The 116,544-nt window shown below is 38.3% G+C and overlaps 1 protein-coding gene across 1 annotated transcript; it reads left to right on the top strand.

Annotated features, from left to right (window-relative positions):
* Positions 1-37,945: 37,945 nt before the first annotated feature.
* ECT2 (epithelial cell transforming 2) lies at positions 37,946-95,825 on the top strand. The gene is given in 26 exon segments (XM_055127267.1): positions 37,946-38,076; positions 45,880-46,025; positions 47,223-47,302; positions 47,414-47,506; positions 49,954-50,136; positions 51,510-51,599; positions 52,460-52,567; positions 53,640-53,713; positions 54,372-54,502; positions 54,744-54,859; positions 54,960-55,022; positions 56,647-56,869; positions 58,700-58,836; positions 63,497-63,616; positions 75,528-75,596; positions 76,794-76,904; positions 77,519-77,615; positions 79,527-79,608; positions 83,291-83,369; positions 83,516-83,635; positions 86,980-87,118; positions 88,087-88,241; positions 92,455-92,562; positions 93,452-93,598; positions 95,603-95,779; positions 95,781-95,825. Coding segments are annotated over 25 exon segments (2,871 nt in total). The 5' UTR covers positions 37,946-38,076; positions 45,880-45,901.
* The last annotated feature ends 20,719 nt before the right edge of the window (positions 95,826-116,544 follow it).

The raw sequence follows: 116,544 nt of genomic DNA, 5'->3' as shown, positions 1-116,544 counted from the left end.
ATGCATGAAGGTCCCGGCAGAGGAACCCAGGTGTGTGTAATCCCATCAATGGTCAACATCCAGAGACTTAAAAGTGAGCTCCCAGAAGCGCGTGGCTCTCTGCCCTTGTAACCTACTTCTCCCTCTGGGAGAAACTAGCAAGCTTCTGAGAGTTCCCTGCCTACATGGGACAGCCTTGCAAGCTTCCCATGGTGTACTCATATGCTAAATCCAGTAACAAGCTGGATCCCATTCCCCTGACCCTGAAAGAGCCTCCAATGCAACATCATTGGGAGGGCAGAGTCAAGAGAGACTTCTAAGATATCAGGGAAAGGATTAATGGAGAGGTTACTGAGCCCGCTCGAGAAATCAATGATTAACGGGATTTCGTGATTGTGATCGTGATTATTTTGATATTTTCAGTTTTATTTATAATTTTCATAATGGTATTTTAAAAATAGCTAATATATGGGGCCAGAGTCATAGTTACAGAAGGTTAGGGTGCTAGCTTTGTATGCAACCTACCCAGGTTCAATCCTGAGTACCCCATCTGGTCCCCTAAGCTCTGCCAGGAGCGATCCCTGAGCTCAAAGCCAGGAGTATAGCTCCCAAATCAAAAATTGATTTAATTAATTTGTTAAATTAAATAGCAAAAATACTAGCACCGATTTATTTCAGCCAGACCTAGACTTTCCTTGAAAACAACATTTGTCTAATTTAAAGTCATTATTTTTAAAACAATCTTGTATAATTTCTTTTCCTTAGAAAATTATTCTAAATAAAGAAACAGTCGGCTCAGAGAGGTCGTTTGATGGGCTGAATGCATGCTTTGCAAGCTCCAACACCACCAAGAAATTTTGGAAGTGCCTGAGTACAGAAATGGGAGCAGCCCCTATCACTCAGTATGAATAACAAGAGAACCTTAATAAAAGGTTAATATCTCCTGACCCTTGGCAGGCGCGCGATATCTTATAGCCTACTTCTCCCTCTGGGAGAACCTGGCAAGCTACTACTGAGAGTTTCCTGTCCACATGGAAGAGCCTCGTAAGCTCCCCGTGGCGTATTCATATGCCAAAACTAGTAACAATGATGGGTCTCATTCTCCTGACCCTAAAAGAGCCTCCATTGCAGCACTGCTGGGAAGAATGAGTAAAGAGAGGCTGCTAAAATCTCAGAGCTAGGACGAATGGAGACGTTACTGAGACAGCTTGAGAAATTCGAGATCAACAGGATGATGATGATGAGGAGGATGACGATGATGATAATGATGATGACCCTTTGCTTCTCACTAGTGATAAAATAATGTTACTAAAGCTAGATAGTAAAATAATAGATTGTCCCTAAATTTCTAAGATTTTATTTTTTAACACCAAGAGCTTTGTATAAGAATGTAAACTCCCACCCACACCATTCCTTTGGATTTTGGCCCACACATAAAGTGTTCAGGGATTACGTTTGACGCTGTGCTCAGGGATCATTCCTGGTGGCGCTCCGGAGACTAAGCCCAGGTCAGCAGTATGCAAGGCACACTATCTCCTGTACTACTTCTTTGGTCCCTAAAACGGCTTTTTAAAAAATCCCTTAAAATGTCCTTTTATGAGAGAAAGGCAAGTTGTCATAAAAAATACAATGTAGTTTTGTTGAAAATAAGGAATACTTAAAATGTAATATTCACTTAGATCACAGAAATGTGTTTGGCCATAAATTCTACCACTAAGCAAAAAAGGAGGGTAAAACTAAATGTTTCAGACTGATAGTCTACAGTGCTTCTCTAAATGGAGACTCCTCCCACTTTGTAGTCTTGGGTACAGTTGGGGTCACTCTATGTTGTTTGCTTAACCAAAAGTAGATTTCCAACAAAGACTGCTGAATAGATTATTTTTTCTCTACAAAGGGCATAGTAAGCCAAATAAGTCTGGAAACCTCTCAATAAAATTATTTTGCCTTTCCTTAAGTAAAATAAATCATTCAGCTTTTGCTATACTCACAAGTAACTCATTACAAATTAATTTATGGAGTCTTGCTTAAAGAATAAAATTTCAAGACCAATTTCATAACCAGAAATCTTAGTATCCAACTAAGTTGTTCTCTTTGTACTGTTAAATGAAGTGAAAAGAGAACTTACATACTTATCTGAAAATTACATATACAAATCTTCAACCTGTAATGAGGTTTTGTCACAATAAATCTATGACAATGGATGAGCTCATACATTGTGGGTGCTGTCAGCTAACCACCAGATGATCTAGGACTTGGTGCAGGTGTTTGACCTGGCACAGACCCCTCCTGGATAGGGTCCTGCTCTGCCAGTTGCTCAACAAAATCCGGGCTCATTCCATCAACCTCAAGGAGATCAACCTGAGGCCGCAGATGTCCCAGGTGCTGCCCAGAGATGCAGGCAGGTGCGTGTTTGTCAGTGTGCAGATCGTTACAACATGCCAGTTGACCAGAAGCTTATATTCGGTAGACTGGTAACACTTGTAAAGGTGATTAGAGGCCGCCCTCAAAGCCTCCATCTCTCTCAGAGAGCATGGCAAGCTACCCATGGCGTATTTGATATGCCAAAAACAGTAACAACAACAGTCCTCATTCCCCTGATCTGGAAAGAGCCCCTAATATGCCATCGGGCTACACTAGCATGCAACAGGGACGAAGGGAGACGCTATTGATGCCCGCTCGAACAAATTGATGAACAATGGAATGACAGTGATACAGTGATACAGTGAAATCTATTATAAGTTAAAACATATGAATTGAGGGGCTGGAGCGATATCACAGCTGGTAGGGCATTTGCCTTGCACGCGACCAACCCACATTCGATTCCCAGCATCCCATATGGTCCCCTGAGCACTGCCAGGGGTGATTCCTGAGTGCAGAGCCAGGAGTAACCCCTGTGCATTGCCAGGTGTGACCCAAAAAGCAAAAAAAAAAACCATATGAATTGAAAATGTATTTAATACATTAAGCACATACTATATGAGCCTAGGCATATGTGCTTAAATATGCTCAGAATGTTATCTCTGTAGTACAAATGAAGTGGTTTACAATGTGGGTCTACAGAAATTTCCTGCCAGTCAACAGAAACCCTATTGGAACTTAATTCATGGTCCTACTGGATCACACAGCAGAGTCAGGTAGGATGGCACTACCTATAGTGCTTGTATAAACAGTAGAGTGTACACATACAATGTTTTTGCCAGCTTGTTATAGCATCAGCTGCCCTGATTACTACACATGTGTGTTTACTCACATGACCTAAGTCCAACAAACCTGTGCTTGGTGCATTGTGTGCTACTTCTGTGTTCTGGTATTTAGGAAACAAGTCATAGGGTTGTGAAATTTGAAACCCTACAAAATGGACTTATAAAAACAGCAAAAACTTTACTTTTCTTTAACAACAAGGACAGGAGAAAAGGAGGGATGACATTGAAATTAAGCCACTTATGCATAGTTCCAGTTTAGAAGAAATAAGAAAACTAAATGTGTTGATTTTGGCATGTGTGACAGAGCCATCACCATCACCCTGAAAAAGAGGAAACTCCATTTTAAGGGGGATCATTTCCAGGCAATGACTATCACAGTGTCCCTATGTAAACTATATTCCAAAGTTCTAGTCAATGAAGCTCTGAAATCTTCCGAACCTGCAAGAAATATAGAAATCTTATAATTTTTAAAAGTTTTTCTAATATTCTACAATCAGATGAAAAGTCAGAGGAGTTCTGATGAGGAAGAGGAGGATTGTTAACAATTTGTTGCTTCAAATATTGTATTAAGCTTCTTTTTGAATACTTAAAATGGAAAAACAAATTTGAGTATTGGTAAGGAATTTGTAAAGCCTTGCTTCTTAGATGTCACCGTAAGAGCACAGTTGAGGAAATTTTCTATTCTCACATCATGCAAAAGACAACACCAAAGAATTGGCTGGATGTTCATTTTGTTGTTTGTTTTGTTTTGCTTTGTTTTTAGTTTTGAGAACATCCCCAACTATTCTCAGGGATTACTCCTGGCTGTACATGAGGAATCACGGTCAGACCACTAGTTCAGAGGTATTTAGTGCTCTTCATGAGTATTTTCAAGTGCAAGAGTTATATAATTGTACATGCATTGAGTTGTATATGGACATTTGTGAGCAGGCCTGGGTTGTGAAAATATAAAATAGTTTCTTCTCTGGAAGTTTTGTCCACCCTGTGTATGATTCTCCCAGGAGTACTTAGTCACAAAGAAGCTTTTGACTGAACACTGTAGTAGGGCTTCAATGACCGCTTCAGTCTCCACAGACTCAAAGGTCTTCTTTAAATCGATGGACATTAGACAGAGCGGTATCTTGAACTCTCGTGAAACCTCAACGAGCTTGGTCACCATGTGGATATGGGAGATTGTGCTGAATCCTTTTCAGAACCTGGCTTGCTCCCATGGTTGTCCTTTGTCTAGTGTTCTGTCAATCCTATTGAGGATGACTTAAGTGAATAACTTGTAGACAACAAGGCAGATTGTGTGATAGTTGCCAATGTCATGGATGTCTCCCTTCTTCTACAACAGAATGGTCCTATTGGTTTCCCATTGGAACAGAACCTTGCATTGAGACAGGTAGTGTGTAAAGAGCTGGGCCAGTGTATTGACAAGTACTGGCAGCAGATTCTTCGGGTGTTCGGGTCTGACCTTGTCTGGACAACATCAAGGAAGAATACGATCGAATGTTGTGTGATCTCACAGCACCTCCACGGTTGTGTGAGAAATGCCAAGACAGAGAAGGCTACAAAAAGACACCTGGAATTATAACTATTTTTAATATTTTATTTGCTGTAAAATGTTATAACTTATTTTTTTTTAGCCCATGTAGTGTATTTTCCTTGAAGCTAAACTGAATTGATTGGCATCAAGCCAATTGTCAAATCAGGTTTTGTTAGGGAGACTCTTGGCTTGCCAAAAAAAGATTTTTTTTTTGAACATTTCTTACTAAGCAAAGCAACTCCTGACATTTTTGGCTAGCTGGTCATTTCAGCCAGGGCATGGATTGAAAGTTGAGAGATTTGTAGGGAGTGAAGAAACTAAGCACTTTAACTATCTGCACCTTCCCTTTATTATTGTTATGATGACTGGGGTGTGGGGGTGGGGGTGTCACAAAAATCTGTTTTTATTCTCAGGTGTAACTTCTGTTTGGTCTCATTCATCTTTATTAGTCCATTAAATAATACTATACTTGTATTACTTGATGATTTTCTGATAGATAAAGGAGAAAGAAAATGAATGTACAGTACTGGACATGTGACCATATAACACACACGAACTTACAGTGTATAGTCTAGTGAGTAAAAGCACCATTCTTTCATCTAACATTAAAATTCATAATATAAGGTGGCAGGGAAATAGTACAGTAGTACAATAGAAATGTCCTTGCATGTGGCAGACCCAGGCTTAACCCCCAGCATCCCATCCCAGCAGGAGTGATTCCTGAATGCAGAGCCAGGAGTAACCCCTGAGCACTGTCGGATGTGATCCAAAACCAAAACACACAGTGTATTCAAGTCACTGACTTGCAATACAATCAAACCCAACAAAAGTGTATTAATGCATACTATAATGCTTTATGCTGGAGGTAACTGCAGACAGGGTAGTAAGTTTGCAAAATGAGACTTTTCTGCTTTTAAAAGAAGGGATAGGCTTGAAGACCTCAGAACTAAACACTTTGGGAAGTAAACACAGGAAGAATGCTCTGGAAGAGAAACTTGACTGTACAATGTGGTTTGAGTCAAGCACAGTTGAACAAATAGAGACCAGAATATTCATTTAATTAGGTGAGAAAAGTGCATAGTAGAAGTTTCAATCGTTGTTTTGAACCTTAAAAAGCAAAGAAGTGGGGCTGGAGTGATAGCACAGCAGTTAGGGTGTTTGCCCTGCCAGCAGCTGATCCGGGTTCGATCCCTGACATCCCATGTGTCCCCAAGAACTGCCAGGAGTAATTCCTGAGTGCAGAGCCAGGAGGAATCCCTGAACATCCCTGGGTGTGACGCAAACAAACAAACAAACAAAAAAAAAAAAGCAAAGAAGTATTTAACCAGAAGAAGTTCTAGGGAAAAAAAGAAATTTTCTACCTCAAAAGTCCAGCAGATGGGACACTATCCTTGCATGTGGGCAACCTCGGTTAGATTCCCAGCATCCCCTATGATCTCCTGGGTCTGCCAGGAGTAATCCCTGAGTGCAGAGCCAGGAGTGATCTTTGAGCACAGCTGCCTGTGACCTAAAAACAAAAAATAAAGGAATTACAAAGCTAAAAGATTTCTTAAATTTTTTATTTCCTTGAGCCAGAGATATAGTATAGGAGATAAGTACTTGCCTTGCATGTGGCCAACACAGGTTTGATCCCCAACACCACCAAGAGTGACCCCTTGAGCACAGAACCAAAAGCAAGCTATGAGCACCACTGGGTGTGCCCCAGAGCCCCCAAACAAGCTAACAAAAAATTATTCCTGGCATCAGAGAAATAGCTCAACAGGCTAGAGCACATACTTTGCAAGCAGAAGGATCAGGACTGACCCCAGAACTACGTGGGCAGCACCCCTGAAAGCAACAACCCTCACACCCCAGCAGGAGCAGAGAGTGACTCTAAATACCTCCAGGATGGTCCCCCCAGTTTTAAAAAATTTCTTTTGTACAACTATATCCTTCCTATTAGGTTATCATCTAATTATCCAAATAAGGTTATCTTTTTGTTTGCAGACTTGCTGGGTATTTGGCAACTTGCTTTCAGATTTTATCAACCTAATAGAAATTTCTGTCTCTTGAGACTAATCCAAATCTTCTGGTTCAAATGAATCTTGTCAGTACAAGTGCTCAATCTTGGACAGATGCCAAACAAGTAATTTTCATCCTCTTTCTAAACGTAATTCTTTATTAACTTGAGAAAAGTTATTTGGGGAAACTCCAATGTTATTGATCCAGAGCCAACACCTATATCCAGTTCCACTCTTGAATACTGACCTATATCCCCAAGCAAACCTTCCCTTTGGCAAGGGAAAGAGGAAATAAGTGCATCCAATCTTACTTGTGGAAGCTTGTTCATAGCTTAACTTGTTCCTGACCCAAGGGTTAGGAAAGTTGAAATAGTCTAATGAAGGTGAGTAGCATTGATAAGATTTTTGGGTTTGTTTGTTTGTTTTTTGGGTCACACTCAGCAATGCTCAGGGCTTACTCCTGGCTTTGCACTCAGGAATTACTCCTGGCGGTGCTCAGGGGACCATATGGGATGCTGGGAATCAAACCTGCATCAGAAACGACTTACCCACTGTGCTATTGCTTCAGTCCCAAGATTTATGTTTTTTTAAGATAACATTCTGAGAGTATATGTCTGTTAAAACCAGGAACAAGATAAATCCAAGATATCAGACTGGAAGAAATTTGTTGGTCTGAATTGTTGCGTGAATATTCTTTCGGTCAGAGGCACGGAGATAAAACACAAGAGAGGAATGAAAAGAGCACAGAGGGCCAAGGCTCATTCTGGCTCGAGGCGAAGAGTGATTGACAGAGGCCTCCTTTTATTCTATTTTTTTATCAGTTACATTTGAATGACTTCATCACAGAGAAATACTCACTAATGAGAGTACAAACAGTTATAGGATGAGCATTTGTCAAAAGAACATCAAGGTTCTTTTTTAGATTGTCTTGTCAAAGCTATGCTGTCAATGCTATGTTGTTATGATTAAAAACGTCAGAGGAAGATATGAAAATGGACCCATAGGCTCTATAGATTATGTAGCACACATTCCTGTGGTTGGTTACACATAGAGCGAAGAGAAGGCTCATATTGATACTTGAAGGTCAATCCAGATTAGGGATGTGTAAGAGAGGGGGAAACTGCTGTCTTACATAGCCATGAGAGTTTATGACTTGACAGGTGTATGAGAGCATGCTGTTCTCCTCCACGTCATCGGACTCACAAGTTTTAACTTGCCCACTTAGTGAGAAATGAAGCCTCAGTTCTGCTTTCTACTTGCAGGGCAGCATCCAGAGTTTCATCCTAATGTCCTGGCTTAGCACCGACATCTTCCCCTTTTTGTTTAGGGCAAATTTTAGCATCATAGCAAATTGGGCTGCCTGTTTACCCTGGCTTCTAGTTTTGTACTGCTTAAACTTCCAATGAAATACCAGACACATAATGGTCAGCACAAGTAGCAGAACACCCATTCCTACAAATCTGTCCATCAATCCCTTGATGCTAGTTACAGGGTTGAGAGAGCTTAGGCCATCGGAAATTCCTTGCCATGTTTCTGGAGGCCCCAGACTAGGAAGATGGTCTTTATAGGTACCGTGTATTTTACTTTGTAAGTCCAGAATCTTAGCTGTAATATTTTTTGTATGTTAAAAGGTAATTTTTTAACCTTATCCCAAAGAAACTCAGTTTCCTTATATGGGACAAGTTATGCAAAATGAAGTAATATATGTCTATCACATTTCAGTGACATTTGGCAACGGAGACTAGCTAGCTAGTTTCCAAGTAAAGTAACAGTCTGAGTAACATCAGCCAATTCAACTTGCATCTCAGAGTCAATTTGTCTTTGAGCAGTTCATAATTTCTCAGAATTCTCGTGCCACATCGAATGAATTCTGCTGCCTGTGTTCCTTGCTTCAGGGCCACACTGGCCATGGTTTCCGTCGCCATCACTGTGATAATCCCCCATAATAACAGCGATGAGCATACCCAGGAATTTTTTGGTTCATTGAGAGAGATGGACAAGTAGCTGGTGAAGTACTCCCATTGTTGGATTCTCGTCCCGTAGTCGGGGAAGTGTCCCTGGCATCCAGACACTTACTTGGGCTCTGAGAAAATATAAATTCTCTCCTTCTAGGAGTCTCATAGAAGGGTTGATACAAGTATGCATGGAACACTGGCTGCAGGAAATAACTCCTTTATGACCTGATTGGTCAATTTCAGGCAATAGTCCCCTGCTCCAATGCAAATATGGGAAAATGCAAAAAAATGACCCCTCAATTCCTGTTTGATATTCAGGAAAAAATGTTCCTTCTTCCTTGGGTTTTAGGGGCCCTCGATTGTTATATGGGCTGGGCAGTCAAGAGGTGTCATTATTATAACTAGGTATCACTTCATCCTTCCAGGACACAACCTCAGTAAAGGGGGGGTTAGGAATATAAGCCCAGTACATCAAGGTAATTGTTGATGGACTTACCTGTATTGTTGATCAGTTTGAGCCTTTTAGGATTGCAACCAAATTTTTCTTTATCTGTGTAAAAGGAAAGACTCTTCCCATCGTATGATATCCCTGGGCACTCATTCTTGAGTTACAGAGTCCTTATATTATGTCGGTCTGTAATTCTCAGAGGGACTTTCCCTCAAATCAGAGGGATTTCTATTCTTTTCTTGAATTTGGTGACTGTCACAATGTAATTCAGCAGCTGTTTGCGTTTAAATCAAATTTAAAAAATCAAATTAAGAAATTTACCAGTATTCTATATTCCCCCTTTTTGTCTAATGAGCATATCTTTCAGTGTTCTGTTAACTGGTTCTATGATTGGTTGACCAGTGCTGTTGTATGGGATACCTGTCACATGATTAAAATTATAGGTCTTAAAAATTAAGATAACTTTTTAATATGCAAGATGAAATTCCAAAAGACAGTTGAAGTCAATTAATATCACTTAATAATTTTTGAAAGTTATTTAACGTCTTTAGATTATCTCTCCTGATTTGTATCTTTTGTAGAATAATTTTAGTTTGGATGTCTGGATGGTGTTTGAACAATTCTGCAGATAATTTAAAGAGTTTCTTATGACAATATAGTTTGATTACAGTTTCTTTCCTTAAACTTCAAACCTACATATTTCTTTAAATTCTCAAGCCTTCTACACATTCCTTTACGTTTATTTTGTCCTATAACCTTTCTTCAAAACCATTTTCACTTTAATAGGATCCCTTTTCTTTTTCCACTAATGATATCTCCGTCCATCATCTCTTTTACTTAAAATACACACTTATAGTCCTTCCTTATTGTCATATCACAGATTTTAACCTTGTTATTTTACTAAACTTAATATAGCTTGATCTATTAATAAATTTGGAAGAAGTTTGCTAATCATTATCCCATTTACCATAATTGAGCTGTACTCTGCAGTACTCTTTCAAAACTATTACATTAGTCCTATAGATATTCAAAAGGTTTTCAATGGTCATAATTAAAGATCTTATAACATAGGATTCTGAATTCTAGGAAAATATGGATAAAAGAGAGTTAAAATACTCACAAGATTAATATATTTCATTTACCTACATATTTCTTCAATCTTTGCTCATTTCATCACTTCCAGTGGACTACATTTTGTATTTTTTTAAATGACTTTAATCTCAATTTTTATTTTTCTCTAGTACACAACTCAAATAGTCACATATACAGTTTAAGCTCTTATTTCTTAAACAATCCTTGAAAAATCACATAATATAGAGAAAGGGAACAAAGTTTTAGATTGTTTATATTTATCTTAGTACAAAGGTCAAATATTCCTTCTAGTTTTGGTTTATCTGCTATTTTCTTTCATAATTCTTGAGACAAAATTTTACAGCCAAAATATTTTATACTTTAAATTCCTTTTCTACCACAAATATATATCTCGTTCTTTACCGGGGCTCCTCAGAGAGGGTGGGTTGAGTTTCCCTTCCTGCCCCAAGCAGAGCCCTGGCAGTCGAAGACCTCCAGAACTCAGCCACAGCTATGCCCAAGGCCCCTCTCCACATGTACAGACGAGCCTTACGCATGAAGAAACTGGCAGAGAAACCCAGGTGTGTGGGACCCGGGGCTGAGATCTCCAAGTCTGCTCAGATCGGGACTGTGCTTCTTCCACCCAGATCCCCCGTTTTCCAGTACCTATGTGGTCCCACCCAGAAACTGCCCCTGGTGCCATGTAATCCCATCAACGGCCAGCATCCAGAGACTATAAAACCAAGCTCCCAGAAGCATTTTATAGCCTAGTTCTCCCTCTCAGAGAACCTGGCAAGGTACCAAGAGTTTTCCTGCCTGCATGGGAGAGCCTGACAAGCTCCCCGTGGCTTATTCATATCCCAAATACAGTAACAATGATGGGTCTCATTCTCCTGGCCCTGAAAGAGCATCTAATGCAGGACCTTTGGTAAGGATGAGTAAAGAGAGGCTTCTAAAATCTCAGAGCTAGGACGAATGGAGACATTACTGGGCCCACTCAAGCAAATCGAGGATCAACAGGATGATAGTGATAGTGATAGTAACATATTTCATTTTTTGGATATACTCAATTCAAAAAGGTATTCAAAACTTTTTAGCACTTAGATATTAACTCCCTAACTTCAAGACTGGAATCAGCATGATACGATGATATGTTTCCATTCCAGCTCTTACTTGTCTCAGCTGCGACGGGGTGAGGTGGGGGGGGAGGGGGCCTCCTCTGCTCAACTGCAAGGTCACTAAAGCCAGAAGGGCAGTTTTTAGCCACTTGGATTCACTTGGTTTATAAAAATGACTAATTTTTTTTTCTTCAGCAAGACCTGTTTCAGGTCTGAAATTTCAGCCAAAAAAAAGCCTGATGCCTTTAAACTTGCATATGAGAAAAGTTTTCCTGCCCGCAGATAGCACACTAATTTTTCATTAAAATCAACTGAGACTTGTGAGATAAAGCCTTGCATCCTCTGAGTTCTTATTTCACCTTAGTTTCTGACTCTAATTCTCCAGCTCTTTTCTACCTACTACAGAATTTCTGAAGATCAAAAGAATTTCAACTGTTAATAACCATTAATGTTCTTTAATAAGAGATTTTAGATTGAGAATTTCAGTTTCTCTGTAGAATTTCAATTTCAACATTCTGATGAAATAATTTTTGTTTAAATTTGGTCTAGCAATTTCAAAAAACACCTAAGCTTTTTTTTTTTTTTAATTGCTGAGTTGCCTAGCACTCTAACCTCTTGTAATGATGATACTTGTCCAGGTCTAAGGATTTGTATATCAAATCCTGGCTCTAACATTTGAGTACTCCAAACAAACAGACAGACAGACAGAAAGACAACAGACTGACTACAAACACCACATGCACATGTGCACACGCATACAGTTGACCCTTTAATAAAAGCAGAGAGAAAATAGATGGACTGAGAAAGGAAGGGGCAGTCTCCAGGGAAAAATTTAGCCCTGTTGGCCAATTGGGAATCTTTGTCCCCTCGTTTCCCAGCCTGACCAGCCTGTTTCCTGCTTGTTAAAAATGGATCAAGAAAACGCTTTTGATAATAAAAAGCCAGCAAAATGAATTATGACAAAATTTGTTGTAAGCTTAAGGTGGTCAGATGTTACCATTTTTGACTTTAACTTTAAAAGTTCTTAATTGAATGGTGTCCTGTTTTTGGGGTGTTATGGGGTCACTGGAGACATTTTCCACACTCCCCAAGCAGTGACCCTCCAGTGCACCTGCCTAGGTCTCACTGGAAAACTAGTTTTTCTGATTTTTGACCAGGCTCATGCTGAGGAATCAGGTCGGTGGTAGTTACACCATACTCGCCCCATTCATTTGCAGGGATCAATTCCCCTCCCTGATGTGCGTGACACAATTCTTTTCCTACTTTTCCCCACAGTTTCAAATCAAACTGTTCTCTACTCCTGGGCTCAAACCAATAACAATGCTTATGAACCCTCTAAAGGAGAAGCCACATGAATTGTTTCTTCAAAGGCAGACCAGCTGCCTTTGTCAGAGTTCAGGATGTCAATATGCACATCCTGCTGTGACATTGAATTGTCCAGTTTTTACAACTCTGGCTTCTGGGAGACCCTGCTGACCCAATTTTTTTTCCCTCCCAGTTCCTCCCATAACCCGGGTTTTTACCTTCAGGACCCACATTGGGTGCCAGATGTTGCATGAATTTTCTTTTGGTCAGAAACACAGAGATAAAATACATAAGAGTAATGTAAAGAGCACGAAGGGCGGAGGCTAGTTCTGGCTTGAGGTGAAGAGTGATTGCCAGAGGCCTCCTTTTATTTTATTTTATTTTATTTTATTTTTGGTGCTCAAATAAAATTTATTCTTTTTATTTGTTTATCTTCTATTAGTGAATCACCGTGAGGGTACAGTTACAGATTTACATATTTTCATGCTTGTGTTTCAGTCATACAATGCTCGAGAACCCACCCCTCCACCAGTGCCCATTCTCCACCACCGATGATCCCAGTAGCCTCCTACCCCCCAATCCCATGCCCCCCCACCCCACCTCTGTGGTAGGGCATTACCTTTTGTTCTCTCTCTCCTTTTGGGTGTTGTGGTTTGCAATAGAGGTATTGAGTGGCCATCATTTTCAATCTATAGTCTACTTTCAGCATGCTTCTCCCATCCCGAGCGGGTCCTCCAACCACACTTTACTTGCAGCTGTTAGAAAAGATTAAGTCATGAACTTTGCTTATTAAGTGGATCAACATGGAAAGTATTATGCTAAGTGAAATGAGTCAGAAAGAGAGAGAAAGACATAGAAAGAATTCATTCCTCTGTGGAATATAAAATAACAGAATAGGAGATGAACACCCAAGAAGAGTAGAAATAAGTACCAGGAGTTTTGATCCTTTTATTTTATTTTTTTATCAGTTACATCCGAATGACTTCATCACAGAGAAAGACTCACTAATGAGAGTTCAAACAGTTATAGGATGAGCATTCATAAAAAGAACATCAAGGTTCTTTTTTACATTGTCTTGTCAAAGCTATGCTGTCAATGCTATGTTGTTATGATTAAAAACATCAGAGGAAGATATGGAAATGGATCCATAGGCTCTACAGATTATGTCCCCCACATTCTTGTGGTTGGTTACACATAGGGCAAAGAGAAGGCTCATACTGATACTTGAAGGTCAATCCAGATTAAGAATGTGTAAGAGAGGGGGAAACTGCTGCCTTGTACAGCCATGATAGTTTCTGACTAGGTGGGTGTATGAGAGCATGCTGTACTCTTCTAGGTCATCGGACTCACAAGTTTTAAGCTTGCCCATTTAGTGAGAAATGGGGTCTCGGTTCTGCTTCCAGCCTGCAGAGCAGTGTCCAGAGGTTCATCCTAATGTCCTGGCTTAATACCAACACTGAATGATGAGAGCAAAGAGCCAAAATAAGATAGAAGAAGGGTGAGAAGTACTGGAAGACTGTTAGAGATGATTGGACTATTACAATTTGAAGAAAAAGAAGGTTGGACGATGATATGAGAGTTTCTGTAGCCATGAGTAATTGACTTCAAGAAAACTTCAAAAGAAAATTATAGCAGAAAGTATAGCAGCTATACTTAGAAAATATAGCAGAAACTTTTGTGGAATAAAGTGTTGACTTCAATTCTGGACTTACTGGACTTCAAGAACCAGTGAGAATTACAAAGAGTTAGTGGGAAGTAGTACCATACTCTGATTATTGTGCTCAGTTGGGAAATCTAAACTGGAGATGTGTATTTGAATATTTAAGACGTTAACCCTATGAAGAGTAGAGAGGACAGAGATACCAAGCACACAAATAATAACATTTGAACAGTAGCATGAGAAGAGGAAGTCATGTAAAAGTCTCAGCTGTAGCAAAGCGAGTATTCTACTTTTAGATTTGCTGACAATGTCATGATTTTTTAAATTTTATTTTATTTTTATAAAGTTGTTCACAATTATTCATTACATTTAATATTCAAACATCAATCCTACCACCATGCACCTTCCCACCACCATAAGAGGAAAGTGTGTGAAACTGTTGTATTTCATCTTGGAGCCATTTAAGCCCTTGTACAAGAGATTATGAGCATGTATATTAAAGTCAAACAAATGTGTGCTTTCTTTTGGTACATCAGTGGGCTATAATATGAGAGGTCACTCCAGAACTTCTGAAATTTAGAATATGATTATAGAGTATATTCATTTATGGGTAAGGCCTAAGTCACTCTCTTCTTGGCTGTTGATGACATTATTGTAGGGGGGCGGCGCACAGGGCAACTAGAAAACTTGGAAACTGGGGGGAGGAGACCCAGTCCTGCTCTGAACGAGCTTGTAGATCTCAGTCATGGGCCTGTGTACCTGGGATTTTTCTGCAGGTTCTCTCATGGGTGTGGCTCACTGAAACTGTGGAGAGGGCCCTGAGCATGGCTGCAGTTGAGCTCTGCAGGTTTTTGGCTGCAAGGTTCTTCTGAGGCAGGGAGGGAAACTCAACTCACCCCCCCTCCGAGTTGCCTCGGTGAAGACAGCCTGGCTCAGGGGCAGAACGTTCCAATATCATAATTATTTTGAAGAACATACAGAACATTAATGATGCAGAAAAAACTATCAGATGTTTTATTTTTGAGGAACGATAGCACAGTGGGTAGGGTGTTTGTCTTGCACACAGCCGACCCAGGTTCAATTCCTCCGTCCCTCTCAGAAAGTCTGGAAAGCTACTGAGAGTATACCACCCTGCATGGCAGAGCCTGGCAAGCTACCCGTGGTGTATTGGATATGCCAAAAGCAGTAACAACAAGTCTCACAATGGAGACGTTACTGGTGCCCGCTCGAGCAAATCGATGAACAACGAATGGGATGATAGTGCTACAGTGCGACGGTGCTATAGTGCTACTTTCAAAAATACATGGAGAGTTCTTATTTTAGATCTCTGTTGTTGGAAATTGAATTATATAATATAAATTTGATTTTTTAATCAAATTTGATCCTACTCTGCCAGTTATTTTTGTAAGAGCTCAAACCTTTCATTTTTCAATTTATTTAATTTTTAAAGGGTTTTTTTTTTTATTTGAATCACCGTGATGTAGAGCCTTACAAAGCTCTTCATGAATTAGGTTTCAGTTGTACAGTGTTCTAACAGCTATTCATCCACCAGTGTATGTTTCCCAGCACCAGTGTCCCCAGTTTCCCTCTCTTCAGCCTGCCTCTATGGCTTGTACGCTCTCTCTCTTGCTCTCGCCCTCACTCTATCTTTCTCTCTCAGCATTGTGGTTTGCAATACAGATATTGAAAGTGTATCAGGTAGAGCTCAAACAATTTAAAATTAAAAATTTTTACTCTCATCAATTGAAGAAACAGAATTGCTCTACTCTTTTAGCCACCAATGTATTCCTATTTCCTAGGACAGTGGCCGACATGTAGTGGACATCTAATAAATATTTTGAATTAATAAATACCATGAAGTATTAGTAAATTTACTCACACCTTCAAATTTAATGGCAATTGTTGCTTATTCAGATTATTGATTATTTTGTGTAGAAAGACTTTAGATTCAGAGAAAAAAATTAGGAAAATGAGGGACATTAGGAAGAAAAGTAAGAAGTGAAAAGGGAGTATTGGAGGAAAAGAGAATAAAGAAAGTTATTTTAAACTGTTCAAATTCCCAGTAATATCACTTTATTTCACATTATTCAAAAAGAAGATCATTGCTAACTTACAGCAAATACTATGTTGAGGGTACACTGTATTATTATACAGAACTTACATGCATTACACAGCATGTATATAAGACATCTGTTGCTTCCCAGAATCTTTTGAATGTTCCAAATCAACACATTTTTAACTAATTTAAAAATATATTCTTATTGGAATATATGTATATACATATTATAACATTGTATAAGTTTCATGTATTTGTCATTATAAATCAACGTCACATATAGTAAAAAGATTTACTTTTTTTAGTTTTAGGATGTAAATTCTAGTAGTAGAAATATCTCCCACCCATTTGTTTTGAGATAATGAGGTTCACAACAGTTTCCATGTTTTTGCTTCATATTTGCTACTTCACCAGCCTCCTCCACAGAGTCACAACCTTCACCAATTGTCTCTTCTCCTCAGAATGAATGGTTTTTTTAGATAGGGGAGAACTGAATCTTTTAAACTCCCTATAAAAGGGAAAATTACATAATAAGGTATGATTCAGAATTCCAGAGGTATTTTATTTTATTTTGAGATGAGGGGTGGGCGATTCCAGAGAGTTCAGAGTTTCTGGCTCTGCACTCAAGAATCACTCCTGATGGACTCCAAGGATCATATGGGGTACCAGGGCTCTAGTGTGGGTCAGCCACATGCAAGGCAAGAACCCTACTGCTGTAGTATACATAGCTCTGTGCACAGAGTAATCGAACCCAGATCTTCCAGCTTACAAAGCGAAAACCTCACCCACTGAACTATTGCTCCAGGCCTCTCTTTAAAAAGTTTGACAGGGGCTGGAGACAGTTCAGGGGTCAAGTCACTTGCTTTGTAAGAGCAAGGCCGCAGTTAAAATTCCTGTTCAATATACCATCCTGAAGCTCCTTTAGGAGTTTAGCCCTGAACACAGAGACAGGATAAAATCTGAATACCACCTGTTCACCCTGCAAAAACCAACAATTAAAAAGTAGAAGCCGTTTCACAAACTGTTTTGTGAAGTTTGACAGGGAATTTCCCCCCCATTCTTTTGGACCCACCTCCCTCTGGGGTGCCCTTGATGACTCAGCATTGTGTGGTGTCTGGAAGAATCTCTGCAACTTGTTGATCTCTTTTGAGATTTGTTTATGAGTCTCTGGATCATGGCCAATTGGTTCAGTCCAGTGCCTGCCAAAACAGAGCCCCAGCAGCCAAAAGCTTCCACACTCCACAGTCACTGGCATGCTCCCTGCTGGACTTGACTGCTTGGGATGAGCCCACCCAGAAATGAATCTGCTGAGAGAGGACGGGTGAGAGCCCTCCTCGCTCCAAGGGACCCAGCTCTGGTAGCCGAAAACCTCTACAATCCAACCACCGTCACGCTCAAGGCCACTCCCTACATGCTCAGGCAGAGCCTCACATACAGGTGAACATATTCCTGGAGCCATTTTTGCAGTCATGCGACATATCATAAGATTCTCCCTACTCATTCTCCATAATTACCATATTACATTTGATGGGGTTTAGATAGTAGCAACAAATCAAAGAGGGTAGCACTGTAGCACTGTCATCCCATTGTTTATCAATTTGCTCAAGCGGACACCAGTAATGTCTCCATTGTGAGACTTGTTACTGTTTTTGGTATATCGAATATGCCATGGGTATCTTTCCAGGCTCTGTTGTGTGGGCGCGATACTCTCAGTAGTTTGCCAGGTTCTCTGAGAGGGACAGAGGAATCAAACCTGGGTTGGACTCATGCAAGGCAAATGCCCTACCCACTGTACTATCGCTCCAGTCCATATATAGGCATTTGCTCCAGTCCATATGTAGGCTTATATACATATTTTCAGATATATATTCCAAAGCTCACATCATCCAAACTTTAACAACATGTTAGTAATATCCTATATAATGTTTTAATGGCTCCTGCCAAAATAGAACAATCTTCATACTGTTTCCTATATGAACACTTTTTTGTAAGCATGTTCAGCAGTTCTTCATAACAGACAATATAAAATATATTCTTTTGGTTGTGTTTTTGGACAGGGCTTGTGGCTTGCGATGGAAACATCCAGAATTTGGTGGTGGGAAGGTGTAATGGTGGTGGGATTAGTGTTTGAATATTAAAAGTAATCAAATATTGTAAACTAACTTATCATCATCATCATCATCATCATCATCTTGTTGATCGTCGAATTTCTCGAGTGCTCTCAGTAACATCTCCATTCGTCCTAGCCCTGAGATTTTAGGAGCCTCTCTTTACTCGTCCTTCCCAAAGGTGCTGCATTGGAGGCTCTTTCAGGGTGAGGGGAGTGAGACCCATCATTGTTACTGGTTTTGGCAAATGAATACGCCATGGGGAGTTTTCGAGACTCTCCCATGTGGGCAGTAAACTCAGTAGCTTACCAGGTTCTCCCAGAGGGAGAAGTAGGCTATAAGATGTCCGGGAGTTTGGATTTATAGTCTCTGGATGTTGGTGGGATTACACGGCGCTGGGGGCAGTCCCTGGATGTGACCACCTAGCTACTGGAAAATGGGGAATCTGGGCAGAAGAGGCCCAGTCCCGATCTGAGCAGGCTTGGAGGTCTCAGCCCTGAGTCCCACACATCTGGGTTCCTCTGCCGATTCCTTCATGCGTGAGGCTCATCTGAACGTCTGAAGAGGGGCCTTGAGTATGGCTGTGGCTAAGCTCCAGAGGTCTTCAGCCATGGGAGCTCTGCTTGGGGCAGGGAGGGAAACCGAAGCAAAACTGTCACTGTCACTGTCACTGTTATCCCGTTGCTCATCGATTTGTTCAAGCGGGCACCAGTAATGTCTCTCATTGAGAGACTTATTGTTACTGTTTTTGGCATATCCAATACTCACGGGTAGCTTGCCAGGCTCTGCCATGCAGGCGCCATACTCTCAATAGCTTGCCGGGCTCTCCGAGAGGGGCAGAGGAATCGAATATGGGTCGGCTGTGTGAAAGGTGAACGCTCAACCGCTGGAGCTATTGCTCCAGCCCGAAGCAAAACTAACATAAAATAAAAAATATTTTTAAAAAGAAATTAATCTGCTGAAAAACTCAGGTATGCAATTTTTGTGACTGAAATCTCTAAGCGAGATTTTGGATTGTGGAAGGCTGATGCACTCTTAAAGTGCACTGTCCACTGTTAACAGAGCGACCTCCCCCACCTCCCTGTACTTCAGGAAACCAGTCAGTCACACCCATGAATCACTTTCAGTGCCAAGTAAGCCCATTCAGCACCAGTAGCTCTTCATCTTTATGACCCCCCGAGTCCCTGCTTAAATTTCCTTTACCTGGTTCAAGAACTGTGAGAAAATAAAATTTTTATTTTCTGTCTTGAAAAATTCTATGATATACTAAAAAATCAAATTAGAATTCAAGGTAGTACATGAATTAAGGTGCATGCCTGGCATGTGATTGTTTCAATTCCCAGTATCACATAATGTAGCACGCCCACGATATCCCCAACATCTCCTAACAATCTTTAGGCACTGTATTGGTGTTTTTTGTTTGTTGGGCAGGGGAGGTGCACACCCAGCAGTGGTCAGGGGTTACTCCTGGCTCCGCTCAGGAACCACTCCTAGCAGGCTCAGGGCACCATATGGGTACAGGGGAGAGAACCCCAGTCAGCCTCAGGGAAGGCAAGGGCCTTCCCACTGTACATCATCTTGGCCCCCTTTAGGCAGTGCATTGACTGATAGGCGCAGTTGGCCAAGAATCTCTGGGAGGAGTGTCCACCAACCCCAACCTCTGGGAGCACCCTCAACTCTACAAAAAGGGGGAAAATCAAGTCAAAACACACTCAAGAGTCTGTAAAATCTATTTTTCTAAAAATATTTCCCCCTATGATTATTTTGTTACAAATATACCTTGGGTTTCATTTTTCCAGGTATCTCTAGTTAGCAAATATATTACAGTGCTAACAAGAACAAAAAGAATAAATTAATAAACTACAACTCAAGCTGTTTTTTGTTGTTGTTGTTATTGTTCTTGTTTCCGTCTGAAGGGCCTTCCAAGCTGTGTATAGGAGGTCCTGGGGACTTTCAGTAGTTCTTGGCCAATCCAGTAGAAAATTATGTGAGGGTCCAATGATGCAGTACTGCCACTACATGTAGGTGGCCAGGAATTGCCCTGCCACCCTATATTACTTTAAAATTTAGATAAATATATTACTTGTGATTTTAACCTAAAATCAATGCAGGAGTTTGCAGGATATGAATCTTTTAACTTAAGTTCCTTATTTTCATGGCCTGAAAACTTGTTCATTTTGCTGGGGGAAAACTGAGAAAGTTTATGGCAAAGTACTTAGATTGTCTGACTGATATTACTAACAGGTAGGAAGTACAAGATTTGTAAGGAAAATGACACAATTAAGCTGTTTCATTGTATTTTAAAGTATTTTAAAGTAACTCGTGTTCAAAATTTAAAAAAACAAAGCACTAAAATATAGAAGTGCTATCTAGAGGTATATAAATGATAACATGTTCTTGGCGTTTTGTTTCACATTGTGTTCTGAGTCACAATTTATTATTTATTTACCAATTACTTAGTTGCCACTTACATGAATAAAAGAAAGAAGTATTTTAATTAAGAAAAGTAAAATATAATAGAAAATACTAATATACATCTCAACTTCGTGATATTTTGCATAAAACTCCCACCTAATTCCAAAAAGGGGAAGCACACAAAATGTTAATAAAAATTAAGAAAAGTAAAATATAATAGAAAATACTAATATACATCTCAACTTCGTGATATTTTGCATAAAACCCCCACCTAATTCCAAAAAGGGGAAGCACACAAAATGTTAATAAAAATTAAAGGCAATGATGCTTAATGAGCAAGAAAATAGCTTAATATCTTAGTGACCTATGTAAAATAAGTCTAACTGTGTGTGAAAAGAAGATAAAAATAATGAGAGATGAAACATTTCTTCCTTATCTGACTATATCAAGCATTGCAAGCTTCATATTAGTGTGCATTAGAGAAACATTTTTCTATTTCATACATATTAACAAAAATTGCTACCCTGTTACATTGGTTAGAATATTGTACAGCCTTGTGAATTCAAAATATCATATGGTCTTGATAATTCTGGTACAAAAGCAGCACAACAGAATGGGGACTGATTCAATATAGCTCACTAAACACATCTTTACAAAACTAAGGCTACACCAGCATGTTTCATCGGTTCTACCCTCAGTGCCAAGCACAGTGACTGTTTTTTAGTACTTAAGAAATATTTGTCAGGCAAGTGCATCAGCAGCCTTCAGGCTTCAGGCTTCCTGACACCCCAAAATTGCCACTGTGCCTTCGGCCAGACCGCAACAACTTGGGAACAAGTTTACCAAGAAATTAAATGGCCAGAAGTTAACTATGTGGGAGCCACGCCCACAAATCACCTACAAGCTCAATTATTGGCCTTATTTCAGAGACCCATAGATAAATCTCGAAAGAAACCAAAAACCACAGTTAATCTTGGACCTGTGCATGGCTGAATAGACTGGGGTAAATCAGAGAGGGGCAGGTTGGCCTGTGCCTGCCCAAGCCGAGCCCCCAGCAGCTGCTTGCTTCCACAATCCAAAATCGCTGCCATATCCCAGGCCTGACTCCACTGTCTCAGGACGGACCGAACCAAGATATCATCTGCTGAAAATTCGGGTATGCGGGTTTTGTGTCTCAAATCTCCAGGCTTTCATGGAGTTGGGGTGGGCTACCTCCCCCCACTTTCCAATACACATGGAAGCACTGGTAGTCACCTCCACAAACCAACTCTAGCACCACCCTGTAAACACTCTTGATTCAGAAACCCATAAATAAATCTCCAAAGAAATCAAAAGCCAGAGACACAACAGCGAGTCACAGAAGACACCACAGAGCCAGAGATCTCTCCGCACCCCATAGTGAGACAATTTCACCAGGGCACCCCAGATGGAGTACACCCACCTACTCCAGATGGAATCCCAGTGACCAAGAACTTCCACGAGCAAGACCCAGGTATGCAGGTTCCAGGACTAAATCTCCATGCCGCATGGCAGTAGGGGTGCTGGGCTGTCCCTTCCCAGCTTCCCACCCACTCATTGGCCTGGCTGTCACCCCCACAATATGCCTCCAGGCGTCATCTTGGTGCACCAACAGCCCTGGTCAAGAGACGCCCAATTGATTCCCAAAATGAATTAGTACCCTAAAGAAATGTCTCTGGAACCCAACCATTTACAATCTAGGATTCCAGAAGTATGGGGCCATGGCACCCATGATATTTAAAATGACCAAGGGACAATAAATGATCTACAACTGCCCCTGGCAGGCAGGCTTGAATGGTGGTGGAAAATTCGAGCAAAGAATAATGCCCAAAAGTAAAGAGAGAGAGTATTGGGAAGTTGTCTGCCATGGAAGCAGGGTGAGGACTGGGATGGGGGGATATTCTAGGGACATGGTTGTGGAAAGTTTGCACTGGTGGAGGGATGGGTGTTTGATCATTGTACAGCTGAATCTCGAACATGAAAGCTTTGTGACTATATCTTACAGTGATTCAATTTAAAAAATAAGTAATGTGGAGTTCATACCCAATTCAATCAGCTTAATCAATGGCTGAATAGAGTACTCTTACATTAAAACTAAATGAATAAATAAATAAATATTTGTCAATGAATGATAATAGTAGGCTCTATCCTTACCCCCCTTTCCCACCAAATCACATGCTATACAGTAGCCATTAGTTCATTCACTTTAGGGCAAAGGTTAGGAACTTTTGGGATTTTAACTAACTACATGAATTTTGGTTTTTCCTTTGATTCACCTTTTTGTCTCAAATATAAAATTCCTTTGCCTCTTTGTGCCTCTCTGATTCTTAGCATCGTGCACACCATTTACTTGGTCCCATAAATGGTAGAGTCCCAGTAGCTCAGTCTTTTGAAACCTCTTTTTGGAGAGAGACAAATTCCTTAAAACATCAAGAGGAGCAAAGATTAAAGTCTATGGAAACCCCTTTAAAACTCACATAAGATTTTGCAAAGGAAATTCTACAGCAAGAAGAGAAAAGTGATATAGTTTAAAAAATGAATGAAAAGAACCTCCAACCAAGAATCCTCTGTCCTGCTGGGTTATCGTTCAGACTTGAGGGAGTGAAAAAAATATTTTCAGAGATTTTTTTCTCAACAATGTCTGAGGACATTTGTTGCCTCTAAACCATCTCTGCAGGACCAGAGGGATAGTGTATGGGGGTTAAGGGGCACATGGTTGATCCCTGATAACTTAGAGCTCACTGGGCACCGTCAGAAGCGATTGGGACTGGAGCAATAGTACAGTGGGTAGGGTGTTTGCCTTGCACGCGGCTGACCTGGGTTCTATTCCCAGCATCCCATATGGTCCCCTGAGCACCGCCAGGAGTGATTCCTGAGTGCAGAGCCAGGAGTCAGCCCTGAGCATTGCTGGCTGTGACCCCACACAAAAAAAGAAGTGATTGCTGAGCACAGAGCCAGGAAGGAAACCTGGTGTGACCCAAACACTCACCTTACCCCCCTCTCTTCCCCCCAAACCCCTCTAAACCCTGAATTACAGACATCTGCATAATTTTCCTTAAATATTTCAACATGTGCCCATTAACAGTACAAAATTTACTTTTGAAGGTAGTTTTCCAAACAATAAAATCTACTACTATAGTGTTTTCTAAAGATAGTGATTTCTTTGTCCAAACAGATTGTAATACATTTCCAATGAAAGTTGCATCATCTGAAGGCATTCTAATTTCACACTATAAAGGCAAGTCAACCAAGAGGACTTCAGAGAAGACTAATTTTACATAGTGCTTTTTGTTTTTAAGGCACATTCATTTAGTGTCATGATCAGATTATTGCATTTAACAGTCAATATCACAGGTACAAAAAACTCTATATTAAAATGTTTTATGAATACCTTACACTTTTTCACAGAGCAGAAACTAAAACAACCTTTTATACAGTTAGTTACCATAAGAAAGTACACACACACATATCTTTGTAGCTTCTAGGCATTAGTTGCAGTGTTGTCGTCAATGGTATGCCACCAATAACTTTTTTTTCCACATTTAGGTCAGGTCATTGAGAATTTTCTTTTGAGACAGCCTGTTTTGGTTTCACAACTCTTCTATTCACGTAGTGTGGCTTTGCTTTCATAACTACAGTCACCCCACGATCACTGGCATAAATAGCCAAAGTCCTTGAATGTTCCTTCCCCATTGCTCAGAAGGGCTCATCAAACTCTTTGAGAACCTGCTCTATTGTAGATTTTTCAGATACCCAATTGCTAATCATTTCTAATTTAACTTTTGTTTGTTTGCCTTTTGTTTTTCGGTCACAACTGAGACCGGGCTGAATCCTGGCTCTGCGCTTGGAAATCAGTCCTGGTAGTGCTCAGGGGATTATTTTAGGTGCTGGAGATGGAACGGACTGCAGCTATGTGCAAGGCAAGCACCCTGCCCTCTGTACTATTGCTCCAGCCCCGTGTCTCGGACTTTTATCAGTTGTTTTAAAAGTCAAATCTTACAAAGTTCAAATATCCAATATAGAAAACAAGAACAAAAACAAAAACAAACAAAAACAACTCCAATGAAGAGCTTCCACAGACCTTTGAGCTGCTTTGAAGACTTAAAATTGATGACAATGGAAGAGTAAATCTTTTCAGTACTTACTGGCTTAGGGGGTCAGAAAGATTATAAGAATGTAGCTCAAGGATTGACTAAGCACTAAAAATACCTATCTTTTTAGTACTTTGATGGTGATGAAGGTGCAGTAACTTTGTACTCCCAAAAAATAAGTGTTAAAACTATTGCAACCATATTGGCTAAGCTACAACAAATTAAAAAGAAAAGAATATATCTTGACTATTATATATTTTATTAATATTTTCAAAGAATAACTTGCTTTTTGAATTTTATCTCTTGTTTATTATTTCTTTTCTTACTTTTTTACATTTATCTTAAATTTCCTTTCTTTTTTCATCAAAAGGAAATAGTATCTTAGGTTAATAATTCTATATTTTTCTTATTAACAAAATATTTAAATCTACAAATTTACCTCAGCCCTGCTTTGTACAGTTTTGAAGTTTTGTTTTCATTATTATTCATTAGACATATTTCCTAGTTTCCTTGTGATTTCTTTCTAGACCATAGCTTTTTATAAATGTGTTGCTTAACTTCCCAATATTGTAGATTTTTTAGATACCAAATTGCTAATCATTTTTATTTAATTAAACTGTAGGCAGAGTTTGAGAAAATGAGTAGGAAAACAGATATTATGTGCTTACGTTACTGACTGACTACAAAGTATCAAATTACCTCTCAAACTTATCCTTCAAAAATTAGAAATTGAGCTTCCATATGACCCTGCAGTACCACTTCTGGGAATATATCCCGAGGGTGCAAAAAAATGACATCTGCATCAGTATGTTCATTGCAGCACTGTTCACAATAGCCAGAATCTGGAAACAACCTGAGTGCCAGAGAACAGTCGACTGGCTAAAGAAACTTTGGTACATCTATACAATGGAATACTGTGTAGCTGTAAGGAAAAATGAAGTCATGAAATTTGCTTATAAATTGACAGTCGTAGAGATCATCATGCTAAGTGAAATGAGTCAGAAAGAGAGGGACTGACATAGAATGATTGTACTCATTTGTGGAATATAAAATAACATAATTTGAGACTGACACCCAAGGACAGTAGACACAAGGTCCAGGAATATTTCTCCATATTTGGAAGCCTGTCTCATGAGCTGGAGGAGAAGGCAGCTGGAATAGAGAAGGGGTCACTAAGTCAGTGGTGGCTGGAGGGCTCGTTTGGGATGGGAGATGTGTGCTGAAAGTAGGTAAAGGATCAAATGTGATAGCCTTTCAATATCTATATCTCAAACCATGGTGCCCAAAAGTAGAGAGAGTAGGGGGGAAATTGTCTACTGTAGAGGCGGGGGGGAAGGTTGGAAGGAGGGGGTAATACTGGGGACATTGGTGGTGCAAAATGTACACTGGTGGAGGAATGGGTATTTGATCATTGTATGACTGAAACTCAAACAGAAAGTTTTGTAACTTAAAAAAAATACAACTTATCATTTGAAACAGATACTGGGCCTGGATATGTGAGAAAGTGGTAAAACACCTCCCTTGATTGTGTGAGACCTAATTATTTTCCCAGCACCACAAATATGTGTGTGCACCCCCCCTCCCCGCCCCCGTACCACACACCACAACCAAGTGCTGCATCCCCAGTGCACTCCTATCAAGTGAGTGAGCACCATAATTATTGTTATGTGACCCTTGACACACAGGAACAAAAGCAACATCAAAGAGAAGGGGAACATACTTTAAAATAAGTTAATAAAACAATACCTTGTCTCTCACAGTTTAGAAAGGTTAGAAAGCTAGGTACTCCAGCAGTTTTCAAAAGACAGTTAATTAGTTCAGTGGTAGAGCAACAAGGTATTAATCAAGAATTTCTCATAAAGCTATAGTTAAGGATTTGGTAGGGTAACAATCATCTCAAAAATGAATTGGACTGGGTGCTAGAGGGATAGAACACCAAATAAGGTGATTGCTTTGTAGATAGCTGACCCAGGTTCAATTCCGGCATTCTATATGGTGCCCTGGGCCCACAAGGAGCAATCCCTGAAGGCAGAGCTAGAAATAAGCCCTGAGCACTTCAGGGTATAGTCCCAAAATGAAAAAGATTAGACTGAATCTCCTCAAGCTTATTCAGATGATGTAGGCAAGATTCAATTTTGCAGATTGTCACAGAATGTCTTCTATTTCTCTCCTTAGTTTTTAATTTCATGAGTTTCTCTATACCACAATTCATGTGGTATAGAGAAATTTAATCAGATTAAGCAAGAGCAAGGCATAAAAAATGCAAGTCATATTTTTTTGGTAACCTAGTACTGTAAATAAACCTACATCTCCATTATCATCTTTACCTTATTAAATTCACTGAGAACAGTATGCTATTTACAGATCGTTACCCCAGGGAGAGGAGTTCAGAAGGGAGGAATACTGTAACCTGCTTATCCATAGATCTAAACCCATCCATGCTTTAAACTATAGATAGTATCAAATCTAAATAAACTATGCAGACGCAGTATGCCACAAACGATGATAGTAAGTTACTATGCACACTATGTAAGTATACCGTGTACTATAGATACATATCAGTGATAAAGTTTAATTTACAAATTAAACACTTTTGTTGCTCATAACAATCCCTAATAACTGGAACAATTAGTACGACATACTGTAATAAAAGCTATTGTAAATGTTCTCCCTTTTCCACTCAATATATGTAATTCTGTTTGAATTTCAGCCGACAATGCATAATTGAAAATATATGAAGCAAAGGATTGGAGGCAAGATGGCGCCGACACTGCGTGAACCCCTCACGCTCTCCCGAACGCGAATCTCGGCTTAGACAACTCGGCTTAGCACACCAGGCATGGAACTCTGTGCGTGATCCCTGCTGGAACTCTATGCATAATTCCTGACGGACATTGCTGGCTATTTTGCAAGATTCAGAAAGAATGGCATCCGCGGGGCAGGGAGAAACTGCTGCCTGCCCTGGCTGGCCAAGTCGCAGCACTGTTGGACATAGACCTGTGGCACAGACCCTCCGGATTAGGGTCCTGCTGTGCCAGCTGCTCAACAACCTCCATGCGCACTCCATCAACCTCAAGGAGATCATCCTGAGACCACAGATGTCCTAGGTGCTGCCCAGAGACGCAGGCAGGTGCGTGTTTGTCAGTGTGCAGATCGTTTACAACATGCCAGTCGACCAAAAGCTTACATTCGGTAGACTAGGAACACCTATAAAGGTGATTAGAGGCCACCTCAAAGGTTTCTGTCCCTCTCGGAGAGCACAGCAAGCTACCGAGAGTATCCCGCCCACATGGCAGAGCCTGGCAACCTACTCGATATGCCAAAACCAGTAACAACAACGGTCCTTATTCCCCTGATCCTGAAAGAGCCCCCAGTATGCCATCGGGCTACACTAGAGTGCAACAGGGACGAATGGAGACATTACTGGAGCCTGCTTTAGCAAATCGATGAACAACGGGATGACAGTGATGCAGTGATGAAGTGATGAAGCAAAATTGTACAAAAGGGACAACCACAAGTGTACAAGTTAGTCTTAATAGCGTCAAAAGGTTTTCGGACACTGTGACTTTAAGTAAAATGATGTAATGAAAGTGTAATGAAAGCAGGTCCTCAAAAAAACATATTGTTTGGGGCCAGAGTAATAGTTACAGCTGGCAGGGCACTTACCTTGCACATGGCCCACCTGGGTTCTATCCCTGGCATCCTAGAAGGTCTGATTGATTCCTAAGTGAAGAGTCAGGAATAACACCTGAGCACCACTTGATGTGCCACCCCTCTCCGGCCCCGCCCAATTAAAAGATAATTTTTTTCCAATATAGGCTGGGATATTTTCATTAATATAACAAAATTATTTTTAATCAAATGTTATTTGAGATTGTTTTATTAGGAAGATGGAAGTTATTGGGAGTCATTTCAAAAACTGCCTTCCACAACATGGAAATAGTAAATACAAGAAAGATAAATTTTGTATTGATGCTATATGAGCTTAACCATTTTTTTCCCTCTTTAGAGATTTTTCATTTGCAGGCTTTAGAACACTGAGTCAAATAAAATTTCCTTTTACAAACAAGCTTCATTCTTTTTCTTAAAATTTTATTTTATTTTCATAAAGTAGTACACAATATTTGATTACATTTAATATTTGAACATCAATCCCACCACCATTATACCTTCCCACCACCATTACACCTTCCCACCACCATATCATTGACCGCCATATTTCAGATGTTTCCATTCCGAATTCCAACCCTTGTCCCCAAAGCAGAACCGAAAAAATTTATTTTGTATTATTTATTATGAATAATCTGCTAAAAATGATTCAAAGAAGGTTTCTTAGAGGAAAGTGTGTGAAGATTGTTGTATTTTACCCAGGAGCCATTAAGCCCTTCTATAAGAGATTAATAACATGTTAAAAGTTGAGCCTTGTGTGCATAAATACAGATATATATATATACATGTTATATATGTACATATACAAATATATTTCCTCCTAAGATTGGTTGCCTTCTACTTTAAACCCCTTCAAGTATGGTGTGCTACTCTTGGAACATTAGTGATGTAAAATACGAGATGACCAGGAATAGATTGACTCATGGGTGAGGCTCTGCATGTGGAGAGTGGCCCTGAGCCTGGTGGCAGTTTGAGTTCTGGAAGGTTTTGGCTGCCGGTGCTGGCTCCTTTGGGGTGGGGAGGGGCCTCACCCACTCCCCTCTGTGTAACCCCCAAATGAACAGCCTGGTGTGGAGTTAGAAGGCATGGCTATGGTATAAACAATTTTTATTCTTGCACAGTATATGCTAGCAAGTTAACTTTTTAAATGTTGTTTGCTTTATTATTATTATTATCAATTTTTTTCTTTTGGGGCCACACCCGATGGTGGACAGGGGTTACTTTTGGCTTTGTACTCAGGAATTACTCCTGGTGGTGCTCGGGGGACCGTATAGGAAGCTGGGGATCGAGCCATGCAAGGCAAACGTCCTACCCGCTGTGCTATCCACTCCAGCCCCCCAATTGTTTTTTAATCACCCTGAGATACACAGTTACAAAGTTGTTCTTGACTGGGTTTCAGTCATACAATGTCCCAACACCTATCCCGTCACCAGCTTATACTTCCCACCACCACTGTCTCTAGTTTCTTTTCCATTGCCTACCTGTCTCTACGGAGGAACTTTAATCATTAAAAGAAATTTAATTAAATTAGTTTAATCATTAAATGGAGAAACAGACAACTTCATTAGGTGTTTATTTAATATTACTCTTTCATCAACTGATAGAAAAGTTAAACAAGAACAAAAAATCAGTAAAAAGAATAGAAGAAAATATTAACAACCACTATAATTAATTGGTGCAGAATACACTTCTTTCTTGCTTGCTTGCTTGATTTTTTTTTGCCACATATGGTGGAGCTCAAGGACTACGGTTCCTGGTGAGTTGTTCCCTAGCAGTGAAGGGGTAGGTGGGTGCGATTGTGTGTAAAGTATGCACTCTATGCCTTTAAGCTGTCTTCTTGGTGGCAGAATACACATTTTATTAATGAGCATATGGTATTGTAGAAGGCAATGAAGAAAACATGACTGCCCGTTTGACTTGAGAGCTAGACCCAAGTTTTTAGAGGCTTTGCATAGTCCTTCCCTGGGAATGTGCATTCCTATGAACTTTCCCAAGAATTTAACCATGAGAAAATGTGTGATATATTATTAAGACTAACAGGACTGTGTTTGTGACTAACAGTTAAAACCTCTATAAAACTTTTAACATGTGTTCATTCTTCAAACCTATGTTCTCCCTGGAACATGTATTTTCTCTTTCTCCCCTCACATCTTTCTCAGTAAATGTCAACTATATTGCTTCACAAAAACAAACAAACAAAAAACAAACCTTTGAGTATTGGTGGGGATATCCTGAAATGATTCTCATCTTGCAGTTGTGTCCAGAACAAACAGGTTCCCTTGTTTGTGCAAACCTGACCATCAGAAATGGCTTTCCTCTTCCTTCTGTCTCTTCCTGTCCATGTATCCGTCCAGTTTCAGATTACGTCTGAGTGTTCTTGTTTTGATGTGTCTCATGTAGACAGATGCTAGATAGATCCTGCTCCATGTATCCATTACTCACACTTCCATTCTCTCTCTTTTGGTTCATTTTCATTTAACTATTGACCTGGTTAAACATAAAACTTTATATATTTTAGTATTTATTTTTGGTTAAATGGGGCTGTTTTGTGCTTCTGTTTCTTCTAGTTTATTTCTTTCATAATTTTACTTCAATTTTTTATTCCATCTTTCCATTTTTAACTAATACTTCTTTAAATTATCAAGTTAGGGGCTGAGGAGAGAATACAGTAGTCAAGAGGCTTGCCTTGATGTGGCAGACTTTGGTTTGATCCCTGTCACTGCTTGGTCTCTCCAGTACATAGCATGGAGTAGTCCTAAGCACTAATAGGTGTGACCCCAAGTCCCCTGCCCTCCCCCAAACAATTATTTAGTGATTTCCATAGGGGTTGCAGGTATACATTCTGAAGCACTGTAGCACTGTCGTCCTGTTGTTCATCGATTTGCTCAAGCGGGCACCAGTAACATCTTCATTGAGACTTGTTGTTACTGTTTTTTTGCATATCGGATATGCCGTGGGTAGCTTGCCATATGGGCGGGATACTCTCAGTAGCTTGCCAGGCTCTCCAAGAGGGACAGAGGAATCAAACTTGGGTTGGCCAAGTGCAAGGCAAACGCCCTACCCACTGTGCTATTGCTCCAGTATACATTAAATGTTTAATATTTAAATTCATATTTTATTACATGGGCTGGAGTGATAGCATAGTGGGTTGGGCGTTTGCCTTGCACGCGGCCGACACAGGTTCAATTCCTCCATCCCACTCGGGGAGCCCGGCACTCTACCAAGAGTATCTCACCTGCATGGCAGAGCCTGGCAAGCTACCCATGGCGTATTCTATATGCCAAAAAAACAGTAACAAGTCTCACAGTGGAGACGTTACTGGTGCCTGCTTGAGCAAATGGATGCGCAATGGGGTAACAGTGACAGTGACATTCTGTTACACCTTCTAAGGTCTGAATGTTTATATGCAACTTCATCCACACCCAATTCTAATAAAATCTTAAAATCCATTGTGATAGTATTAGGAAGTTTGATCTTAGGAAAGTGATTAGATCATGATTAGATCACTTTGGAAAGTGATTAGATCATGAAGATGAACACCAATGAGTGTTATAACAGTTTTTATGAGACCCTAGACAGATCCCTCACCCCTTCCAACATGTGAAGAAATGGTGAGAAGCCTTGTAATTCTATCTATATGGCATTCTAACACAAGCAAGAAAAGGAGAAAAACACATAAGTAGTTTACTGAGGCTCAGTATGGAGAGAGTGAAGTTACTACGGAACAGCACAATAAAACTTTTTTGGATTATGGATTGTGGGGTTATTGATTCTGGTAATAACTGCACACATTTTTGTTGTTGTGGCTGTTTGGTTGTTTTTTGGGCCACATCAGCAATACTTGGGGCTTACTCAGGCTTTGTGCTCAGGTTACCCTGGCAGTGTTCAGGGGACCATATAAAGTACCGAAGATCAAACTTGAGTAGCTGTGTGCAAGGCAAGGGTGTTACCTGCTGTACTATCTTTCTGGTTAGGATCACATAGGTATTCTGAAAATTCGTATTACCAGTCTATAACCTGAATTTTTACCTTAATAGTAAGGTCTCTATGAAAGCAAATCATGATCTCTAATCTGTTTTAGTTCGTGTTGGCTTTTTTCTGTTTTAAGTACAGATTTTACTGCAATATATATATATTTGGAGAATTCCACCAAAACCCTGAAAATATGGATAAACTGTAGACAATATTTTATTTATTGTGAAATGAAAGTAATATTTAGAATACTTTAAAAATTATTCCTTCTATTTTATTTTTCATTCTTTCCTTCTTTTGCTCATTCCTCCTATGCCCTACATTAAGTATCTACTAAGTGGCAGGTCATTGCAAACGTATCAGTAAACAAAACAGATGAAACTCTGCTTACTTGGTACATTCTAGTATGGAGAGGAGATGGAGAGATAATACAGTAAGTAAGGCGTTTGCCTTGCATTCGGCTGATCCAGCTTCAATCCCCAGCATCCTATATGGTCCCCCAAACATGTTGAACAAGAAGACATTTTCCCTAATTTCAAGTAGCTTTGATAGTGAAGGTACAAACATTAACCCAATAACCATGTGCTGTATCTAGCACATGTATGACAAAAAGAGATAGCTATGGTCTTGGTGCTAGATACTAGGAGTTTTGCTAGAATGAAAAATTAGGAAAGATATGCCAAGGAGCTAATACTAAAGAATGAGTAGAAATTGCCTAATCTAGAAATTGAGATATAGGTCGGAAGGATTGACAGAAGAGCAGATACAGAAAGTCCTTGAGAAAGCAGGTACAATTAGAATTTATGAGAAAGGAAGGGAACATAGAACAAAATAAAGCTACAAATTGTGATTAAAAGTGATCAAAATTTGCAGTCCTAGCAGGACTGAAGTGTTTCAAGGAGGTTGTGAGATGATGCTCTAGTATTGCACCACGTTGGTCTGGATTCAGGCTGGCACATACATAGACTAGGAGCTGCATTCTTGGAAATAAATTACAATGTTATTCATACAACTTCTGAAACTATACTGCTTACAAGGTACTGTTTTGAAGTAGTGGAGATACTTCAATGAACAAAACCAAAAAATGCTCTTACAAAAGTAAAACAAAACTGAAAGCAACTTAGTAATGTTTTTCTTTTTTTCCTTTTGTTTTGGGGTCACCCCCATTTGTACTCAGGGGTTATTCTTGGCTCTGCAGCCAGGCATGAGATACTGAGGATTGAACCTAGTTTGCCACATGCAAGGCAAGCGCCCTACCCATTGTACTATCTTTTCAGCTCCAGCAACTTAGTATTTTCAAAGCTAAATAGCATAAGCATTATGAAGAAATATGTTGGTCCTCTAATAATGTAAAATATAAAGATTAATATTTTTAATAATATGGTATGCTAGATGAATGGAAATAAAACTTTTAATCTTGATTTTACCAGTAACTAGGTATCTTACTTTGGTAAAATATAGCCTCTGTGTTACTGGCATTGATCAAGTTTTCCTGTAAAATAGAGAATGAAATTCATGAACTGAGTTTTTCTATTCAACTAAAATTTTACTAATCAAATTACATAATTTGAAATAATGGCCTCATCATATTTAGAAACCTCATGGTCTCTAAGGAAAGCTAATCTATTTGAAAGTGAAAATCAAAGTGCTAAATTTTTATAGCTTTGAAATCTATGTCAAGTGATTTATTACTTAATGATTTATGTGAAGCAACTATTCATACTCTAATCATTGACTATTGAGGTGTATAAAATAGATTCTTTTAGTACACAGTGATAATTTCTAAGGCTTGTTTTACAGGCAGTGATGACAGGTTAGAAAATGCTCTATCATAACCAACAAGGAAATATATTTTAACTAAAAACTGTCAACAATTTAAAGAAGGAATGGAGTTGTAGAACTATTCATGAAAAATTTGAATTTTTTAAGTGATAAGGTTTTTTAATGTAAACAGTTGTATTTATAGATATGTACCTCTTTGCATTATAGAATATAAAAGCTGTTTATATTTTTAAAAATATCCAGGGGTTGGAGCGATAGCACAGCAGGTAGGGCGTTTGCCTTGCACATGACCGTCCCGGGTTCGATTCCCAGCATCCCATATGGTCCTTCAAGCACCGCTAGGAGTAATTCCTGAGTGCAAAGCAAGGAGTAACCCCTGAGCATCGCTGGGTGTGAACCAAAAAGCAAAAAAAAAAAAAAAATCCAAATCTAGAAACCTAGTCTTCACAGAACATACAGTGTGGGCATTCACTAGTCTTAGGTTTGATTGAACCGAAGTACCAAATGTTCCAGTGGAACCACTAGAGACAAGCATACAGAGCTGGCTCTTGAGCATCCTACATCCAGAATCTGCATCTCAGAAGACGAAGGTTTGTTAAGCAATATGTTCTTAAGGAAACTGCATATTAGTAACTATATCTAGTAACCTACACAGTTATGTATGTCAGAAAATGCTTTGAGGAGATAAAGATGGTAGTAGGAGGGGATTAAAAGCAATAACATGAGACATAACATCATGTTAACATTTTGTTGCAAGAAAACAATCATTTCTACAATAAAATATTTAAAATTGCTATTACTATATATACCATTTATTGGTTGATGATGACATAACAGTTGACATTTTAATTTATTTGCTTATTTGTTTTTAGGCCACACCCAGATGTGCTCAGGGCTTATTCCTGGCTCTGCACTCAAGAATCTCTCCTGGCAGTGCCCAGGGGACCATATGGGATGCTGGGGATCAAACACTGATAGGCTGTATGCAAAGCAAATGCCTTATTGGCTGTACTGTTGCTCTGGCCTTACAGTTTACATTTTTAAATTAAATTTAGAATTTATGTTTCATTACAGTTTTAGGTAATCAAACAAAATCCACCACAAAAATATTCACTAAGTATGAATTTATTCCCTCTGAAACAAAGAACGTTTGCATAGGAAATGTGCACACTTCGAATGAGGATAGAGATGGGATAGAGAAATCTACTTCACAGTCAAAAGTAATTCTAAAATTCTCCATTCTTTGCTGTGCTAAAGGAGTATGAATGGGAAAAGATAGGAAGACAGAGAAAGAAAAAAATCAATATTGAGGAGGAAATAAACTGGAAAGGAGTAAGTGTGAGATAAGCGTCTAAATGGTTCAATGCATTATCCAATTTGGAGATGGAAGTGCAGAAGCTGATACTCCAAAGGATGTCCATCAACAGTTCTAGCTTATGTTTAATTCTCCTGTCTCAAAAATTATTTACTACTTGGGGAAAATATTTCATAACCAAGTCCTTAAATTCTGTTCCTTTAGTATTTTGTAGCTAAAACATTCATTTAACATCTTAGGAGTTGTGAATGACACCTAAGCATTTTCTCCATTCTTTGCTTTCAAAACCTTTCTTATGTTGTTAATCCCCCTTCCGCCAATCTTTGTATTCCATATATATTATATTATATTTAGTGGGGGAGTGTCATCACGCAGTTCTCAGAGCATTCTCACAGCTCTGCACTCAGAAGTCACTGCTGCAGGTGCTCAGAGAACCATATATGGTGCCGGGCATATATGGTGTTGGCCACTTACAAGTTAACATCCACTGAATGTTTACTATATATCAGAAAAATTTTAACATCTACTCTCTTAATCCTCACAATACTATGAAGTAAGTACTGACACGCACTTTTATGGGAAGACAAACAATCTTAGAGGGTAAATAACCAGCCTTTGAAGCTATAGGTTAGGAAATGGAAAATGAAATTACATAATCATGAAATGAAAGCATTGCTTATTTGCTAGTCAGATTGTCATTTATCCCTTAGGAGGGATCAAGTTTAGCTTTGGTAAGATCAGCATGCAATTTCTGCCTCCATATCACACAGTCAATCATTATACTTGGGTCCAAAGTCTGTTTAATGGGTGCTGTGCACAGAGAAAAATAGGCTACTTTCCTCTCAAGCTATCCATTCAGTGATGAGAATTTTTGGAATGCAGGACACGCCTAGTGTAAGTATGAAAGCACATTCCAAAACGAAGTCTCAATTACTGTTTTTCTTTTCTTTTGCCTTAACGGTTAGCAAAACAATAAAAGGAAAGGCAGATTGTAAATATTCACTGACTATAAACTGGGAAAACAATTTGCTCACTCTACGCATTGCATTACACAAATGTTGCAGGTTATCATAAGATGGCCTGATCAAAAAAACAAAATCTCCATGATTCTTTTAAGATACTCAGATGTGTTCTGTTTCAAAGTGCAGGTTTTCCACCTTTCTGTGGGGTTTAACGTTCTGATATCAGATTCCATTTTCTTTTATGTAGATCAGCGATTAGGTGGAACTTATGATGAAAAAAGATAAACTTTTAGTAGGAGATTATGTTATTAGGTTTTTTTTTCTTTTTGGGTCACACTTGGTGACACACAGGGGTTACTCCTGGCTTTGCACTCAAGAATTACTCCAAATGGTGCTCAGGGGACCATATCGGATGCTGGGAGTCAAACCGGGTCCCCTGAGTGCAAGGCAAATGCCCTACCTGCTGAACTATTATTGCTCCCCTCCTATAAGTGTTTTTAAAATGGAGAAAATAACATTGTTTTCATAAAAACAATAATAACATCAGGGAAAACTACAAATTCTCAGCTAGACTTTAAAGGGGGGGAAAAATCCTAAAGTGAAGACAGAAAAGGCAGAATCTAACTACAGACTGTAGAATCTCAGAAAACTTTTTTTGCATTTATTCAAATGCAAGCATATATATGCGTACTTACATATAAATAAAATACAAGACACACTAGTAATTTAATGACTCGTGAAATTCCTTTAGTCCAGAACACAGTGCTCTATGCACATTAGAATTTAAAAACAAAGTGCTGTAGATTTGAGGACCACCTGGAGAGCCTGCTATCTTGAAGACCCATTTAAAATAACATTTCTAGAACAGAACGCACAAAGGCAAGAAAATCTTACTGAACAAAACAAGCGGGGGTAGGGGAAAGCTGAGTGAAGGCACTGATTTAAATTGAAAAGATTTAGTAACGCTTAAAAAATTAAGAAAATTGAGATGCGGGGGAAAGAAAAACCTTTTAAGTTGGTGTGTTTACGGAGTAAACAGACGGTAGCCACAGAGACACCTGCTCCCCACCCCGAACCAAGGAGGCAGCACCGCCACCTTCAGGCCACTTCCCGGCACCCTCCACAAACGCCTGACGTTCGGCCGACCCAGCCGTTGGGTTTATTTGAAACACACTCCCAACCAATCAGGAGGCGACTTTGGGGAGGCGGGCTGAGAACGATGACCAATCAGGCCCGCTTCCGCGGCCTCGGCCTATGGGCAGGAGGCTGACGTCACGCGCCAATCAGCATGGCTTTTCGAGAGCGCCGCTCGCTTTTTGAATTGGCGGTGGCCTGCCCGGGCGCCGAATGGCTCGGGCGGTGAGGGGACTCGGCGCTTGAAGCGGTGCATCTCCCAGGCCCCCTTTTTTGTGTGGAGCGCGGTGAGGAGCCTGCGGGTGTGGGAGAGGGAGATAGGAGCGCGCCGGCGTCCTCGGGGCCGCGGGTGCCTGGGCCGCGACCCGCCCGCCCCGCCCCGGTGACCGCGAATTCCGGAGGCGCAGCCCGGACTTCCCGGCTCCGGGAAACTCCCGGCCGCATCCCCACCGCGGCGCCGGCGGCCCGGGCGGCTGAGATTGTGCCGCGGCCCCGGTATCCCGGACTCGGGGAAGGGTCTGGGTGCAGGAAGGGGCGTGGGAGAGGGGTCCTGGGCGCGCCGGTCGGGCTGGGGGGCGGGGGCAGCGCGGCCGCAGTTGCCGCCTCGGGGGCTCGTCTCTGGGCATCTAGGGTTCCCACGCTGGGTTTCTGCGCCTCCCGGTGCCGGGGTGGGGGGGAGCTCAGCGGTGGGCTGGGGGGCTTGGGCTTGTGCATCACCCCTCCGAGTCCCGCTCGCCAGCGCCCGCCCCGCCCCCGCCCCGCCCCGCCCTTCCCGGCCCGCTCCGGGTGGCTTCGTGGTGCCTGGCGCTGCGGGTGCGGGACGGGGCTCGGCCCGGGGTCCCACACCGCGACTGTGCAGAGGCGCTGAGCCGCTCTGCCCTCGGTTTCCCCCCGAGCCAGAGATGAGCATGGCACTCCGCGGCGTGCGGTGCAGGTGACTGACAACCGAGAGCGCCCGCCACGTGCTGGGCGTTAAACAAGTGATCATTGTTCAGGAGGATGCGATGCCGAGATTAACTGCAGTTTTACGGCTGCACCTACCACGATCCGTGTAGCCGGTGCGGCATTTCGTATTTAATACCTCTTTTCTGGAAGGTGACTTGTCTTTTAAAAACAGGAAGCCCAGATGACTTTATTTATTTATTTGTTTGGTTTTGGGTCACACCCAGCGATGCACAGGGGTTACTCCTGGCTCATGCACTCAGGAATTACTCCTGGCGGTGCTCAGGGGACCATATGGGATGCTGGGAATTGAACCCCGGTCGGTCGTATGCAAGGCAAACGCCCTACCCACTGTGCTATCACTCCAGCCCCTAGATGACTTTATTTAAATGAGGCTTTTGGTGTTTGGTCTGCAAAAAGGCACGTATTAGTATATTATTATTAGTCAGACACTTGAGTAGGTTTAGGGGAGACGTTTATGAACAGTGATTCTATCGTGTTTTAAAAGTTTACAGGGTACATGAATGAACGTATTTCGGTTTATAATCAAAAGTGTATTTTATGTTATTTAATTCCCCCTCTCCCCACTCCACCCCCAATTTGAGCCTTTTTTAAATTTTTTTTTTTTTTTTTTTTGCTTTATGGGTCACACCCAGCGTTGCACAGGGCTTACTCCTGGCTCATGCGCTCAGGAGTTATGCCTGGCGGTGCTGGGGGGACCATATGGGATGCTGGGAATCCAACTCGGGTCGTCAGTGTGCAAGGCAAACGCGCTCCCCCTTGTACCATCGCTCCAGCCCCAATTTGAGGCTCTTTTGGCAGTAAATTGATCCGAAGCAATTTTCATTTTAAAAGTTTAGATGTTGATGTTCTTTATACAGAAGATATGGGAGAAACAGAATTATTCTTAATGGCTTTCTGATTTATTAAAATTTTCAACTATCCTTAAAGCCAGGTTAAGTCATTCTTTAATTTTTTTAGAAAAACTTTTTTTTTGGGGTGGTGGGGGTCACATCTTGTGATTACTCCTGGCTCTGCACTCCGGCAGTGCTCTGGGGACCTGGGATTGAACCCCAATCTGCAAGGCATACACCCTACCCACTGTACTGTCATTCCAGCACAGAAGCAACATTTTTGAAAAACTGTTTAAACCCTTTTTTTCACTGGACACAAGTGTAAGAGACTTACACAACAAAATTACGGGCTGAGTAGAGCTTATATTGATTCTAAGTAAAGAGCTTATTTTTAGAGATGCCTCTGGACCCCAAAGTCATCATCTTGTTAAAAAGTTTTCTCCAGCTGAGAATGTGGGGAGAAAGGGACCCTTCTATACTGCTGGTGGGAATGCCGACGGGTTCAGCCCTTTTGGAAAACAATATGGACCATTCTCAAAAAATTAGAAATTGAGCTCCCATTTGACCCAGCAATACCACTGCTGGGAATATATCCCAGAGAAGCAAAAAAGTATAGTCGAAATGACATCTGCACTTCTATGTTCATCGCAGAATTATTTACAATAGCCAGAATCTGGAAAAAACCCAAGTGCCCAAGAACAGATGACTGGTTGAAGAAACTCTGGTACATCTACACAATGGAATACTATGCAGCTGTTAGAAAAAAAAATGAGGTCATGAAGTTTGCATATAAGTGGATCAGCATGGAAAGTATCATGCTAAGTGAAATGAGTCAGAAAGAGAGAGACAGACATAGAAAGATTGCACTCATCTGTGGAATATAGAATAACAGAGTAGGAGACTAACATCCAAGAATAGTAGAAATAAGTACCAGGAGGTTGGCTTCATGGCTTGGAAGCTGGCCTCACATTCTGGGGAGAGGGCAGCTCAGATGGAGAAGGGAACACCAAGTAAAATGTGGTTGGAGGGGGGGAGGGGGAGGAGAAGGGTGATGCATGCTGAATGTAGACTAGAGACTGAACACAATGTCCACTCAACACCTTTATTGCAAACCACAACACCTAATTAGAGAGAGAGAACAAAAGGGAATACCCTGCCACAGAGGCAGGGTGGGCTGGGGGGAGATGGGATTGGGGGGTGGGAGGGATGCTGGGTTTATTGGTGGTAGAAAATGGGCACTGGTGAAGGGATGGGTTCTTGAACATTGTGTGAGGGAAACATGAACACGAAAATGTATAAATCTGTAACTACCCTCATGGTGATTCACTAATTAAAAAAAAAATAAATTCAAAAACAAAACAAAAAAATAAAGGAAGAAATAAAGCAATGTGTCCCAGCTTAAATAAATATATGAATAAATTAAACAAAAATCAGAAAAATAAAAAAAAATTTTCTCCAGCTGTATCATCCTATTTAGAATTTTAGAATTCTGGAGTGTGCTGCCATGAATGTGACATCTCATACTCTACATCACTGATATACCAGGAGTAGCACATCATATTGGATGAGGTGTAAAGTAAAAGACAGACAGTCTTTATTGAAAGAAAATATATATAAGCACACAAGTCTCAATCTATAATAACATGCTAGTAAATCTCATACAAGTGCTTAATGGCTTTGGGATGAGATACAATAATCACACATTTTCTTCTAAGGAAACTTATATGGATCATTTTTAGCAGATTATTCATAACAAGCAATACAAAATAAATTATTTAAGGCCTGCTACTGGGGCAGTTTTGCTTGGTGTTTGCGAAAATTTGAAATAATAGTGGTGGGATTGGTGTTGAAATACTGAATATAATAAAGTATTATGAACAACTTCATAAAAATAAATTTATAGAGTGTACTACAAGTCTCTCAATGGAGATGTTACTGGTGTCTGCTCGAGCGAATCGATGAGCAAAGGGAAGACTACTAATTATTGAAGCACTCCTTTAGATAAACTAAGAATGAAAGACATGGGCATATGGTAAGACAATGAGAAATGCCCATGTTCTGAATATTATATGAGAATTAGTAATTGTCACTTATTAAAGATACTCAGTCTTCCTCAGGACTGGTTTTGACTCATACTGTTATCTCTTTCACAGCTCTGAAAGCTGATGCTACCTAGTAAGTGCTGAACAGAGTCTCAGAGTTGAAAAGCTGTCTTAGGTGTGCTTTAAGCACCCTCTTTAGGCAGCACCTAATAATTATGCTCAAGTCTATTGTCTTTACTGCTTATGTCTTTGCACTGGTCATACCCAGCTATGCTCAAGGATTACTCCTGGCTCTGCATTTATTTTTTTTTTAATTTAGATTCTGTGATTTACGATGCTGTTAACCATGGTTTGTCCTGCACATAGTTCCAATACCCCTCCTTCCAAACTCCTTCCCACTCCAACGCAATTGTGTGGATCAGTTCTCCCATTGTGTTACATTTGTACTTTTGTGCTGCAACCTTGCTGTGTATCTTTAGATACTACATATGAGAGAGATCATTCTAACTACCCTCTAGTAAACGATATCAACATGATTTCCTTTAGTTCTATCCATGTTGCTGCAAATTGCTATTTTTTTTTATAGAGCTGCATAGTATTTCATTGTGCAGATATACAACTTCTTGATCCATTCATCTGTAGTTTGTGTTTGTGTTGTTTCCATAACTTGGCTATTGTAGTAAGCCCTGTAATGAACATAGATGTGCATATACCCTTTTGAATTATTATTTCTTTTTGCCTTGAGCATAGATGCTAAGAATTAGAATCACTGGATTGTGTGGTAGTTCTCTTCCTAGTTTTTGAGTAGATCTCCATATTGCTTTCCATAAAGGCTGAACCAGGCAACATTCCCACCATGAATGAGGGTTCCTTCCTCAACACAATATGACCAAGGCTATTTCCAGAATTTTGGATACGTGCTATTTTCACGAAATGTGAGATGATCTTATTGTTGTTTTGCTTTGCATTCCCTAATCATGAATGACTATGAACACTTGTTTATATGCCTATTATTGGCTAGCTGGATATCTTCTTTGGAGGAGTGTCTATTCAGCAACTTGCACCATTGATGGATGTGGTCATTGAATTTTTTGTTGTTGAGTTTTGTGAGTGCTTTATAGATCTTGGTTTTCAACCCTTTGGTGTAGTATGTGCAGATGTTTTCCTCCTATTTAGTAGGGTGCCTTTTTATTAGTACTTGAGTTACTTTTGCTATGCAAACGCTTTTGATGTGGACCCATTTGTTTTTGCTGTCTTTGCTACTGAGGTCATCTTGAAGATTCCTCTGTGGTCAGTTTTTTGGAATGTATTTTTTTTCAATATGATTTGTGGATTCTGATCTAATATCTTTAATTCACTTTGAGTTTACATTTGTGAAGGGTATGAGGTAAGGTTCTAATTGCTTTTTTTTTTTTACATGTGGCTATCCAGTTTTCTTAACACCATTGGTTGAAGAGATTTTCTTTGTTCTACTTCATGTATTTAGCTCCTTTGTTATAATTAAGCTGGCCATTGATATAGGGCTGAGCTCAGAACTCTTTAAGTATGTTCTGCAGTATAGCTTCGTAATATAGTTCAAATTGGGCAAGTGCAGTGCCTCCTGTCTGGTTTCCATAGGGTTCCTTTGGCTACTCGGGGAGTAGTATGGTTCCCTACACACTTTAATAGCTCGTTCCATGTCAGAAAAGGTCATTGGAATTTTAATGAGTATTGCTTGGAACCTGTGCATATTCTTTGGATAGAATGGTCATTTTAGCAACGTTGATCCTTCCAATCTATTAGCAGGGGGGAATGTCTTTCCTTTTCCTTTTTTTTTTCCTTAAATCTAGTTCTTTTAACAGATGACTAGTTGAAGAAACTTTGGTACATCTACACAATGGAATACTATGCAGCTGTTAGAAAAAAGGAGGTCATGAAATTTGCATATAAGTGGATCGGCATGGAAAGTATCATGCTAAGTGAAATGAGTCAGAAAGAGAGAGACAGACATAGAAAGATTGCACTCATCTGTGGAATATAGAATAACAGAGTAGGAGACTAACACCCAAGAATAGTAGAAATAAGTACCAGGACGTTGACTCCATGGCTTGGAGGCTGGCCTCACATTCTGGAGAGAGGGCAACTCAGAGAAGGGATCACCAAGTATAATGTGGTCGAAGGCCATGTGGGGGGAAGGGTGATGTGGGCTGAATGCAGACTAGAGACTGAACACAGTGGCCGCTCAACACCTTTATTGCAAACCACAACACCTAATTAGAGAGAGAGAACAAAAGGGAATACCCTGCCACAGTGGCAGGTGGGGGGGGGGAGATGGGATTAGGGAGGGTGGGAGGGATGCTGGGTTTACTGGTGGTGGAGAATGGGCACTGGTGAAGGGATAGGTTCTCAAACTTTGTATGAGGGAAACATGAGCACAAAATTGTATAAATCTGTAACTGTACCCTCACGGTGATTCACTAATTAAAAATAAATAAATTAAAAAAATAAAAATAAATCTAGTTCTTTTAGCAGTAACTTGTAGTTTTCAGTGTATAAGTCTTTATGTCCTTTGTTGATTCCTAGGTATGTGAAGTTTTGGGGCGCAATTTTGAAGGGGATAGTCTTTTAAAATTTCTTTTCTTCTAGTTCATTATTTGTGTATGAAATATCACTGATGTTTGCACGTTAATTTTTAAAAATATTTTAGGGAGAGACGTAAATTAGTAAGAAAATAAAAATAGGTAGACCAATAATATTTGAGTGGTTCAGGAAAAACCCACCAGGGTTATGTCAAGAGTGGTGAATTGGGTATTGGAAGACATGTTAAGTGGAGAACTGCTCACTATTAAATCCAAGGAGTGTAATAAATAAATTGTCATTTGTTCAGAAAAATACTGAGACATGCTGAAACTTACAGTAGATATGTATTGGGTGACTAAGAGGTTAATAGGTAGGCTGGGATCAGATTGTAAACTGGTGAATGTTGGAAGGAGCACTCGTGTAAAACCATGGGGTCCCTTTGGTTTTTAGGAGCGTACATTCAGGCATGTAGACAGTTACCTCTGAGAAAACCGATGACAGATGATCGAAGCTGTTAGATTATACTAAGTGGCCCTTGTGGCAGTGGGCATAAGCCACTAGCTCCAGAGAAGGAGCTAGATTTCAGATGTGATGGTTAGGATTTCTGGAAAAGTGGAATGAGGCTGAAGAAAGTCAATATACACCCTGGAGGGGAGGATGGTTGGGATAGAAAGGGATGCTTACAAGTGGTGCTCAGGCCTGGGGCTACTTCTGGTAGTTCTTTACCAACTGGCCTGGACAGTACCATGCCCCAGAGATGCTCTGCTACTCAAGCCCTGCGGTGCTGGGGTCAACAGGGCCGCCACCTCCAGCATGGCTAAACCTGGAGTGCTTGGGGACCACTGGGCTGATCGCACATATACTTTAATCTTCATGAGTCCAATCCTGCATCCAGATTTTGACTGAGATTATTTTGGGGGATAATGGTGGTGTCAAATGAGTGTGGGAAGAGAAATACATTGGTTGAGGGCAAAGGCATGATAATATTTATGGGGACCCTTTGAGTATTTATTATTACCAGGTAATGTGCTTTTAGTACTTTTGAGAAATTGTTTTTACTTTGGATGCGTTGGGTGTTGGTATTCTTATTTTAAGAAACAGAGTCTTTGGGAGCTTGAATGACTTTCTTTGGTTTCTTTTTTTTTTTAATTTAAATTTTTAAATTTTATTGAATCACTGTGAGATAGTTAAAAGCTTTCATGTTTGAGTTACAATCACACCAAGTTACAAACAACCATCCCTCCACCAGTGCACATTCCCTACCACCAATATCCCCGGTATATTCTTGCCTTCCTATTCTACCCCTGCCTCCTGTATATTTATTGCAACACTGTTCACAATAGCCAAAATCTGGAAACAACCCGAGTGCCTTAAAACAGATGACTGGTTAAAGAAACTTTGGTACATCTACACAGTGGAATACTATGCAGCTGCTAGGAGAGATGAAGTCATGAAATTTGCTTATAAATGGATAGACATGGAGAGTGTCTGCTAAGTGAAATGAGTCAGAAAGAGAGGGAACGACATAGAAGGACTGCACTCATTTGTGGAGTATAGAATAGCATCACATGAGGTTTCTTTTTAAGTGGGTGATAAGACTATATAAATTACAGGTGTAAGGGTAGCCACTGTTTGTTTTTTCCCCTCAAGTCATTTTTTTTTCATTTATTTTATTCTGATTTTATTTTTTTAGCCAATTCAGAACAATATAAACTATGGCTGACAATAGTGCATTAATATCCCCTACTGAAAACTCGGCAAACTCATCCATTTTTGATTCTAAAGTTACTGACACTTCTAAGGAAAACTTATTTATTGTATCTACTCCATATGTTGAAGGTAAGTCTGCTATATTATGTAATATAGATAGATAGATAGTATATATATTTTAAAATACTACCAGTTCAGTTCTTAACTCAGTTTTATTGAAATATAATTAACTGGCAGTTTTCCATAAGTTTAAGGTATTAAAACATATATTACTAAATTAGAATTATTTAAGCCCTCAATTTATTATTGACTTTTTAGGGAGGCTTGGCAGGACCAGCAGTGCAAAGGGCCACGGGAGCCATCCCCGTGGTTCCTGGCAGCCTCCAGGGCTCCCCCCAGCAGTGCTTGGGAGACCCTGCCGTGTCAGGGATCAAACTGCATGTGCCATGATGTAAAGCCTGCACGCCTGACCCCTGAGCTATCTCCCCGGCCCACTCACGACTTCTTAAGATTTGACTGTATTGATGTTAAACGAGAGTGGAAGTATTCAAAAGTATTTGTTGACAGAATTCCTTCAGACTACATAGAATTTATATTATTATTTGAATTAGTGTTCTCAATTTTGAAGGGGAAATGCATTTTTTACTTTTAGGTAACTGTTTTTGTTGTATGTAAGAACAAACTCGTTGCAGCATTGTTAGCTAATTATTACTGATGAAGTAAAGAGCCAATTACCCTGTAGCACTTTGTGAATGGCTCTTTCCGAAGACTGCATGCATTGTCAAAATAGATGACCGTGTAATAAGATAGTGAGTGCACTCCTGGGTTAGGAGGGCCACTGCTATTTGTATCATCATCATCATCATCATCCCGTTGATTGTCGAATTTCTCGAGCGGTCTCAGTAACATCTCCATTCGTCCTAGTCCTGAGATTTTAGAAGCCTCTCTTTACTCATCCTTCCCAACGATGCCGCATTGGAGGCTCTTTTAGGGTCAGGAGAATGAGACCCAGCTTGTTACTGGTTTTGGCATATTAGTATACCATGGGGACCTTTTGAGCCTCTCCCATGTGGGCAGGAAACTCCCAGTAGTTTGCCAGGTTCTCCCAGAGGAGAAGTAGGCTATTAGATATCTCAAGGCCACTATTTGTATTTTGTATAATAATATGTCTTTCTAAAGTGATGTATAGCCAAGCTTATTCTAGAAAGTGTTATGACTTCCTCAAAGATAAAAATATATAAGATAAAGCTAAAACAGGGAATGGCAATTGGCAATTTCATGTTTTGATGTTAATACCTGATATTCAAACATTTTAAATTTTAATAGAAGAAATGCCTCAGATTGAGACGAGAATGATATTAGTTCAAGAAGCTGGAAGACAAGAAGAACTTATAAATGCCTTAAAGGTATGAATTTTTCACTTCATTTTCTTTTTTAAAAAGGCTGTTTTTTCTTCCATTACCATATCACTAATTGAATAGTTTTTATAATCTCATACTTAAGTTTCTTTTCTACAGACTATTAAGATAATGGAAGTCCCTGTAATAAAGATAAAAGAAAGTTGTCCTGGAAAATCGGATGAAAAATTAATAAAAAGTGTTGTTAATATGGTAGGTCAAGTATTTCATTGCATGTGGCATGCTGCACTTCCCTTGAATATATTCTAATTCCCCACTTAATGGTGATTGGATCTCAGTTACTCACAGGTTATATTTTGTGCACTCTGAAGCTGTATGAATAGAACTATTTTCTATTTCCAAATAATGGTGTTTCTGAAAACTCAAATTAACGCATATATTTTATATAATGAAATTCTTACAAATGAAATGCTCTTTATAGAATCCTGATATTTAGATTCTATCTGTTTTTTCTTATATTCTCAATTCATGCTTTAGTTCCAAAATTATAAATCACACTAAATGAGAGATATCAGGGAATTTACTTCAGCATGTGAAATATACCTAATTTGCTATATTAATTTTAAGCTGTATTTATTAGTTTTGTTGGATTCCATCACAAAATATCACAGATTGGGTGATGTGAACCACCCACTCAAATGTATTTTCTTACATTTCTGAAGTCTAGAAGTCCTGCATCAAGGTGTTGGCAAGTTTGGTTTCTCTTGAAACCTCTTATTTTGATTTATAGCCATTACTTTCTTGCTATGACTTCATATGGTTTTACTTCCCTTGTATCTCTTATGTGTCTAAATTTCACCTTATAAGGCTAATGGTCAGGTAGGGCCCACTCTTGTGACAGTTCAACCACAGTTATCTCACCAAATACTCTATGTCCCCAAAACAGTCATAGTCTGAGTTTAAAGGGGGTTTGTACTTCAACATTAATTTTTGTTCATGTAATTCAGCCTATCAGTTCAGTCAGGGGAAAAAAAGTAATAATAATTTATCAACCAGTTTAGAATTAATTTGTGAATGGTTTTGTTCTTTCTACATAGTTATGTAGAAAGGTTACTTGAATATTATTATTTTCATGCATTTTTAACAGTAACTTTTCTCTTTCTCTACTAAATATGTCATGCTGTAGCTCATTTCACATTTATCTCTTACTTCACTTTTATATATTGAAATTATTAAGTTCATATCATTTTCATATGTATAAACTAGCAATATAATTTTTTCTGTTTTATTTGGGGGGGGGCTGGAGCGATAGATAGCACAGCCGTTGGGCTTTCGCCTTTCACGCGGCCAACCCGTGTTCAATTCCTCCGCCCCCCTTGGAGAGCCCGGCAAGCTACTGAGAGTATCAAGCCCTGGCGGCAGAGCCTGGCAAGCTACCCGTGCATATTGGATATGTCGAAAACAGTAACAATAAGTCTCTCAATGAGAGCCGTTACTGGTGCCCGCTTGAACAAATCGATGAGCAACGGGATGACAGTGATATATATATATATATGTGTGTACAGTGATTTTGAGGGGGCTAGGCCCTCCCTAAGCGATGCTTCACGCCCTCTGGGCCACTCCAGTGATGTTCTGCCAGTCAGGGCTCCGTTGGGAGAGATCTGAAGGGTGCAATATGCAGTGACAGCCTTGTGGTGCTGGGGATTATTCAACCCACCTGGTCGCTTCTCGGAACTATCAGAGCCTTCCCATGAGATGTCAGGGCCCCCAGGGCAGATCCTCGAAATGCTTGTAAGATCCTGTGATGCTGGGGATTAAACCTTGGTTTAGTGCATGCAAGTCATGCACTTCAATCCCTCTTGTGTAACTCTCCAGTCCCTATTTTTCTTTTTTTTTATGAAGCTAATTGGGCAGAACTAGTTGTATATCTATCATGTTTTTCTCAGTCAAAATTAAAGACAATGTAGATAATTTTTGATACATGCTGACTATCACAATGTGTACTTTAAGGCATTCTAATTTTATTTTGTGGTACTAGATGATTAATAGGACTGGAGCCATAGCACAGCAGGTAGGGTGTTTGCCTTGCAAGAGGCCGACCCGGGTTCGATTCCTCCGTACTTCTGGGAGAGCCTGGCAAGGTACCGAGAGTATCCCGCCCACACGGCAGAGCCTGGCAAGCTACCCATGGTGTATTCGATATGCCAAAAACAGTAACAAGAAGTCTCACAATGGAGACGTTACTGGTGCCCGCTCGAGCAAATCAGTGAATAACGGGACGACAGTGCTACAGATGATTTATAATGACTACAAATAAATCAGAAAATTAAAACTGTATAATATTAATTTCATAATTTAATATCTTAATGTGGATGGACATATGTGCATATTAAGATGTAAGTAAAATATGGCTGGACAGGGATATAGTTCAGTGGTAGAGTATATGCCTGTATGTATGACACCCTGGATCTGATCCCAGCATCTCTCTCTCTCTCTCTCTCACACACACACACACACACACACATGAACAAATAGACTATTTGCTATTAAGTATAATGGTTAAATTAGAAACTTAAGTTTTCTACAAATTTAAGCTGAAAATTAATGATGTTGAATTGATTTTAGACCTCCTTTGGAGTTAATTTTATCATATGTTTCTATTTCTAATTTTTATTTTTAATAATTACATGAAACAAAAGGAAATTAAAGTGCCCTTTGTCAAAATGGAATCAGTGGAAGAATTCGAAAGTTTGGATTCTCCAGAATTTGAAAACGTATTTGTAGTCACGGACTTCCAGAACAGTGTCTTTAACGACTTACACAAGACCGACTGCAGAGTCATTGGGCCACCAGTTGTATTGAACTGTGCACAAAATGGAGGGGTAAGAAAAAATATATATGTTCATTTTTATTTTTCAAGGTTAAATTTTTGTTGAATTTTGTGAAAATAAGCAGAAATGTTTTCAACAATTAAATAGAAAGTATGAATGAATTTATAATATAAACAGCATTGACAACCTGAATATAGGCCTTTAGTTCTATTATAATTTTGATTCCCTTTGGGATGTTTACCTGGCCTTGGTTTTCATACTTTTGGAATAGATTCAAGTAAAAAAATGCATGATAATATTTAATCCTTTCATTTGAGTCAGAAGTGTTTCCAAAACTGAATAGACATGTTTACATAGATATAGACTTTATATATAAACATATATAAGCATATAAACTTTTGTATCAAATTTGTATCTATATAAATATATTAATATTTTAAGCTGAGAGTGTAGCTTATCATGAGAGCACTCCTCTTGGATGTGTGAGGCCTTGGATTTGATCTCGAGTTAAAAAAATTATGTAAATATATAAATGGAGAATTAAGCACATTAATATATAAACCATTGGTTAGATTGTTTTCTGTCTCAACTTTTAGCCCAGAAGCACAAATCATATATGGTTCAAATATGTGTTATAAGTATTTATTTAGAAACATCTTTGACCCAATTTTACTTTAATTTGGAGAATTTATAATATCATGGAGGGTGGGGGCACATCTGGCAGTGCTCTGGGTTTACTCCTGGCTGTGCACTCAGGAATCTCTCCTGGTGGACCATATGGGTTGCTGGGGATTGAACCTGGCTTGGCTGCAAGGCAAATGCCCTGTCCCTTGTATTATCACTCCACACCTCTACCCCATTTAAAAAATTATTTAAATTTGGTTACTGGAGCGATAGCACAGCGGGTAGGGCATTTGCCTTGCAGTCAGCCAACCAGGGTTCGATTCCTTAGAATGTTTGGGCTACACTCAGGGTCTATTCCTGGCTCTGAGCAATAGAACCAGGAATAGAGTGCTTAGGAGTCGCTCCTGGCTGTGCTTGAGGGAGGTGGGGGGACAGTATGCGATGCTGGTTACGGAGGCTTATACAGTGCGAGCTCTTAGCTCCTGTACTACCAGTCTGGCACCTCAATTTTCCTTTTTGTAGGGCTAGTGAGTTTGGCCACATCTGGAGTTGCTCAGGGAAGAGTGTTTAGATAATGTATATCAAATCTGATTTGGGAGTCTTGGGAATATTTTTATTGAGAAATTTGCAATTTAAAAATTTTTTATTTTATTGTAGAAAATGAAGGTAAATCATCGAAGTGGGAAGGTTTGCTATGGGGGAAATATGTTAAGCTTGAGAAAGATGTGTTCTGGTTTTTTTTTTTTTTGTGGTTTTTTTTCTATAAAGATAACTCACAGATTTAAAATTGTATCCTTCAGCCATTGCCGTTTTCATGTCGCCCACTCTATTGCACAAGTATGATGAATCTAGCCCTGTGCTTTACTGGGTTCAGAAAGAAAGAAGAGCTGGTAAGTGTTTTAAAACATTCTCTTCAAGGTGATTTTCTCTACCAAAATAAATGCCAAATTAACTTTTTTGGGTCATATATCATGATTTTATTTTAAAAATACTAAAGGAGAAATTGACTGTGAATGTCAGGTTTTAATATTTGTGAAGATAAACGAGTCTTGTAAAGAAGCAATTTTTTTTTGTCTAGGTTAGCACTTCTCTCTCTCTCTTATTTTTTGGCCACACCCAGGGAATGCTCCGGGGTTAGGAATTGCTCCTGGTGGTTCTCAGGGCACCATATGGGATGCTGAGGATGGGACCTGGCTGAGCTGTGGTCAACTGAGGCAAGCTCTCTACTTGCAGTATTATCGCTCTAGCCCCTAGATTTGTATTTCACAACTGGAAAGTGTAACTCTTGTGGGCCTTCTGAATATTCTAAGGGAGCCACAAGGGAAAATTGATAGAACGGAATGGTTGTCACAGGAAGGAAACAAGGTCAGAATGGAATCATAGTTTAGATAGTTGGCATGTGAATAACAAAAATTTTGTAACTAGCTCATCTTTCATTTACTTTTTTTTTTCATTTACTTATTTTTTTATGGTTATCTAATCATTTGTCTTTTATTAAATATATCCTCCACCTTTAAGTTTTTGTTTTTACATTGCAGTTTTTGGTTATACAGTTCTAGCTCTATTTTTATTGCTCTAGAGAATTCTTACAAACATCTTTCTGTGATTTATAAAATTTTTATATTGGATTTAATGCTTTATGAAAAACTCTTATATGCATCTTATAAATAATAATCAATGCTAAATGAATTACAGCTTAAAATTGGTTACGTTAACCATAAAGCCAATGTTGCTTAATTTTTCTTTTGAGGTTAAATTGGTGACTTTGGTCCATCACATGGGTGGAGTGATTCGAAAAGAGTTTAATTCAAAAGTTACACATTTGGTGGCAAATTGTACCCAAGGAGAAAAATTCAGGGTATGTATCTGTTTGGTTCAGTAATAGCACTCTTGTTCTATTTTTCTAGCATGTTATTACGGATGAGAAATTCAGTTTTTGTATGCATTTGTATACTGTATGTAAACTGTGTAAACATTTAGTAAGAATTTTGAGTTGTAGGAGCATGGTCTTTTAGATCATAAAAGGTATTGGAAATTGATTCAGATCTTGAAATATGAGTTTCTGGAAATTGGTATCACTGTATCACTCTAGCACTGTCATCCCCATTGCTCATCGATTTGCTCGAGTGGGCACCAGTAACGTCTCCATTGTGAGACTTGTTACTGTATTTGGCATATCAAATACGCTAGGAGTAACTTGCCAGGCTTTGCCATGTGGGTGGGATACTTTTGGTAGCTTGCTAGGCTCTCCGAGAGGGGCAGAGGAATTGAACCCTACCCACCGTGCCATTAGTGTTACCTGGGGTCCAACCAGCAAATACAGATTTTATTTAGCAAATAACCCATGAGCACCTGCCTCACCAAATTTTAAATGTTATTTTTATAAAGATGTTCACAATAATTGATTACATTTAATATTAGAACACCAGTCTCACCACCAATATACCTCCCTACCACCGTATTTCGAATATTTCTATCCCCAACCCTGCCCCCAAAGCATAACTGAAGTAATTTCTTTTGTGTTGCTTGTTATGAATATTCCACTAAAAATGAACCAAAAAAGTTTTCTAGAGGTGAGTAAAGATTGTTGTATTTCACCCAGGAGCCATTAAGCCCTTCTATAAGAGATTAGTAACATGCACATGCACATGAAGAAAGGAGAACTAGATAAATAATAAAGATAAACTTCATCAAATTTTGAGACAAATTTTAGAGAATAGAAACATCGTGGATGTGATGAAACTTGGTTTAGTTATTTAAACTTAAGGTGTATAATTAAAAGAGAGTTTTGTTTTTGTGTTTTTCTGATTTTAAGTTGTTACAAAGTAGATGAACGATAACCTAAAATTTTGGGAGGAAAGAAAATGGGTGTTTATAATTGCTGAAAACTGACATGAGTGCAGTTATTGTAATTATGCTGGTAATTTTAGATTGCTGTGAGCCTGGGTACTCCAATTATGAAGCCAGAATGGATTTATAAAGCTTGGGAAAGGCGGAATGAACAGTAAGTGTTTAGAATTTCAGTAGCTCATTATATGAATTATTCATAGAAAATTGTAAAGATAAGCCCATGTACCAAAATCCCTAAATTTATATGTTCTACAGACAAATTGAATTCAGTCTGGGTAGTTTAGGAAATAAAGTATAGGTAGAATAAGATTGTTTTTGAAAGTTGAAAAGCCACATGGTATCTTTGTGCCTTTTGAAATTTTGGTAATCTAAATATTCTAAGTATTCTACAATTATTAGATAGTTTAATGTAGCTGAGTATTTGAATAGTGTTATTTTTCTTTTGTTCCATTGCATTCTAAGTAGTAAAGCATTACCTTGAACTTTCCAGCCTCATGATTCCTTGTGATTGTTCTTCATTATTTCCTAGGAATTCATGGAACTAAAGAACCTTTGGAATATATATGAAATTTCAATTATAGAGCAGGCATTTTAGTCTTGTAAAGGTTAGACTTTATCCAGATTTGTCAGAAGTTACTTTGAGATGATTGAGGTTATATTTGTTTCTTTTTAAATTTGTTTCTTGAATATTTCTGTATTTGCAATGAAATGGATTATGCTAAAGCTTTGAGAATTAGGGATTTATAAGTTTCCATACCTAACCTACTGAATTTGAGTAAAGCTGGTTTTAGAATAGTGTATTTTGTTTTTAGGAATTTCTGTGCAGCAGTTGATGACTTTAGAAATGAATTTAAAGTTCCTCCATTTCAAGATTGCATTTTAAGTTTCCTGGGATTTTCCGATGAAGAGAAAACCAACATGGAAGAAATGACGGAAATGCAAGGTTGAATTTAGCATAACTAAAAAATACTTTATATACGTATATGTTTTCTTTCTCTCTCTCTCTTTTTTTCTGGTGCTGGGATCTAATCTAGTCCTGTATGAGGCATTCATTGGCCCCTGTAATTTTCAGCTGTTCCTGGTGAATAAACTTAAACTTTGGGTTCAAAGACAAGTAGACTTATTTATAAATGCTCAGAAGCACTAATAAATGCTCGTTTATGCTTGTATGGATTCCTCTTTAGGAGGTAGCCACTTACCGGTTGGAGATGAGAGATGCACTCACCTCATAGTTGAAGAGAATATAGTAAAAGAAATTCCATTTGAACCTTCAAAGAAACTTTATGTTGTCAAGCAAGAGGCAAGTAAATCCAGAATAAGATTAGTGTTTGTAAAGTATTACTAAAAGCCTTTCTGATGAAGATTTAATTCTTATTAAAATATTCTTTTCTCTCACATAGTGGTTCTGGGGCAGCATCCAAATGGATGCCCGGGCTGGAGAAACTATGTATCTATATGAAAAGGTACGTGTTTCTGGGTTGTTTCTTCATCGTTTATTCTGCACGTTTGATTATGTGAAGATGGTCTATCCGAAAAGACCACGGTTTACGATCAGTTTCTTTGTCACTTTAGTTGTTTCAGAATTATGATGTAATTGGATATTTAGTAATATTCTTAATTTACACAGATTTGAGTTTGATGAACGTAACCAATATTATTTTAATATAATTAATAACTGTCCTATGCTAATTCATTGTGATACCATTAGAAACAACATTTCCATGTTTAAGAAACTTAAAGCCTTAAGCTACTCTTTGTTTTTTTTTTTAATTTTTTTTTTTTTTTTTGCTTTTTTGGGTCATACCCGGCAATGCACAGGGGTAACTCCTGGCTCATGCACTCAGGAATCACCCCTGGCGGTGCTCAGGGGACCATATGGGATGCTGGGATTCAAACCCGGGTCGGCTGCGTGCAAGGAAAACGCCCTACCCACTGTGCTATCACTCCAGCCCCTAATAAGCTACTCTTTTGGACACTTTTTTCTACCCTGTACTTCACTTCCCATATTCCTTTGTCTTCTTTCTTCAATTAAGTTGAATCTTCTTTCTTTCTTTTTTTTTTTTGCTTGTTGGGTCACACCTGGCGATGCACAGGAGTTACTCCTGGCTCTGCACTCAGGAATTACCCAGGGTGGTGCTCAGGGGACCATGTGGGATGCTGGGAATCGAACACGGGTTGGCCGTGTGCAAGGCAAACGCCCTACCCGCTGTGCTATCAGTCCAGCCCCCTGAATCTTATTTCTGAGTTGTTTCTTTTTTACTGTATTATCCACCAAAATGTATTATCTACCAAATGTGACATAAAGTTAATAGAAGCAGCTTTAAGGGAAGATTTACTTTGGTTTGGAATTTAGCCATTTTAAATGGAATATTCAAGAAGAGGTGTGAGCTTGTTGTCCTTCTGCAAAGTGGAAGCAGGTACTAGATTGTGTCCTTTTAAACTTTAAGTTATCCGTGTTATCTATCCTTAGCAAAGTTTTAAAAAGATGATTTAGATTTTCGGGGAAGAACTCTTCAAAGTGTTAATTTGTAAATTCTGGGGAGCACAATGTCTCTAGAGGCTGCTAAATGTTAGGGGTACAGTGAACAACAACAAAAAAATGTGAATATGCCCATCCTTGTGAAACTTACCTTTCTCCATCAGGTGCCTATGAGAATAGAGGAGTAATATATAATGGTGATTGTGCTATGAAAAAAAAAAGTTTACTATAGCTTAGACAGTTATCGTGACCTCTTGACTATATTTTCTGAAGCTTCTAAATGACCTTGCCGTTGGGCCAGAGTGATGGTACAGAGGTAGGATCACCTTGCGCACAGCCAACCCAGGCTTGATCTCTGGCATCCCAGATGTTCCCCCCAGCCCGGCCAGGAGTAACTCCTGAGTGCAGAGCCAGAAGTATCTCCTGAGTATCACCAGGTGTAGCCCCAAAGTACCACATCCCCAGTAGATAATGAATTACCTTGCAGAATGTAGAGTTGTAGAATTATTGTGGAAAAATCATATTTTATCAGATCTGGATGTTTTCCTTTTGTTTCTTTCTATAAAGAACTTTGGAAGTAAATTGAGGTTTTGTACTTTTGATTGCAGGCTGATAGTCCTGAGTTGAAGAAATCAGTGTCGCTGCTTTCTTTACACACCCCAAATAGCAATCGCAAAAGACGTCGGTTAAAAGAGACACTTGCTCAGCTTTCGAGAGAGACGGACTTGTCACCTTTTCCACCACGCAAGCGCCCATCAGCTGAACATTCCCTTTCTATAGGGTCTCTCCTAGATATCTCCAACACACCAGAATCTAGCATCAACTATGGAGGTAATTCACATTTTAAAATTGCTCTTTTTTAAAAAAGTAGAATGATTATTAGAATATAAACAAAATACTGGTTGTAATGACTATGTCAGATTCTGCCTTTAATTACCGCATAATTGGAAAGTGATAGAGCTGCTTAAAAATTAAATTCTTGGCACCAAATAAACAATCACATAATCATAATCACTTGAATTATGAATAAAATAGGTGCTGTGATGTCAAGGAGGGATATTCTCAGCTGATGCAGGAAGATTTCTTTATCTTTTCTCTTTTAGTGATGAGATTCTCTTTTATTTTTATATATATATTCCCCTCCCCCTTTTTTGGGTCACATCCTGGCTCATGCACTCAGGAATTACCCCTGGCATTGCTCAGGGGACCATATGGGATGCTGGGAATAGAACCAGGGTCGGCTGCGTGCAAGGTGTGCTATCACTCCGGCCCCTATTTAAAAATTTTTAATGTGCAAAAATACTTACTTTTTACCTCATGGAACTCTCAATTTATTGCCGTTTTTTTTGCTTTCCTTTCACATCAGTACTTTTCAAAATTACCTTGCCCATTGTGTCATTTCCTTTTCCTTTCTTTATTTTCCCTGCCACTGTGGTGCCAGGAATGAAATCCTTGTTTCATGCATGCAAGGTTTCACCACTAAGCATTTGAAACTCTGTAAACCATTGTTGTTTTAATCACCGTATCACTATCATCCCATTGCTCATAGATTTGCTCTAGTGCAAACCAGTAACGTCTCCATTATTAGTCTTGTTGTTATTGTTTTTGGCATATCGAATATGCCACACGTAGCTTGCCAGGCTAATGCTTAAACTTATTTATTGAGTAGAATTAATATGTTGGGACTATATCTTCCATGTTATTCTATTGTTTGTTGTATATAGCTATGAAAAACTTGCATAGTTTCTTTATATATTGAAGTAATCTAAAACATTGTGGTGAGAATGTTTTAAGCTTTTATTAAATTTCTTAAACAAAATTTTTTTTTCCCCCTTGGGGCTGGAGAGATAGCCCAGCTGGTAGGGTGTTTGTCTTGCTCGGGGCTGACCCGGATTCATTTCCCAGCATCCCATATGGTCCCCTGAGCACTGCCAGGGGCAATTCCTGAGTGCAGAGCCAGGAGTGACCCCTGTGCATCGCCGGGGTCACATCCTTTAATTCACATCTTTCTGTGAATTAAACTGGATATTTTTTTAATAAGATACTTCAAACTGACAAGGAATTTGCTGTTTGTATTTTTTTGTTTCTTTGTTTGGCAAAGAGCTTCCTCCATAAATAAAAAAAATTTTAATATTGTAATTATGTAATCATAACAACTATTTCCTCCTTTTGGACTTAAATATTTTTATGTTGCCTTCCATTTTACTTTATTAATTTCTTTATTTGGAACAAATTTCATATTGTGAAAAATAGGGCGAGAGAGAAAGAGCGAGCACGAGAGAACATGCTTTACAGAGAACAGAAGCTGTTTCTGCAAACTCATAAAAAGCACGTAGAGACAAACAAGAGAAATATGTGTTCAAGGGAGAACACATGCTTAAAGAACAACTTGCATCTTCTAGTCTATAATAGTTCTTGAGTCTTTTTAATGACCTCGACATTTTGAAAATATAGACAAATTGTTTAGCAGAATTTCTGTCATTTACAGTTACTGATATTTGGAGGTGTTATTTTTACCTGTTCTTATCCAGTGAGGGAATTTTACTCTAGTGAATATGATAGTAATGTTGTAAGAATGTGTATTTGTCTCCCTGTTTCTATTTAATATGTAAAATGTTTGGTATGTACAACTGACTTCCATTAAATCTTTTTACCTTTTAGATACTCCTAAGTCTTGTTCCAAATCTTCTAAAAGTTCCACTCCAGTTCCTTTAAAACAGTCAGCCAGGTGGCAAGTTGCAAAAGAACTCTATCAGACAGAAAATAATTATGTAAATATATTGGCTACGATTATTCAGGTAAGAGAGTTTGCTTGCGAAATTATCTCTGTTCTAGTGTTCCTAAATGAAAAAAAATCTAAGATGTATGATTTCCTACAAAAAATTATATAAGCACATTTGTAAATAGATATTAAAAATGAAAATATGTGACAAAAACTGCTGATAGGAAAATGCTGTAACAAATAGTAGTTTTTTGCTCATGCAGAAAAAGCACTTTTTTTCATAGTGACTTTAAGAGAAGGATCCTCAGTTGATGATCCTAGTGTAGACTGAGTTATTCATAAAACAACAACGAAGAAAATTGCATTTATATTTGGAAATAGTAGATAGCTTTTTTCTGAAAATATGTGTTCTAGAACCATTGCTCTATTTATTTAAAGTATGTATGTGCCAAAATAGTGGCAATGAAAGTAATGACATAGATGTCAGTAAAGTTTTTCGTGATCCTTCTATGTGTTAAATTTTCTTTAAATATGTAGTGATTATTCATAAATGTTAACTCATTGTTTACCAGTATTAAAATGTAGTATAATTATTTTGTTTTGTTTTTGGGTCACACCCAGCAGTGCTCAGGGGTCATCCTTGGCTCTGCACTCAGCAGTTTCACCTGGCGGTGCTCTGGGGGTGGTATGGGACACTGGGGATTGAACCCAGATTGGCTGCATGCAAGGCAAGCACCTTAACCACTGCACAGTCTCTCCAGCCCCTGCAATTCAAGATTTTTTAGACATAGGGATAGACCACTTTGACTAAAGAAATGGAAGGCTTTAGAACAGTAAAGTTTATATCAAATTTGCTTGTCTGAGTAGACAGATAGACAAATGTTCTGATTTGAAGTTCTTTAATTGACTTGTATTTGATTTCTTAATTCAAACCAGTATAATAGCTTTTAGTTGCTTGTACTTGTAATGAATGCATGGATAGAAAATGGAACAAATTCTTTCATGGTAGTCATGTACAGATTATATTTCCCAGTTAATTTGTTTAGCAGGAGTCAAAGTTCTATGAGGCCCTTTGCTATTGAACTTTGTTTCTGTCAGCTTTCCTTTTCTTCCTCAAGGGAAATCATTCTAAATGAGTTTCTTATTAAGTTTTTTATAGTCAGTCAAAAAGTTGTTGAGTAGTAGAAAAACTTTGGCATATAACATTCATATACTTTCTAGGTATAGTTAGAAAGATAAATCCTTCCAGGCCATGGCAAATTTCAAAGCTTCTGACTTCTAATTTGCATATCAATTAAAGTCAGTAAAACTCTTTTAAAAAGTTTTGAGTTATTAGATTAAATAGTTTCATTCCACTTTGTTTAGTATAAACTCATCTAATGTTTCATGTAATAGATGTTGGGCTAAATTGATGATAGTGTTCCCTTAAACTTTTAGGAGGAATGTGTTGTTTTTGAAATTGGGTTTGAAATGACTTTTTGGTGGCTGGGGGCAGAGGACACTCTGGTTAATTCGTGGGTGCTCCACTCCTGCCGGGGCCGTGGGCTGGGAACCAGGCTGTGCTGGCCACATGCAAGGCAAGTGCTTAGGTCCCTATACCACCTTTCCAACCCCTTGGTAGAACTTCAATTTTAATTCTGTCCCTAAATTAAGACACTATCCAAAAATGTTTTCATTATTCTCTGTAATATTTGGCTTAATTAAGTACTGTGCCAAGTGTTAAAGAGGATTTTTGATTTAAACAATCTTAGATTGGGAGAGTAGATAAAGCATGCAAACCCAAGTATAGCATAAGTGGAAGGTTATGAGCACATTTGGAGAGACTTAGTTAAGGTGTTTGGAAATTTGTGAGAGGAGAGGTGTTCTCTGCTTGCACTTGAGGGCAGGCAACGGTGGTTAAACATTGGACAGACACATCACAAAGAAGATAACAATTAAAATGAAATTTAAGTAAGAGTCTGATTGGTGTATTCAAATAATATGGGTAGGAAGTATATTTTGTTTGATTTGGGGGGGGGGCACACCTAGCAATGCTCAGGGGTTTTTCCTGGCTCTGTTCTCAGGGATCATACCTAGAGGTGCTCTGTGAACCATATTTGGTGCTGGGCATTGAGCCCAGGTAAAGCATGTGTAAGGCAAGCACCTTACCTGCTTCTGGCCCCTTGGGAGTGTATTGAGATTCTGCAGATAATGCATCTGACTTAAGATGTTTATCATTCAAAATATTCTGTGTTTTAGGGAAATGAAGTGAATTTAGGCTAGATTAAGAGTACCAGGTTGTCACATGTGGTGTGTCACACAGAGGCTGTTAAACAATGCCTATGCCTTTGTATGCTCTGCTGTGTCATTTAAAGCTTTAGAAAAAGTTGTTTTGAAGGGAGATTATCTTATTACAGCTTAGAAAGATAACGTGATTTACCGCGAAGGTGTTGCAGAGCGGAAGTTGAGGAGGGGAGACCAATTTGTTATTTCAGTAGTGTTGGTTTTGAGTACCTGAACTTCTTAGGGTATGCAAATGAACAGGGGTAAATTTCAGAAATGATTGGAAAGGTGAGTCAGTAGTGAAATATGTGAAGTATTCTCACTGTGACTTTAACCTGTTTCCATAGTACTTAGTGATGTTGAAAAATTCATTTTTTGTCTTTATTTGACATATATATCTTTTTATTGAAATAATTATTCAGAATTTTCCAGTTTTAATTGGTTTGTTTCCTGAGTTATGAGAATTCCCAGTGTATTTGATACTAGTTCTTGGCTGAATAGGTGATTGATTTGCAAACTTTTTTTTTTTTTTTCTGGAGTGTGCCTTCTTTTATGGAGCCTCATTTTTTTTTTTTTCTTTTTGGGTCACACCTGGTGGTGCACAGGGGTTACTCCTGGCTCTGCACTCAGGAATTACTCCTGGTGGTGCTCAGGGGACCATAAGGGATGCTGGGGATTGAGCCTGGGTCGACAGCGTACAAGGCAAACGCTATTGCACTAGCCCCTTATGGAGACTTATTTGCTGATGGAAAGTTTTAAATTTTGATGAAATACAGCATTTAACTATGTTTTTTAAGTTTCACTTTTAAAATTTTATATTTAAAATGTCCTTAGCTAAGTTTAAGTCACAAGGTTTTCTCCAGTATTTTGTTCTAAGTGTTACTTAGGTTTTATTTTTAAGTGTATGACCTATTTTGAATTAATTATTAAACTAAGATGTTATATTTAGGCTGCAGTTTATTTATTGCTGTGGCAAGTGATGTTATGATAATTTGCATTTGATTTTATGCTGTGGTCAGAATTTACATAGCCATATTTGCATGGATTTGTTTTTGGTTTTCTGCTAATATTAAATATGTTTCTTCCTTTACCAGTTCTACACAGTCTTGAACACTGTTGCTTTATAGTAAGAATTAGATTTCAAAAATTTCTTTTTCTTCTCCTGGAATTCTGATTGGCAATAGTCAAACTGATAAATTGATTTTGGGGTTATTCCCTTTAGTGTTAAGTTTCTAATCTATGTTTTTATTTAGGTCTTTAGTTCCTACAATTCTCACACTGATGTTCCATAGTTTTCAACATCAGGGGCTGGAGCAATAGCACAGCGGGTAGGGCGTTTGCCTTGCATGTGGCCAACCCATGTTCGATTCCCAGCATCCTACATGGTCCCCTGAGCACCACTAGGAATAATTTCTGAGTGCAGAGCCAGGAATAACCCCTGTGCATCACCGGGTGTGACCCAAAAAGCAAAAAGCAAAAAAAAAAAAGAAAAATACAATATCATGTGCATGGCTTTTAGTTAATTAAAAAAAATTTTTTTTTGGCTTCCAAGTAATGCTTAGGAGGAAACCAGTACCATCTCACTAACTAGTGATATGTGATGCTTGGCCTGGAAGTGTAGATCTGGAGTTTCAGTGTTTGGCTCCCAAGCAATGTGGAGGGGAAACCAGGGGCTACTTCAGCAGCCGATTCTTGGCGTGGCGGTGGAGGCCTGGAGGCACACTCGCCTGGCAGTGTGTTGGTGCTCGGGCCTAGGAGAACTGGGCCACCAGTGCTGGACCAGCTGGAGTTGGGGGCGCCATGTGATTCTAAGATCGAATGACTTCAGGGCCTCTGCGTGTCAGTCCTGTGCTTCAGATCTTTGACCTATCTCCCCAAACAAATACATTCATTTTTTAAATGTGTAACTACTGCTTTCTAATGTTAGTTTCCACCTCTAATTTATTAGGTGATTTATTTAGTGTGTCGGTGTAGGTGGGTGCTAAATAGCCTCTTTGCTGAACCCAATAGTTCTAGGAGGTTTCCCCCCCTTTTTGAGATTGATATAAACAACTTGGATATTAAGTAGGTCTCTTTTAGCATCAATAGTCTTTAATAAACCGGCTTTCTTCACTAAGATTTCAAGGTATTTAGTCACTTGTCTTAAGTGTGTGTTTGGAAGTAACTAATTGGCTTTCTTCATAGTAACTTAAATGAAAAAGTAGAAATTATTCTTATATCATTCTAATTAGTTTAATAGTTTTAGAACTGTAAGATAAGTATTTTATTACAAGTATATATTTGTATTCACATGTAAAAGAACAAATAGGATAAAATAAAAAGTGTTAAAAGAAAAATCTCACATTAAGAAGAAGCATTTAAAATGAGTTTTTATTTTCTATTGGTTTCTCATCTCTCCTTCATCACTATGTATTTTAGCTTTAGTTTTTTTTTTTCTTCAGTCTACTCAAACTAGTCTTTTTTGACCCTTTCAGTTATTTCAGATACCTTTGGAAGAAGAAGGACAACGTGGTGGTCCTATTCTTGCACCGGAAGAAATAAAAACTATTTTTGGTAGTATCCCAGATATCTTTGATGTACACACTAAGATAAAGGTAAATTTTTTTATTTTTGAAATTGTAGACAAACTTTAATTCTCCTTCCATTTCCCAGGGTTTTCAAGCACAGCTAGTAAGAATTGCTCTAGCAAAAATTGTTCGAATATTTGTCACTCCAATTGTACTGGTTTGAATACCATAAAGGTAAATTTTTGTGTTAGGTTGATAGTAATATTTTTTTGAATTCTTACATATTTATTATGATTTTTTGGATTCTTCTGATTAGCTAAAAAAGTTTTCTACCTAAAATTTTATATTTCCTCATTTCTGTGAATCATTTTTCTCTTTGCTACAAAACCTTATTATTAATTTTCTTTCTTTAATTTCAATTAATCCTGAGACAGTGCTATCTGTTTTTGAATGTTTTTCTTCTAATGGAAGGTCCTTGATTTCCAGGTAGCAGTCTTTTAGGGTAAAGTAGCTTTAGGCAGGTTTAGCTGACCTCAAAAGTAGTTAAGCTTTTTTTTCCCTGTTATTTTTATTTGTTGTTTGAGCAAAACTGATGCATTTTCTTTCTCAAAATAACCCATATTAATGTTTGCTTTATATGTGGATAAGAAGATCAATCTAGGGAGTGGAGTGATAGCACAGCGGGTAGGTCGTTTGCCTTGCACGCAGCCAACCCGGGTTTGAGTCCCAGCACCCCATATGGTCCCCTGCACACTGCCAGGAGTAATTCCTGAGTGCATGAGCCAGGAGTAACCCCTGTGCACCGAGGGGTGTGACCCAAAGAGAAAAAAAAAAAACGATCAATCTGAATTATGAAATATTTTTGAGACCAGTACATTGTTGCGTTTTACTGAACATTAAAACATAAAAGAGGTCTGGGTGCCGGAGCAGTAGTATAGTGGGTAGGGCGTTTGCCTTGCCAGGGCCAACCCGAGTTCAATCAGTGGCATCCCATATGGTTTCCCGAGCACTGCCAGGAGTAATTCCTGAGTGCAGAGCCAGGAGTAACCCCTGAGCATAGCTAGCTGGGTGTGACAAAGAAAGAAAGAAAGAGAGAGAGAGAGAGAGAGAGAGAGAGAGAGAGAGAGAGAGAGAGAGGGAGAGAGAGAGAGAGAGAGAGAGAGAGAGAGGGAGGGAGGGAGGGAGGATTTATAAAAATGCTGCTTATCAAATGCTTTGTATGTTTTGTTTCATCAAAATAATCAATATGTAAAGGGAACAGTGAAAGAATTTTTGTTTTCATAAGCTTAAGATAGTTTCAGGTTTCAGGCTAGCTTCTCTATTTCTAGTTCTTGGAATAGTTTTTGCTGCTGCTGCTGCTGCTGCTCCTCCCGACCCTCCTCCTCCTTCCCCTCCTCCCCCTTCTCCTCCCGCTTCTCCCACTCCTCCCCTCCTCCCCTCCTCCTCTTCCTCCTTCTCCTCCCCTCCTCCTCCTGCTCCTCCTGCTCCTGCTCCTCTTCCTCCTCCTCCCCCTCCTCCTCCCCCTTCTCCATTCTCCTCCTCCTCTCCTTCCCCCTCCCCTTTCTCCTCCCTCTCCTGCTCCCCCCCCCCCCCTTTTTTCCCTCTCTCCTCTCCACATCCCCTGTCCTGGTGGTACTCAAAGCTTACCTCTGGCTTTGTGCTCAGGAGTCACTCAGGGCCTGGGAAACCATACGGGGAACCAGAGATTGACCCTGATAAGCCTTGTGGAAGGCAAGTGTCCTACCTGCAGTACTGTCAAGATGACCCTTCTTTTTTAGATTCACTGATAAGCATAAAGGTAGAGTGGGAAGTTAAGTATGATTTCATTTTGATGTTTTCCTTCTTATAAATTAGTTTGAATTTGTGTAGGTAAACAGTCTGTAAATTCTCTTTTAATTTGAAATATTATACTTTTCATGTATACAGGATCATTTCAACTTAGAAAATAACATTCTGATTCACTGGAAGTTTGAAAATGATTGTCATCCTTTTTTATGTGTAACAATCTTTAACCTGTAAAGTTGGAATATCAATATTTCAACTATTTTATTTTAACAATATTTCAAGTTTGTCAAACATTTATAGAATTGATAGAAAAGGTAAAAAAGGGTAAAAAAAAAACACCCATAATTCCATCTCCAAAATATTCCTAATGTTTTGTTGCTTTTTTTTGTCTTTTTATGTAGTTATTTTTTCATGTATTGTAGCCAGTCATCTATCAAGTACTGCCACATCTACTGAACATTATCAAGATATTTGAAATATTGCCCATGTCCCCGCCACCCCCGTCCCATTTATTTAAACACTGTGTTTTACAAAGTTGTTCACAATATAGTTGTTATGGGCATCCAGTGTCGGACGCCAATCCCACCACCAATGTGACCTTCCTTCCCTCAACCAGTTTCCGAAGCACCTCCCAAGTATGCCCCTTTAGCGGGCACAAAATAATTTATTGTATCTTTCTATTAAAATTAAATGGCTAGTAGAATATAAGAAAATACTTAGGTGAAAGAAAATTTGTGAAAATTATAATATCTCTCCAGAGGTCACTAAGTCCTTGTCTGAGGATTTATTAAGCTGTTGGTAGTTAGTTGATTCATCTGTATTATTGTTTATTTAGCTTAGTTGGCTTCTTTGTTAGTTTCCCATCTTATTTGTTATGCTTTTACTGGGATGTCAGTGTTGTGGAATCTGGAGGTGTTGCACAGCTTCAGAAATTCCAGGGTTTGAGGAACTGTGCCATGAACAGCTGTGGGATGTTAATGCAGCCGCTGCTCCCACTCCAAGACGATCCCCAAACTTGCAGCCTGAAAATCAGTGTCCCTGGGATTTTCGTCAGTTTGATGTCCTTGCAGATTAGTGGTGAAGCCGTGGAGTTGTTTGTTTGGCCTGGAGGAAGCTGTCCGGTGTGGGTGTGGCTGTGGCTGTCAGCTGCAGCAGGGCAGAGACTCAGCCTTCCTGCCTCCTGAGGGTGCCCTAGAGTTTGCACCTGGTAGGCTAGTGCACCCTTGACGTTTTGCAGCTTGGCTTGCATCGATTCTCAGATTTACTTGTTAGTCTGTTGTCCGTATCTTTTACAGAAGTGAAACTGGCACAGAGATCAGTGTTTCCAGGTCAGGCATTAATAACAGCTAGATCCTGGATTTGAAACTGTCTTTACTCGTTTCTCTTCTTAAGCCCTAATACTATCTTGCTTCTTGTAAAAGAGAGAGATAACTTACATATTGAACTATGTAAAGTGACGTTTGATATGTGTACATAATACAAAATGGTTACCACCGTAAGTTTCATTACCATCTATCACCACACAATTAAAATTTTCCACAAGTCTAGTTAATGTCTTATCACTATATAATAAGATCTTTTTCCTTATAATGAGAACTTAAGGTCTAGTCTCTCAGCAGCTGTCAAATACACTTCAATTAGCTACAGTCACCATGCTGCACTTTTCATCCCACTTGACTTGTGTGCTGTGTAAGTGGAAGTTTGTGCCTATTTTACCTTCTGTTTGACCCACCTTCAACTCGGCTCCCTTTTCTGGCAACTATCAGTCTATTTGTTTTAGATTCTACTTCTAAGTAAGATTATACAGTATTATGTAATATTTGTCTTTATCTGACTTATATCACTGAGCATAATTTCCTCAAGGTCCAGCCATGTGTTTATAATGGCAAAATTTCTTTCTTTTTTATGGTTGCATAGTATCACCTGCTACACAGTCATTAGCCACATAAGAACATACTTTTTAAATATCCACACAACATACTGATGGTGGTACATAGAGTTGAAGTGTGCAGTGATCTTTAGCATCTAGGCTTGGTAGTTGCACTTGATCTTTGCATAAGCATTAAATTGCTCAATAATGCTGTTTCCTTGGCTGAGTTATTAAATCTATAATGATTGTCATTCTATAGATACATTATTTTACTGTGTAAACATTGTGGTTTAAATTTGTACAATTTAATATGGTGTTCTTGAAGCATTGATGTCTGTTTTTAAAACATGATTTATTTGTTTGTTCTTTGGCCACACCTGGCTTTGCACTCAGGAATTACTCCTGGTAGTGCTCCATGGAACCATTTGGGATGCCAGGGATCAAACCTGGGTCAGCCACATGCAAGGCCTTACCCCCTGGTGCTTCTTTTTATAACACTATATAGTGTGAAATAAAAACAATTTGGAATTAGACTGTACTTAGTGTATTTTAAGTTATCTGTGAGAAAAAATAGAAGGGGGAAATTTTGAGGTAGCACTTTTTCTTTTAATATTTATCCTTGTTATTTTATGTCTCAAGGAACCTATATGTCTCAAAGCTTTAGGAGCAGGTATGTCTTGGAGAATCTGCTAATGTTTATTTTCAGGAATGTAGGTGCAGGGAAACCCCAAATCCTAGATAAACATAAATTGTAACAATGCAACAGAACATGTTAATGGGGAAGAAAATAAATAGTCTTACTCCCTCCACCACTTTGTTTTCTTAGTTCACAGCTTTTAAAGTCCTTTTACCACTTTTACTTTCCTAACGGCTTTGGAGAGCTGGGGTTCTCTTTTCTCAAAATGGCTAGGGAATAATGTTGGCTAGGGAGTACACTAAGACAAGTTCCTGACATGATATGGGCTTAGCGATGGAGATCTAGCTCAGTGACCAACCTTAAATTGGGTTAAAGATTTTTTCCCACAAAAATATTTTTAAAATGGTATCACTATATATAGTGCTCTTGGAGGCTCTGATACCTGATTTCCCATTTCTTTGTTTCTCTCCCCCTTCCTTTTTTCTTTTTTTTTTCCAATTTAGAAAGATGTGAGAGGAAAGAGAGAGAGAAATAATATGTTCAAGAGAGAGTACAGGCTTTTTCCAGAGTGAGAGAAGAGCAAGCGTAGAGACAAGCGAGATGCATGTTTAAGGAGAACACTGGGGCTTGTCCCGCCTCCCCGCTCCTACGCGGGAACTGGCGCAGTGTAATGCAGTCTGCAGTCTGACAGACTGGAGTTTGAATATTGGTTTACAGCTCTGATTTGGGGCAAGTTACTTAATCTCCCTGAGCCTTGGCTCCTTTATTACTTAGTTCCTTAGCTCACAGTTGATTCAGAAATCTTTATTTAATCAGCACGCATTAGGAGTTAAGGGTTTACCAGAAAAGAGTGGACTGTCTTTTCAAGCACTTCCAGGTTATTTTGCTTTTTGGTAGCAGTGTTCCTGTATTGATATGTACAGTTACTGTGTAGTAGTTGTGTGCACTTTAAAAACATGTTCAGGGGCTGGAGCAATAGCACAGCGCGTAAGGCGTTTGCCTTGCATGTGGTCAACCCAGGTTCGATTCTCAGCATCCCATACGGTCCCCTGAGCATCGCCAGGAGTAATTCCTGAGTGCATGAGCCAGGAGTAACCCCTGTGCATCGCCGGGTGTGACCCAAAAAGCAAAATAAATAAATAAATAAAAACATGTTCAAGACCTGGTTCAGTCTCATCTGCATGGCCCTGCCCTTGACCCCAGCACCCAGCTGTCGCTCTAGTGACTCCTTAAGTTTCTTAAGTACCAAGGATGTTTTCTTGGTACTGGGTCACAGTTTTCCAAATATCTTCCTACTTTATTTTAAACACATGGATACACAAAACCTTATTGAGTACTACTGCTTAGGCATTCTTTTCAGTGCAGTACATCATTGAGCTAATTTCATCCTTGAAGAGTTAGGAACCATTGCTATGCCCATTTTTCAGAATAGAAAATGAAGGAAGTTGAATTTAATCATCTGCTTACTGGTATACCAACAAGCCTTAGATTTAATATTTAGACCTACTTAATCAGTGCCATAATCTACTATATTGTCCCAAGATCAGTCTTTATAATTTTTTTCCTTCCTTTTATGTTTTTAAGAGTCTAATTTGAAAGGCCTCAGCAGCAGCACTTTCAGCTTCCTCCTTGGCCCCGTTGCTTCCTGACTTGAGGATTCTGAGTAGCATTCTTGCTCTCAGTTCACCTAATGCACTGGAAATAACTTTTTCTGTTTTATTTACACTTGACTGTCTGTGACGGTATGATTGAATTAATTTGATTGCAAGATCCGTTTTCATTCTTTAAAATTATTAAGAAACTTAGTAATTTATCAGTGAGATGAGGGCTCTTGGTTGTTCTCAGCTGACCAGGCTGGTTCAGAGTGAGGACCTGTGGATGTGGTGATGCAGGCTTTGGTGACTGGCTGCCATGCTAGTGCTCGGGGGCCACCAGGGTCACACCTGGTGGGGCTTGGGATCTCTGAGGCGGTATTTGGCAGAGGGGTTGTGGTCAGGAATCATGTGAGACATGGCCCCTAACTGGTGTGCTGTCTCCTCACCCCCATGCCATTTTTCTTTATCTGTTCATCATCACCTGATGAAAATTTAGGTTGTTTCCATCTTGGAGCTGTTGTGACTAATACTCCTGTTGTATGCATATCTGTTTTTCATGGATACTAAGGAGTAACATTGCTGGGTTATGTTGAGAGATCCTAAATTGAAAATTTTTAAGAAATTGCCAGACTTTTGCTTAATTATGATTTCTTAGCAGTGATGTGTAGGGATTCAGATTTTTGACATTCTCCCAAGTACCTTTTTCTTTTTTTTATAATAGCCATACAATATGTTTAGTGAAATTTTATTGTTATTTTAGTTTGCATTTTCCTAATGAGTGATGGTGTTATGTATCTTTTCACATGCTTATTAGCTATTTGTATCTTTATATATCTATAGCTTTAAATCTGTTGCCCTTTTGTTTCGATTGTTTGTCTTACTGAGTTGTAAGAGTTTTCTCTGTAAATTCTAGATAACTTGTAAGCATTTTCTATAAATTCTAGATAAAAGAATCCGTTTATGTGTTTTACAAATACTTTTATCTTTTCACCCCCCTTGCCAGTTTTTGATTTCTTTTCTCTTTCTTTTCGGACCACATATAGAGATCCTTGGCTACGTACATCTAGATGTCCAGAATTGAGCCCGGGGCTCCAACCTCCTCTCCAACCCCTTTAGCTATCTCCCCAGCCTCTCCTCACCCTTGAAAAACCATTGATTAATCATTGGCTTTCAACATGGTAGTGTGAATTCACTGTACCCACCACCTAAATTTAAGTGCTTGTTGTTTCATCAGCAAAAAGACTCTGCTCTCTCCTCCCACATGCCCTCTGTTACCTCCATAAGCTGCCACTGTAGTTCACTGAGTTTGAGTTCGTTTTGGTTTTTTGCCTTTTTGCTTTCATTCTTTTATTTCATACAGGAATGAAACCATTCTATAATTCTCTTTCTTGTAATTACTTCAAGATCTATCCATTTTGACCCTAATGGCACAGATTAATCTTTTTTAAAAAATTATTTTAGTTAATCTATCAATGGCATTTAAGTTGATTTATGTATTATTAAGTTTATTTTTGCTTATTTATTTTTGTTTTGCTTTTTGGGGTCATACCTAGCTGTGCTAAGGCTTACTCCTGGCTTTGTTCAGGTGTCATTCCTGGTGGGGCTCAGAGATTGAGCCCAATGCAGCTGCATGCAAGGCATGCCTCTTACCCCTGTACTGTCTCTCCAGACCTTGATTCAGTGTTTTGTTTTTTGTGGTTATTACTTCTACGATCATAGAAATATGAATATTTGAATTAGTTTCCTTATTCGTCAGATAAATCCCTAAGTGTGGTATCTCTGGATCAAAGGGAGTTTCCATTGTTATTTCGTTAAGTAATCTTCACACTATTGTCCACAAAGTCCATACCAATTTACATTTCTAGTAATAGTAAATCAAAGTACTTTTTCCTCCACATCCTCACAAAATATGGAGATCGGATGGTTTTTCTTGTAGTATTCTGCCAGTACTTTATGTATCTTGGATATTAACTCTTTGTTGGATGAGTGGTAGGCAAATAATTTATTCCAGTCTGTGGGCTGTCATTATATTCTGGTCATCATTCCTTTTGAGATCCAGACGCTTCTTAGTTTAATTACAGTCTCATTTGTTTATCTTTGCTTCTACTTACTAGGTCAGTGGCATTCATCCTTAAAGATACCTCTAGCTTCAATGTCATGAAGAATTCTGTTTTGCTTTTTTTTTTTTTTTATAAAGAAACCACTGGACCTGGGCTTTTGTTCTTAGGGCAACTTGATTACTACTTTGATTTCTTTGCTTGTTCAAATTTTCTGTTTTCTTCTTGTTTGGAATATTGTGAGTAAAAAATGTTTCATTCTTGGTTCTCCAATTTTCATTTAAATAATATTTATTTAAATTTTCACATAATCTCTTATCCTTTGTATTTGCGTAATAAATTATAACTATTTTTTCTTTTCTGTTTTTTTTTAAATCAGCGTTTATTCTCTCTTTTTTGTGTGTGACCAGAGTCAATTTTATTGATTCATAAATTGCTCTAGATGCTTTCACTGATCTGTTAGATCATCTTTTGTTTTCTTTTCATTTATTTCTACTAATTTTATTTCCTTCCTTCTGCTTTTCCTGTTTATTTCTCCTTTTTCAGTTCCTTCAGATATAATCTTAGGTTTTAGTCTTTTTATTTTTTAATATAGTGTCTTAGAGGTACACATGAAGATCAGATGTTTCTAATTTTGATAGTTTGATTTTCTCGTATTTTTTAATGTTGTAATTTTGGCCATATGAGGGTTTTTTTTTTTTGGCTAATTATGTATTCTGAAAATTTTCTCTTCTTTGTATTATTTTTAGAGTTAGGTCTAGGGTTGGAGTGACCTAGTGAGGTGCGTGCACTGCCAATAGTAAGCCCTGGACATTGCCAGTTTTTACCCAAAAAAACCCCCAAAAAATAGATTTATAACCTGTTTTGAATTAATGTTTGGACAACATGAGAGTTTATCTTTCATATGTGAATATATGCTTTAAAAATATAACTACTGGGACCAGAGATCACATCAGGGGTTAACGTCATTCCTTGCATGTGACTGACCAAGGTTTGGTTCCTGGCACTTGGGTCGGTCCCTTAGCATTGCTCAGCTCTACACATTCATGGCCCAGGAGGGGTCCCAGCGCTGCTGAAGCACCAAGCAGTCCCAGCCCGGTTGGCTGAGAGTCACCGGGAGCGGCTTGGATTTCCTATCCTAAATTCACATATTGTAAATACTGCCATTTAATATAATAATAGTGTACTACATGGTAATAAAACACTTATGAAAAAATTTCTAAAACAATGTGAAGAATAATACTGTTTTACAGATTTTTCTCTGGCTAAATAGAAGACCATTTCTCATGTCTACTTCTGAATTCAGTCAATTATATTGTGTTATGCCATGTAGCCTCTAGAAAACTGTAGAATCCTTGTGAGAGGATTAGAAAGTTCAATATGCTTAAATATTATAATGAAAATAGTTTTAATGTTATAAATTCTACTGAAAAATGTATCCTGGGAGTTATGTTAATGCTGTTTTGACAACCTCTGGTATAAGAACTTATTGATTAATTTCTACTTTAATTCACTTGGAATTTTATTTGATGAATACTATTTCTTGACATCTCAATTTATTATCCAATTTATATTTTATAATAAAATGTTTGAATGCCTTCTGATTTTCCACAAAAACCCTTTTTATTTACCACTTCATTGCATTTGTTATTTTTATTATTGTTGTGGCACCGTGTTTGGTGCTACTGGAGGAGTGGAAGGCTGGTGGCATTGGAGATCAAAACCAGGCCTAACTATGCAGAGCACGAGCTGCTAATTGGAGCCGCATATCCTGGTCCCCAGGAGGTCATTTTTGAATTGAAGTAACATTGGTTTATAACATTTCATCCGTTTCTGGTGTGTGAAATTATCTTTCATTACTAAATTACATTTATTATCAAAAGTCTGGTTTCTGTCTATTACCATATAATTCCATCAATTTAACCTGTTACCCTTCTGTTCCCCCCTTTTCTAGCTATATTGTTTTGGATTTGTTTATTTAGTTTGGTTTTATTGGGGAAGGGTGAAGGGGTCACACAGCAATGCTCAGGATTATTCCTGGCTCTGCACTCGGGAATCACTCCTGACGGTTGGGGGGAGCCCGTATGGCAGGGACAGTACAGCCCTACCGTTGGACTATCTCTTCAGCTCCTACCACTATTTTGTTCTTGTAGTTTGTTTTGTTCATTCATTTGCTTTATTTTAGCACAAGTGGTATTACATAAGTGAATTATATAGTGTTTCTCTTTCTCTGTATGAATTATAGTTAAGCCCAATACCAATTATGTTTATTCATACTGTTGATAATGCTGGGATTTCATCTTTTTTCCCCAGCAGTAAAGAAAGATGAAGTCCTGATTTTTAAAAACTTTTTTTACTGTTTTTGAGAAATCTCCATACTGTTTTCCATAGAAACTGAGCCTGAAGACATTCCCATCAATAGTAAAAGAGGCTTCCTTTTCACCACATCCATCTCCACAAGCACTGGTTATTCCTGGTCATTGATACATTGATATCTCATTATTTTTTATTTTATTTGCTTTGTGGGTTTTTTTTTTCCTTTTTTGGGTCACACTTGGCAATGCACAGGGGTTACTCCTGGCTTTGCACTCAGGAATTACTCCTAGTGGTGCCCATATGGGATGCTGGGAATCGAACCTGGGTCAGCAGCATGCAAGGCAAACCCCCTACCCCTGTGCTATCTCTCCAGCTCCTTGCTTTGTTTTTTTATTTTGTTTAGTCTTTTTTTGGCAGTGCTTGGGTCGTCTGTTAGTGTTTGAAGGACCATCATACAGTCCTAGGGACCAAATCTGGGTGCCTTCTACATGTAACACATATGCTTGGCCCTTTAAGCTATCTTGCCAGCCCAATAAATTAGTGTTTTTTGAATCTTGCAGTAAATACCCATCAGGGGATAGCTGGCCATAAGATAGTTCTTTTTGAGAAGTTACCGTATTCTTATCTGTATTGTTTATATCGGATTTACATTGCTATAAACAGTATATGATTTTTCTCTTCTCTTTGTTATCGCCAATACTTGATACTTTTTGAAAACTAGGTATTCTAACAGTGATGAGGTGATTTGTGACTTTGACTTCCATATACCTAATAATATATATGAACATCTGTTCATGTGATATGTATGTAACATTTTAGGATGACAATAGATGAATTACATAGACCTGGGATTTGGAAGCTATTATCAATGGATCAGATCCAACCAGTTTTAAATGTTGGTAGTATTTTGTTTATTTTGGTAAAGAGGCACATTTAGTTGTTAGGACTATTGCTGCTTCCTCTGTAAGAGTTCAGGGTTTGTGAGAAATCATCTGGCCTCTATGCCTTACAGTATTTACCATTTTACCCTTTAAAGTTTAATGATGACCCCCAAATTATAGGTTACAGTTTCTGATGTTACATAAAATGCTTTAGTAGCAGGGTTGAAAGTTTTTTTGTGGTAAAAGAGGAAAAAATACAGTAAATTTGTCACATCATATTGGAGAGTTAGGGTTAATCTTATTGACTTGGTGTTGGTACTATTTGTAATTTCTTATTTTTTAAATTAACTTTTGTTTGGGGCCATACCTGGCAGTGTTCAGGGCTTACTCCTCATTCTTTGCTCAGGGACCACTCCTGTTGGCCACATGGGGTTCTGAGAATTGAACCCTGGTTGACCATGTGCAAAGCAAGCTCCCTATCTCTCGGGACCCTACTTTTTAAAATTTTGTTAATGATAGAGTCAACAGTTAAGTTCCTTATCAAAGAGAAAATGTGTTATTTAACACATTAAAGACACTTGAATATTTCTTTCAAATGACTGTTTTTATAATATTAAAAAATTTCAAGGGACTGTTAAGTACAATGTTTTTGGTGGGGGGTTTGGGTCACACCTGGCAATGCTCAGGGGTTACTCCTGACTCTGCACTCAATAATTTCTCCTGGCGGTGCTCAGGGGACCATGTGGGGTGCTGGGGATCCAGCCCAGGTTGACCGCGTGCAAGGCCAACGCCCCACCCACTGTGCTGTCACTCCAACCCACGTGCAGTCTTACGTGTTTGAATGTTTTCCCTTCCAGGATGATCTTGAAGACCTTATTATTAATTGGGATGAAAGCAAAAGCATTGGTGATATTTTTCTTAAATATGTAAGTAATTTTTTAAGTTTTCTTATTGAAATGTCTCATTAAGGGCTGGAAGGGAATGAAGTTACTTGGAGGTTTTTGTTTGGTTTTTTGTTTTGTTTTGTTCAGAGGCCATTACTCCTGGCTGTGCACTCAGGGATCACTCCTGGCAGTGCTTGGGGGACTACATGGGATCTTGGTGATTGAACCTGGGACAGTCACATGCAAGGGAAGCGCCTTACCCACTGTACTATCTCTCCGGCCCCTACAATTACCTGTTTAAGTAGAGTTTTGAGCAGGGACTTGGCTCGGTAATATAAGCCCATGCCTTGTGTGCATGCGACCTGAGTTCAGTTCTGGTACCATCGACACATAAAAATAATGAAATAAGTGAGTTTTTAAAATTTTGACATAGTTCTATTTATAAAATGTATTGGTAGTATTCTAATCCTCTAAAGTAGTCTTTTTCTACATAAGTAACATTTTCTTGTTAGCCCTAAGTAATCATTAGGAACACTAATTGTCTATTGATGTTAATTACTATATATGAAATCATTTGCCTTCACAAATGGCCATAGCAGAATGATTTCTTTCTAAATTTTATTTTTTTCTCTTTCTCAATTGATGTCACTGTCTGCTGTGCGTGCAAAAAGACTTATAATAAATTGCTTCTTTATCATGATAATATCTACATAAGTAAAATTCATTTGCAGGAAGTATTGTAAATAGGATTTATGATTTTCATTGTAAAATTATAATGATTTTTATAATGAAATCATTATAATTGGATTTTTCCAATTATTTGGCCTTGGATTTTTCATATAGATTTTTGTTTTCTGGGGCTTCGTTCTAACCTTGCCATATAGTCTTAATTTTTCTTTTTTCTTTTTTTCATTTTTGTGTTTTGGATTATACTTTGGCAGTGCACAGGAAACCGTGTGTGGTGCCAGGAATTGAACCATGCTCTCTGACATGTGAAGAATGTGCTGTAGCTCTTTAAGCTCTCTCTTCAGTCCTCAATTATTTTTTTCTGGGTGGTTGAAGATTTAAAATAAACAGCTTATTGTTAAAAACCTTTATATTTTAATTTACATTATAACAAATGTGTTTTAAACTTTTATATCTGGTATGTCAGATTGTGATTATTCATCTTCAAATGTTAACTTTTAAGCTTGGCATGCATAACAAATGTGTGTGTTATTTTCCCTTGTTTCTTCCTAGTCAAAAGATTTGGTGAAAACTTACCCTCCCTTTGTAAACTTCTTTGAAATGAGCAAAGAAACAATTATTAAATGTGAAAAACAGAAACCAAGATTTCATGCTTTTCTGAAGGTAAATTTTCACATACAAATCACAGAATTATTAAGTGAAGCATACTGTTAGTAAAATCTATGTATTTGTGTATGAATACCTTGATGTTATTTGATGGTTTTAGCTGTACCTGAGTGTAACAGTCATATTTAACACCACATTTGACATACTGTGGAATAAAACCCAAGAGGCAGCTGAGCCAATAAGAATGTTGTGTATGCTTATTATTATTTTCAAGTTATATGTACCTTGGTTCTCAAACACGTGAAATTTTGGCAGTGGTATTTTATTTTGTCTTTAATGATCTTTTGTTAGTGCCTTTGTTTATATAGTCTCAACGAAATAGTTTAAAACCTTTCTTATAAGTGATGTATATTTGAAAGAAATGTGAACTAACATTGAGTAGTATATAGAAAACATTCTGTTTAAGAAATACTAACCCTTTGACTGTCCAGGAGATCATTTCAGGACTTGAAAGATAATTCCATTATAATAATATACCATTATTATTCCACCTCTTCTATTACCGTTTTTTTAGGGCTCCAATTATGGGGTGGAATGTAATGGTTTAGGATGTCTGATCTTTGCAGAATACCTTTTGAAAAAAAAATTTTAACAAATTAAATTTTTTTCAGATAAATCAAGCTAAGCCAGAATGTGGACGACAAACCCTGGTTGAACTTCTTATCCGACCAGTTCAGAGGTTACCCAGTGTTGCATTACTTTTAAATGGTATTTGTCCAATATTTTGAGTATTTTGTTTTATTTATTTATTTATTTTGATCCATACCCAGCAGTGCTCAGGGATTACCCCTGGCTTGGTACTTGGGGAGACTGTGTGATGCCAGGGATAGAAGCCAGTTCTCCTATATGCAGTGCTTGTGTTCATCCTTTAAGCCATCTCTTCAGCCCCACTTTTGCATATTTTTATGACTTTTTTTGTGTGTGGTTTTAGATAGTTGAAACTCTCATTTAAAATATTTTCTTAGGTTTAAAATTGTATATATTTGCTCTTATGCTGCCGCCTTTCCCCCTAGAATATGTGGAAAACTCTTGAAACATATCTATTTATTTCCTTCATCTACAGATATTGGAAGGGAGTTTTCAGCAAAGAGTTCATTTATTCCCCCTTCTCTTCCCTTTGTTGCCACTGTTACTGTAACAGTTGTGTCTTGCATGTCTGGTTGCAGTTCTAGCACACTGAGCCTTGGTGCTCATGGGCATTGCACAGTTTATTGCATTGCTTACACAGGAACTTCCCCCAGGCCAGATTCATTTAACTTTGGTGCTTGCACACAGTTCTGATAGGCGGTTGTTGAGATGCTCAGGCATTTGTTTGCCCAGGGGTTGAACATGTTTAGTTGCACTACTTGCCAGATGTTGGAGCTTTAGTTGGAGTGCTTATACATGTGTCGGAGTGCTTATAGACACCTCACTTTGTACCAGAGAGCTCACTGTCTTTTGTGTCTGACAGTTAAGCTAGTGGGATTAGCCTCACTAAGTGCCTGTGGATCGCATCAGGGATCAGAATCACAACCTCATGAGGCTGATGTTTTTTCTGCAGATGCATACTCCAGACCTCCAAAATTAATTTTTATGAATAAATTTTGCCCGTGATACAAGAGAATTAAATGTTTATATTTAGTTTACTAACGTAGTATTATTCAGACAGTATTAGTTTTTATATTATTAGTTTTTATATCTTTATACTTAGTATAAAAACTTACAAATAGGTCACTTATATATGTGCATATATGTATATATGTGGAGACTACTGTTTATTGTTGAGCTATTTTATAATTTGATTAACATGAACTGTAATAGTAACCTTCAGGCTGTTCTAATGTAGTTTAGGATTAGTAGCTTATAAAATTTTCCTGGTCTTTAATAGCTGTTCTAGTTTAGATATTTTAAGAATATGAATAAGCAAATTTAACTTTATAAATTAGTTTGTATCTTATATTCATTATTGTTTCATTAAGTGTTATTAGCAATCATCAAATATTTTTGAAAATAATTTTGCTCTCTAAGCCTTTTTCTTATATTTAAAAAAAGATTAGATAGCCATGGGACTAGTGAGCTATTAAGTGGAACTTGATATAGGAAACAAACAACCTGGATAAGAAAAGGCTGAATATATGCTTCTCATGAACCTCCCAAACCTGCCCTTAAAAACACCAAATGCTTTTGGGATAGAATATGGACTCCTATATGGCATATAACATATATAATGATTCTTAGCTCTTTGAGTTTCATGTTTTCATCCAGCTCTGTGTGGAGAGAATCTGAAGATTTACGGAGATCCTAAGCTTTACTGGAAGGGATTGCGTATCTCTGTAGTAAAATCTATTGTATCCTCTGAAAGTTGTTAAAAACTGATGTGAAGACCTTAGCAAATGTTGAGAGATTTGGGGCTGGAGGGAGAGCACAGCTGATAGAGCGTTTGCCTTGCACAAGGCCAACCCGGGTTCGATTCCCATATGGTCCCCGAGCACCACCAGGAGTAATTCCTGAGTGCAGAGCCAGGAGTAACCTCTGTGCATTGCCGGGTGTGACCCAGAAAAAGCAACAAAAAAAAAAAAGTTGAGAGATCTCTTAATCATGCAAAAAATACAAAAAAAAAATTATTTTTACTCTGTACAGATCTTAAGAAGCATACAGCTGAAGAAAATCCTGATAAAAGCACTCTCGAAAAAGCTATTGGATCACTAAAGGAAGTCATGACGTAAGTTTATTATTTTGTGATCTGTTATTTGTAACATTTAGAATGGAATCAATAGAATAGTCATAAATTAGAGGGAAAATATCAATAGCAAATTTTTATTAAAATAATTTATGAATTGATAAGAGTTATAAATTGAGAAAAATATCAATAGAATAATTTATTTAGCTAATATTGTATTAAAATAAATATTTAAAAAATTTATTCATCAAGAACGTTTCTGAATGTTTTAATGATTGCTTAATATTTTTTTATATTTAATGTCTGAGTACTGCTATTTATTCAGCCATTGATTAAGCTCATTGAATTGGGCATGAACTCCACATTACTTTTTTAAAAAAAATATTTTGAATATCTGTGAGATAGACCATTACAAAGGTGTTCATAGTTGGGTTTCAGTCATACAATAATCCAGCACCCATCCCTCCACCAGTGTACATTTCCACCACCAGTGTCCCGTTTCCCTACCACCATCCCCCAACACCTGCCCCCCCATCAATCTATGGGAGGCACTTTCCTTCTTGCTCCCTCTCTCTCCTTTTCCTTTTGTGCATTATGATTTGCAATATGGGTGCTAAGGGCTCATAGTGTTTTTTCAGGGCATTTGGTATTTTTTGCCATTATTTCATGTTTATCAGGCAGACTTTTTGCATATTATTTATTTTGTGGGCTAGGACAGTAGTTTTGCTGAATACTTCATGGTTTAATATACCATGACTCATATTATTTTCATTGATCCTTTTAACAAACAAATGAAGTTAGAATTTGGCATTACCATATTTCCATAAAGAAACTGAGAGTGTATTACTTGCCCAGTTTATTTGTTCAGTGTGTGGAATTACTCTACCATTATTATCTGATGGTAGAATATGCTGTTACTTAGATATAACATCTTGGACAAAAAAAGGTAATTTATAATCTAAAGTAAAAAATACTCGAGTTATTGACATGTAACCTCATCATGGTGTCACACTAGCTACTCTTGGTATAAGCCAGGTTGATAAGACATGCACAAAGATTTCTTTATTCAGCAATTATTTTTTCTGAGAAATTATAAATCTTATAGATACCTACCCAAGCTCCCATGCTCACAGTAGATTTTCAAGAATCTGCCATTTAATATTGGACTATGCTGATTTATAAACATAGAATTTTACCATGTTTGAATTCTTGAATGCTTATATATAATTGATGAAAACAATTATTAAAGTTTACTATGGTTGATTAAAACAACTATAATTTGCTAGATAAAAGAAATGAGAGCTTTAATTAGCTAGTTCCTTCCATTTAAGCGAACAAAATGAACCCACTAAAATTGGATTCCTATAGCATTAGTTATTGAAGATTAGCTTATTGATTCATTAATAGATATATACTTTAATAATTTAAGTATGTTTTTAACACTTTTTAAAAGATATAATGTGATTAATTTAGCAAATAGAAATTGCCATAAAGCCATCCTGACAATCAACTAAGGACTATTTCCATCTTTTCCAGAAGTTGGCTCCTACCCTATAGGAGTCATCCCTGTAGGAGTCACTTTCCTTCGCCGCTTCCTTTCCCACCCATCCCTCTAATTTGCATTTCCTAGCACTTATCTAAATGAAATCACATAGTACATTATTTTATGTCAATTTTTTTTACTCATCATATTATTTTGTAATTTTTTAAAAATTACTTTTAGCAATAGTTATTTTCCTCGTATTGTTTCCTGTTTCATGGACATGCACCATTTGTCTATTCATGTGTTGGTGGACACTTTGATTTTTTTCTGTTTTTAGATATCATTAATAAAAGTGCTGCAAATACTCATGAACTGGCCTTTGTATGTGCATATTGTTTCATTTCTCTTGGCCTAAATCCTGGTGATAGGAATGACCAGGAATGTTATTCATACAGTAGTGTAATAACTGATTTTTTAAATAATGTTCGGAAACCATTTATATTTTTAATTTTTTTTATGAAGTAGTTCACAATATTTAATTACACTTAATATTCGAACACCAAACCCACCACTGTCACACCTTCCTACCACCATATTTTGGATGTTTTCATTCCAAACCCCAACCCCAACCCCTGCCCCAAAGCAGAACCGAAATAATTTATTTTGTATTGCTCATTATGAATAAACCACTGAAAATGCTCCAAAAAAACTTACCTTAGGGGAGAGTATGTGAAGATTATTGTATTTCACCCAGGGGCCAACTAAGCCCTTCTATAATATACTACTAATATGTTAAATTAAACCCCACCTAACATGGTGAGCTACGCTTGGAATATGAGTGGTGTGAGGTATGAAATAAGTGGCTGCTGGGTCCAGCATTTGGCTGCCAGGGCTGGTCCCTTGGGGCAGGGAGGGGCCTCACCCGCCCCCCTCTGGGGTGCCCCAGTGAAGCAGCCTCTCATGGGTTCCAGCGGCATGGCCATGGCAGTGTCGTAGGAACCGTTTCTAAATTGAGTGGATTACTATATATACGCATTTCACTTCATAATGATCATGGAGTTTTATTTTTCTGCAGGGTGGGGATAAGTGCAAAGATCCAAGTATGGGATGCTGCTTTGGTCATACAGGGCCACCCCAGAGACTCATGAGAGAAGGAGGGGCACGTAGGGTACCTAACATGTACCCTATCCCCTGACACCACCCTCCTTTCTGTCACAGATTTTATGCCAGTTTTTGCCAAAAAGTGCGGTGTGGCCATTATGTAAAGTTAATTTTTATTAATAGTGTTGGTATTTTCTTTAAGAGAGGATGCAACAATTATACAGTGAAATATTGTAATCTTAGTTATCAAAACACAAAGTTTTTTTGGCTTTGTTAATTTTTCCCCTTTTATTCTCTTTGATTAATTTTTAATCTGGTCATTATGGTTTATTATTTTCTTCTTGTCTTAGATTTAGATTGCTCTTTGTTTCCAGAGTGTTTTAGTGGATAGCTACTGATTTAAGTGAAAAGGTGGTTTATTTGAGAATATTTTTAAATTCCCATTTATGCTATAAATTTCCTTTTAAAAACTATGTTAGCTTTAGAATATAAATTTTGATATACTGTATTTGATGTTTTTGTTTATCTAAAAGTTTTCCTAATTTCCCTTGTGATTTCTTCTCTATTTTAGAAAGGTTGTATATTCCTACACATTTTATGAATTGCTAAGTTTCCTTTTTAAGAATTAATTTTTAATTTCTTCTGCTTTGTAAAAATAGATATTTTGTGTCATTTTGATCATTTCCAACTTTATGAGATTATTTTGTGACCTACTCTAAAAATGCTCCCATGTATTCTTGAGAAGAAGAGATGTGCTGTTGTGGTATAGAGCATTTTCAGTTTGTTTTTGTCTGTGAATTTAAAGTGTGTCTCTTACAGACAGTATGTAATTGGGCTTGTCTTATTTGCTCACTATCTCACAGGAATTGCCTTTAGGGTCTGGATAACCTTTAGCTTATAAGATTTGTACAGGCTTAGTGTTTTTTAGGTTGTTGTATATTGAGTATATATGGTAAAAAAAGAGTGTAATACGAAATATATTAAAACATCTAAGTCATTTCTTGGAGTTATTTTAATATAGTGAGATATTTTTAGGAAATATATAATACATTAGCATAAAGGACTTTTCTGGGGGACATGAAATGTATGTATATTTGTTTTTATATGATTTTAAATGTTAAATAAACTTATTAATTTTAGGCATATTAATGAGGATAAAAGAAAAACTGAAGCCCAGAAACAAATTTTTGATGTTGTTTATGAAGTAGATGGATGCCCAGTAAGTACTCATTTTTATTATTTTCTCTTTTTGCTAGATTCTTCAGTTTTAATATAAACAGCATCTTTGCACTACTTGATTTAAATGGTAACTTTTAAAACTTGCCACCAAGTAATCTTTTTCATTAATACTTTCAATCTCTACAGGCTAATCTTTTATCTTCTCACAGAAGCTTAGTTCAACGAATAGAAACAGTTTCCCTAGGTGAGCACCCCTGTGACAGAGGAGAACAAGTAACTCTCTTTCTCTTCAATGATTGCTTGGAGGTAAACTTGTACTTAATATAGCATAAAATCATTGCTCATTTGTGTTTAAAGCCATGCTTAGACATATAATATGTAAAGTAAACTAATGTTTACTATAATGTTTAAAGTGAATTGACAGAATACTATTTAATTAACTTTTTATTTAATTAACAATACTGTTAGGAGAAAATCTCAAAAGTAAAAGTATGATACGCTTCTGACTTCAAATTGAAGTGAAAATGAACATTTAGTTTATTTTCAAATAGTTAAATTTAGATTAATAAATTTAAGAACTTCTATGTATGTGTATTTAAGTTTTGAAATATAAGTATGAACCTTTTATTTTGAAGTATAAGTAGAATTTTCTAGAAAAGAAGCAGTCAGTAAATAATTTGACAAAGAGAGATTTAACTTTGGTTATTTATTATGAATTATCCCTTGATTCTTCCTTTAGCAGCAAATTTTAGAATGAATGGTGAGTTTATAAGATGTGCTGCCATGATGATTCTAATTTTAAAATTCATCTAATTTAATTTTTTCTCCATCGGGTTTACTTCTGACTCTGAGCAGTGATCACTCGTGGCGGGGCTTAGAGGATGCTGTCTGGGGAACTGCAGCCAGCTGTGTTCAGGGCAAGCGTACCCCACTGCTTATCTCTCTGGCCCCAGTAGCTCTATTTTTTTTTTTTAATTTTTTTTTTTAATTTTTTATTGTGGAAAGTTACAAAGTTACAAAGTTTTCAGGTTTAAATCTCAGTTATACAATGCTCGAATACCCATCCCTTCACCAGTGCTCATATTCCACCACCAAGAATCCCAGTATAGCTCCACCCCGCCCCCTCACACCCCAAACCCCCCCACGCCCCTAGCCCCCCCACTCTAAGCCCCCCCGCCTGTGTAACTAATAAATTTCACTTTACTTTCACTTTGATTGCATACAATATTTCAACAAAACTCACTATTATTGTTTGAAGAGTCTCTCCCCTAAAGTCAGACCTGCTGAAAAGGAAGCATTAGATAATTTGTTTTCCATTGCTGAGGATGAAGAAGTATGAGGTCGAGTGACCACACTTAGCGGCCTCTCAGTTTTGGGTTTCTGTAATTTAGTATTTTAGTAACTAAGTCCAGAGAGATATCTGCCAGAAGTTGCATCGTTGCCAACTTGTACTTCTCAGTTACATTATATTCCACATATGAGTGCAATCTTTCTATGTCTGTCTCTTTCTTTCTGACTCATTTCACTCAACATGATACTTTCCATGTTGATCCACTTGTATGCAAATTTCATGACTTCATGTTTTCTGACAGCTATGTAATATTCCATTGTGTAAATATGCCAGAGTTTCTTTAGCCAATCATCTGTTTTCGGGCACTCTGGTTTTTTCCATATTGTGGCTATTGTGAACAGAGCGGCAATGAACATGGAAATGCAGATGTCATCTCTACTATACCTTTTTGCCTCTCCGGGATATATTCCCAGGAGTGGTATTGCTGGGTCAAATGGGAGCTCAATTTCTAACTTTTTGAGAATCGTCCATATTGTTTTCCAAAAGGGCTGAACCAGTCGGCATTCCCACCAGCAGTGAAGGAGAGTCCCTTTCTCCCCACATCCACGCCAACACCGGTTGCTTTTGTTTTTGGGGATGTGGGCCAGTCTCTGTGGTGTGAGATGATATCTCATTGTTGTTTTGATCTGCATCTCCCTGATGATTAGTGATGTTGAACATTTTCTCATGTGCCTCTTCGCCATTCGGATTTCTTCTTTGGAAAAGTTTCTGTTCATTTCATCAGCCCATTTTTTGATCGGGTTGGCAGTTTTCTTCTTGTGGAGTTCAACCAGTGCATTGTATATCCTTGTTATCAACCCTTTATCGGATGAGTAGCTCTATTTTTAAACTTGAACCTGCATTTATTTTCTATATTGAGACTGTGATTTTTTTTTTTTTAAAGAATTCTTTAGTAAATTTGAAAGAAAGATGATAAGGTCACCAGAGAACTCCCAGGAATGTTCTGAGAGGATTTCTGAGTCCCTCTGAGTACTACCAAAAAACTTTTTTTAAAGGATGCATGAAAAATGGATAAAATCTGTATGACATTGATGATCAGAAACTGACTTCTGATCCTTTTTATATTTATCTTTGTTTTGAATTTTTCCTTTAACATACTAGCATTTTTGTCATCAATATTAACAATGTCGGATTTTCAAGGCTGGGAGGTTGCCTAGCAATCCTGGTACCACATTGTCTTCTGAGCATTGCCAGGCACATTCCAGAGGCCCTAAGCATCACTGCGATGATCTGAGCAATCCCAGCACCACAGCTAGAGCAGGGCAGGGTTCTCATGCCCTTTTATTGAATCATCAGCCTGCCCAGTTAACCGAAAATCATTGACTAGTGATACCTACTGAGCAGCACTTGGAAGGCATTTAAAAAAAAAAATCTTTAATTTGTTTACCTTGCCTGGATAATTGAAAATATACTAAAACATTACAGTAGAAAATTTGAGTATTACTATTTTCACTGCTATTGTAAATTAGTGATAACATACTATGTAATATATAACATACTATGTAATATTGTTTCAATATGATTGTGACATTTGTAACCAGTCACAATTCAATGACTAAATTAATATAAATCATTTGTGTTAATGTTTTTAATTTGATACTTATAACTTTGAAAAAAGTGCTTTTTGCAAGGTTTTAATGGAAATGAAAAATAAGTACCTTATAGAATTTTGCTCGCTTACTCTGGTGTCACTGGATCTCTTCCTTTCATGAGACAACTATTTAAAGTATATGCTAAATACAACACCTTAAGTTTGGGATTTTTTTCATGTGTTTTGTGTATTATATAGTTGCTTTAATCTTCTTTCTTTAGTAGTCTGTAAATAAAATGAAAATCTGAACTACTTCTATGTAATACTTCTTAATCCACAGAACCTTGAAGAGGATCTGAGATAATTGTGAATTCTGTTTTTAAACTGAAATCAATTATGTTTTGAACCTGAGAGAGAGATCCCAGAGCAACAATTCCTGAACTTATCCTACTTTCTTCCTACTACTCACAATGCTTCTAAGTTATTTCATACTTTGGGACCTTTTGCAGACCCTACCCCTATTTCCTATATTGAGCTTTTTCATACAAATATGTATGTTTCTGCTACACAGTGACTTCTGTGAGTCTGTCACATGCTAACCGTACTATAAGAAATTACTGTATATTTTTTACATTAACTTTGCAATGACTAGTTGTCAGTTGAACATATAGATTTGTGATTAATGCCATTTTTAAGTATTTTATATTACTTTAAATTCATTTTACTGACTGCTCTTCTCTCACCTCCTTTCTTCCCCCTAATAATCAGGTGGCAAGAAAACGACACAAAGTTATAGGCACTTTCAGGAGTCCTCATGGCAACACCCGACCTACAGCTTCTCTAAAGCATATTCATTTAATGCCGCTTTCTCAAATTAAGAAGGTATTGGATATAAGAGAGACAGAAGGTATGCTCATTGGATGAACTGTTGGAAAATGAAAATTGTTCACATTCATTGTAGGCTAGATTTACTACCTTATTTATTTTTCAACCCTTAAATTGTTTGCATAAGTCATACAGTTCTGGTAAGTATCTGTTATGCTTCTTGCTGTTTTGCAGGGTGTTACTATGAGTATCGGAGTGCATGTATCTTTAGATTGGTATTTTATAAGAAATTTTAACAACTCACATTGTTATCTTTGTTTAATTGTTAAATACTACATTTAATAAGGATTACATAATCATTAAAAAAATCTATTGTGGGGAATTAGCAATTATGGAAACTTAGTTTTTGCAATAGCTTCTATTTTAGCATGTTGAACACAAAACATTTTGTAGCAGCTTTAGTATTAGGATATTTTATTTCTTTGAACTTCATGTAAGTAGGCTCAGTTACTCAAATATTATAATGCCATTTTAAATTAAAACATAAATTTCACATTCTAAGAAATCTATGAAAAGCTTCATCAGGGCCAAATAAATAGTTCTATGGTTAAGACATTGACCTCTTATGTGGCCAACATATTTTGAGTTGGCATTTCGAGTCCCTGAACCACATATAGTCCCCCAAGCACCATCAGGAGAGATCCCTCAGCACAGCCACAGTAAGTCCTGAGCACTTCTGGGTGTGGACAAAAACAAACAAACAAAAGCTTTATTAAAGTTATTAAATGCTATGGAGAAAGTACAGCGTACTTAATGGCATCAAATTATTATTTTAATTTTCTCACACGGTCATGTGGTGGTAATTTTTGTTTTAAATTTTTTCCAGGGTTTCAATTTGATATTATGATTTTCTCTGTCCAAAAAATTGAGAGGGTGGGAATAGAGAAGAGATAGTTTCATTGGAATTTTGTTGCTTTCTGGGAACTAGCATAAATCTTATCATTTTCCAAGGAGTAAAACTTAATGTTTATGATTATTCTGAAACCCTAGATTGCCGTAATGCTTTTGCTTTGCTTGTGAGACCACCAACAGAGCAAGCAAATGTGCTGCTCAGTTTCCAGATGATATCAGAGGAACTTCCAAAGGAAAATTGGCTAAAGATGCTATGTCGACATGTAGCCAACACCATTTGTAAAGCAGATGCTGTAAGTTCTTAAAACACTATTATAATGAAAGTTTAAACTTTGCAGCAATGCATTGAGTAAACTTGTATGTTTCTAGGATTTGTTAATTATGAATGCAGGAGAATTTTAGCTATGGATATATTAAGGAGAACTGGTATTTTGAATGGTTTTTGAAATAGAAACATGAAGATTCCTTTGAGAGCCTTGCTTACATACAGGTCCTAGAAGTCGTACAGCTTCTGTGGCTCTCATTTCGTGAGGCTTCTGGGACTTGTAATATGCTAGGTGGTTTTCATTGCTGGTCTTTGACCTCACTTTTTATAAAATGAAGGGTGTTTAGTTTATTCTTTTATTCAAAGCAGTAAAGGAATTGTAGCAGATTGCTTTTTCTGTCAGACAAGTTGCCAATTTAGTTTTCTCAGTCCATCCTCTTGAAGTCAGATGCCATCATAAATATATGATTACCTTTACTCAATACAGATTAAAGTGAAGATATGTGAGAAAAATTTGTTCCATTAAAAAGTTCATGGAGGGGCTGGAGTAATAGTACAGTGGGTAGGTGCATGCATTTGCGTTGCATGCGGTTTGATTCCCAGCATCCCATATGGTCCCCCGACCGCTGCCAGGAGTAATTCCTGAGGGTAGAGCCAGGAGTAACCCCTGAGCATCGCTGGGTATGACCCAAAAAAAACAAAAAAAACACAAGTTAATGGAGAAAAATATAGTTCTAGTGCATATGCAATAGAACAGTGACTAGAAAAATGATGCAGAAATCTTTTGTTATAAAAGTTACACTATTCACTCAAGGTCAAATTTTTTTCTTAGGTCTATGAGTCTGTATAACAATGGATTTATATGAGGTCGCATTGCCTTTGTAGAATTACTCCTGCCTTTATCAGGATGCCAATGACTAGATGGCTACTGCAGTTCTCTTCAAATTTATAACTACAGTACTGAAGTCTATAGAGTTCAAAGAAATTTCCTTCAAATACATTTTATTGAATTACTAGTTACAACATGGCCAATGATTTTAGAACTGAAATATGAGTAGCTAATGAAAAAAATTTCACAGAGTTAACCACAAGATGGCAGCAAATATTCAACTATGTTCAGATTAAATGACAATTTTTTTGATTATAAATTTTTTTTAAGAACTAAATTCAGTGGCTTCAGTTGCTCATATGAGCATTTGCTCATATTTAAAATAATATACTTGTTTTAAAAGGGAATTTTCTAGATCACCCTTACCCCAGAGTGTAGGGTGGACAGAGCAGGAAAGAAATCAAGTGGGGGAGGATGACAATGATAAAGAAAAGTGGCGAGGGAAGAAAGGAGATCAGGGGCCTCTGGTATACTGGTGATGTGGGCGAGTGCTGTAGCTGTATTTCTAAACCATGGGCTCAACAACACCAAACAGTACAATCACCACACTTGAAAATGGTCAAGACCGTAGGCTGGTGGGAGGGTGGCAGGCGTGGGTGGAGGCACGGCATGGAGAGGAATTTGGGAACACTGGTGGGTGGAAGTTGGTACTGGTGGTGGTGCTAGAACATATGCCTAAAACTCAACTATCAATAACTTTGTTAATCACCATTCTTTTAATAAAAACATTAAAAAATACTTCACATGTAGGTCTGGAGAGAGGATAGTCCAGGGAGTAAGGTACTCGCTCGGCATGCTGCTGTCTTGCAGAGCTGCGTGAGGTCCCCTGAGCAGATGTGGTCCCAAAACTGTTTCAGTTTGAAAGAAAACAATCTAGTCTTGTTTGACATGTGAAGCTAAGGCCAACAGCTTCAAGCTGACGATTAGAATAGAGGTATCCTTTACTTGCTTAAACCCCTGAATAGTTTTTCTTTTTGTGGATATGATGTTCTGTATTCTGTCGCTTCACATTGAAGGTTAGCGTTTTAATCTGTTGAAGATCTTATCTCTCAGAATACATATGTATGTTTGGTCTCTTGCTGACCTGTGATCTTTAATTGTGCTCCATATATTGCCTGAGGTCAGATGGTAGTTTGCTGAAGTCCCATTGCTCATTTCTAACCCCTAAATCAGAGGAAGACTATAATTTTATTAACAAATGAGTTTAAGTGAGGCTTCTAATCCCCTACTATTTTGAGTAGTTGAAGCATCAACCTGAGGGGCGAAGGAGCTAAATGACAGGGCTAGTGTACGTGGTTTACATGCCTAAGGCCTAGCTCCTATCCCTGGTACATGGTCCCTTAAGACACCACAAGCACTGGAAAAATAGCCCCTGAGTACATGTATATTTCTTTACAAATCAAGCTTTTCCCACATCTGGGGGAGGGGGCGTGCACATGTGTTAGTGTCTAGTGTTTATTACTGGTTCTATGCTAAGGGGTCACTCCTGGGGGGCCTCAGGGGACCGTATGTGGTGGTGCCAGGGATAGAATCTGGGTGAGTCACGCCCTGCCTGCTGCACTATCTCTTCAGCCCCCTTAGCCCACCTCTTGGTAATTGCCAGCTACTTTGATGGTTTAAACTTCTAGTAGCATTATTTATTTATTTATTTATTTATTGTTTCTGGGGCCTGAGCCAATGGTGCTCAGGGATTACACCTGGCTCTGCAGTAAGGAATTGCTTCTGGCAGACTTGGGGAACTATATGGGTTGCTAGGGATCAAACCCCAGCCAGGCGCGTACAAGTCACCTAACCTACTGTACCATCTCTCTAGCCCTTTTTGGTTTTTGTTTTTGGACCACAAGTGGCAATGCTCAGGGCTTACATCTGGCTCTAGAATTACTCCTGGTAATTCTTGGGGATTACCAGGCTTTGGGAACCATATGAGGTGCTGGGAATCAAACCCAGGTTGGCTGCGTGCAAGGCAAGCGCCCTACTCACTGTATTGTTGCTTTGCCCCTTATGTTTTATTTAACTTGAAAAACAAAAAAACAGTAATTTGGGGCTAGGGAAATGAGGCAAATGATCCCTAGCACTCATGTCACTCCTAGCTTCAATTAGTACCCATCCATCCTGGTGGCCCTGAGTACTTCTGAAGGCATAGCACTGAACCAACAGGACTGTACCCCTGTACCTGAGTATTGCTGCCCAGGGTAACTGGGTCCTCAGCACCTTGGGTGTGGCTACTCTTTTTTTTTTTAAGTGACATTTTTAAAAACTATTGATAGCAAGTACTGAACTCTTGCTTGGCTAGGGTTAGATAAGCAACTATTGATTAGTTAACAAATGAATCAAGTAAGAAAGGCCCATATCAGACAGGGGGATTTGGTTTTCCAATGAAATTGACAACTTTAGAAAACAGACTCCTGGGAGGAAGTGATAGTACAGTGGTACTATCACTTGCCTTGCATGTGATGATCTGGTTTTCACCCCCAGCATCCCTTATGGTCCCCTGAACCCTGCCAGGAGTGATCCCTGACTACAGAACCAGGAGTAAACCCTGGCCACCACTGGATTGGCCCAAAAACCAAGAGAAAGCAAAAAGGCTCATTGCCTGAGTGTCAGCGGTGGAGAGCTAACGCATAATTGTAGACCCGAAGTATAATGTTTAACATCTTGTGTTTATAAAAGAGTTTAACTTTTCATTTCAAAGGACTTTGCTGTCTTATCTTGTTTTAGCCTTATGATTACTATGGGTTAAGTATACTAAGAATTTTCTACATTTTGTAGATGAGAAAATTTTGAGATAAACCAATAATCGCGGGTTGTATAAAATCCTCTCCAAGCCATAGAATTATAGTTCAAGGAAATAATTTATAGTGTTAGAATAGTGAGGCAGCTTGCCAATTAATAGCTTAGATTTATATATTTGAAGTGAAATTGGCTGTAGGAATATGCAAAAGCATGTCATTTAACTTGTTTTCTTTTGAAAGTACAAATATAAGTTTCAATAAGTTAAATTTCCCAAGAGATTAATATTGTCTCAGATTTACCCTTGCCTCCATAATGCACTTTGCACATATGTATACACAGAATTTTGTACAAAGTTTTGAGGTGGGAAGCAGCTACTTACCTTCTAATTTCTATCCGTTGCTACTCTAGGAATTGTTGATCTCTGTTTAGAACCACTGGTTTAAATCTACAAGTGTTAACTAATGATATGTTACACAAATAATATCAGCAAAAATACTGAGTAGATTTTATAAATACTCAAGAGAATATGAGTAAGTGCTTTAAAGGTTTGAATATAGAGATAGTTGTGTATTTCTACTTTTATATTTTAAAATAATTTAAAAAATTTATTTTATGACAGGAGAACCTTATTTACACTGCTGATCCTGAAGCCTTTGAAGTAAATACAAAAGATATGGATAGTACCTTGAGTAGAGCATCTAGAGCAATCAAAAAGACTTCAAAAAGAGTGAGTCTTATAAAATAATTATTTACCATATCTCCAAAATGTATTTTTCAGGGAATATTAAAATACCATTGCTATTTGATTTTAGGCAATGACCTATGGAGTTAATAAATTTTGTTCAGTGTATTCTTTGAACAGTAATTATAACTTCTTATCCCTCATCTTCTTGTTATAGTGATACTACTCTGCATTATACTTTCGTAGGAATGTACTAATGGTATTTTAGTTTAAGGAGTGTCTGTTCATTTTAAATGTTAAATATTTTTCAGCAAAACGTCTATAACAAAATCAGGAAACCTTGAATCTATTGTTGTGTGATTTTTTCTTTTAATGTTGAACATTCCTATTTACCTTTATCAGAATTGTTGAAGGCAACATACTAGCAACGGGGCTTTTTAAAAGTAGAACTAGAATTTAAATATTCAAGAAAGATTAGCAGTCATAGTTCTGCTGCTGGAGTCACTTAAATTTATTGTTTTCTTTGTTTTCAAAGGGAGGCCTTATATTTTAATCATCTTTGTATTTCCCCAGCATTCAGCATGAGTGATGCTAGATAAAAACTCTAAATGGTGATTCAAATGACCTTCTGTACTTTTTCAATAAAGAAATTGAGTGTAAGTGGTTTTGCGCTTAGGTCTCATCACTCTTGTAGCGTTATCAAGCAGGAACCCAAGTGCTCCTCCCTTGGGCCGGTTTCCCTCTGTCTTAGGCCTCCGCTGTGCTCTGTGAGTGCGTGATGGAGCGGCCTGCGGTAGAGTGCAGTTTCTCACTGCTTTGTCTGAAGTCAGTCGTGTACTGTTGGCAGAAAAAAACAGATGAACCTTTGGCTTTGTGTTTGTGTCATTCTTACCAGCTAGCTGTCTAGCTAACTGCAAGGCTTCTTACCCTCTAGGTGACAAGAGCCTTCTCCTTCTCCAAAACACCCAGAAGAGCCCTACGGAGAGCTCTCATGACGTCCCAGAGCTCTGTGGAGGGAAGGAGTCCTTCCAGCAGTGACAAGCATGCACTGAGTCGTCTGTCAAGCACTTCATCATTAGCAGTGAGTAGCTTTGCTTAAAGGGTAAATGGCTTAGATGTCTGGAGATTGAAATCTCAGTGCCCCCATTTCCTTCCCCGACCCCATGAAGCGCCTCAGTCTTTGTTTGCCAGAGACAACTGAGAAAACCTCAAAGAAACTAGATTTATTAATTTGCAGTTTATTTGGTGTGAAATTTGTACTGGGGTTGAGATCTGTTCTAAATTCTGTAGAAAAGAAACATGTTCCCTGGCCAGAGATGGCACAGGGTTAGTTAAGCCACTTGTCTTATGGAAAGCCAATCCTGTTCCAACCCCAGCACAGCGTGTTTCCCTGGGCACACCCAGGAGTGGACTCTGCAGTGATCTGAGTCCTAGGTCAGGAGTAGACCCTGAGCACTGCTGGCTGTGGCCCATACCCGCCTCTTCACTGAGGAAAAAAAGAAAAATGGTATTTCTGACCTATCCCTCTTCTAATATGAGTGGCGGTGTTTCGGTTTATAAAGGTTGTCTCCAGTAATATAGCAGAGACTGAGTTATATTTTTGCTATTTCTGTGATGAGGAGGTTATAATCTCTGAAACTAAATTTGAGAGGATGATATAAATTTTAAATTTATCTGCATATTTTTTAATGTTTTCAGAACAATCCAAATTCCCAGCCTTATTGGATGTTATTAGGAGGACATTTGTAACATTTATTACTATCACTAAACATATATATGAGTTATATATCTCTTTTTTATAAAATTTTCAGTCTACCCTTCTAAGGATAAGAGAAGCAGTTACTGGGGCCTGAGTGACAGGACAGCAGGCAGGTCACTCTCCTTGAATGTAGCCAGCCTGGTTTCAATCCTGGCACTATGTATCGTCCCCAAAGCCCCACCAGGAGTGACCCCTGAGCACAGCTGGATGTGGCCCCGAAAGAGGAAAAAAAGCGGTAGCTGTCACTTATGACTTATGTCACCCTCAATAATTTTCTTATTGTCATTCCTATTTTTGTAGATGAGAAAGAAAAGAGTTAATATTGCTTATTCTTTATTGTTACTGAAAGGAGTAAATAAACCAGTTCTTGGAAGTAAACATACACATACATGCATGTGCACATCACACAGATGTTACTTGATTTATATACTAAAAAGCAGTTTTAGTAGTAGTTCAGTAGTAGCATTTGAACTTGAGTGTTCACATCCTGGTTCTGCTGTTTACAAGTTGTATGATAGATCCCTCTGTCTCTGTCTCTTCCTCTCCCTCTCTCCTTCTGCATCTCTCTCTCTCTCTCTCTCTCTTGCTCCTTCTCTTCCTCTCCCGCTCTCCCACTCTCCCTCTCTCTCTTTTTCCCAACAGTGCTCAGGGATTACTCCTGGCGGGCTCAGGTGGACGGCATGCAAGATAAGCACCTTACCACTGTGCTGTCTTTCCAGTCCCTGTGGTTTTTCTGTCTTCAAGTTTCCTGTCTTGAAATGAATCTAACAGTAGTTGTAAGGATTACTACATGTAAATTGCTTCGGGTAGTACCTGGTACATAGTGAGTGTTTTATAGTTGCTACTTATTATGTTATAAAATATACTTGATACTCAAATGCTTTTACTAAGAAGCTAGTTTAGCAGTACTCCTACATTTAAAAAAAAAAAGTAATACGCCAGAATTAAAACTAAATCTTTGAGTATGTTTATACGGATTTTTGATCAAGGTTAATCTTAAGCAAATGGGAAAGGAGTTGTACTCAGCTGGTAATATAGATATACATCAAGAAATCTGGTCAGTTAGAAATATGTTAAACTTGATTTTAAGTTAGCATAAATTCATTAAGATCAGATGATAAGTTTTATAAAATGCACTATCACTTATTTTATACATCTAAAATAACTTGTAACATTTTTCAAGTAAAAATAATTGGGTTTTAGGAAGAATTTTAGAACATTATTTTATATTATATTTTGTCTCATTTATGTAGACAATATCCATAAGAAGTACCTAAATTAAGCCATTCAGGTCCTCTTCTCAATTGCTTATTTCTATTCTAACAGATTACCCATTCTGTTTCCACAAGCAATGTAATTGGATTTTCTAAGCATGTTTATATTCAGCACTCAAACTCTACTGGTGGGCGTTCTCAAAAATCCTGGTTTCGATCTGTACGTCATTCTGCCTCACGAGCTAGCTTTTCAGAGATACTAGAAGGAAATGTTAATTTTTCAAATTTCAAAAAAAGATCTATCCAAGTCATCTTTGATATTTGTGAAGAATTAGGAGATATGCCAACCAGTAATGGAAACAAGCCTCGTGAAGTTTAATGTGAGCTTATTAGCTATTTAAAATTATATTTTAAAAATAGGAAGTATGTTTTTCATTAGAATCACTTATTTAGGTGGGTGAAGACTTTGGAATTAACTTTATGACTGCTTTGAATTCACAACATCTTAGTCTGAATAGAATTTTTTTTTGCCTCTTGGCACATAAAAATATTTTTGCTCATAATATATTTTTAAGTCCAGAAAAAAAATCAGTCCCGTTAGATTTTTTTTTTTAATTATGGAAGTGATCATTTAAAAAAAGTAATGATTTTCTTTTAAAGGTTTTATAGTCCAAATCATATTCTTAATTTTAGATTTATGGCATTTATATAAATTTATTTTTTTAATATGACAAGTTATAATTTTCACCTAAGGAAAAATCTGAATTTTAATAATACCTACTTAAATCAACAATGTATTATCACTTGAATGACAATACCAACCTGACTATAAACACTCTATTTTACTATCTTATTGATTACTACTTATAGCCCTGCTACTTTTTTGGCACTTAGGTTTACAATTACTCATTCATTTTATGTTAAAATAAAATAAAACCTTCCTTTCTAATTCACTTTCTTTACACACTGTGCTTTAAGTGTTTTGTTATTCTTGTGCATGTTTCTTATTGTTACGTATTCTGATGATGTTTAGCCTTGACCTCTGAAACAGTAAATTTAGGTAGCTAAACATTAATATTTCTTTTTAGAAGTTTCTTTTCAAGAGCTGCTCTCTGGCTAAAGAAAGTTGTTTTTTTTTTTTTCTTTTATACCTTTATTTAGATACTGGGAGTTAATTTTAACTGAGAGTTAAAATACTATTAAAAATTCTGTTTTGTTTTAGGCACCATGGTTTACAAAACACTTACTAGTACTATTTATACATGAAACATTCTAGCACCATATCCTCCACCAGAGTGTCTGCTTCTCTCCACCACTGCCCCAGGGTTCCTTTCCTTCAACCCTTCCCTCTGAGAAGCTTCCTACTGAAGACCAGTTTTTAGTTTTTCTTACCTTTGGGCACTTGTTGTACCCCTACTAGGATTCTTTATGTCCCTCATCTGAGATGTCACTCTGTGTCTGTCCCTCTTATTCTGACTAACTTCACTCATCATGGTACTCTGCAGATCCGTCCACTTAGCAACAGATTACATGATTACACATTGCATTATTCACTTATTGAGGTACAGTGATCTACAATACCAGTAATGATGGTAAAGAAAAGTTCAAGAGGGAAAAAAAGGAGTTTGATTATACCTGTACACATGAAAGAGACAACGTAGCATCAAGTCATTCATGTATGTGGCTTCAGTCACTGCTTTAATAACATCTTGATCAGATTTTACATGTAGTAAAATTACACACACGTGCATGCACTATAAACACATTTCCAGTCACACACGTAACAAAAAGTTTCTAGGAATATATGACTTTAAAATTTAGAAAATTATTTCCCGTCAAGTTGTTTCACTCTCAGTTTTGTTTTATTATTAAGAAGAAAGCTACTAGGGTGTTTTGAATTTTCTTGTTTTTTTAACTTCAAAATATCTTTAATAATTTATAATTAAAAAAATAATCTGAAACAGTAAGCCAGTACCTATTTTCCAGCTAAATGAATGCAGTCAACTTAGTCTAGCCATTCATTTCAGAGAATAACAGTTTCAGTTGTTCTCTTCTCATCTACTTCCTTAATTTTATTTTATTATTTTATAAATTTGTTCATTGAATCACCGTGAGAACAGTTACAAAGCTTTTGGGTTTAAGTCTCGGTCATACAATGATGAAACGTCCGTTCCTTCACCAGTGCACATTTTCCACCACCAAAAACCCCAGTATACCCACCATCGCACACCCTCCCCCTGCCTGTGTGGCAGGTGATCTCACAGTACTCTCTCTACTTTGATTACATTCAGTATTTTGACACCAGACCCACCATTATTATTTGGGGTTTTCCCCCAACACTCAGACCTGACGGAAAAGCAACATTAGACAATTTATTTTCTATTGCTGATTATGAGTAGCATATGATTTTGGAATTCTGAAATTTTAATAATGAAATCTGGTGGGATTTGTGCCAAAAGCTGCTGAGTTCCGAGATTTGTTTGTGTGTCTATGGGATCAGGGCCGTTAAGCAGCTTAATCAGTAGCCAGAGAGACTTTTCGTGGGCAGCGACTAGGTCTGGGGTTGGGGGAGGACAAGGGCTGGCTCCACCCCTATCCTGCGAGGCCCCCGAGTGTCCGGTCACTGCTGGCCCATACCTGACTGTCCACTGACCTGTGACTTCCCTAATTTTAATTTCTTGTATTTAATCAAGGAGTTTAGTATTTAAAATATTTGTAATCCATTTCTGTGGTGATTTATGAAAAATGTAAAAATGATATGTATGATGTTGAACTAAGAGGAAAAAACTAAATATAGCTTACTTGTCTTTACAGGGCATTCCATCTCCCTCCCTTGTCAGCCTTCCTTCCTTTTTTGAAAGACGAAGTCATACTTTAAGTAGATCTACGACTCATTTGATATGAAGCTTGAAAGAACTTCTAATTTATAGGAACTTACAAACACCTCACATTCAAATAAGAAACTAAATTAAATGGTACTTGTTATTAACATTTGGTGGAAGCTGAAAAGAAGATGGGTAACACTAAACGATGCCATTTGACTTTTTCTTTAAAAACTTTTTTAAGTTAAGTTCATGTAAACAAAATTAATTTTGATTTAACTTATCTCTACTCAAATCCCTCATTTGGAGGCCAATAATTTGTTATTTGTAATATCTGTAACTCTACAACCTGATACAGTGAATCTTGTTGGTAAATGTGAAACACTGCTCTGTAATGTACTGTAGTTGTATAATGTCCATTAATGAATTTTTAGAACTATGTAGTTGTATATCTCTATTTGTGCAGAAATTAGGTAATATTACAGTACTTAGTAGGTATAAATCTGCATGGATTAAGTTAGTGGGATCTTGTTGCATATGTGCTGTTTGAAGTTTAACTGCTCCTTTATTGCTTCCTCAAATGTTAAGATCTGTATGTGTTTAAAAAAGATTTGCTCTTAGTAAATAAGTTACAGGAGACTCTTTCAGAATATTTTTGTAAGTTCAGATACGGACAAAGAGATTAAAAAATACTGTACATTTTGCATAAACTTGACATTGGTTTACACTTACAGCTGTTTCAGAGGGGATGTATGTATAGTGATTGCCTCTACTAGCAAATCCTAATTTAGTTGGGTAGTATATGGGATTTTATTTTGAAGGCTAAAACCATGGTAAAATTGTGGTAAAGATTGTTCATATTCATTCTGAAATAATTCTAATGTTGGCACCAGTTACACTAATCATCTATAAAATGTATAAACACGTGTATGGTCAACTTTGTATTGTGTTACATAATTAAATATAAAATAGAAGTATATCTATTTGCTTTTGTAAAATAGTTTTCAAGCCCTTATGTTATCTTTTACAACAGTTTCTCTTAGTAATTAGTAGCATAAGGATAGCTAGGTTTCTGTGAATAAATGCATTTTTATTTTCTATCTGTTCAGAGAGCACTGCGAATCTGTAATTGTCATTTAACAGTTTTCAATTTTCTGCTCTATTGTGGCTACATACATTTTATTTTCTATGCCATATATGTAATACCTTTGAATAGTAAGTGACCCTTTATTGATATATTTTAAAAGCAGTTGTATTAGTAAGAGCTTTGTAAATAAATACTTAAAATCTGTGTTTTTATCATGTCATATGTCTAAGCAATTCTTTTCAAAAATTTTTATAGATTACTATGAATACCTTTTTCAATTTATAGTCTGTTATATATTTGCATACAAATTTGTTTATTCCTTCCTCCACTAATTTTTGTTTATTTTGTTTTGGGGCCATACCTGTGGTACTAGGGCTGCTCCTGGCCTAGTGCTCCAGTTATTCCTGTCTTGGTCTCAGGAGACAGTGGTCCTGGGGATCAGACTCGCAAAGCAAGTGTCCTGCCGAGCCGCAGCCCCAGCCTCCACTCTTACTGTTGTTGACCAGTATGTGTACGGGGCTACATGTAGGGTAGGCGTTTAAAGTCTAGATTCTGCAGAATGCAGGTAGTGAATTCTGTGATATTTTATATAGAAATTGTATTTATCTGTATATATATATTTATGGCAGAAATACATATTTTTTTAAAAAAAATGTTTTTATTGAATCATTATGAGATAGATAGACCCTTACAGAGCTGTTCACAATTAGGTTTCAGTCATACAGTGTTTCAACACCCATCCCTTCACCAGTGCACATTATTTCCCAGCAACAGTGTCCTGTTTCCTTCCCAACTCTCCCGACCCCAGCTTGCCTCTGTGACACTATGACAGGTGCTTCTCTCTCTCTCTCTCTCTCTCTCTCTCTCTCTCTCTCTCTCTCTCTCTCTCTCCCTTCCCCCCACCCCCTTTTGGGTATTGTGGTTTGCAATTCAGATACTGAAAGATTATCAGGTATATCCCTTTACCTACATTCAACATTCAGTTCTTGTCCAGCGTGATCATTTCCAGCTATTATTGCCGTACTGGTACCTTCTCTATCTTACCTACCCTCCGCCCCCCACATACATGTTTATTTTTTTATTGGAGTTAAAACTGCTTTTCTCCAAAAGTGGAGATTCCAGGGAAAGGAAATGACATGAGTTAAGAAATGAAGTTGGAAATATGTTGAATGTACTCAGAATATATCAGTTGCATATATTTTCATTAAGATGTTTTTACATATGGAAATTGAGAGAAATGAGAGCCAGTGTGATGCGTTTAGATGATATTAATGGTGGAGTGGGAGAAATTCAAACCAAAATATGATTCTTAGCTAGAGAATGGATCTATCTCTCCTTGTTAGAGGCATAGGAGTTAGTACCTATTATCCTGAAACACATCTTAAGTTAACTCCTATTATATGAGTATGTTAGAAATTATACAGAGTAAACCAACAGTCTTAATTGTTTAGCACAGAGGTAAGGCACTTGACTTGCACACAGCCAATCAGGTACCACATAGAGTCCCCTGTGCCACCAAAAGGATCCCTGAACACAGCTAGGAATAATCTCCCTAGTTCCCCAATTAAAAACCAAAATACAAGGAAGAAAATGCCTGGCTGAAAGTAAGATCTCAGTTGAAAACAAAGAGAAAAAGATGTGTGAACCTTGCAAGAAGCACATTCAATCTGTGCTCTAAGAATTAGATGTAGTACATTATACAATAACACTTTTGATAAGAAAAACTATGGATAAAAGCCAATGTGATTTTAGAAAATAAAGTTTAGAGCAGTGATTTGAAGAACTAAGTTGAACTTCTAGAAATAAAAATAGAGACACATCTGAGGAAAAAACTGGTAACCTAAGAGAAAAAAATTGAGAAAATTACCCAGAAGCTCTCACAGAGTTGGACTAGAAAGTGTAAGAAATAACAAAAATAAATAAAATAATGTGACATCTAACATTGTTATAATAGGATAGTTGGAAAGAGATATTTGAACTGTGGGAAAAAGGGTGAAGCATTATTTGAAGAGAATAGCTGAGTTTTCTAAATTGTATATAAAGTTCTGGAACTTAAAATCAAGTATTCACATCAAGTTCTAAGTAGGATATTTAAGAAAATCTATGACAATATAATGACAAAGTCTAGGAAAGAAATTAATGAAGAAGGCCAGAGTGATAGTGCAGTGGGTAGGTTACTTATTTTGCATAGGCCCCACCTGGGTTTGATCCCCAGCATCCCATATGGTCCACCAAGCACCACCAGGAGTAATTCCTGAGGGTAGAACCAGCAGTAAGTCCCAAGCATCATCAGGTGTGGGCCCCCCAAAAAAAAATTTAAAAAAATTAATGGAGACTTTTACTTAGCATATTCATAAATAGAAGATTTTAATGTAAACGTGAATTTTTCTCCAATTTAACCTTTGCATTTAATTTAAATTCAAACAAAAGATTATATATGGGGTGGCAGGGGTGCAAGTTATAACAAGAAGAAAATGAAACAAAAGCCACAAAAAATATAAGTATTCACATGTATTACTTAAGGACTCTTAAGACTCAATCTTCAAAAGATAATGGAATAGGAAAATTGTCAGAAGACAAAAATAGATTCTGTCATGGTTATTATGCAATGATAATCTATGAATTTTGAAACTTAAAGAAAACATATAAAGGAGGGTCAGAAACTGGTTGGTTTTATAATTATTAAAGAATAGAGTACAAAACTAAAGTTATTTTAGAAATAAAACATTCAGACTCAATGGTTTTAGAGAAAGTACACCTCAAATAAAAGAAGCAGATTGAAAAAAAGAATATTTCTTTTTGCTGTTTATTTAGATTTTTGTTTTTGGTCCACACCTGACAATGTTCAGAGTCTATTCCTGGCTCTTGTCTCAAAGAACTATGTGTGGTGTGAGGGATTAAACCCAGTGTGACGGCATGCAATGCTCTACTCGCTATACTATCACTCTGTCCCTGAAGAAAGAACATTTCTAATAAGTTTAACAATTATCTTAAAAGACTGGAAAGAAAAATTTACCCTAATCTCACCCAAGACTCCCAATTGAAAAAAAAAATTGAAGTTTGCTAAATATTAGCAATCATTTCTGCATTGTAAAAGGTAAATGCCTTGTGATTAAGTTGTGTGTGTATGTTGGGGGGGGGTGATAGGAGGGAACCTGGGAGCACTGGTGGAGGGATGGGTGTTGGAATACTGTAGGACTGAAACCTAATTATGAATGGTTTTGCAAGGGTCTGTCTCACAGTGATTCAATAAAAATGTAAAAAAAAAATTAAGAGGGAGAAAATTGTCAATAGAGCAAGAGGCCCATAATAGAGATGTTCCTCCACCCAAAGTGCATTGTTTTACTAAATAAGCAAGAGATTGGAACAATTTATTTGGTGTAGAGCTAGATAAATTGGTTAATATTGAACAGAAATTAGTTTTATTGTACACTGAAGTTGTATCTGGGGAAGCTTTTTGGGGGATGGGTTGATGGCAGGAGGTAGGGTGGGCAGGCACTGCCAGCAATGCTCAGGCCTTAGTTCTGGCTACGCACTCAGGAATTACTCCTGGCTGTGATTGGGGAACCATATAGAATGGAGAGGATTGAACCCAGGGTAACGTGCAAGGCAAGCATCCTATCTGCTGTGTCATCTCTGGCCATCTAGGGAAACTTAACACACAATTCCGCTGATATTAGGTGCAACAATGACCCTAGAATTAATACTTAAAACAGTCTCAAATTGGAAGCAATTGAAATATCTACAAGAGGATGGATAAGCAAATTATAGCATAGTCATACAATTTGATGTCTTATTGGTGAAAATGAATGTGTGTAACTTATATGCAATTGCAAATTTCAGGATCACACAGTGTAAAAGCATGTTAGAATATCTGTCTAAAGTTTAAAAACTACGTGAATTATGGATAGGTAGCTGGTACATTAAAGAAGAGCAAGGGCAAAATTAACAAAATTTTGGATAATAGTAATTTTTGAAGGAGTGAGATTTTCCAATTTGTATTTGAAGCAACAAAAAAATTGAAGTAGTGACACAGCATTGAACTTCTTGTAATAAATTTAACGAGAGTAGGGGCCTATTCAGATCACTGTCACTGTCACTGTCATCCCGTTTATCGATTGCTCAAGCAGACACCAATAATGTCTCCATTCATCCCTGTCGTGTGCTAGTGCAGCCCAATGGTGTCTGCTCACACCAGGAGCATGAAGAGCACGTTGTTACTGTTTTGGGCATATCAAATACGTCACAAGTAGCTTGCCAGGCTCTGCCATGTGGGATATCCTTGGTAGCTTGTCAGGCTCTGAGAGGGACGGAGGCTTTTGGGGCAGCCTCTAATCGCCCTTAGGGGTCCTTGCGGGCTCCAGGAAAAATTGCATTGCTCTCTTCTGGGAGCTTTGTTTTATAGTCTCTGGATCTTGGCCATTGATGAGATTACATGGCGCTGGGGCAGTTTGTGGGTGTGACTGCCAGGCTACTGGAAAACTGGGGATCTGGGTGGAAGAGGCCCAGTCCTGACCCTATTTAGATACAAACCCTTATTTTAAAATCATGAATCAACCTGAATCACAATGGTTTATTTTGCCTGCATGAAAATACCTATTATTGGGCTGGAGAGAAAATACAAAGATTAAGGTGCTTGCCTTTAGCATGCAGCTGCAGCCAACTGATTCGAGTCCTGGCAACCTCATATGATCCCCAAGCACTGCAGGAATGACTCCAGAACAACTGAGCCAGTAGAGTTCCCTGTGCGTTGCTAAGTTCCACCCAAAAACAAAATTAAAAACCTCTAATATTTAAATAGTTCCTCCCAAAGTAATATCTAAATTCACTGCATTTTCATTCAGAATGGTATTTTTTGTTTATAAATTAACTGAGAACTAATGGACATTCATACAATATTAGTTCACAGTACAGCATAATATATTTGTATATATTGCAACATAATTACCGTAACTAGTTAATATCCATCATCATGGATAGCTCCAACATTTTTTTTTCAGGTGAAACCTTTTGGAGTATGATCTCAGCAACTCTTCGGTATTATAACGCAGCGATACAACTATAGTCACTATGCTGTGGAGTCCATGTCCGTAGCTTAACTAGAACTGGAAGTTTGTACCTTTGTACCTTTACCCCACTCCTTGTAACTACCTGACTATATTTGTGAGATGTTGTGCTTTGTTTTGTTTTGTGGGCCTCCCAAGCAGTGCCCAGAAGGCCTGAGCTCCCACCAGTGATTCTCAACCAACTCAGCTAGGGTTCAGTGTGAGCACTGAGGATACAGTGCTGCTCTATCCCTGGGGACACTCCAGCCACTGGGCAGTGCTGAGGACTTCTGGACTCCCACTTACTGGTGTCAGTCAAACCTGGGTCGGGTGCATGCTAGGAGGCTTGTACCTGAGCCTCTGTGCTATCTCATGGCCCCGGTTTTGTTTTATTTATAGTCAAAGATTATGTTTTCTGACATTCCATGAACATTTCGCCCCCAAGGTTCCTGGTTTTATTTTTTCAAGATTCAAGATATCAGTGAAATCTCTGACATTTTATTTAAGCTAATGACCTGGAGGTCCATGTTTGTCACAAATGAAAGGATTTCCTTTTAAAAACAATAATATTCCTTTGTGTGTATGTGTATGTGTATGTGTCAATGTGCATGAGTATCATTATAATCTATCAATAGATTATGCTTCAATAAACGACTTGCATCTCTTTTTAAGTTAGTGTTTGTTTTATTTAATACACAGAAATAAAATTGAGTCGTATTTAATAGTTCTATTTTGGGTGCCAATAGCAGAAGTTAGAGGTCATGGGGACACATCTGGTAATATCCAACCCAAAGGTGTGAAGCTGATTGTTCAGTGCTTAGGCAGGACTTTCTGTGATGCTGTTTGGACCAGCAGTGATGGGTGATATGAGAGTCACACCTGGCAGTGTTCCAAGGACCTTTTGGTGCCAGGGTCAGGGTCTCTCACAGGAAGTATTCCATATTCATGCACTGGAAAAATAATGACCATCCTTGGGCCAGAACAGTAGAACACATGGTCGGGCACTTGCCTTGCATGAGGCTGACCCAAGTTTGATCCAGGTTCTGTTTTGCATGCAAAAGGAGCAGACTGAAATACAAAGAACAGCGTACTGAATGGGAAAAAATATTTGTACACCGTATTTCCTATGAAGGGCTAATATCCAAAATATATACAGTACAAAGCTCAGCAGCAACAACAAAAAGAACCCCATCAAAAATTGAGAAGAGATGAACAGCCCTTTTTCACAAAGAGGACGTACAGATGGCCAGCAGACACATGAAGAAGTTCATTTATTACTAGAGAAATACAAATCAAAATGACAATGAAGCATAATATACAACAGTGTTATGTGCATGTTATCGTATGTTATGTGTATGTAACAAAATGACAATGACGCATAACATACACCATGAGAATGGTATGTATTAAAAAGTCTGGAAATAACTAGTGTTGGTGGAGATGTGGTAGAGAAGTAACTGCAATTCACTGAAGGAGTAGGAAATGTGCGGCTCAACCTTTATGAAAAACTCAAAAAAGTAACACCAAAGTTTTCATATAACCCATGATTCCACTTCTTGGCACTTATTTACCAAATCCACAGCATATACCCCAAACTCGAGTCATTCATCAAAATGTATATGCACATCTTTGTTCATTTCAACACTTGGTACAATAGCCAGGATACAGAAGCAACCCAAATGTCCAACAACAGACAAATGAATAATGAGGTTGTGTAGCAGGTCAGAGAAATAATACAGCAAGTAAGACTCTTGGTTGCATGGTATTGACCCAGTTTGGCCCATGGCACTACAGAGGCCTCTGAACAACAATAGGAGTGACCTGTGAGCACAGAGCCAGAAGTAAGGCCAGAGCACTCCAGGTATAGCCCAATTTCCCTCCACCCATATAGCCGTGTATATTTATATCAATCATCTGCTTTTTAAAAAAGATGAAATCATACCGTTTACTGCAACTTCAATAAAACTGGAGATTATCATGTTAAGCAAAATAAATCAGAGGGAGGGCAAGTGCTGAATGACTGCACACATCTGTGGCATATAGAAAAATAAAACAAGGGGACAGATATTATCCAATGATTGCAAACTCTTGGCTATGTTTTACAAAACAGAATACCATGCAGGGAAAGGGATGGGGGAAGGAGAGGAAAATGAAGATAGAGATCGGATATTTCCATAAAGACACTGGTGCAGGTTACTGAGCACTTTGAAAGTGATGGGATGTGGTAACCACATGAAAAGTGTAAACAGTAACACTAGTGAACATGTGACTTAAACTATGAATATGTATTTTAGATAATATATTTTAAATATATATCAAAATATATTACTATATATTTTGAATATATTACTATATTGTGTGCAGAGCCTGGCAAACTACCCATGGCATATTCGATACGTTACTGGTGCCCGCTTGAGCAAATCGATGAACAACGGGACGACTGTGCTACAGTGCTACTATATTACTAAATATATAAATAAATCAAATAATATAGAAAATGATTTATATAATGCATTATTAAGTATATTATTAAAATATAAAATAAATACACATAAGTATCACTGTCACTGTCATCCTGTTGCTCATCGATCTGCTCGAGCAGGCAGCAGTAACGTCTCCATTGTGAGACTTGTTGTTACTGTTACATATTTCCCTGAGAAATATGTGACATTTTTGATGTTTCAGTTATAAAATGTGGTCCAGGAGACCGCTAAGTGACAGAGCACATGTGGCCCCTGCACACTGTGAGGTATAACACATGAGTGGAGAATATCCACCCATCCTCTCCCCACACACACATACCTATCTCTCTCCCCGGGAGAGAATGCAGCGGAGCCATGTACACGCAGAGCACGTGCAGTGCCCCTGAGCTACATTTTAAACTCTGCTCATCACCACTGCTAAATTAGTTATGGTCATGATAGTAAGTGGATATCCCTTATTTGGAAAGAAACATTGAGGCTGTTTGCCTTTTTTTTTTTTTGTCTTTTTTCCACACCCAGCAGTGCTCAGGGCTTACTCCTGGCTCTGTGCTCAGGGATCACTCCTGCCAGTGCTCAGGGGACCATATACGCCATAGAAGGTCGAATTGTGGTTGGCCACATGCAGGGATCTTTACAATCTCTCTGGTCTGAGAATGTTTGACATTAAAATAAAATACTTATAAAACCAGATTGTGTTATTATGATAGAGGGAAAACTAGAACTGTAGTGGCAAATACTTGGGAGTTCCATATTAGAACATTATTAATATATTTCCAGCACCCACTAAATATAATAATCTTTAATAAAATATAAAAGCTTTCCATTCACAACCCATACTAAAAGATTCCTTTTCTGTGCCTATTTCTTAACATCTGGCCAATTTTACATCACAATATTTTAATGCCATTATAGCACAGCAGGTAGGGCGTTTGCCTTGCATGCAGCCAATCCGACTTCGATTCCTCTGCCCCTCTTGGAGAGCCCGGCAAGCTACCGAGAGTATCTCGCCCACACGGCAGAGCCTGGCAAGCTACCTGTGGCATATTCAATATGCCAAAAACAGTAACAGTAACAACACATAAATATATAATATATATTATTGCTAGGCTGAAGAGATTGGTTAAAGGACTGGAACTAGCATGCATTGACTCTGAGTTACTTTTGTCATTATTTAAAATTAATTTTTAAAAATCTTTTATTAATTCATCATGAGGTAAGTAACAAAAATCTCATGTTTGAACTTTGATCATACGGTCAAACACCCATCTCTTTCACCACCAAAATCTCCAGATTCCCCCACCTCCATTCCACACCTCCCTCTGCCTGTATGGCAGACAATTTGCAAAATATTCTTTCTCTAGATTTTGCCTTGCACGCAGCCAATCCGAGTCCGATTCCCCCATCCCTCTTGGACAGCCCGGCAAGCTACCAAGAGTATCCCGCACACATGCACGGCAGAGCCTGGCAAGCTACCTTTGGCATATTCGATATGCCAAAAACAGTAACAAGTCTCACAACGGAGTGCCCACTTGAGCAAATTGCTAAACAAAGAGATGACAGCGCTACAGTGCTACAGTGCTACTTTAGTTGCCTTTGATATTCCAAGAGCAGTCCTATCACCCCACATACCTGCTGAAAATGCAATGCTAGACAATGTGTTTTGTAGTGCTTGTTATGGATAGAATATAATGTCATGCGGCCACTCTTGGCGCTGCGTGCTCGAAGAATTCTAAGTTTTTAATAATCAGGGTCTTAAGAAATTGCTGCAGAAAATTGCTCTGGTCAGAGATTCATCTCTGTGTCTCTGGATCGTGACCAGGTGGGAGCTTAAGTAGACGGTGGGTGGATGTGGCATCATCTTCATCTTGACGTCCCATGGGGCCAGGGGCGAAGGTGGGGGGGTGGGGGGGAGAGAACAGACCACTCCTCCCCTGTCCCTCCAGACTTGGGATTTCCCATCACTGAGGACTTGTACCTGGTGCTTCTGGCTAGCTTCTAGAATGGTGCCTGCTGGAGCTCTTAGAGGGTAGGCGGAGGGACACACCCGCCCCCTTCTGGAGCAGCCCAGCGGAGAAGGCCTGCTGCAAAGTCCAGAGCCATCTCTGCCACAAGTTGCTCGGGTCTGAGATTCATCTCTGTGTCATTTAAAGTTAATTTTAAATAATTTATATATACATATACATGTGTGGCTGGGGTGGGGCTCCCAAGTGGTCCTTGGGGCTCTGGGGCCACTCCTACCAGTGCTCAGTGAACTAGTTTAGTGCTAGGTCTGGAGAATGCTTTGCTGCTTGGGCCTGCAGTGACAGGGTCACTCCGTGGTGGTGGATCTTTAGGGCCTACACTTGGTGGTGCTTGGACGGAGTGGGGATTAATTCAGTTGGGTCATGACCCCCATAAGTATCTCCCTTACACAGTAGTGATCTTTTCAATGGTGAAGCCTTCAAATGTCTGCTTGCGCTTACATTCTCAATAAGTGTACAAGCCTTCCCTTTTCTCCACAGTCTTACTAACTCTCGCATTTTTTTTATCTTCCTGACAATTGTAATTCCAATGAGCATGAGGATATTTCCTTGAAGTTTTGATTTGTGTTCCCTTGTGTTGATTTGTATCTCCTGTCCAATTAGTGATGCTAAATAATGTTTATTAGTGATGTTGAATTAGTAGCGTTTTATGTGCAAGTTGGCTATTTATAAGACTTCTTTGGAAAAGTGTCTACTCAGAGCCTTTGTCCATTTTTAATTGAATTGGGTTTTATTTTTGTGGGTCACACCTGGTATGCTCAAGTTTTTTTCCCAATTCTACTCAGGTATCACTCCTGGATGTGCTCAAAGTGACCAAACGTGTTGCTGGAAATTGAATCCGGATCAGCAACATTCAAGTTCTTTAGTATCTCTACAGCATCTGGAAGCTTAATTTTGGGGGAGCACTTGCAGGTACAAGCTTTGTGTTAATAGTTCAAAAAAGAATTCATACAGGGGCCGGAGCGATAGCACAGTGGGTAGGGCGTTTGCCTTGCACGCGGCCGACCCGGGTTCGATCCCCGGCATCCCATATGGTCCCCCAAGCCCCCAAGCACTGCCAGGAGTAATTCCTGAGTGCAAAGCCAGGAGTAATTCCTGAGTGCAAAGCCAGGAGTAACCCCTGAGCATCGCTGGGTGTGACCCAAAAAGCAAAAAAAAAAAAAAAAAAAAAAAAAAAAGAATTCATACAAATATACCTTTGATACAAAGTCCTATAAGTTTTCAGGAAATGTTTTCTGTTTTCTAATAGGCAATGGTTATATACTCATGAAATGGAATATTAGTTTTAGACATGATGTTTTAGGTACAGGTTTATGGACTTAGATGTTCTTTACATCTGGTTGAGGGTAAACATCCATCAGATATTTTATATGAGTAAAACAGACTATAAAATATTATATAGCATAAGACTAAATTTGCTGAAAGTAAGATAGATTGCTAGGAAGAAGCCTAGAGAAAGATACTCCAAAATAATGTAGCTATTATCTATATAGATGGAATTAAATTTTTTAGCATCTTAATTTAAAAATAATAAACATATGATCTTTCAGATAAAATAGCTTTATTCATTGATCAGGTCAGCCAATAGATCCATTCATCTATGTCTGCCTAATTATAACTTTAGTTGAGGGAGAGAGAATTCTTCATTGTTAAGGTTTCTTATTCTTGCTGACCCTAATCCATTGCTGTTTGGCTTTTGCACTTAGCTGTCCAATGAAATTTATTTGCTGAGGTCACCAACAATTCCCTGTTTGAAAAATCTAATATTGACTTTTCAGGTTTTATCAATTGAACCCTTTGGAACAATTCTCATAAACCATTCCCTGGGGCTGGCAATATATTACAGTGGGTAATCATTGTCTTGAGCTCCTGGCTGACCTGGGTTTCATCTCTGACACCCCATATGGTCCCTGAGTACCACCAAAAGTGATCCCTGAGCACAGGAGGACTACGTGGGATGCTGGTGATCGTGTGCAAGGTGATTAATACACCTCCCTGCTATGTTATTGCTCTAGACCCTCTATAACTTTCTGACTGCCATGAACAGAACCAAACATCAGACAATCATCAATCACTCTTGATTGGTGTGTTTATTCTTAGCATTCAGGTGGTTAGTCACTCTTCCTTAATTTCTTGTGAATTAATCCATTCCTTGGACACCATACCCACTTACCACAGTTTACCTCAGGAATACGACTATTCCTGTATTTATCTTGGGTTACACAAACACTGAATTAGGAACAAAGCCTTGTGTTCTGCCTGATCTGATGGGGTTTTTCTTTTGTTTGTTTTTGGCCATTCCCAGCAGTTCTCAGTACTTACTCCTGACTCTGTGCTCATGGATCACTCCTGGCAGGCTGCTGGGCCATACGTGATGTTGTGGATGGAAACTTGGTCAGCAATGTGCAAGGCATGTCTTCTACCCTCTGCACTATTGCTCTGGCCCTTATTGTTTGTCATTTTTTGTATTTGTTTCTTTGGCCATACCCAGTGGTACTCATGGATTACTCCTGGCTCTTTGCTCAGGGATTACTCCTGGTGGTACTCCAGGGTCCATATGTGGTGCTGAGGATCATAGTCAGGTTAGTGTGTGCAAGGAAAGTTCCCTATCTGCTGTACTATCTCTATGACCCTAATATGATAGCTTACTTTGGGACTTAGGACAGAGAACCAGGAGGGAAATTCAGTACTCTGTTTCTACCAACTGGTCATCACCACAAACCACTGTTCCTAGGTCTTGTAGATAGATATTCTTCATTTTTTTGTATAAAAGGAAAAAATATTTTTCTGCTTCCATCCCCACTTTGGGTATATTTGTGGATTGTAAAGTTCAAAGCAATTCCAAGCTACATTTGAATGAAAGCCCAGCAGTCTTTGATAACCTAAAGCTAAAGAATTCCCTAGGGCAGGAAATGAGAACTAGGTAGCAAACATTCCAGGGATAGCTTTAGTAAAGAGACGTGGGACTGAAAGGGTTTGAAGTGGTCTGAAGGATTGTCTGACTTACCTTCTAATTCATATTCCTCCCAACTATAATCCAGAGTCAGAATAATCTTTCTAAAACAAAAGTTACAATATTTTTCTGCCTACATAGTTCCAATGTCTCTTCTAGAGACTATCACTGTATCACTGTCATCCCAGTGTTCATCAATTTGCTCCACTGCCGATGTATGTGTAGAAGATACATTCTTAAAAAAAGATATAGGGACTGGAGCGATAGCACAGCAGATAGGGTGTTTGCCTTGCACGTGGCCGACCCAGATTCAATTCCCAGCATCCCATACAGTCCCCGACCACTGCCAGGAGTAATTCCTGAGTGCAAAGCCAGGAGTAACCCCTGTACGTTGCCGGGTGTGACCCAAAAAGCCTAAATAAATAAATAAATAAATAAATAAATAAGATATATTCCTCCTATCATGCTGCTTTTTTCTTAATTTGTTCTTTTTTAAATAAATCATATTTGAATCTCTAAAAACTCTTTAAATGACAAGCTAGGTCAGTTTCCTTCCTAGATGCTATACCAGAACCGTGTGCTTATTTATAGTCCATTACTTTTATTTGTTTGCTTGTTTTTTTTGTTTGTTGTGGGGCCACACCTGGCAGAGCTCAAGGCTCACTCCTGGATCTGAGCTCAGGGATCACTGCTGGTGGGGTTCGGGGGACCATATGGGGTGCTGGTTGGCCACCTGCAAGGCAAGAGTCCAACCCGCTGTCCTATCTCTTCACCCCCTAGTTAATTACTTTTTAAAAATGCTTAATTCATTTTTTATTTTTATCTTTATTAAGTTGTTCACAATGATTTATTACATCAATATTCCAACATTATTTCCAATTTTCCCAAACACCACCCAAGCTTGCTCCAATAAAAGGCCCTAAATAATTTATCTTCTATTACTTGTTATGAATAATTTGCTAAAAATGATCAAATTTTACAAAAAGCTGGTGGGTGAGATGGGAAGTCACTAAATTAGTTTAAGGTCTTGAGAACTAAGTTGCCTATAATTGTACCCTATTCAGTTCTGTTGTTCAGCTTACTAAGTCTCCCATATATGTTATACATGGCTACAATTACTATATAGAAGTTATGGGGTATGTTATAGCCTATGTTAAGGATAACTTCTTTATCAGAGTCCATGGAAGTGATGAACCCCAGTTTCAAGCTCCAAAATTGCAGTTGCTCTTCACAACAAATTGGTTTTTTTTTTTGAGAAAAGTGGTTCTTAAAATTTATATATATATATATATACATATATATATTAGTTACATGATTTATAACTTTATAATAATGTCAATGGTAGGGTTTCATGTCTACAAATCCCAACACCCCACACCTCCCCAGAATTTCTATCCTTCAGTCATTATGTCAGGTTACCCCTCACCAACCCCCTCCCCCCAAGTCTCATTGTTATGGTGATCTCTGTTCTACTGACCAGTTCTTAGAGTTTCTTGCTTTTGCCATTTGTTCTCCCTTTCTATATATACCCCACGTATGAGAGAGATCATTCTGCATTTGTGCCTGTCCTGACTTCACTCAGCATGTTACCCTCCAGATCAGTTTATGTAGCGGAAAATTGCCTAGTGTTTTGTTTTTTCTTTCAGCCGACCAGTGTTCCATTGTGTATAAGCACCATAGTTGTTGTTATTGTTTTAACCCAGTCATCTGTTCTCAGAAATTAGGGTTTTATTGACTTGTACATATTTTTCACAATAGTATAATATTATTATATTTGACTTACAGTGCTACAACGCCATACTCACCCCTGAAATACCAGGATACCACCTCCCAAATTCCCCAGATCCCTTCCACCATAGCACCCTCAAACACCAGTTCTACTGACCATTTTACAGTGTTGTTTCCAATGGAAATTTTCTTGCTTTGTTTTTTTTTCTTACTCTACATATGAGTAAGATTATTTTGTGTTTCTCTTTTCTTTCCGATTTCCTTTCCTCCAATCGCATCCAAGTTACAGCAGACTGCAGAATCTTATTGCCGGCTTTTGTCTGAAGTCTGTTTTGTCTTACAGAACTATTGTCATACCTGCTTTTTTTAAAATTATTTTTATTAATGAATCACCATGAAGGCACAGATACAGATTTACATATTTTTGTGCTTGTGTTTCAGTCATACACTGCCTGAATACCCATCACTCCACCAGTGCCTATTCTCCTCTACTGATGATCCCAGCATCCATTCCACCCCCCATGTCATCCCCCACCCCACCCTGCCTCTGTGGCAGGGCATTCCCTTTTGTTCTCTCTCTCCTTTTGGGTGTTGTGGTTTGCAATGGAGGTATTGGGTGGCCATCGTGTTCAATCTATAGTCTGCTTTCAGCATGCCTCTCCCATCCCAAGTGGGTCCTCTCACCACATTTTACTTGATGTTCCCTTCTCTATCTGAGCTGCCTTTTCCCCCAGGTTGTGAGGCTAGCTTCCAAGCCATGGAGAAAACCTGGTACTTATTTCTACTATTCTTGGGTGTTAGTCTTCCATTCTGTTGTTTTATATTCCGTAGATGAGTGCAATTCTTCTATGTCTGTCTCTCTCTTTCTGACTCATTTCACTTAGCATGATACTTTCCATATTGATCCACTTATATGCAAAGTTCATGACTTTATCTTTTCTGACAGCTGCATAGTATTCCATTGTGTACATGTACCAAAGTTTCTTTAACCAGTCATCTGTTCTCAGGCACTCGGGTTTTTTCCAGATCCTGGCTATTGTAAACAGTTCTTTGATGAACTTACAAGTGCAGATGTCATTTTGACTATACCTTTTTGCCTCTCCAGGATATATTCCCAGAAGTGACCATACCTTCTTTTTATAGGCAATATTTTCCTGTATGATTTTTTTAACCTTTCACTCTAGGCTTGTATTTATCACAGAAGCTTAAGCCTGTGTCTAGCAAGCAATGAGGATGTGATTTTTGTTTTAGGGTACATCTAGTCACTCTGTGCCTATTGATTGGGGTATTCAATCCATAGACATTTAAAGAAGTTATTGACATAAAGAAATGTTTTAATATTTTGTGAGTATTTTTGGATATTTTTGAAGCTTGGTTTTGTTTCTTTGGTTTTCCCTTATTTTCTCTGCTTGAACTTTGGTACTGCATTGTTCTGATTCCATTTGCCTCATCTATGTATCTCTGCTTTGAGGTTATTCTGTAGTCTCCATCTGAAGTTCCAGCCGAAATCTAGAGTAAGTCCCAGGTTCATCATGAAAGTCTCCTTAATTAATTTTCTCACTCCTCCCCCACTCTCATTTATACTGTTTTTGTATCTCTCTGCTTCTGAGTGGAGTTTCCTTGCTTTAAAGATACTTAGATATTAAGATATTTCTTGTAGAGTTGATTTGGAGGCAAAACATACATTTAGCTGATAATTGTCTGAAATGTTTTTACTGCTCCTTCAAACCTTGCAGATAAAAAAGAATTTTTCCTTTTTAATTGAATCACAGTGAGATACAGAATTAAAAAGCTGTTCATGGTCAGGTTTCAGTCATACAGTGTTCCAACACCCATCCCTCCACCATTGCACATTTCCCACACCATTGTCCCCAGTTTCCTTCCTCTTCTCTTCTCTTCTCTTCTCTTCTCTTCTCTTCTCTTCTCTTCTCTTCTCTTCTCTTCTCTTCTCTTCTCTTCTCTTCTCTTCTCTTCTCTTCTCTTCTCTTCTCTTCTCTTCTCTTCTCTTCTCTTCTCTTCTCTTCTCTTCTCTTCTCTTCTCTTCTCTTCTCTTCTCTTCTCTTCTCTTCTCTTCTCTTCTCTTCTCTTCTCTTCTCTTCTCTTCTCTTCTCTCCTCTCCTCTCCTCTCTCTTCTCTTCTCTTCTCTTCTCTTCTCTTCTCTCCTCTTCTCTTCTCTTCTCTCCTCTTCTCTTCTCTTCTCTCCTCTTCTCTTCTCTCCTCTCCTCTTCTCTTCTCTCCTCTCCTCTCCTCTCCTCTCCTCTCCTCTCCTCTCCTCTCCTCTCCTCTCCTCTCCTCTCCTCTCCTCTCCTCTCCTCTCCTCTCCTCTCCTCTCCTCTCCTCTCCTCTCCTCTCCTCTCCTCTTCTCTCTCTTCTCTTCTCTTCTCTTCTCTTCTCTTTTCTCTTCCCTTCCCTTCCCCTCCCTCCCCTTTCCCTCCTCCCCTCCCTCCCCCTCCCCTCCTCTCCTCTCCTCTTTCTCCTCTCCTCTCCTCTCCTCTCCTTCCTCTCCTCTCCTCTCCTCTCCTCTCCTCTCCTCTCCTCTCCTCCTCTTTTCTTTTCTTTTCTTTTCTTTTCTTTTCTTTTCTTTTCTTTTCTTTTCTTTTCTTTTCTTTTCTTTTCTTTTCTTTTCTTTTTTCTTTTCTTTTCTTTCTTACTTTCTTTCCTTTCTCTCCTTCCTTCCTTTCTCTCCTTCCTTCCTACCTTTCCTTCTTCCTTCCTTTCCTTCTTTCTTTCTTTCTTTCTTTCTTTTCTTTCTTTCTTTCTTTCTTTCTTTCTTTCTTTCTTTCTTTCTTTCTTTCTTTCTTTCTTCTTTCTTTCTCTCTCTCTCTCTCTCTCTCTCTTCTTTCTTTCTTCTTTCTTTCTTTCTTTCTTTCTTTCTTTCTTTCTTTCTTTCTTCTTCTTTCTTTCCTTCTTTCTTT

The sequence above is a fragment of the Sorex araneus genome, chromosome 2, assembly GCF_027595985.1.
Source record: "Sorex araneus isolate mSorAra2 chromosome 2, mSorAra2.pri, whole genome shotgun sequence".
In the NCBI taxonomy this organism is placed as follows: Eukaryota; Metazoa; Chordata; class Mammalia; order Eulipotyphla; family Soricidae; genus Sorex; species Sorex araneus.
This window is presented reverse-complemented; position numbering and strand designations above follow the sequence as displayed.